This window comes from Topomyia yanbarensis, chromosome 1 (genome assembly GCF_030247195.1).
Source record: "Topomyia yanbarensis strain Yona2022 chromosome 1, ASM3024719v1, whole genome shotgun sequence".
In the NCBI taxonomy this organism is placed as follows: domain Eukaryota; kingdom Metazoa; phylum Arthropoda; class Insecta; order Diptera; family Culicidae; genus Topomyia; species Topomyia yanbarensis.
Window position 1 is genome coordinate 13,285,230 of NC_080670.1, and position 144,179 is coordinate 13,429,408.

Genomic DNA, 144,179 nt, shown 5'->3' on the forward strand with positions numbered 1-144,179 from the left:
AACAATTTGGAAAATTTAAAAAATTTGAAATATCTGAAGAATTTAAAAAAAAATAGTTTTTATTTTTTTCTTAAATCTTAAAAAATTTGAAAATTTGAAAAATTTAAAAATTAAAACTTGAAAATTTTGAAAATTTGGAAAACTTTTGAAAATCAGAAAATTTAAAAAATTTTAAAAAATTGGAAAATTTGAACAATCTGTAAAATTTAAAAAAATTGAAAAATTTGTAAAATTTAAAAAAATAGAAAAATCTGAAGAATTTAAAAACTTTTAGATTTAATTTTTTTTAAATCTTAAAAATTTTGAAAATTTGAAAAATTTTGAAAGAATTTGGAAAGCTTGGAAAATTTGAAAAATTTGGAAAATTTAAAAAAAATTTGAAGAATTTGAAGTTTGAAAAATTTCATTTAGTTGGAAAATTTGAAAAACTTGAAAAATTCGAACAATTTGGGCAACTTAGTAAATTTGAAAAATACAGAATATTATAATATGTGAAGAATTTGAAAATTTAAAAAAATTGGAAAATTTGAAAAATTTAAGTCCCATCACTGTCCTCCATCAGTTTCTCACAAATTTTCCATGTCTTCCAATTTTTTTAAAAATTTTAAATTCGGAAAATTTAAAAAAATTTAATTAAGTTGGAAAATTTGAAAAAAAAAAAAAAAATTTGGAATACTTGGCTTGGCAACTTGGAAAATTTGAAAAATTTAGAAAATTAAAATATGCGAAGAATTTAAAAATTGAAATTTAGAAAATTTGAAATTTAGAAAATGAAAAATTTAGAAAATTTGAAAAATTTAAAGCTTAAAAAAATTGAAAAATTTAAAAGAATCGAAAAATTAAAAAAAATGAAAGATTTGGAAAATTTAGTAAAGTTGGAAAATTTGAAAAATTTAAGAGAGAGGAAAATTTGAAAAAAAGTAAAAAAAATGTAATTGTGACTTAAATTTTTCAAATTCTCATATTTTAGTTTTCAAAATTTTTGAAATATTCCAAATTTTTCATTTTTTTTAAATTTTTTCAAATTTTTCAACCAAATTTAATTTTTCAAATTTCCCAAATTTTCTGAATTTTCCAAATTTTTTAAATTTTTCAAGCTTTCCGAATCTCCAAATTTTCCAAGTCCTGTGACTGCCTGGGCTCTGGGCATGGCACGAAAAATTGCCACGAGAACAGAACCCGGCCCACAGTCTGATGCATTCTAAAGATACTACGGCGTACGATAAAGTCAGAAAGTTGACAAATTTAGAATTTTAATTATTTGTGAACGTTGCGGGTTCAACAAAAAGTTGTTTGATTGTCCCAACAACTTCCGATTGCACAACGCAGATCAACGATTGGATGGGGCAATTTAATAAGCTACGATTCTGGTTCTCATCAACTGCGATGAGGCATGAGGCTAATAAAATTAGCAATATGTATCTTTCTGCGACCATAACGTACTCCTATGCTTGCTTATTGAATTCGAAGTCAGCCAAGAACTAGTATTTCACTCGCTGCTTTGCGTGGAGTGTAGCGTAACTAAAGTTTGGAAAGGGGACGCTCCTGCCCGTTTCGACAAGACAGAAGTGCCAGAAACACACCGAAAAACAGATAGGCGAAATTTATGTAACTTAATAAAGTTCTCATCATTTAACGATTAAACGAGGGCCTTTTGTCGGCTGTCATCTTCGCTACAATATATAGCATGGAGAGAGAGAGAGAGAAAACGCGAACAAATCAAGGGGTGAGGGTGTAATAACTTTTCCGAAGCGTCTGCTTTTGCGTTTCGTATACACAGACACTACATAGGACTCTAGAGGTGTAATATAATGGGTTTGAGATGCAATTTTCCCAGCATGATGCCTTGGGTATAGCCGAACGTTGGCGGTGGGAATAGGCACTTGTTCGGGGGTTTTTTCGGCTATCAATCCGAACCAGAGAATGCAATTTCTCGGTGTCGTTCCTGTGGGATTTTAACTACTTTATTATGAGTTCCCATAGTTTTATTTGAGTGAGTGGTAAATGATGGTTGTATTTGATATGAAACCGTTTGGTAATTTGAATGTACGTAATAATTCATTGTAGAACAGAAAATATTTATTTAGCAACGTTTGTCAATAAGTCAAATTAAGTAGCATACTTTTAACGATTAAGAGATGCGTTTCAAAATTTCGGATAAATTAAGAGTGAAAGATTTTGATATTCCGTTGTACTAATCGGAATTACACAGACCGGAAAACTAGAAGTGGAAGGGTGATTAGAAAAAGGCTTAATATCCTATCAGCTAGTCTTTTGTCTTCTGTTGGTAGGGGGTTGAGCTTAGGTAGCATTACTACGAATCACTCAAGTCTGCCAACATGCCTCATGGTAAACACAGACTTGTCCCTCTTTACCGTGAGAACCGACAAAAGAAAATCCACGTAAGATCACAAATAACAACCTGCCGATGATTAGCATCCATGAAATTGCTGCTGTTTGACTTCGAATGCCGGGGGAATTATTATGGGTCCGCTGAATGTTTGTCAGGCATCATCATTCGTAGGTAGACATTCGAAGACGACGGACCATTTGCTCCGGAATTGTACATCAGAACAGCTATAGTAAGGTTGTAGTAATTAGGAGCTGTGACCTAGTTGGAATATGAATTTATTCCAGATATTTATATTAAATATCGAAAAACTAATTTAGATAAAAAAATCTGCTTCTGAATTAACACCCCAAAGTGAATTCTATTTCACCCCGGTTGTGTCTCTGACATTACCCACCAATCTTTTTTAATCAAAATCATGGATCCAGATGAACTTACCAGTAGGCAATGTTTTCAAAAAAAAAAAAAACAAATAAAAACACTTGCCAACATAGATACCAAAACAACCACCCCTATCCACCGGATAACATTAAGGTGCACGAGAAATTCAGTTCGCATACGTTCACTCTCCTGCAAGTGGTCCATCTCTAGGGGATAATTGCTTTATTGTCAGTCTAAAAGCCCTGGTGCTACGTGACGAGGACGAGAGAGAGGAAAAAAAGAGGAAACAATTTAATCCACCGGGGACAATTTCATGATTCCTACCGTGTACGTATTTTGCAACTTGACTACGGGAGTCAGTCGTTTTTGTGTGACTAACTATGCTGCCCGAAACGATGAATAGTAAGTAATTATTTTTCGTTCGCCACGACACGACAGTCTGTCGTGGGATTCACGAAGGCACGTGGACCGTAAACAGGAATTCCAGTTAATTCAAATGTCTCTGCTGCCGGGTGCCGGTAGTTTCGAGCGAAATGGTTTCAGTTCATTCTGGCCCAATTAATGGCTTTGAATAATTCACGCTTACGTTTCGGCAAAAAAGCGCACACTTTTCCAGCGTTCGAAAGCTATTGAAAGCCACTTATCTCCTTCCACAGCCAAATGAGGAAAAAATCAAAATCACAGCCGTAAATCGTAAATAAAGAAATCAATGCCGTAGCCAGGATAGTGTGGAAAGCGATAAATTTAATAGCATCCACTTTATAAAAAACGCACCCTCGTCACAAAAGCGGGGCAGCAGCAAAATGACCATTTGACCAGACCAGTAAAGTTAGGCTGACCCTTGCCTGGTTTTTATCTTGTCCAAGTTCCTATTTTTATCTTCTACCATAAAACAACCTACTGCATTCGACTAGCCTGAGTTCGATACAAATTGAATTGTAATGTTTTCTTCCCCCTTGCTTTGGCTTTTTTTAAATCCACCGTTTGTTGACGGTGCGAACATTAAAAATGGATGATTATTTTCGTTTCCTGGTTGACCCGTACTTCTACTGCTTAATAACTTAATTTATCGGTATCGCAATGTTGTTTTGATTTGTTCTTGTAACTGCTCTAACCTTCATCAATCACCATTCGCGTTTTAAATTTATGTATAGCATTGCAGTTTCAACTGTAGTTTCTTTCAAATGCCATTGCAATTTCGTTTTGTCCGAAAATTTGGCTGCCAAAACTTACCAAAACAATCCAAAATTTGAAAACATAAACTCTAATCATTGGCTCCTTCAACAGCAGCTCATCGCTATTGCCACCGCGCGTCTAACATCTCTTCTTTCTCCACTGTCCGTAATCCACCTGTAATCCGAGAACAAAATTGAAAGATTATTATCAACTAGTTCCACCCGTGCGAACAACCAGCATGATGTCAACCATCAAGCTATTTTCGCACAGATCAACAACCAGATAAAAACAATTACCCTTGCTGCTTCGTCTACTCCCCTCATCACAATCACCCACCCGGCCGTAGCCCACTCCGCCGTAATCCGATAACCGTGGACACTGCTGCCACCCTCCGTTCACGCGGCGTGCCTTTTGTTCCGTCACCATGAAACCGAACGATTGCCCTTTCTGTTCTGTTCTGCAACCTGTAACTGTAAATATAAAAGGAACAAGCACTTCAGTGAAAATTATCATTCAATGTAATCTCCAGAGAGATTTGCGTTCACCGTACGTACCTACTTCACCCCTCAGCTGTGTGCGAAATTAGCCGAAAAACCAGACACCGACCCGAAGGTTTACAGTGCTGCTTGACAATGCTCGAAAAAAGGGCAACAATCAAAACAAACAAGGGTGTGTGTGTCAGTAGGTACCTACATGTTTTTCTCTGTCTGACTCTGACAGTTTCGCATCTTTCCACTTGTCGCACGGCTTACTGCGACCGTTGTGCGTGCGTTCTTCCGACCGATTCCAGAACATGATTCTTCTCTTTCTCTGCGTCTATGATATTACTTTATAATTAATTTATGTGGATGAGCGATTGCCGTTTTGGTTCCCTCTCGCTGCACCGAGCTCAAGTCCAAATCTTTCCCTGGGGTATTTCTGGCTAATACACTATACCCGAATCCGACGAGCGGGAGTGAGTAGCTGAGTGAGTGGTGAAAAATGACGAGTACAGCTCTCAGCTGTCAGAATGGCCCGGTTCGGTTGGTGATGAAAAAGATCTCGGTCAAGACGGGCTTGCTAATATGAAGGTGAAAAATTGAAACAAATTGAAAAAAAAGTCCGACCCCGAGGGTGATGGCTCAACTTGTCTTTACTACCGGCACCAGGCACAACCAGGTAAGTCGTGAGACGAGCAACAGGAAATCTAATCAAAGCTAAACAACAAACACACAAGCAGAAGTGATTTGAATAAATTTGCAGTGGCGCTACGGAGCTAATGAAGAAACCATGAATATTTATTTCGTGGATGGAGCTACTGTACTGTTGCTCATTCATTTATCTTTGAAGGAACTAATTTACAGAAATTTAATCAGGGAACATGCCAAAGCTACAAGCAGCTCTGATTGAAGAGGATTTTGGCTAACTTTCACACCAAATTTTCATTGAATAATTGATGGCAACTCGGCGGTGAGTGATTCCTATTTATTCTTGTAATTCTCTTAGATTATTTTTCTTCTTTTTAGGATGTTAACAAGCAAAACGAGTCGCACACTGGATCACCAAACGCCTAGAAATTGTTACTCATCCAACTCAATGACACATTCAAATAGTTCCAGATAACAAGACGCCATGCCGCCGGGTATTATCCAAATTGAAAACGATCTCAAAGTCAAGCGATGCAGCATTCCGTGACTTCCTTAAACCAGTTCAAAGGAGGAATCGGACAAACGTCAAACGAGACCAAAAAAGAAACTAAATTACTGTTTGGAATGTATAATTTGTTATATTATCTGAGATGACCGTTTTTTTCTTGTAGATTTCCGGATCAGTTTTTTTCTCATGTGTCTCTGCTCTACGGAGACACTTAATTATTGGCGCGGGTGACACCGCCAGGTAAACATTCGGTGTTTCGTGATGGAAAGAAAAAAGTTTACATCCGGAGGTGGTTCGGAAATTACGATTGAATGGTATGAAACGAAGTCCAGTAGCTGGACAAGCTGCGTCCCATTGAGTTTCCCACTAACCCTAATCGTCGTACCACTGAAAGGAATCGGTTTATGCGGAGGACCTAATCCGGCTTGTCCGACGTTTCTTATCCTTTCATCAATCAAACAATCCTCACGAAAAGCGTTCAGGAAAAGGGTCTCGCTTAACGTAAAGTGAATTTGACGACTTTCTCGTTGGTGTTGTCTGTGGTGGTCACGTGGCAGAATAACAGCAATAGGAGGGTGTACTTGAACATGTACCCAACTGATAATTATAATTAAAATTTCTTTATTGTAGGTTTGTTCGCGGCGCACTCTGAAAAAGGCAGAAGGAAACAAAATATCATCATCCTCTTTCGAAGATGAAAATTAATTTGGTCAACTACATAAATTTGACTAAATCTCTCGTTTGTTCACAAGTTGAACCACTATGAGCCAATCGAATTAGTCAGCAGTAAAACCACTATGAAAAACTTTCGAGGTAAGACGATTGAACCGTCTCAGACAATCCTAACTATGTAACTAACTACTCCACTTGGAAGGTGCTGGGCTCAATGGAGTCGATGTCGCTGAATTTATTGGACTTGACAGATAATTGTGTTACTCAGTAGCATATTACCCAACTGCCCTCTAGCAGGTCTCCCTGTTGTGAGCCCTAGGCTTAGTTGATAAGTGAATTACCGGTCAAAATCTACTTCATTTTCTAAGGTTAAGCTTGCCAACATTCTGAGCTGGGGGTATTGCTTGTCTACTCTTCCGGCTATCACATCATGTAATAGGTATACTTAATATGTATAACTATGAATGAGTTATGACACTCGAATACCTGACAGTCCTCCTTTTCATAGTATTGAGTGCTCGTTAGATGTCATAAAATATTATTTCGGTTTGGATACTATATCGCATAGGGCGATAGAACAGTGGATATAAGGCCAAGTTCCCTCCGGGTAGTGCTGAAGTGTTAAGTCACTACACAAAGTATATTTTTGCTTTGTTCAGTTTAAAAAGCTGGGGACTGATACCTGCAAAATTTCATAGGTAGGGGAAATATGTATTGTTTGGTCTGAGTAGGATGATCGCTGGTGTTTTTTGTTATCAACCAAGATCAAATGGAGCTTGTAAAGAGTTTGGCATGGTCCATTCTCGTTGGTACGGATGTCTTCGTGACATTGTTGATAGATGTTGTAAGTAGCGGTTTATCCACTACTCGGGTTCTTGTTTGCCCGGTGGACCCTTCTTGTCAGGGCGGCCTAGGTGCGTCCATCAGAATTTCGGACTTTCATACAAAAACAAAAAAGGAAAACAAGCAAAATAAATTAACAAATTTACCGACTTTTATTTCCTCTGCTGTACTGTGCACTGCTGGATCTCGCCGATCTGCTGCTGCTGTTTGCGGGAATGCGGGCGGTTTCTTCGGACCGGCCGGGACTACAACGGCCGCGTTCTCCTTTGTAGTGTTTATTCACTGCTCCGGCAGCAGTCCTTGTCGGTTAACTATGGAGGTGAGCTTGGTTCCTTTGTTGAGACCTTCCTAGCGACGTTGGCGAACTATCGTCGGATCCACCCACTTCCCGTGAATGGCCCAGGTAGACACCGCGGTAACCTACCTCAGGAGGAACCTTTGTCCGGTCTGCTTCGTTCTTCTTTATGATTAACTGTGGAGGAAAGCTAGGCTCGTTAGACTGATCCTCCACAGTGAAAACGGTACTAGTGTCAAATTTTGAAATTGTCTGCAATTCTTTGGATCTCTCTTATTCCAACCTGCTAAAAAACTCCACTTGTTAAGCACTGCGTAAACAATAAACACCGCTTTACAGTACATCGAACCAAAATAATAGGGATCTCTAGGGGTGTGCGGGTTAAGGCATTTTCTGATGCAGATTAGTACCGTGAGTTAATATCTCAGTCCTTTTTCAATTTTTTGGCCCGAAACTATTGAAAAAAAAACATTTTTTAGTTTGTTTCCTTTTAGGACAATAACACATTCAAACCCATGAGACTTGCACGACTCCATAGGTTGCCTTATCAGATCTACCATAGTTTGCAGATTACCCAGTTAAGCTCAGCCGGAAATGAACTGGAATTCCGGCTGGTTCCTGTTCGTATTCCGGCTCCAGTGACACAAACGATTCTAGTTAGAATCGGTTGTGTCACTGGAGCCCGTGTACGAACTGGAACCAGCCAGAATTCCAGTTCATTTCCGGCTGAACTTTACTGGGTAAACTTGGGATGGCAGGCTGCTACCCGGTCAAACCATTCGGAATTTGATTCGGAATCCTGAATAGAGTCAGTATGAATTCCAAATCAAATGCAGCAATCGATTCTGAGTCGGAATCGGTTGTTGCATTTGATTTGGAATCCGTAGTGACTCCATTCAGAAATCCGAACCGGTTCCGGAATGAGTTTAACTGGGTAGCGGATTGACAAAGTACCAGATCATGCTGTGTGGGGTGCTGTCCCGGTTAACAATGAGGCGAACGAGATATTAGCAGATACATCATTTAGTAGGACAACTGTCAGTTTGCTGGTTGAATTTAATTTGGTTTTTTTAAATTTAAAAATCATTAAAGAATAATTAAGGTTTAAGAATTATATGAGTGTACTCGTAAGGACACCCGCTACCAATACATATGAAAAACTGGCACAATTTTTTCCAAATTAAAGATCCCTATTGACCATACCTTCTACCCATATATTCTACCTATACTAGAATGCTTTCATATATACAACTCCAGCAACGCAATAAACTCACTCTATTTCCTATCACAATCGATACTGGGGCCCTATTCTTACAGTCACGTCACCTAGTGACTTGAAGGAAATTTTCTTCTAGTCACTAAGTGACGTGACTGTGAGAATAGGGCCCCTGGTCACGTTCAAAGCAGTTGCCTGTCGTATTCGATTTGTGCACGCTGAGTTATACAAAGAAAGTACCGTTAGTTATTTTTACAGTGAGTATTTTGTGGATCGAGGTATCTCAGCCTGAGTAGCAATGAGTTGTGCTTGAGGCGATATTTCAGAGTAGCCATTGACTGCAAAACGTGTACGAATTCGTCCGTCTGTGTAGGAAATGGAACGCTAATTAAAAGGAGAATTGGATATTGCCAGATATGAGGTTAATCTCATCCAGTTTCAACATATACGAAATGTAGCACTGGAGCAGTTCAAAGCACGTATATCTCTAGATCAATTTTTCTGTAACACAATAACTACCAATATCGACTAGTAAGTCGAAGTAGAAATAAAGCGCAATAGGGATCTTTAATTTGGAAAAATTGTGTCAGTTTTTCATATGAATTGATAGCGGGTGTCTATATGAAAACACTCATATCATTTTTAAACCTTCATTATTCTTTTCTGATTTTTAAATTTAATAAAACCAAATTTAATTCAGCCAATAAACTGACAGTTGTCCTACTAAATGACGTATCTGCAAATATCTCGTTCCCCTCATTGTTAACCGGGACAGTATCCCACACAGCATGATCTGGTACTTTTGCAATCCGCTAGCAGCCTGCCATCCCAAATTTCATCTGCAAACTATGGTGGATCTGATGAGGCAACCTATGGAGTTGTGCAAGTCGCATGGGAAGCGATTACAATTCGCAGTTTGCTTAGTACAGATAACGATGACACAAACGCGCTGACAGGAGAATATTTGATAGGCAAAGACAGACTAGAGGAAGCGACACCACCGAGATCCACTAAGCCAAATTAGTAACACTAATCATACTCATTATTTCTTTTGTTTGTTTGCAAGGCAATATTAAGCGATGACTGAAAGGACAAAAAAGCAACTCAAATACTTAATGTACAAATGCACAAGATGAACAAAGCGACGTACAAGGAAACAGCAAACTGAGAAATTGTTTACGTTCTATCTTATTTATTAATTATACACAAAACTACGGCAATAATCACCATATTTAAGCTTTTTCTTGTCTCGTTTCAGCATACGAAAACCTCTACTACCCCTTAGTTTTGCACCTCCGACTATCCTCTGTTTACTATATTTAAAAACTTGTGGAACCGGTTAACAGTCGGCGCCTTCTTGTGCAAGAACCTTAAAAGAAGAAAAAAATAAAAGACTACACTCAGATTTTTTACGCGGTTTTTTTGGCGCGGATTTTCCAATCAACGCGGTCCTTTTGAATGCAAAAGACTAAGACTGTTTTCTGAAAACAAATTCTAAGTCCTTTTAAATGCAAAGAACTTAGAAAAATTTTGGCAGTTTTTATTTTGCGCGGATTTCGCAATTAACACGGTTTCTGCAAAAAATATTCCGTCTTTTGCATTCGAAAGGACTTAGAATATTTTTGCAAAAACCGTGATAATTGCGAAATCCGTGTTAATTGCGAAATCCGTGTTAATTGCAAAATCCTAAAAACCGCGTTAATTGCAAAACGATAAAATATTTTTTGCAAAAACCGTGTTAATTTCGAAATCCGTGCAAAAAAAAACTTCCAAAAATATTCTAAGTCTTTCGCTGAGTTTTTGTTACACGGATTTTCGAATTAACGCGGTTTTTTTTACGCGGAATTTCCAATTAACGCATTTTTTTTACGCGGTACGTATCCCCCATGTAAAAAAAAACTGGGTGTACTGGTTTACGAATTTAGTTTCGATCAGCAATGACCACATAGACTTCGTCAAAACGTTACCTCGGATACCAAGATGCACCACCACTTGTATTATGGTGGCCCACGATTCATTCGCCCCAGTCAAGCTACTGAAGCCAGCGTTCGCCAGTCGTCCCGGATCTGTGCGCGGGAATGGAGGTATCTAACTTCCTACACCGGCAAGTATCTATTTCGAATCATTTCAAGGCGCTGCAATGTTCCCCACTTTCAGTTCACCGTTAATTCCCCGGACTTCGTATCAGTACCAGAGGAAGTACTTTGTTCCCCCGTCACAGTCGAACTCTTCTAGCCAGCGGCGAGCTGCCGTCCCAGTCCTTGCGGTGGACTTGGGACAAAGGTTCTTCCGAAAACTTACAGCAGGTGAGTATGATGCATGTGTGATCGCTTTTCCGTCTCAAAGCTTTTCGATTTCTAGCCTTGGTCAACGACGGGACAAGCTGCTGCTATACTACCAAAATGTTGGAGGTATCAATTCAATCGCCTTGCAGTCTCCGATAAGAGTTTAGATATCATAGTCGTCGTCGGAACATTGTTAAACGATGACACGCTTCCCGATCAGGTGTTCGGTATTGGATGTGAAGTTTGGAACCCGAACCCTAGCAATAGCCGAAAATCTAGAGGTGACGTGTTATTAGCAGTCAGTCGCAGCTTGAAAAAAAGAATAGTCGAGAATATTTCCTGGGATTGTCTTGAGCAGATCTGGGCGATGATCGAGTTTGGTTACTGTAAGTTGTACTTGCGGGTTTTGTATGTACCACCAGAGCGCGCCCGTGTTTCACATGAATTTGAAGAAAAAAATTCCTGGCGCTTCAAAAATTCATTCGAAGCTCAAAACTGACGCTCGATAACCATGAATCGCGCTGGAATTTTACCGGACAATTATCGTCAGAGGTGTTGGAGCTACAGAGAAGTATACCCAAAAGAGTAGCGTCGTGGAGCTGGGCTGGTGCTGGTGCTAACAGCGGCCTAAAACATCAAAAGCGAGCTTGTGAAACGCGAAAAGTCGCCAGCTGATGCTGTTTTATAAGATTTTGACTACCTACAAACCGATGATTGCAGACCAGAACCAGATAAATGTCTAGTTAAAGCACCTTTATGCCTCGTTTCGTTTTATGCTTCGGAGATTCAATCTTCGCCACATATGGATATCCGATCCGCCGGGATCTATCCAGAATGTCACCGAAGCAGGCACTAAACGCACGTTAACCATTTGGCCTATTCCAAGAGCTAGAATCGGTGGTGACTGTTTTGGCGGCCAAAACGGATTCAAAAGACAAAGTTTGGTTTTTTAGTCTTTCGGATTCTCCTCGTCAGTAACTAACACCAACATACTGCTAGTTAGATAAGCCCATGTTAGGTATTGTGTCGTTATGCACAAAAAGATGGTTTTGGTCTCGTCCAAAAAATTTCCTACCTGGATTCACAAAAATATTCTAAATAAATTCTTATTCGCAGACACTTAGCTGCAATTGATATCGAATCACCGACTGCAAATAAAACATAAACACTTGTAAACATTGAACTTCAGGAATGTATTTTAATGTTTTGGTATATCATATATTATTTTGTTAATCTCTGGATCCCACCTATTTTATACATTGTTCGATAACATCCGCCTTAAAACGATTTTGCACAATCATAACTTGATGGTTCACCCTGTTGTTTTTTTGATTCAAGCCATAACTCTGGCTGTCATCATAAGAAAAAGTAAAAAATTAATAGGAAGCCCTCTCAACAGAACCCCAAACTTCCTCTCCAGATGCAACGAGTAGTACTGAACGAAGTTATCCGGCCCGGCAAGCGCAGTGTGTCCCCTCCCGTATCCGACTTCGATATCCATGTACAATTAGAACCGGATCAGTCGACCGGTGTTATCCTGATCGACGGCAATATCACGCTTGAAGCGAAGCTCATCACTGGGACCACTTTCGGAGCCACCATTGCTGCTACTGCTGCTGGGCGAATCGTACAGAATGGCCATCGCGTCCGCATCGTTGCTTAGCTGCTGCATCAGATCTCGGTTGCGGTTTATCAGGGCAGTCGCTAACCGAACATCGCACGGGGCCTTCAGAAAGCGTTGAATCAGCAATCTGTAATGGAAGGCCGAAAGATGGGTGGTTGTTGATCCGCTGTGGCGGTCTTTAACATACTTATCGTTCGGTTTGTCCAGTGCAACGTTGAAACGGGGTATCAACACCTGTCCGGGAGCTGCCCCGGCAGGTTCCGCTGAAGAACGTTTGCCATTAGTCCAGCCGCGCGAATACTGGAAGGTTTGGGCATCGGTGAAAATGATCAACAGCGAAACAATCAGCGACGTTGTGCAGATGTGTTTCATGTTGCTGCAGGCGAAGCTGTCACTTGGTGCAATCCAGTCGCTTTCTAGTGAAAGGAATTCGAATCACAATCTGACGGACGGTGTTCTAGTCTTAGCTATAATATCTTACTCGCTATTGTTATACACTTATTAATCACTCAAATAAACACTCTTCCTGATTTTACTGAACCTTCTTCTGTTGGTTCCAAATCCAACTGAGATCCTTTAGCCACTCGACAGTGGCTTTATATATCAGCACGTATCAATAGCGTGAGGACAACCCTCTCAACCGATGGAGCCAAATTCCTTGAAACTCATCCGCCAAGCATGAAAAGGAAAGGCTTGCATCCAAAAAATCACGTCTTTCAGAGCGGTGACTGAAAACAATAAACATCTTCTCATTTCACGCACCCCCACCCCACACAGCCTGCTAGGATCAAAGTCAATCAATTAAATTGAATCAAAGTTGAAATTATGTAAATCAACAGGCACGTACGTACATACGTGGGTGTGGGCGACAGCCAGGATAGACATGGTATAAACAACAAGATGATCCTATTTTGGCTCACCACGAGATTGCTTTACATATCGTCGGGGAGTGTAGAGTATGCAGCAGGAGAAAGCTTCGATCCCTAGTATTAACCGACGATTTACGCTGCGGGAGGCGGAAGCTGGAGTGGCATGTATGAAGTGTGAAATTTTCTCTTTCCCAGCAAAAAGCAAGAACAAAGGAGGTAAATTACACTGTTTGTGCTCTAACAGATGCACGTACGCACTCGCCGATGTTCAAGAGTGGGAAGGCGAACCAAACGGAAGGATTCGAGTGGGGGTAACTATCAATAGCGTAATTTGCATGCATTTAGGCGTCTTTGAATAAAACCTTGGCATTTATTTTCTGGCTCAGCAGCGGCTACCTGGTCAGATGTGCAACTTTAAAATTTGCTAGAACTACAGCTGCAAAAAAAAACAAACTAAGACAGTTCATAGATAAACGTGGCAAACTTATTCGAAGGGACAGATCTCCCGACAAGAGACGTCAGGTGGTTCCGGAATGATGAAGCAAACATAGCTCAGGTCAAGGTACAGAAAGAAATTAGGCTGCGGAAACATAGCTACTGGGAATCTGTACGAATGGACTCAGTCGGTACGTTCCCCGTGTTATTTGGCTATTCTTTGGGACTCATTTTGCAAGATGCCAACCCTTAACACAAAATAAGGCGTTGAGGCATGGTTTCTTTATTCTCGGAGGAATCATAAACCTTCTGGCAACGACTATAGCTCTTCCACACCTGTTCAGAAACACTAAAACAACCTCAAGTTTCAGTTTACTGTACATAAGATATACCGGCTACTCAATTGGATTATTAAATTTATTCCTTTAAGCTTTCAGACAATAATTGATTGAAGGTCCATGTGTGACACTATGTATTGACCGAAAATTCAGATAATAATCATCCATTTATATACCGACATCTGTTGAAAACATTGCCCAAAATGTGACTCTAACAACCATGATGACAAAATCAGTCCGACCGAAATTCTGACAATATTGCCCACGCAGGTTTGTTTGTTTTGTTGCTAGTGGTTACGTGGAAATGTACTATCGGGGACATCTGTAACCCGGCAGAGTAACAATTTAGCACTGGGTGGAAAAATACCCAAATATTGTTCACAAAAACTTATTTACCAATTTGGTTTCAAATTAGTCTGTTTTTGTTGTTGGTGAATGGAGAAGTGAGTCTAGTTATGCAAACTAGGCTCGATGGAACTATCAAAGCCATTCTTGGATATCACATACATTTGAAGCAACATCAGATGTTCCTTCAAACTGTTTTCAACCCCTATTCGGCAGTTTTCACGCCGCCACCCGCGTTACGGCTTGGTAAGGCCAATCTGGTGTCAAAGGGGGTCAATTAAGGTTGTCTGACGTATTCTTGATGATCACATCATTAGCGTTTCTGCGTTAGAATCGACATACAGCCTTAGCTGATTATAGGATTAGGGAATATTTATATAATGCTTCAGATAGTTGATATTCGAGCTTGTAGAACTTCGCGAGTGTCTCATATACGAGCTCCGACGGAAATTGAGGATTCGATGAAAAAGATCTCTTCTATAAGACGGTCACCAGACGGCGTCGAATCGCCGGAAGAGATAAGCAACGATAAGCTAGTTTTACAAGAGGGAATGAGACACTTGCTGCTATTGAAATTAAATCAGTAAGTAGCACTAACAAACATGTAATTTCAGGAACGAGATGGCGCTAGGCCTATGGCCTAGGCATAATCCATTCTCAATGGTTCGGGCGCCTTTTTGGCTGGTTGGTAGATATGTGCTCCTACTTCCAAGTTGATCAATTCGCTTGGGTGGGGGACATGTGGATCCTGCTAGTTCTCGACTCTTTTGACCTTGGGTATGAGGCTAGTTCAGGGAAGGAGTGCAGGACTGACACCTAAGATATAGTTAATTATTCAGGACTTGTTCTTATGATTATTTAACTCGACCAAGCACACCGGCTCTCAGAAATGATAAGCAGCCCTTTCGGGTCAGTGTGGTCTGTTCGATAGAACCAGGCGGACATTCGGTTCGAGTAAACTTTATGGGGAATGTTCTTTATGGGCAGAGATTCTGTTTTGTGAAACCCTAAAATCTATTTACACGTCTAGTCAGCATAATGATAATAGAAAACATTTGAGGATTCGCCTGGTCCATAATGTAATCAATATGTTTATTGACTAGAACAAGGATAATCGAATTCTGTTATAAGATAGAGATGAAACAGCACAGTTGTAGGAAACAAAAGTATTCGCGAGTAAGGACTAATACCGCTAGCATGTTTACCGTATCAATTAGCAGTCGATTGATCTGCTTCGGACCTAAGAGACAACAAGGAGGTTAGGAAGAGACAAGCGAAATGGGTCGGCGGTGAAGTTAGCATACGCACATTGGTCACAATATGTTTGAGCCTGAAAAAGACAAGCTACAGCATCATCAAAACCGTTTAAAGTGTCAGAGGTCAGGAAGAAGTTGCTTTGAGGTTTCCATGACACTGGTCTCACACAACACACCTGCTGCTAACTTAGGTCGCCGCCATGAAACAACAAACCAGGTTTGGGAAAACACTCCGCCAGAGTAGACTAGATCCACAGCCGGGTACCAGTAGTACACGGCGTAGCACCAGGTTCGAATCGTCGGGGCACCAGCAAACCGGATACCAGGCTACATACACCCTACTAGATAGCTTGTGAGCAGGCCAGATCCATTTTCGAGGACTAGATCGCATCCAATAGTCAGCAGTGCGTCGTTGAAACGCCAGTGATCTGGAAGCTACACTCGACCCAGAATTGCTGGACATACTGGCTGACCCGTTGACTAGGCTGGGTCCACTGGGGATTAAATCGAGTAGATCGAGGTGAAGCGAGCTCACGAAATCAAGCATCGGTATCGGGACAAACCCATCGTCGAGGAATTCACAGTAGAACCTCCGCCGTGGATTATCCGACTATATCGTGCCCACAGAAAACAAACATCGGTAACGAGAGGAATCTAACTGCCAGGAAACTCTTGGTAGAAGTAGAGTAGATTCATGCCAGAACATCTTCATGAAGGTGGGAGCTAAATGACTCAAAGAAGCGGGTAGTTTTCGGGAGAAATTCCTCCGTCGGGAAACTCTTAGTCGGAGAAGGATCAGTTCATCCCAGGGGACTCCGAAGAGATCGTGATAAAACTGGGAGCTAAATGGTCCATGGATTCAGGAACTAACAAGCTCGCTAAGACGCAAGCTAAATAGCGGCGTAATAGATGGAGACGGAAAGCAAGAGAAGTCGAGAGTGAAATGGCGCGAAGGGCGAGCCCTTTTTCATGGATCCTGTGAGGTTCCGAACTAGCTGCGGAAAACTCATAATCAAAGGAGAGATCCGACGGAAGCACGAGACCCTCCACGATGTGGATTCGTGGGTGAATAGAGCAAGGACTGTTTTTAGTGGATAGGCACAAACGTGAGTCCCACACAGTGCCAGTACACTACAGGCCAGGCTTTTGAAGCTTTTCAAACCTTACTGTAAAAAACGCGTCACGCGTAAAAATTAAAGTTGCTACGAAAACGGTTAATAGTGAGCTTACCATTTTTCTTTTTAGACCAATGTGAGATTCATTCGAAAGCACTTCGAGCAAACCTCTCGAACTGCTAAAGGGACTCCTAGAGCACACTACGTGCCAAGGCGTCTGTTAGTCACCCTTATTTTGTTTACGACGAATGAGAGATTCGTTCGAGTGTTTTGTATTCCCGTTTACGACAGCAAAGTCAAATGGATTTACTATTTGTTCGAAACGCTTTCAAACGAATCTCGCGTTCGTCGTTAACAAGAATAAGGGTGAGTGTGTTGAATTTTGAAACTTTGAAGACAAAAATTCTCCAAAGCGTGAAATTGTAGGTGACGTGAATGTAGATATAGGGCCATATTCTCGGTTACGTCGCCGAGTCACTAGAACGAAATTTTGTGCAAATCACTAGGTGACGTGACTGTGAGAATAGCGCCCGTAGTGTATAGATAGTAAAGCAGAAATGACACAAAATTCTCGGATAAATCTTTTAGCTCATTGTAGTATCGTTGCCAACCGATGTGAATGTAATCATACCGCATTTGGTTAATTATTCGTTGTACAGATGAAAAAATACTGCAATTTTACGGAAGCCATGCTTTCTTCCCCTGAATCAAATTCAACGTCGTGTGTGTTTATTTTAAGATTGGAATATAAGGTATAAATAACAAATTAATGGAATTCAATGGCGAGTATGTAAAAACTTAGTAATGCTAATCAATTTAATGGAAGAGACAACTCCTACAACCGCTCCTCCTTGATAGCCGATTTTCCGGTTTGATCGCGCGAAATTCGGTAATACCTGTAAACAAAAACAAAAGCAAAATTTAACCAATAAAAAAAATAACACAAACCCCGACGTACGTGTCGAACTTCTCCAGTTTGGTCACGAACTCCTCGTCGTGAGTAATAATAATCAGCAGAAAATTTCCACTTTCCCGTTCCGTAACGATACTCCGCAAACTTTCGCAAAGCGAAGCAATATTTTCCCGATCCAGATTAGTCGTAGGTTCATCCAAAGCCATCACGCCGCAATTGTTGCTGAACGTTTCGGCCAGTGCCATTCGGATTATCAGCGAAGCCAGCACCTTCTGGCCGGCACTGCACCTTCCTCTCATATCGATTTCCACATCGTTTTTAGCCTGAACCACCCGGTAGTTGTACGCCCGACGCTTCTCTACCGTCTTACTCTCCGGTTTCGATTCGTCCTCCGTTTTGATGCAAATGTAGTCGATATCGTTTCCGCGATAGATATCTCTCCACAGAGAGAAAATTGAGCGGTTTATTTCTTCCATCTTTTCCGCGTGATATTTCATCAAGGCCCACTCTAACGCATTCCGGTACTTTAAAATATCGCTGACGATTTTCTTCAGTACAACCGATTCGCTGTACGTTTTAAGATAGTTGCTGACAGCGTTCTTAAACTCTGGTCGTTCCATCTCTTTACGCAATGCTCGTACCTGGCTTTCCAACTCGTTTATCTGACCGGTAATTTCACTTTTCTTGGCCTGTATAGTGTCCCGTTGCTCTAGCAGTTTATTGCGCTCCTGGGCAATGTTCGGAGCATTGAGATCCCCGATACTACGCATAAGAGCATCCAACTTCTCTTTGAGGACTTCGGTTTCTGCACTTATCTTCTTCAGATCTCGGTTATCCAGAAAGTCGCGCTCAATCATGTCCTGATTGGATATTTCCTTCTTCAAATTATCGATTAGAACGTTTGCTTCCTCGATACCGGCAGTAATCTAGTTGAAAAAAAAACGCATTAATGTATTTGCTAACTAAATCAAGTCAGACTCGTGATCTTACCTTTTTCATTTCATCGTTAGTTTCACTTAGCTTCCGCTTCATTTTCTGAATCTCATCAATCAAATTTAGTTTTGCTAGCGCTTCCAATTCTTTGCCCAGGCGCACTATCTCCCCATCCATTCGCTTAAGCTGTTCCAGTACTTGCTGGGCTTTGCCCATTTTAACTCTTCTTTCTTCCTTACCCTTGACTTTTGCATCCTCCTCTTTGGCTAGATCCTTCCGAATGGGACCAAGCTTCCGCTCCGATTCGTCCATTTCCCGCTGGCAGACAGCTATTTTCTCACCAAGTTCAACCTCTTTGGCCTTTTTCTGATCCAACGACTGTACCGACTCCTGAAGTTGAATCTTTTTCTCCTTCATTTGATTGAACCGCTGGTGAAGGCTATTCAGTCGTTCAGTCTCTTCGTCGATCTTGTTCTGCAGTGCATCGATCAAATTGCGTTCACTTCGCAGTTCGCCACGAAGAGCTTCCCTCTCGAGCTTCAAATCCTCGAGCGAAGAGCTAGTACCTTGTGGTGTCTTTTCAGTCAGTTCTTGCTTCAAATCGGCAACACTCTTTCTGCCCCGTTCCAAATCTTTAGCCGATTCATCCAAGATGCTCATATCTCCCAGAATCGAGTTGATCAGCTGGACACTGGAGTTCGGCTCCAAAATCGACATCTGACATTCTTCCAAATCTGCCGAAGCTTGTGTCAAGCGACTTTCGGTCTCCTGTAGCTGCTGTTTTAGTTTAGGTATCTCCGCCGTTTGTTTCTCCACCCGCTCGGAATAGGGTTGAAGCGCCAGCATGCGATCGTACTTAATTTGATCTGCCTTCAGCTGCCGCTCGAGTGACTCGATCTTCTCCGGAAGCCGTCGGATTTCGTCCGACAGTTCCGAGCTAACATCCTGCGCGTCCGAACCGGCCATCTCTTTGTGACAAACTGGACAGCACCGGTCGTCTTCGATGCGAGAGATGTACTTCCTGTAGAGGACGTCTGCCGAACGTAACTCTCCATGTTCCAAATTGTTCTTGGTTATCTTTTCCTTCAGTTTAGTTAGGACCTCGTCGTACGGGTTGCCCTGGCAGGCTGAGTAAATTTTTTCCTTGTTTTCCGTTAGTTCTTTCTCCATTCGCTCTAGGTCCCGTTTCTGAGATCGTCTGGTCGTCTCCATTTCCGTTACGATCGCCTGCGATTGGCGCATGGATTCGTTCAAATGCTTCATCTGACGCTGGAGACTATCGTACAAGTCCTGGACGTTGCGCTTGTAGTTGTTTTCAATGGTTCTGGAGAAGAAATCATAATTAGGTACAAGCAATACATTATCCTGATCTACCTACTTCGTGGGGAACAGCCGCTTCAAATTGTCCGAATGTTTGTTGCGAATTCTTCTGAACTCGGACTCCTTCCCTGTCAGCTGCTGCTCCTTCAGACTCAATTCGGTCGCCTTGGCTGCAATAGCATCCAAAGACGATATCTGTTCCTCTGCCTTGTCCAGCTTAGTCTGCAACTCTTCCCGTTTCTTCTTTTTCTCCGTCAGCGTCCGTCGCATTCCGTCCACGTTTGAATTCGCCTTCTGATTTTCATAATCCTTCTCCAGCTTTTCGATTTCACTGACCAGCTTCTTCAGCACTTCCGCCGAACGCTCGATCGCTGTAATTTCCGACTGCGTTTTGGCTTTCTCCCGAGCAAAGTCCGTCACCATTTGTCCCTTCAGACGAAAATCGGCCTCTAGCTTCGTTTTCTCTTCTCGCAGTTTATCGATTGCCTTCTGTGCCTGCTGATCGGCTTCATCGTGAGCTTTGACCATAGCCTGAAGGTCACTTTCCTCCGACCGGATGCCATGCTTGATAGCCTTCAAGGCAGCTTCCACCTCCAGACCATCGGATTCATAATCTCCGCTAACAGGAAGCTTCATCCGCTCGCACAATTCAATAATTTTCTTTCCTCGATCGCCATTAAGTTCCTGCTCTTGCTGACGCTTGGTAATCAGTTGGACACGACGAGATTCCAACTCCTGGAGCTTTTTCTGCACAGATCTCTCCTGATTTTTACGAGTACCCAAATCGGATTCGGCATCGCGCAGTTCTGAACGTTTGGAGTTCATCGACTGCTGAAATGTGCGGATTTCCACCTCTAGCTCCGGCAGAGTGCCACTGAACAGTGTACGTATCTTTGAGCGAAGCGAGTTCTGTTGATCCTCCTTAGTATTGATCCTACAAATAAAAATTCGTGTTAAGACAAAGAAAAACGATCTCAAGGCCAACCGATACCCACTTCGATTTGTACTCAATCTCCTGCTGCTTCAGTTTGGAATAATCCCGCTCAATCTTGGTAATCTGTTCCAGTCGTTCAAAGATTGGTTTCAGTGAGCCCTCCAAACTTTCCACCACCGTACGCATTTCCCCCTTCTTCTTATCAGCCTTCTCCAGCTGCACCTGCTTCATCTCAGCCTGACTCTTGATGTTTTCCAGCAACTTCAAATCCCCGGCCTTATCCTTCTGCCGGTCATTGTACTCCTTCGAGATCTTTATCAACTTCTCAATAACCCGATTGTACTCGGTCGTTCCAAAAATAGCATCAAACTTTTTCTTCAGCTCCTTCGGTTCCTCCAGCGGCCAGTTCGAATCCTCCTGATGACAGAAAATGACATCGTTGATGATAGCTTTCGAAACGCCCATTGCATCACACATATCGTTATTTATATCGGCCACCCTCGGACGGGATATGTTGGTTTTCTGTCCGCTGGCAGCATTCTCCATCGTTACCACCGAGTCCAACGTTTCGAACTTCGGTTGCTTCGTGTTGCCCTTCTGCGAAACTTTCATCGAGCGTGTGGCGGTCACTCGGTTGCCGGTGAAATCTTTCACCATCAGCTTGACCTGTCCCATGCTTTCGACCATGTTGAAGATCTTCGGATCGTGCACGAATCCCTTGCCCCGGTCCGTCCCCGGGGGAACTTCGCCGGTTAGCCCGTACTTCAGGCATTCGATGATGGTTGTTTTTCCGCAACCATTCTGGCCGACGATCAGCGTCAGCGGGGATTGAAAATTGATTTTCTGGAATTTTAGGAGACTACGATGTGGGGTAGAAAGAAAAAGTTTTCTGATTCGGTACTGACCTGAACATCCTCGCTTTCAACACCGAAACCTCGGATGCCACGGATTTCAAGCTTGCTAATCGTGGACATTGTATCGAGTTATATGATTGAAATATATTAGTAGCCGTAAAGTTGACGAACTTGGAATACGCTAGTACAATTTAACAGGACGAAACACGAAAAACAGCAGAATTGATTTGCGCGCTGTGATGTTTTCGGCAGTTGTGTTGTGATTTCAACAAAAAAAAATAAGCCGGGAAGCTTTTCTGTGTCAGAATTCCCACTAGGTCAAAACTGTCCAACACAGGTCCAATATTGCACGCCTGTTGAACGGTTTGTTGGACGATTTTGAAATTTCTTTTTACTGGGTTAGAGCTTTCCAGGGCTGCCAGTATTACAATAAAGGTATTGAGTTCTTTGCGACCGGTCTCCCGAACACTAATGAAGCTTCCTGGTTGAAAACAATCCCATTTACTTTTGCCGTCTTTGTTTATTATTTTCCACCAGCTTGTGATGTAGTATTTGTGTCATGTGGCGTGTACGTACATGAGCCGTAGAAAAGTCTATTGGTCTTTATGCCGAAGTTTGTACCGAACACCGGTGCGCGACAACTCCAGCCAAACATTTGAAAGGGCCTATCTGCAAAACGTAAACATTAAGAAAATTGTCAAAGAAGGTTTGTTAAAAAAAAATTGGAAAATTGATACTATTTTGATTCATTTGTTTGCGCATATTGCTTCTACTTGTATACCTCGCACAAAAAATACTGTTCAGGTCTGAAGAATTAAGCGAAAGGCTTAGAGCAGTTGTAGTTTTGATTAATTCATCGAGTAGGTGTTGCGCTGCTGTTATAACCCGAACCGAAAGTAATATCGAAATTGATCGTAGAAACGTTGAATTTACAACAGTTTTATTTGTTAACAATAACTTTTCTTGTAATATCAATGTACTTATGATGCATGGGAAAAGATCAATTTGTTCATTGTTACATCCCTTATCGGGTTTACAATGAAATTGGATGTAGAAACAACACATGTGATTATATTTCCATTGTAAATTTTCCAGAATAACATTGTTTTTCGTTGTAATGTAACAATAAAAAATGCTGTAATACTGTTCTGCATTTCTATTCGGGAAGCCTTTTACAATCAGCTATGATGCAATAATACATTATAATCCTTTTAAAATGAGTGTATTACATTGGCCGTTTTCAATCAATCAGGTCCTTTTGAAATCAGACCCTTTTATAATCAGGTAGGCTCTTTTGTAATCAGTTAGGCCCTTCCATAATCAGTTTGATCATAAAAATCAACTAGGCCCTTTTACAAATTGTTGTAAAATCGTTATCAAAACTGTGTACGTGCACGGGTAGATATTTTTAATGGAAAACATGAAAATTCGATCAGAACTGTAATCTGATAGCATGTTTGTAAGTGTTTGAGTTCTAGATTCATAATTTTGACAGTTCTAAAATTTTGAACTGAAAATTTTAAAACTAGAAATTACTGTCCCGAGCAACAGTTTTAGTGGTTTTTCCGATTAGTTCATAATTCATGTCTTCGCCGTTACTGGACTAAAACTTATTTTTATCGAGCCTTTCGGATCTAAGTGTCTGCTGATTACTATCTATGTATTCAAAACACAGTTCCAAACGTGTTTTAAATTAAGGTTGGACAGAGAATGGGCAAAAATCGAAAACGAAAAAAGCAGTTTGTTTCACACCGTGTGTTAATCTTCATAAAAATCAATCAGCTTATGAAGAATGTTGTTACAGTACTGCTGATTGATTTTTATGAAGATCTAACACACGATGTGGAAAAACTTTTTTCGTTTTCGATTTTTACCCATTCTCTGTTCAACCTTAAGCAACAAATAGAACGGCGGCGTATATAAGTTTTAAATTTTGAAACTTCAAAATCATGAAACAAACCGGGAAAGTGATTGTTTCAATTCCCTTTTTAGAACAGAATTAGAAGACGTCAGAAAATTATTATAGGTCTGCTTGATCGGAAAAAACATATTTGACAGTCTGGCCTGACGGCTGAATGAATACTGGGAAACGGAAAGTGCTGGTTGTTCGCAGTTTGAGTGTTTATTGGAGACTGCCTGTGGAAAAGTAACAGTTGGTACCGGTAAAAGGTGCTTCGCTCGCTAGAGCGATTTCAAAAAATTTTGAGCGACGGTTCAAACCAAATACAAATTAAATACGCCAAGGTTCCATCTTGGCTCACCAATGAGGCGAAATAAACTACCCAATTCCTATTGACAAGCAAAAGTAGTCAAAAAAACGAAACTGGCATCGCCAACTGATCATAGTGTGCTTCTGTTTTTGTTTTTTTGTCGATTTTTTATGTGATTAGTGAAGTATTACTTTGGTTAACAAATTTGGTTCAGATGTGGGTGATGCGAGTTTGTTCATAGCTTAAAAACCAACACCAACCATGTTGCTTCTTTACCACGACCTGCGCGAATATTGGGGAAGCGATCGCGGCATAGTATATGATAAAATTCGAGCACACTAATCATCGGACTCACAAGAACGAGCGGCCGCCTTCGACGGCTATATATTGTCGTATCCAGTAAAAGTCACGCAATTTTTACCGTCGATATGACCCATCGGTCGAAGGGTAAAACGCTCTCTATCAAGTATAGTTCACCGGTTCTGAGCGGTCTAACAAAACTAACTATCGTTTTAGGGAATCAAAATCAATCTAAGTATGCCAGGGTGCCGAAATGTTTTATCGATGCTGAGTTCCTCCGGCGGATCATTGATTATTTATAATATAGATAACAAAACTACTTTCTTGGTTACAGGACTCACAGGGTGAAAACTCGATTATATTTTTCTACTCTGCTTCGGACATGTGCTTGTCAATGGAGAACATTTAACCAAGATTATCCAGGAGTCTGCTGGGACCAGTTTTTTTTCCCAGTGCGGAGAAATTGGCGTTAGATAAGAACTATCGGCACGTTCCACCAACTTGAGACATGGCTTAGAAACAGCTGAAAAAACTGTCTAGCTGCACTCATAAACCTGAATCCTGGCTTGTATCATTTAAAATCAACCGTAAAATTATGTCAGGAATAAACGTAACTTCTGAAATTGCTAAGAGAACCCCTTATTTACTAATAATTATTTTAAATCATACTCATCGATAAAATATTTAAACACATCGAATAAACTTACATTACACTGATTAGGGTAATGATGTCAAAATAAAAATTTTAATGCAAATATTTTTATTCTTCTCTAAAACAAAAATTTTAAACGAAAAATTTTCGTAGCCCTTTTCAGATAATAATATGTTATAATCAGTATTGCTTCTTCAAAACGAACATTTGAAAAAAGAGAATAAGTATTTTCCTTTCCTTTTTATTGGCTTAGACCAGTTCATGCAACAAATAATTAGCGTAGACTAAATTCGTATTCGGTCGTACAGGTAGTTTGCTGCCACTCGGAAAGTAATCATGTTCAACTGGTAGTATAGGCAGTAGAAGGCCAGTAAGTCATATTGGCAGTAGCTAAATCAACGGAAATTGTCATAGCCAACACATAAACATTCAGTTGGGAGCTTTTATGAGAACCCAGAACCTGAAATTTTGGCTTAAAAACCTTCTGACCACCAACTCTTTTTCGAAAACAAAACGGTCATAGTAGCGAAAGTTTATTTCCAATATGATCTATGCAACAAAAATATATACTAAATAAACATTAAATGTTGCTGTTTGTGAGATGTACACGAATGTAAGAAGAAACGTTTTTTTTTAAATTTTAGAATATGCCCTGTTTCTAGATCGACGTTATATTGATATTCGCTGTAGAAATTTTCAACTTGTTTTTGTATTGTAACGGAACAATAAAATTAATTGTAAAGCGGGTCATTAAATTAAGAATAAAACTCTTTTATTGCATAAATCGATGCAGCTCAATTTCCCACATTTTCATTGATTTTCCTCTCAAATGAAAAGGAGTCTTTATTGTCTGATTCAAAATGACCAGATCTTTTTCGGTTCCCTCTGTAATACCGACAACTGGGTCTTTTTGACATAAAATTTAGCTGTCAAGAAAGCTTCTACTTTGTCTGTTTTGGTGTTAGCGCTGCTAACGCTCTCGCCATCATGTCACGCGAGATGCACATCCATGGTTCGGTTCAGTTTTCGCAGTCACCACCATCACAGTCAGTTCAGCAGCCACCATGATTGAGAAGAAATGCGAACCGTGAGATTCCCGTTCGATTGTGCGATTCAGTGTTGTAAAGTTTTTACTCGATCCTTAAAGGAGCAGTAGCTGAAAATCGTGGAGTGCAAACCTCAAAAGCGAGCAAACAATCTATCACGGCCAAAAAGGTGGCTTTCAAAGCAGTGTTCTTTTTGTGGTGAAAATTTTCGCAAATTAATCATATTCCTCGGGCATAGAGGAGGGAAAAAAAGCCAATGGATGCACTCTGCTTATCCGCTTGATTGCCAAATAATCGAGTAATAAGGCGAGAGAGCGTGAATTCAGAGATTGATCGGCCACAGCCGACGGAAAAATCTAGTGCGTGTGTAAGCCCTTATTGGGAAATCTGCTGCCAAGTGTGTTCCGTTTGTTGTGAATCGGGGAAAAAATTGTCATAGGGTAAGAGGGCAAAATAATGTGCATGGTGCTTCCAAAAGTACCTTCGGTAGAGTAACGGAGAGGCGGAAATGATCCTCTATTGATGGTTTGTCCAAGAAGGCAAAATATTGTAGCATACAGTGCTGTGTTTTTGGTTTAGAAAACGAATCGTAGTTCCTGAATCCAGCAAATCGTCGGAGCGCGAAGGTAGCAGGATCGGGGAAACGAGAGGAAAAAGATAGAAGGCGAAGCTGTTCGGATAGCAGCGGAAGGTTCCTTCTAGCCAGGATGGATTCGCTGCGAAAATGGCTGAACAAACCGAAGGTTAGCATTTCGTTATTATAATATAGTGGATTGATTGTCGCATTTATCACAGGTGTGGATTTTCACGGGGAAAATAGTGGTGAATCGGGCAAAAAAAAACTACGGTCCGAAACTACAACCATCGCCCGAATGCTACGTTGGGTATCGATGTGTTGGTGTGGGAAAGATTGCGAAAGTTTACTGCTCGCGACCGTGATACAGAGTTGCCAGTTTGCGGTATTTTTTAAATTTAAATCTTACTAGAACTTTAAAAAAAAACAATTTTAAAAAAAGTTTCTTTTTATTAGTGTTTCATTAATAAATATTTAATATTTATTAATGAAACACTAATAAAAAGAAACTTTAGACGTACTATAACGCATGTGGTAAAAGCAGTCTATATATAGTTTGAATGATAGCCTGAACACGTTGTTTAGCTATTTAACCTTTGAGATATTTATTAGGGAATGCATTGCTGGATCGGTACGAATTTATTTGTAGCATTTTGCATTGGTTGAAAACGTACTTTGCCGAACATTGTCTAGGGGTTAAAGGGGGCTTTGAAATGACAACACGAAAACCACTTATTTGACATAAACATAAAATAAATGTTTTGTATTGCCCGATGTATTTTTGCTGTAGTTCGCTCAAGCAAAGTCGAATTAAAAAATTTCAGGTGAATTTCAAGGTTGTATTTTTGGTTTATTTGCATTATTGTATTTATTTTTTCACAAAAAGGTGTTGATTTTTTGTACCACCATACAAGATGCAAATGTGGCAGCACTGGTAGCGAAGTCAGTGTTGTGTGTTGGTGATATTGTCATCCGTAGCGTATTCATCTTTCGTCATGTTGCACTTAAAAAGACGGCTGACAAGGGCCTGCTATAACTTTGTGATTGAAGTACGATTTACACGATCCACGAGCCTTCCATCAATCGAACGTCAAATTAAGAATTCTTTTACACCATCATCGACAAGAAACGTACTGACGTACGGAACGTATGAATGCGCTCGCGAGAAAAATGCATTCAAGCCTACTCTGACGGAACGGTATCCGGACGTTCCGTTCCGAAGGTGATGTACCGTGTGACCTGTACTTAAATCGCCTTGTCTCATGAGTAATTGTCATTGCCTGGCATTGTGGTGGGAGTATTTTGATTTCTTTCTCTCGTTTTATGGTAGGTATCATATTTCGAAATCGTCGCCTGCTACTTACTACAAGGGGAATGTTTTTATTTTGACCTGCTCGGTTCGGTTGACGTCACCTGGGACTTGCGGCAACGTTTGCGCTCTAAATCTTTATCAGTTTCCGTTAGTGCATAAAATACGAGGTATTTTGTTAGTAAACAGAATAACGAAAAATTTAAAAATGACATTCTATTTCATTGTAATTTCAGTTATCTGCCAAACGGAGATATTTGGAATAACCGTTATCGACCCAAACATTACCTATTCCGCTGAGGTTTGCGCTAGAGAAACTGTACGAGTACCAACCAGACTGAAGTGACTGTGCTGGCCTGAGGTGGATTTGTCCTCTTGTGTTTATTCAGTTTATCATCGCGTGCTAGTTTGCAGTAGATCTTTGCTTTGCTTTTGCACTGATAGTACCGAACAAACTGATAGTGTTCGTCGGATGATCATGCTGCTAGTTAGAGGCAAAGTATGACTAATCCTTACTGTAGTTATTCGTTTTGTCCGAATCGATCGTGACTAATGTGGGGAAATCTCGATTTGTAATGTAATCATTTCGTGAAACTACACACAGTTTCATAAAGGGAGTGTTGTGCTTTCTCAAATTTTTCGTCAGAATATTGTATGGGTTTCTGCAAGAATCAAGTTATCAAATTTCACGTGGAGAAAAAGCCATGTGTTACGATGGCCGGAAAAAATTTAATAGATACTACGAGAAATTCAACCCGGGATAATCGGTTTAAAAATTACTCATAGTCGGCTATCCCAAGTTCAAGTTGCTTATTTCGCAAATCGTATTGATATAAAACATGATAAATACCCCAGGTCTCGGTAGCCGGCTGTCCAGAGCAATCATACATAAAAGCGCTATTGCTATACTTACTAACAAATACCCCCTTCCGGTGCTACGCGAGGAAATGCAGAGGATTCCTCGGTCACTAGCAGCAACATGTATTGGACTAACATTCGTTCCTTCCTCAGAAGATCTTCCGTCGCACGTGGTCGGTGTCGGTATTGATCAGCATGCAGGAATCAATATAGGTTGCACACTGGGGCTGATCGTGTTATTCCCAAGCATGTTGTTTCAATAAATCCATACTAAATTTGCAAAAGGGCGAATAAGATTTGTAAACAAACTTATTTTGATGGTTTCTCTTAATTTACTATAATTTTAAAACAGAAAACAATTGAAATTACTTCTACGAAGGGTAAAAATTTACATCACCGCATATTTTTCATGAAATTCCACTCTGCTGCAGACTAATGAGCGAAAAAAAGTTTGTTTACAAGAAACACTTTCGCCCTTTTGACGAATTAATATTGAAATATCAATTGGTTTCTGGCGATCTCTTATTCTTATGCTATTTATAAGGGTTAGGGACCGAACTGAGGTGAGCTATGCCGCAATACAATCGATTTTCCAGTTACGATCTGTCGGCCCCCATTTTTGATTCATCGAACATTTGCAGATTTGGAGTTTTGTATCTGCTAGAGCCCATCAAACGGATTTTCATATGAGGTTGACAAAATCGGGGACTGATACTATCACTAAATGGCAAACGTGTTGCCAAAAGGTCAACCATTTTTATTATAATTTTGCAACATAGCAGTTTCCCTGACACTAATATTCGAACCAACGTTAACGCTAACACAACAGCCCTCATTGGTAACCTAGCCGCGAGGAATGTGGACTGACGTAATTGGCAGCAACCCTTCTCGTGATTAGACCGGCCTCTTTGTTTCAGCAAAAAAAAAACAGCTTATCACTCGCATCCAACAAACAAGCAAAACAGAAAACTGGTATTTCCGCTTCATCAATTCGCGCGGATTCCGATCCCTGTCTGCTGGCGTCGTACGCCTACACATACTTGTACCTACTTGTTGACGTTGTACCTGTCCCTGTCGTCGTATATTAACCTCAATATCGTCTTGTGTTCCTTGCAAAAATTGTAATTCAAGCAAGTTAATATATTCAGGCACTTAGAAAAGTAGTACCGCTGTCAATTTTATGATGGTTTCGAATTTTCAGTGCAATAATAAACACCACCTTTCGTGTAGCTATTGTCTTGAAATGCAACCCCACCCCCAACCCACAACTTAAACAGCGTTCTATTTACTGCGCTCTGCTAGTTAATATGCGAGGGCTAGCATCTTGATCAAGGTGTCAACATCCCTCCCGTTTGATGACTATGTAAACAAAAACAAAATAAGTGTTTGGCTTTGTTCCAAACCCCGCACGATAACCAACCACCGCTGTCTTCGAGTTTGAATATTTGAGACACACTGTAGATAGATAATGCCAGCGCTTTGTCATCGGAGATAGGCCCCGCGCTGCGATGTACCCGCAAAGCGAGTGGAAAATTTAAGGAACAAACTTTTTTTTCTCGATTCGATAAGTAAACACTTGCACGCTTCGTTTCGGTTTTGCAATGAGGGTTACTTGAAAATGAAATTTAATTGTTCTTTGTCTCAATCCGCATTTGCACAGATCCGATTAAGTGATGATGATTTTGAGTGAAATGTTAGTCTATTCATCTAATTCAGTTCGACTAATTATGAAACTGATTATGAATTGGTTAAGGAAATGGCGTTTTGACTTCGTCTCATCAGAATCTAATGCTAACTTAGTGGCAGGAATGAGCTAGCGCCGGATTGACGCTAGCTCCAAAAACGAAAATACTATTTATGTTTCTGGGCAAACTCCAGTTCTGCTTGATGTCCCGTAAGAAAAGGAGCTCTGAATAAACCGATGAGAATTAGGAGACAATTGTTTTAAACCACAGTACAATTACGAAATTATGTGTTTCTAGTCTATGAAATTCAACACAAAATATCTAGACATTGTTTTTTTGCTGTCTAGTTCGGTTTCGGTGGTGATTCTTTTTCCGTCTACACATCATGCCACTGAGTGAAAGACTTAGCTGTTCGGTCGGTTTTCAGAAAAAGACAAGAGTTGAAGGTTGGGCATTGAGTCTATTTATTCCATATTCACATTTGGTAGTTGATCCTGTGAGTTAGGTGATAAGCACTTTAGCATAAATGACAAGGTGAAATTTGGGTCAGTCGATATAACGTTTCGATACACTCCATCACCATCAGGAGCAATAAAAGAATAGATTTTCTTTTTTGATCCATATATTCTAGAAGATACAATGTTTTAAACAGAAGGGCGAGATTCGAAGTACGCACTCAGAGCGGCGTCAGAACAACTTTTCAATAGAGGCTCGTACTGATCGCATAGCGGGTTTAGCGCATTCTAGGTGCACCTTTTTTCTGAATCACCCAACCGGTTGCTTTCTCCAGTATCTGATCTTTGGAATACCGTCCTTAGCCATTTTCACTACTCTTCGGTTTAGCTCTGGACAAAATTTGATAGTGCCTAATAATACGTAGTATACCATTTTTAAAAAAATTGTTGACGTATGTCCGATCAAACCGTTGATTGAGAAGAAAATCAACTCCGTCTTTTGACCGCAGCGGCAGATTCCTTGCCATATCACCAGCTTACCTCAAAACTAGTCTAAAAGTTCAGAATTATGAGTAAATCAGTTACACAGAAAAGGTCGGTCAGTGAACTAGCAACAGCATCTAAGAAGGAAAAATGACGAACAAACAACACGAACTCGGAGAAAATTGGGATATCATTGTCTAGGGTGACCATACGTCCTGGTTTCCCAGGACATGTCCTGGTTTTTCAATGACTGTCCTGGTGTCCTGGGAAGTCGAGGAAACGCTTGATTTGTCCTGGTTTTTGCCCTGTAAGCCTAAAATATTTTTCTTTATTGAGTCTTCGCTTTATTTCCTCAGGTTCAGATCGCAGTCTTTTTTAATCTCACAACTTTCTTCTCTTACGTGGAAATTGAAAAGGAAAAGATCAAGCCGTTCGTATGTACATAGCATATTAATGACCTGTAGTCCGTTTACAAGGAAACTTGACAGTCGAACAAATCGAAATGATTCCAGTTGTGGATCAAACTGGTCGCTATCAATGGCGATGAAACAGTTTGTCTTCACATCCCGCACAAGTGAAACAGTCAAATCTACCTACAAGCCGATTGGTGCCTATCGCACAATCAGTCCATATCGTATCAGTGCACAAACAATATTGTATTGTTGCGGAGTGAAATGAGTTTGCCAAATGAAACAAAAGTGCCCGTGCTATGGGATAACACGATTTCGATCAACTTTAATAAAACTCGTGTTAGACCCACAGTTCAGGAAGTGGAGCAATTAGTAAAAGTGGAAATGGCGCTTAATCTCGCTGAAGTTACGTACATTCAGCTACATCACGTTTAAAACTGTGTTTCGATCACGTTTAGAAGCTAAGCACAGGCCGAAAACTTAATTGCTAAGAACAACATGCAACACGAGGTCAAATTTAATAACACCAGAATAAAGATCCTCGTGCATATGGAAACCGGCATGGTGGACGTGCGTATCCATCATTTGTTCCCGCGCACTAAGAAAGATGACATCAAACAAATCATGTCGGAATATGGAGAAGTAGAATCTATTACGAATGACACCTGGAGAATTTTTTTCACCGGCATTCCAAACACCGTTCGTATTGTGAGGATGCGAGTGACTAAACCAATACCTTCTTACATGACTATCGAATGCAAATCACTGAGGGACGGCGTAACCTATAAGCAAACAACGCTAATCACATATCCCGGGCAGACCCCAAAATGCCAATTCTATAACTATACAGCCCACTACGGAAAAACATGCGCCGAAGCAACTAGTCAAAACTCATCTACTACAGCCAACTCTAACAAGCAGCCACCGACACCTTCAGATAAACCAAAAACAACGATCCAATTAACCAATAATGCAGGTACAACAACCACTACAACCGCTCCCAAACCAACAACTAACATCGCCAATAAAGAAGAAAATACCGATGAAGACGGATTTACAACAGCGAGCCGCAAGAACAATAAACAAATAAGAACATCTGATCGTGAACAGCAAGAAAGCAGTACCGATGATGACATGGACGGGAACGATAACGCGAGAGAAGGCAGACTGAATGACCCCCAAGCGGCTTCACCGCCAAGGAAAAGGAACTCAACACGCAGCAGCAAACTGCGTCAACAAGATCTGATAGACCGACATTCTTAGCATTTTATTTTTTTATTTTTACTTATTGTAAAAAATTAAAAGACCCGCGGCTGTTAAAACGCACTGGTGAACATGGTTTAAAACTTAAGCGAGGGTGAACAAATCGGTCCCAAGTGCTCTCTCTTTCTAACTGGTGATTGAGGAACCAATTCAGGGTCAATGGAAACAGTACCTAAACCACGATTAACATGGCTTCACGCCTGGACGCTGAACGGCGACTAACCTGCTGAATTTAGCATCGTACATAACAGGGAGTATGGAAGGTCGCGCTCAAACTGGTATTATTTACACCAGCCGATCCGCTGTTTTTTCTTATAATAAATGATAAAATGGAGAAATTTGTAATCAACGGTAGTTTTTGCAGATGTTTCGATCCTTAATTTCAAATCGAGATATAATGATTGTCATTGGAGATTGCCAGGTACTTATTTTTAAATCGGGAATAGCGTAGGGAGTTACTTGGGACCGTTTACGTTTCTACCTTACTTCAATGACGTGTGTTTAGTGCTGATAACTCCTCGCCTGTCATGCACAGATGATTTCGTTTCATCCGCTAAATTCATAATTGCCGATTTCCCCAACAACATCATGTGGCCTTTACTGATGGCTATGAAGCAAAAACTGTGTGTGTACAAATCTGAAGAAAAGAGCTCGGTGATCGAATTCTCATGAGACTTTTTGGCTGAGCTATGCCTGCCCGACCCTAGAAATGTATTACTGCAGTAGCTCTGCCTGCCAGAACCTGGAACTTTTTACCTGTCGAAAATCTAGGGAGCAGGCACAATCGATTAAGAGGTGATGGATGTAGGTAGTTCCTTTTGAACTGTCCTGGTTTTTTACTCGCTTGATATGGTCACCCTATCATTGTCTTGAGAAATTTCTTTGCAGTGGATCTTTGCGCCAGAGTGGCTGAAAACTAAATGGCACACGAAAACGAGCATCGGTATCGGGAGAAATTCCGCCGCTTGGAAACTCTCAGCACCAGGTGGTAGATCATTAGGAATTGAGTATCGCTAAGAAGGATAGGAATCCCTGCGTAGATGGTTGTAAAGAGGTGTAAAGCGTATTGTTCGGCATCTCCGAATCGCTTCATGACACGGCAGCTGACCTGAGCAGGTCAGTTATACCACGAAAATTGCACAACAAGCAAGAAACAGCATCAATAGGAAAAAAACACGAACGATTAACACAAAAAGCCCATTACCTCATGAAGTAAAACCCAGCGATGGCCCCGAAAGGATGAGGATTGGGAGGAATAATTGAGTTTTATTCGGTAGGCTTACTACAAACCACCACAGTAGAATTCGATACTACTAAGAATCAGCCAATGGTGGTGTCTGATCAAGATTCCTTCTCGGTAGCAAACATCGTTCAAATTTGTTGAGCCAAGCCGACTCAAGACTCAAACCCCCGGGACTCGAAAAAAAAACTTCTCCGTTTGATGGTTTCTATACCTTTCTTATATAAGGAACCAAAAAAATGAAAACCCTTTCCTTGAGAGTTGTCTGCGCACGGGCTTGAACACTGTATTAGCCAAAAAGAAGCGAACCGATTCTAAATTGGTAGAGCTTCATAATGTAATAATCTGCTGTAATGTTCAACTCGAACTAAGGTTATTCGGCGTAAGAATCGTGTAGAAAGATCTTCATCAAAAAAAATCGGGATCGGATAAAAAATAAACCCATTTGCGAAATAATCCACATCGACTGCGTCTCATCAGAGTCTGGCACTGACTTGGCACCAGATAGACAATAAATCGAAAACGAACTGATTAAACTTGATGACCCGTAGGAACAAAAGGTGTCACTTTCTGATGAGACCCTCGAAATCAAAACACGGTTGGGCTTACCAAGTCAATTCAATGTGCAATATTGTATTTTTCCTAAAAAAGATACAGGATCAGGCACAAAATCAGTACTAAATAGTGAACACGAAATTATTGCAACACGCTAAATCTAAAAAGTGTTAAAGTGTGTTGAAAACTCCTTTCTTCGAATTTGATTTTTATTCTGCAACAAATTCTAGATAAATTCCAGGAATAAACTTACGAGCCCACCCTCTGTTTGTGGATTTTAAAGCAGCGTACGGTTCAGTGAAATGTAACCAACTATGGCAGATACTGCTGGAATATGGCCCTTTGACAAACCCGATTAAGCTGTTTAGTACGTTGCTGGACGCTGGGTCAAAACCAGGTTTCAAAATATCCGAAGAGACATACGACTCGTTTATGACGTACGATGTGGCGACGCACTTTTCAACTCGCAAAAAGCCAAGCTAAAATTGTGACTTCAAGAAGCGTCGCTTCTAAGACCCAATGAAATAAAAAGCCTATATTTTGTCGTTTTATCAGCGAGAGAATCTAAAGCCCGAAAACGATCGATCATTTATATTTCAAATTTCAAGCTCATTGAAACTAGAGAACTGTAACTAACCGGGTCTCTGAAACTCGTTGCCTTTCTGAGGGTTAATCTATTGTTCAATATAGCACTCGAATGGTATGATACAATGATCTGATGTGCAAAGGAACAGAGCCATTATCACAGGAACTCACATGCTTCTTGGTTCCGCGGACGATACCGGCGATCAGTGGCGTTGGTCGCAGTGCAGTGGAAGAGCCATTTGTGGTTTTTAAAAGACACGATGCGGGAAGCAATTGATTATAAACTCTGAGAAAACATGTTAGCTGGTCGAAAGCAAAGCAGTCCAAACGGTGTCGGTTCCGAGGTGAAAGTCGATGGGATATGGTGCATGGTGTTCGACGAATTCACATATCTTGGCACACTAGTGACATGTGATACGGATGATAGCCGTGAGGTAAAAAAAATATGCTGTGGATATGAATAGAACGTTCTATGGTTTGCCTAATCAGCAGTTCCGTAGCTTTGAAATCTGAGACGTACCCGTGTCAAAGCTATACATGGGTACACAAATCGACGATGTCCTATTCTTAAACGATTTTTTGCAGTAGCCAGCAATGGGTACCGTAGTCACAATGAGTTGCTGTACAAAGGATATGCGAACTGCATACAACAAATCTTACGACGAAATCCGAAAGGCTTCAGAAATTTCGTTAATAAGAAGAGAAAGGAAACGGGTCTTCCGTCTAGGATGGTCTACAACGGCGAAGTAGCTAACGCACCTTTTCAATGTGTCACTTCAGCAACAAAAAATTCCTTATGCTATATTTCACCCTAAGGAGGAAAATTTGGTAAAAACCAAAATTTCTCACTAGGGTGAAAATTTGTTGGTAAAAACCAGTCTTTGTACAGGAGGGCACAAATCCTTATTTCATACTATGTTGCGTTTCGGCTTCGCCTCATCAGAAACCGACACTAACTTATTGTCGGAATAGACCAACAAATTTTCACCCTAGTGAAAAATTTTAGTTTTTATCAAATTTTCCTCCTTAGGGTGAAATATAGCATAATGCTTTCGCATAGGCCTGCTAAGCCAAGACAAGTTTCGGCTTCATCGGCATAAACATGAACTTCTGCTCGAACGGGACATCACGTTTGATCAGTCGTTCGATTGAAACACATAGTGTGTTTTAGTTTTAATGGATTTGCGTCAAGCCGGCGCTAATCTATTCCGACAATAAGTTAGTGTCGGTTTCTGATGAGGCGAAGCCGAAACGCAACATAGTACGAAAAAATTCCTACTGATTGAAAGTGTTCAGCCATGTTTCCGGTAAACATAAAAACGTGACAATTGTGAACTAGCGGGGAATCACTTCACTGAGAGTCGAGTCAAAAAATTTCGAATCGCTTATCAAAGAGGTGCTTTTTTTTAACTAGTCGACATTACATAAGCACTTGTCAACGTGGATTCTTCCCGGGTCGATCGCTTGAGAGGAATCTCGTCTAGTCTAGTTGTTTTGCAGAGAAAAAATATCCAGTAAACTCCGAGTGGATATGGCCTACACAGATCTCCGCTTTCGACCCAATTAACCACGAAATACTGCTAGCAAAGCTTGATAAGCTAGGATGCTAGATTCGGCTAGTGGCTTCGATCCTACCTTGTACACCGCGAGGTCGTTGTTGAACTTTGAGAACGGCGTGTTTGAATCCCTTTCTAATAATCCCAGACTCCAGCAAAGTAGTACACTAGGTACGCTACTAAACAAGGAATAATAAAATCATTTACATATTATTTGGTTCAATTAAACATAAGCAATACTCCCGACTGTCGGGTGTCCGTAGCTTTTTCAAATTAATTCAATAAACTATAAATCTATAATAAATTCTCGGCAGCTGGCTGCCCAGAGCAATAAAGCATGACGTGACCGGCGCCGTTATTGGTATTTCAACGTATAGAACTCTCGAAACGTGCACATCGAGAACGGATAACTACTCTCAGTTCCCATTCGTTGATACTCTGTGCAATTTTGCTTGTTCTGGTCAATCACAGAGTAGCAACTAGGAATTGTACGGTCATCATGATCATGCTTATGAAAGACACGCTTTGCAGACCATTTTTATATCTAAGCTTATGTTGGGTGATTACGATGTACCCGATCTTCTTGGACACACATCTAAAAGCGTAACACGTACGCTGCCAATAGTCTGATTTTAGCCATGATTCGTCGCTTCAACAATTTTGCCAAGCACTTCCATTTCATTATTAGTTCATCACGATTTCGTCGCCGTTTGCTATTACATCAGGTTAATTATTTTTAGTCTAGTTCAGTAAGATTTATGGTAAGATGGACACATTTTTTTTAAATATTAACAGAAAACTCATTTTACACAACTAACGCTGATACTCACAGTTGCTCTGTACAGCCGTAAAGTATCGGCGTTGAAGGAAGCAGACTATCGAGAGCTTGGTGCACATGAGAGAAAAATTCTACTCGGTGGCACAGTACAGATACATCCGATGTAAGAGCTGTGCACGTTGATGATGCTGATGTTGAAGAATTAGTTTTCGACTGTTTTGTAGAACATGGAATAACTAGCTCCGTATAGTTTAAAGTAACTTAGTACCATTACAAACCGTAAAAACAAAATTATTCTATAGATTTTTCCATGAATTCAAAAATTCACTCTGGGTACCCTGTTTTCCGAACACTCTGATTAGGATCTCTGGATGTCTGGGTCTCTTCGTTATAAGATTATTAATATTTTACTTTATTCGTTCCTCAAACATTCAACTGCATGGGTCCGAATTTCTTGAATTCTTCGAATTATTGAGTTTTGCAATCCTAATTACACGTATCTCTTTATCGGTGGATTTACACTTGCGAAATCTTGAATTCCTGTATTTCTAATAAATGTTTGGAGTCACCCGGTGCCAAGAATGTACCGAATCAACAACGACTCTAGATTAAGTTAAGTGTGAAACCACGGTAAACACACTAATTTCAACTCCATTATCTATGCTTGAAAGCAATTTATCGTCTCGCAAATATTTTGCACATAAATTTTGCAAACAATTTATCGCTTGTTTATCGAATGATTCAACCGTCTGTTGCCAAGTGTGAACCACCGACCATTACGCGTTTAAGCTGAAACAACGTATATCATGTCAGGAGGACCTGCAGAACGTCTCCCGAAAATAGATAGAAAATTATTTATTTACATTTCTTTTTCCTGATCTCGCGCAGCTGATATTACTAAAAGATAAATAATTCCCAATTTGCTATAAATAAACCGAAACAATCGGCCAAAATTACAACCGTTCATAAATATTAAACCACAGTCAGCTTAGTTTCGATTGAAGTTCCACTTTTTCCGCAATGCTTTCCTAACCCAGATCGCGCACAGTCGTCGGTTCCTCCGACTTTCCCACCGCGGTGGTGTGCCACCGCCACACTCCATCGGTCAACGCGACGGGGCGCGGTCCGGTGAAAATATTTTCCCTTTTGCTTTTTGGTCTCGGCAACACAATACACTAGGGGGGCCCAAGCAGGTTGCACGCTCGTATGTCAAAGAAAATGCGAAATTGCCGTTTTGTTGCTGGTGATCTAATTCCAACTTTTGAACAAGCGATGACGAAAGAGACGAATTTTTGTTTATTTTACTGTCACTGATAAGCGCGTTCGTTGGTTCGTTCGGCGTCAAGGATGGCTTTAATCCCGGTTGTTCGATGAGATAAGAGTTTTGCGCAGTCGTTAGCCGGTTTTGAAAACGAACCTTAACCTTTTTGGTGATGTCGAGGTAAATAGTTTTTGTTCGGTATTAGATAAGCGTTAAAAATTTCGAACGACATTGGGTGTGTGTGATCAAGAAGAAGCATGGGAGCTGATGAAGAGCAGTCTGGCTGCCACTTCGGACTGAATATGGGATCCTTGTTTTTCTCTTAGGAATGCCATCGGTTCGGTGCAAGTGGGTGTTACCGCCAGAGCGTGCAAGTATATTTTAAACGTGCAGACGGATCGGAGAAGAAACAAAATAATATAATTCTAGTTCATCCCTGCATCCATTCTGGTAGATCTGAATCCATCTCGGAGTCTGCCTAAATACTCAATTACGCAAATAAGATTCTAGTCAATATTTCCTCGGTAGGCTGTTTGAAGTTAGAAAACATAGATTATTCTCGGTATTCGGCTGCCCAGAGATTAAAAAAAAATCAGTGGAATCCTAAAAGAGTACCAAGAAGCAACTCCAGAGCTCGAAATCGGTCAAAATTACTTTTGGTATTTAAAAGGTGCAAAAGGGTAAAATATCTAGCCTAAAGTAACCTTCAAACCCATCAAATTGAACTTTAAAACACACTAAATACCCCGTTGGCTCCATGCTCCCTTACTCGAGACAAGGAATTGAAACATTTATAATATAAATTTGATGCTCGTATTATAATTAAACAAGGCTTGCCAACGGAAGAATAGTTTCGGAATGTGCCGCTAGGTCTTTGTAATTCTGAGATGGGTCATTGGAAAATCGGTAACGCTAACACCTACTACGTCCCGAGCAAAAAATTGTTGATTACCGTAGGTGCCAAAGCCGTTCTCCTACTAAAATGCATGATTTCTTTAGATTTAGGATTGAGCGACTAACTAGTGCTAATTTTGGTGCTAGTTTAGATTTTTTATTTCATTGTGCTAGTTGCTGATGAGGAGAATTCGAAGCTTTGAAAACTAATTTTAGGTTAGGTAAGACTTTTTTTTTGCTACACACAAATACAGCCCTAAACGATTATTGTCACTTTAAGAAGAATTCGCGTACTCCCCTACACAATTTTATACGACTCCAAAAATTTTATAGTTTATATTTTTTTTAAACCAAATTTAGTGCGTCCCCAGAGCTAAAAGTATACCCCAAAACCATGCAAGCAGCTTTAAACAATAGCAGAGCTCTTCTGAACTCAGTTATTACATCCCGGAAGCCATTTCAGTACTATTATAAACCATTCTAGATCGATCTTAAACAGTTTTAATACATGTTTACACTCATAGTAGTTCCGTAGAACTATTCTAGTACACCAAAACCACTCGAGTGCAACTCTAAACTCTTCAAGTGGGAAATAATTCTAGTGTGCCCATAAAAATTTTATTGCCTCGTTCTAGTACATTTCCATGCAATTCTAGTATATGCTTACACCAAATTCAGTGCATTAATAGTCTACTAGTACATTCCAGAACCATTATAGACGTTTAAATATTTAAAGAAATCTTTTTAATCCAATTAGCGCTTTCCTAAAATCATTAAAATACACCCCTAAAACGTTCTAGTACAACCCCAAAACAGCTTAGTCCAAAATCTCATTCATAATATATTAGTATAGGACTATTCTAGTAAACTAAAGTCTGTAGTAGAACTCCAAACTAGTAGTCTAGTGTCATTAGTATAATTTTAGTACACCCCTAAAATCATTAACAATTCTAGTACGCCGCTCACCTGAATTCAGTGCATCCCCAAAACTACCAGGACACCCCAAATCATGCTGGTTACCTAAAACAAGTGCAGAGCTCCCCTGAAATCAATTTAGTACATTCTTAAAACCATTCCAGTGCCCCTTCAAACCATTATAGTACAATAAAAAAAACTACACTACAACGATTCTAGTACGATCCGAATATATTCTTGTCACTTGTCTCTTTAAGCCATTATAGTACTATCCCTAAGCCATTTTAGTACATATCGAGGATTATTCTAGTACAATTATACCAAATTCTATTACACCTCTACATCGAGCATCCTAAACTCTCATTACATTCTTGAAATCATTATTGTGCACCTTAATTTTTTTTGTCAATTTTAATGCTATCCTTTGACCATTTTTAGTACACCCCTTAAATAATTGGGAGCCATTGCATCTTTCTAGTGCACCTGTAAAAACAGTTTTGTGTATATACTTACTCTATAGTACACCCCTAGGACTACTCATCTGCTTTTTCAGAATCAAATCATTTTAGTACATTCCTAATACCAGTACTCTTCTAAATCCATACTAGTACCTCACCAAACCATTTTCTCAAGGCTAATATTCTCAACCAAACATTTCTGATAACATTCCAGTATATACCCGGAACCATTCTAGTACGCTGCCTATTTTGGCAGTAGTTGATCTCAAAGAAATAAAGTTCTTGCGAAAAATTGACCATTTCGAAGATGTCCTTGATTCTACGATATTAGTGTTTAGTACTCCCGCGATCATCCAAGAACACACGCGAATATGCGAAATGCACACGATTATAAAATAGAATTTATGCACGCGAAGTTGCATACACGTTAGCACACGCGACATACAAACGCACACTCGATTGAACACGTTAACGTACAAATGCTCGAGCGCTTCGCAATGGTACACACGACCACGAAGTCCCTACCCCCGCACATATCTGAACCGTGCAATGAATATCACATTCAGAACCACTGCCCGCTTCAGTTGGCCTTAAGTAGTGTTTTAGTGGGCGACGTTGCCTATCTCGTTTGCAATAGTAGTGTGTGTGTCTGTAATTCTGCCGGGGAGCCCTTCCGAGAACCTAGCTCTGCAGCTCCAGTAGGACAACTCTCGAAAAAAAAAATTATGAGGCCATTCTGGTGCGCCCATACATTATTCTTTAACTTCCCCAAAACGCTCATTGTACACTTCTAAAACCAATCTAGTGCATATTTGAAATTATTATAGAACATACCAAAAACAATTTTACTACTGTTCTAAAAGACAACCCCTTATAGTTAATCCCTAAAACCGCTCTAGTACATCTCTAGCAATATACTCTTCTAGTTCTTCACTAAACTATTCTAGTACACTTGTTCACAATCTAGTACTATTCTATTTATTGAAGGGGCCTTAGGGTTTATTTTTCTGGAAGGGAATATTTATTTTTGTGAATATTGAAATATTGGTAGTTTGAGAACATAAATGTATTCAAAACTAGAAATTCGGAAAATTGACAACTCTTTGTACCAAGCTCGGCGTTGCACATATGGCTGAGCGCGCTAGGCTGTTCTAGAAAATCTTTAAACCCCTTCTAGTACATCCTTAAAGACAGTCTAGTACATGTTCAAAATTTTTATGGCTCAGCATAAAACAATTCTAGTTCTTTTCTAAAAGCATTCTATAATGTCACTTTACCGTCCTCGTTAATTCCTTATACAATTCCAGTACAACCCACCTACCTTTAAATTCCAAATGCCGTTCTAGTTCTTCGTTAAATCATTTTAGTATGCTCATAAACCTAGTCTAGTACTTATATATTTAACTAAAATAATTTTTGGTACTCTACCTACAATTTTGAGCATTCCTGAAACAAGTTTGGCACATCCCTGAAACCAATCTAGCACATATTTAAAATTATAATTTGCATCTAAAACTAAACAGTTCTATTTTATTCCTAAAAACAATTCGAGTACATTACTAAAATCCTTGTAGTTCTTCACTGAACCATACTATCAAATTAATCTAGTACAGTATTAAACCAAATCTAAAACATTTCTAAAAAGATTCTAGTAAATATGTTGTTGGAACTTTTCTAGTACACACTTAGAACCACGTTCAAGCTTATTCCCTAACCATTCCAGTTTAAATAAATCATCTAAGAACACCCGTAGGACATCATACAACCCGAAAACTTATTCTTCTGCATCCCTTCGACCATTCTAGTGATCGAAGAATTTAGGTACCGTGGAATTTAGGTAGTTAGCAAACCAGGCCGAGAAATGAACGCAGCGAAGTAGAGAAAACGCAGAAAAACGAACGGCAAATAACACTGTGCGACACAAAAGTCCCATTTTTTCTGATAATATAGGGTAATGAGCTCATTTTCGACTTGTTGCTAACACCCTCCTCATTTGAAGCCGTTACTTAGAGCAGCGTCTGCCATATATATTCAACGTTTTGGCTACCATTTGGGCCATTCAATAATTGGGGCATTGGATTCGAGTTTTCGTTGCGCTCAAACAAATATTTCCCCATTCTCAAAATTTAACAAATTTTTGGATGACATTTGGTCGTAGATAGTAAAGAAGCACATTTCTAAAGTGATTACTGATAACCTTTCCTAAAAATATTTGTAATTGAATTAACGATAGTGTGCACAAGAGCCTTGCAGGTTACTCTCGGTAGCCGGCTACCCAGAGTTTAAAAAAATCTCAAAAACTAAACAGGGTCTTTCCTTTTTTTGCGTGTACTGGAAGACTTACAAAATATTTAAATAACAAACTAAGCTTTACGGGTCGGCGAACCCTAGAACTTGTACCCTTCTAAACCTCCAACTCCGCGACTCCTATGGAAGGTAGGAAGGACTACACCTACGTAACAGCACCTTCCGTCTACCTTATCTTTTTTTCTTCCCGGGAAAGGTTGGAGATGGGTGCAGCCGGAAATGATGACGTCTTACAATTTCCTAAGTAGCTTCTATTAGATAATCAGCGGAGAAATACGTCAGCGTGGAAACCGCCAAAATCATCGTCACGACGGAACGCAACGTAACGCAACCATAGTGTGCACAAGAGGCTTGCAAACACCTGATGCAAATGACACTGTGGCTACACCCTTCCCCCCAATCACTAATAATGAAAGTACGATTCTAACTGTCAATTCTATTTTCAGAGAGACACTTCAACCGCAAGAAATATAGAATCACATTCAAACAGACTAGACGGTAGACATACCTCGAAACGCGATCAGATCTTTGATTACCGAACATTCATCGTACGTCGCTAGAAGAAAAACTGCCGGATATTATGAGCTATCACCACGCAGTCAATGACAATGAAACAGTCTGCTGACAATCGTTGTATTAGTGGATATATCCGCTGCTTTCGGAGGAACCAATCAAGAAATCATCAAAGAGGAAGTAACTCACCGTAATACATCCACGCAAAAAAAATCCAAATGTTAAGGCCATAAAATCACGGTTGCTACGTGACCGGGACACGCACCGTCATTCATTCCGGTTTTTTAACCGCACTCATGTGAAGCGAACGACTGTTCAATTACATACATGAATAGACCTTGGGTATAGCAGCTTTTAAATTGATTAGAGACACATCCTTCCAACCAGTTTTACTCCAGAGCATTCGTCGACCTACCTTGGTTTTTTACCCGTGAGCTTGCCTTGTACATTCGATTACGTTGAGTTGGGGCACACCATTGACGTCATGCAGCAACAGCAGCACCTCTTCGTCATCCGTGTGATTACAATTTGCTGCTTATCAACCGCTCGATATACATACGCATATTCAACGAAAAACCAGTTAAATCTGCGACGTGCATATGTCGCCTCGTTGTTCGCAGATCTAGTTGGTGCGCAGCGTTGAATGGATTGAAACGCCACTTGCAATGCCGTATGGAAACTTTCACGAATACGTTAAAAACCCCCATCATCATCGTCGCCACCTTTGAGGAAGTGGTTTGAGTGGACGCAATGGCGTAGCAAAACACAAAGCGTAACAAGAGCCCCGGCCAGCAGGGCAAAGATAAAAGTCAATGAATTACAACCTCCACACCGCGAGTGGAGTGTTTAGGTTATACATGCATGTAGTTGTGTGTATGTACGGAAAGCATGAAACCGAACGTACATTACAAGCGGGATGTTGCTGAAGGTCGGGTCGGTCTGGTCTGGTTTCTCTCGCTGCTCAACCAACCCCCCTCCCTCGCTAGTCAGTACCAGACTGATGTCTAGCGATGTTTTTTTCGTACGCCTCACGCCAAAGTTTGCGTGTGTTTGATGATTCACGTGTGCGGACTGCAGGGAAAACTCCGAATGCTGCCAGTTTTGAGAAGTCGATTAGCATCACTCGAATGTTCGGTAGAAGAGTGGTTGTTGTGGCATGCAGCATTATGCGAACATGTTTGTATTCAAAACGGAAAACTACTAGACGGTTTGGTCAAATAAAATCTTGGATACCTGCATATAATATAGTCGGTTTTGGACTGGTTACTTATTTTGATACTCGAGCGGGTTCCAGACTGGTTTCCCCTTCACTCGTCTTATGACATGACCTCGGTTGGATACTACATAAAAACGCAGTTAGTGAGAAGGTCAGTTGTTTCATGCTGCTAAAAATGAAGCTTGTGCAATCGATATGCTTCGCTAGGATTGTTTGAAAACCCGCCAAAACTAGTATTGCAATATTATAGTCGACCGCAATGCACACAATGCACTCTGGCAGCTACACTGTGCTGATTCACATATGCATGAGCTCGACGCGGCTGGCTGGTGCACGTTCTTAGCTACTGCATACGATATGTGTATTTGCGTTGTGACGTTTGTGAAACTGAGACACATGTGTCCTTGGTTGTTTTCGGTGGATTTTTTCCCCACTTCTGTGAAGACAATGTGACGAGCAATGCTGGAAATGCCGTGTAGGAGGTTTTGAGAGGAAATCTTTAAGCTGTGGATGCAACTGAGCGTGTGTTGTATCGAATAGAATCGAAGTAACAATAAATCTGCTTCACGAAGGACATCAAACCTTATTTGAAGCTAGCTTAGTGCCTACCGAATCATTGAACCGAGAAACTTTATCTAGCTGTCCAATAATCACCTCCTTTCACAGGTCGCATGGTTCGCAATCAATCAAGTCGCACGACGCTTGGAGGAGGACACTTTATTTTCTGTGGGCCTCCAGTAGCATGTGGCAGTGACATTCAGACTGGAACAATAAAGAACAGATTATGTCCCCAACATGCCTAAACAACCTGGTACAACTTTCAACTGGCACTGCAGTGTGATGAGTGTCCCATATATCAGCGCCGCAGTGTAGGTCCGGACAATTTGAATTTACAATCACACCAGCAAACAGAACGGACACCCTATAATAATTCTTTATATTGCAGTCAGTTGTCAACCAACTCTACATCGACCGACAGGGCACCCTTACGTTGGTGAAGAGTGAAATAACTGGTTGTGCCTTAGCAGCTATAGCGGGCTACTGCACCCTTGCAGTCACCGAACTACCATGACAGAAGGTCGTTAGATATGTGCTGTATTAACCTATATGGGTATATGTGCCAGAAACCAACAGGGTTCACAAACAGAAAAATAGCAAACAAGGTCAGGTCACAGCTAACTGTGGCAACTGTGTGGCACTCTGGTGGTGACCGTGCGTTCGTACCCAGCTGGACGTCCGGAACTCATTTTGTTTTGTATCAGTTCTTGTACAAACACAAGATAATGACAGTGGATTGGGAGAAACGACATCGAGGCCGTTCAACGACTATGTGTCTGTCGTAGATACCATACTGTAGTAACTCGCCACACGGTTATGCGTACGCTGAACAGTGAGAAGACCGTTGTCCGACCACAAAACCAACCTTAAGAAAGGCGAACCTAAACAAGCGCCAAACGGGGAAGTGCTTCAGCGCCAAGCGGATTCTTTGTTTTTGTTTTATTGTTTTTTATTGCTTCGCTTCGCGGATTGGTGTATGTGAACGGCAGCGACCTGGCGGCCTCGCGTCGCGTTGCGGTGTAATTATGGACACGTTTTCGTTTTGCTATACCGAAGGATCGACACTCGAAAACTGACAAATGAATGTGCTGGAGGTGGCTGCTGGTGGGAACTGTCAGAGAGATTATTATCAATCGGGTGTACCCAATTACATTTCAATACGTAAGGAATAAGGGACGTTAAGCATTACTTGTTGCTGAGTTTATACTTCAATGTTCAATATCACCCATGAAAATTGCCCCTTGAGTAAACAGCTGACATTTTCGCGAAAGTGGCAGCTTTTGTTGTTGACTGAAAACATGTTGCGTCCTGTTGCTATGCCTCCTACGAGCGTATCTGAACAAACAAGCTAAACAGGTGCAGCAATTTTGCAAACAAATCAAAGCTTCCCCTGTTTTTCGTTTCTTTAGACAGGCAAAACAAACAGCGATTCGCACGTGTGTTTGTATAAAAAATTATATCACATTTGAAGCGTGTTTTTTTCACTTCCTTCAGGTGGTTATCACCTAAAAAAATTCGGCAGTTTAGTTAAACCGTAACTCGATTCTTCCGAAATGGGTAGGAATCATCTCGTTATAATCGGCGAGAACTGTATCCATTTTGGACGCCTGGGTGAGATTGGAATCGATTAGCACTTTCCAGAGAGGCTCTCCTGAAACTGCGATTGACAAGAACTTTAGTGAAAAAATGATTTTCCATTTACAACTACTATTTTTAGAGACTGTGAAGTCACGATGTGTCAAAACTAGATAGAATATAGCAGTTCTTATACCTATCCTAATAGCAATGACTTATCTGGAACTGGAACGAAGAGGAACTATTTCTGGACAAATCTGTATCTGAGGACTACCAATTTTCAAAACTTCGACGAGTCGAAACGAATGTGACGAGCATGACCCTCTCTGATATAATGAACACTACTGAACAAGGGAACAACAGTTTACTGAGGCCTTTATTCGTCCACCAAGCCATAACAACATCGGCGAAGTCGAATCGCTTGGCTGGCGCTTCTTCGTCGGATGGGGCTCCGTCCAAATCAGGGCACGTGATGTAAGTGTAGCATTAATATAATAAACAATCAGCCTCGGAGCGGTCTGATGTGCATACAGAAATAAAACTTAAGTTACATCATGGTCTGCATAAAAAAATATATACGCATATAATCGCGAAACGAGCACCTTCTCTTACCCCCCTTCTTTTCACACAAAACAAGCAGATTCATTTAGACATAACAGACCGACCGACCGACCGGTGGTGTGGTGGTAGCCGTTTGATTGATTGATGATTGCACGCGAATCTGATACTTGGCCCGGCGGATGATTATTTACCGATTGAAGCTGGTTGTTGTTTAAGTGTGTGGGTTATATCGCCCGTCGACGCTTCCTGCTAGCGGAAATTAAACTGACAGCATATTAATGTCCGGTGGTGAGGGTTGCACTGTTGCGCCTACTCCAGTTTCGCAATCCAGCATGAATCAGGTGCGATTTGTTTATGTGCACCGATGCACGTAATGATATGAAATCTGAGATCGCAGCTTGTTCGGGTTACAGGTTAAAATTTAGTATTTAATTCCAGGTTTATATCAAATGGTGAATACTTTTTTATCATTTTTTTTTGTTAACGACCTATTGAGTCAATTTGTCAACAGTTGTTACGGCATTTAATTAGCAAGGGACTGGAAGGTGAAGTATATTTTTCAATATTAAGAGCCATAGTACTCAAGGGAGAGCAAGGAGTTGAAGGGAAAAAGTTTAGAAAAGCGTGGAAGGATCATATATGCAAGCTTAGAGCTCACCGGCGACTAAACTTTTTGTCTGTTACCGTAGGAGTCAAGATCTTTTGGCATTAGAAATGCGAATCACCTGAGTCTACGGCATGTCCGGACAAGCGTAAAGTAACTTGTTACTTCATGCTGTCGGAACCGACCGGTCGTCGGAGTCGAAGAGACAAGATTTGAGACATTTTTGGTGGTATCCAACGTGGAAAACAGATGGAAATGATGAGTTAAACGAAAGAAATTATGTGAAAAAATTACCCCAGAGGCAGAATTCGAACCTGCAACCCTTGGGACTTCAGTTCAATAAACAAACACTTATGAAATCCCTGAGCTATGATGACGTCCCAGAAGGAACACATGATTATCATATTACCGAGAGCGACCGTACCTGTTTTTTGCGCTTAATTTCTTTTGTTTCTCTCAGCATTTCGGTCGTTTTTCCCCATTGGATTCCACCAAAAAATTTAAATAAGGTAATTGAGAAGATTTAGTTTCACCGATGACTTTGACATTGAGGCAAGTATTTTTTAGACGAGGATAAAGGCAGACGAAGTACTGGAGAGCATGATATTTTAAGGAAGAAACATTACGCCTCCTGAGAATATCGTTTGATGTCTACGACAATGAGTTACTCGATAATTTCTTGTATTTGGGCTCGCTTGTGACGGGCATTCTTCATTAGCATTCCACCGTCCAGTCAGCCTTCAGTTTTGTACACTTCGTACAGTTTGTGTTGAATGCCCCTGCGCCATTCTCTGTATATGTAATATAACCGGTTTTTTCATTTTCAGACTTTGACCCATCTACATAGAAAATGTTTTTCGTCCTTATTAATATCTAAGAGGTGGAAGAACAAGATAGATTGCCTCATAAGCCCTATCGTTAAGAAGAGATCATATACTCGAATGTATTTTCAATATTTATAGAATACTCTCCCATGTTCTGTTTAGCAAATTGAAACCACTGCTGGGGAATACAAAAGCGAGTTTCGAGAAGGATGATAACGATGTGCCAGATAAATCAAGTCTCTTCAGAACCATGGTACTTGACTAAGGCACCTGGCTGACGATAGCCTAAAAGTTGGAAACACTACCTGTGAACAAATCGAACGGCTTCTAACTAACGATGTCCCGTGGCAGACGTTTGATCTGCGACAAATCATAGATAAATCCCGGTAAAACAACATGCGAACATTATCTGTTGGTGGATTTCAAGGCAGTGTTCGATTCTGTGAAACGAAACGTTGGATTGAAGTAGGTCGATGCACTTTCTAGTTTGTTGCTCAGCGAGGCGCCCCTAGATGCGAAACAAAGATCTGATGTGCAAAGGAACGAAACTATCACTGTTGGTGTTGATCGCAGAACAGTGGAAGAGACCGTTGTTGCATTCAAAAGGAAGACAGCGAAAATCGAATCGAGAAACTCTGACTAGGCAAAATAAAAGTAGGAAAATGAGGTTGTAAGGTTGTTGGTTCCCAGGTGGTAATGGAAGCGTTACGGTACCAGATACTCAACGAGTGCATATATCGTGGAATACTAGTGACATGTGGACGTTGGAAGCCAGCCGAAAAGGACTTTCTACGGTTTGCAAATTCAGCTAAATTTCCGTCGCTCACGGGTACCCACAAAACTTGCTCTATTCACATTGCTTATACTTCCTGTTGCTCTAAGCCAGCATGTAGCGTAGTTATTAAAGAAGTCGGATTATCGAGTGCTCGGTGTATTTCAGAGACGAGTTCTGCGCTCAATACTCGCCGGCACCATGGAGAATGATGACGAGCTGTACTAAGTTTACAAACATGCTTACCTCGAAAGGCTGATAAAGCACGGCAACCTACGATGAGCTGGACATGTAGCATGAATGCCGGAATAGAGATCTGACTAATGTTTAGCAGAGATCCTGTAAGAGATCATCGACTTAAGGATAGACTTCACATTCGATGTCTGTGTACAATCGAGGAAGATGTACTGCGGGGGGTGTGCAAGGAGGCTGGCGGCCCAAGATCGAGCTAGATGGAAGTTTTAAACGCATTCGGCCTTGATTCTGATCATTCAGCCACGATGAAGGTAACGACGAAAAGATGTAAGCTTGTCTAATGATGTTTCAAGTGTTGATTAACTCTTAGAAAATCAGACCAAGTCAATTAAATTATTAGTTTGAGGGTCCAACAAAGTTTTTGAGTCCATTGAACTAAAAAAGCTGCCTGCGACAGAAATGACCGATCATTCAGCCCGCATCACGTCAACACTTATAAATAGTTCCTTGGGTTGTTATTGAAGGAGTAAAGAATGAGCTGAATAAAATTGATGATAGTCACTCGAACGGATAAACACATGCAAAATGAATATCCCAAAAAGCATTGTTTATGGATTGTACCGAGTCCCGACTGAATCTTTAAAACTCAAGTGTGGCAGACTACATGAAGCAATCCACTACGTGATCGAAATGTTATGGGTGCAAAGCAATCAACAACAGATTACATGTTCATTAGGCGCTTGCAGAAAGATACAAAAAACTTCTCGCAATGACATGAAGCAAAGCCCTAGCAGAACTAAAAATTCTATTCCGATACGGTACAAGACAACTGCAGCGCTAGTGCTGCAATCCTTCTGCTGACTACGTCGAATAATCTATTTCGTGAGATACGTCTAAACAATGCGGAAATCGGCTGTGCAAAATAAAAGGACCATTATCACGAAACATTTTTCTAGTTGGCTTTGAAAATGTCACTGAAATCTACGCCGACCGCAGAGTAGTGGAAAAGATTGCATTGCGGTTTGCCTTACTAGAGTCAAGTTACAATATTAAAACAGCCATTATTTAGATAGATTTAAATGATCATACTTTGACGTGAACCATAAAAACTAGCAGCAATTGTAGCCTTGGTGGGTAGTTCATCGTAATTTTTTACCTTTCTAATAAATCAGGCTACAAGCGCAAAGAAAACAGCAGCTATCTAATTGCTAATCCCGATGTAAACAAGCTAATAAACGAGCCACAGCACAGTTTATAATTTACATTAAGACACAATGGAGTAAACAACCCACCTTAAAATGAAAGATAACATTCACAATCGATTTACGATGATTGTTCCCGAAAGCCGGCTACTACGATTGGATAATGCTGTCAGGTCACCGTTCGCCTACTATGTTGTGCTGGGCTACATAGAAACACACAGCCACACCCGTGTGTTTTGAAGTATTAAGTTACGCAATTGTGGGTCACGTTTATATTAGCAGCATTTGTATGTAGCTTTGCTGCCCAATAGCAGACACCTAGCTAGTTGCCGGTAGGTCTCCCCCACAGCGCAGGTCCGCTTCAATGTCTGTCGCTGGTTGATTCACGTGGCGTCAAGCGCGTGCCAGAAACCGACAAAAAGCCGACACATTATTTCATTCTCTCCGTTTGCTGTTTCGAGTGGCCGGGGGAGGTGGAAGAAAGGCAGATGAAATAGAAAGTTTGGCCCTCTGATTTGGCCTGTCAGTTGTGTGTTTTCGTACTGCCAGCACTATACACACGCGCTGGATTATTAGCGAAAAACAAATCGGGCAAACCAATTTAAGCGGCACAGGAGCAACAAAACATTACCGTTTGCAGTCCATATCCGAGCAAAGCTCGCTAATTGGCACCGGACCGGTATGAGTAATCTTGTTTCTTTTTGCTCTCCCCCAGCAAGTATGGAATCGAAAGTAAAAACCGCTGCTCTGCGAAAATGGCTCGCCAGGAAATCACTTTCCACCGTAATTATATTTTTTCATCTCTGTACGCCTCCAGCTCCCGATCCCACCTGTGGGCAAATAGATAAAAAGTGAAAAAGCGGCAAAAGGCCGGTCGGCTTTTGAAATACTGTCCGATCGATTGTTGCAGGTGATGCTGTTTTTTTTCAGAAAGAGCCGGTTAGATAATAGATGCAATCGATGGTTGCGTAGTCGTGGAAGTTACCTGATTACAGGGGTTGAAGGATTCCAGCTTTGATGTAAGAACTGACAGCAGCTAGCTGGACGTAAAATGGAAACATAAATCAAATGTACGGAAGAGCACCAGCACTCGATTGTACGGAGACATGGCCAATTATCAGAAAGCACGGTATGCGTACCGCTCAAGTATCCCAAAAAAGTGGCAACGCCATTAATGTTGCAATTACCGCCTATCTGTTTTCTTTTTAATGTTTTTAAGGGGTCTGCGAAAACTACCCCCTATCTGCTGACTCACACTCACTGTCGTGTGTGATGTAAGTTATGCTACACAATGAAGAACAGAAAAAAAACATGCGAATGGAACTGTTGTTTTTTTCGGTACTTTATTGCGTTCGAGTGAGGTGCTTTCGGTAATTATGCGGTTAATTTGCGGTGCACCGTTGTTGACTCCGCACAGCTTTTTGTACTGTTTATTGGAATTTTTACAAGCTATATAAATTGCTCATTACCGAAAATAGGTTGCTGTTAAGCGTGGAGTTGAATCGTGTCAAGCACTCGTGCGTGGAACATGTTTTACATTTAACGTTTCAAAAGACAAAATTTATCCACTTGAGTATTTTTTTTGTACTGACAACATAGTACTCATTTACCAGACAGTATGCAGTCAATAATAAAGCAAGTTTTTACGCTTTTAGAAGTTCGATGGGCTAACTACCACAACAGCTCGATTAATTATCTGGTTGTTGAAACGTACGCATTTGCGAAGTTCGTTCGAGAAGCTTAGAATGAATTCGATAGTTAACCTAACTGAATGCAATGGATACAGACAACACAATCCAGCTCCAGGTGCTATAATGGCGCTGTGACAATTTACTTCTTTGTCTCTGAGAGGTGTGTGGTGTGTTCCCTAGCAATATTACACGACGTAATAACGCTTCCTAGAAGCAAAGAAAAACAATCATTCAATCGACACGGTATTTCCCCGAGACGACCAAATGTCTGTCATGGTTTGTAGAATCGACAATTACTGAGCTGGTGTGGATGTTTTTAATGGGCACTTATTTTTTCTGTTTATGTATTCCACGCGTGTACCCCTCAGTTACTGTCGAGGTCAACTACGATCTATTAGGCGCCGGTACCAGCTGACTATAGAGACGCGCTTATATCAACGATTTAAATCGAACCAATTCTAAATTCTCACATCAACAAAAATGCTGTCAGTGCTGTGAGTTGGTCAAACACCTTTACTATAACCATATAGATTTATTTTCATAGAAGCTCGGGAGTAGCAGCAACACCTTCCTCGCAATTTGTAAATCCACGCCGTGCCGATTATCTTCGACCGTTGGGCCGTCTGTTGCCACGGAGCTAGCTCACTGATATCTCGAAATTCGATTATTTATGGCTTCTTTGTATAGCAGTAGCCAGCAGCAGTGGTGAGCTCGGCGAACGACTTATACCACGCGATCGAACAAAGCAAAATGTGTACTCTTATAAGGAGCTGTGTATGTGGGTGATAAACTCCACAGGGTGTATCGTAATGATTTACGCAGTGGTCGGGTTGTTGGAAATATCGTCATGGCACAATCAGTGGAGTTTCTCAATGTATTTTGGCTTCTTTTTTTAGTTTCTACCTGGAAACGTAGCAAAGTAGTTTGGTAAATTAGGGGCATCTTGTTAATCAAATTCAATAGTAAAAATTGCATATTTTTTTACGCAACAGTTACTGCCTTGGAGATCATTCCGTGAAGGTTTTAGGTACTTTCCTGAAATGTAGAAGTGTTTCAACGTGTAAGATATTATCGTTACGAATTGTTTGTTTATGCTACGAGAAACTCTGGCGAAATATGCGCACGATTACATGCTTTGTATACTTGTAGCATAAATGTGTTTAGCATCGTCCATTTAACTCATAACCTTTATTAAACTACAATGAACAGAATATCCAAAAAGTGCTCGAAGATTGTATAGTGAGGTACATATATACATACGGGAAGCTATCACGACAAGTTTGGTTTGAACATGGCTTGAGGAAATTTTCTCAGCATATTGTTGAATATTCGCAAAGAAATTCCTGATCTGGCGAGAAAATTGCAGCTGCTGACAAGAATCCAGATTTGTTTAGCTATTGTACACGAGATTTTTACCCAAAAAGAATGAAATTGTTCTTGGTTGTTTTAGGACATTCTAACCACTATGCTTGAGTGATTAATCCCTTTTAAAGTAATGTATTTGCCACATTTTTTGAAGCATAGAAAATAAGAAAAAATGGGAATGGATAGGTTCTACCATTTCAATTGCGACTTACAGCCTTAGGTGTATTAGTTTTTTTTCAATTATAACTAGTTAATTGTTAAGCAATATTCGCTTTAGTAATAATATCACAAAAGTAAATAATCATTTTTTCTTTCAATATTTGTATTGTATGTATTCATATTATATTTTATTAATTTCTTTTTCATGTACCGGGAGCAGAACCAGAAATCCGCAGAGTTGGAACGAGCTTTGCATTTCAGTCAATAAACGGGACAGGAGGAAAAAAGGGCAATTATTATTTGAAGTCAATGTTGCTACGCTCGGAAGGAAACAAATGGAATTAAAAAATTGAAATAGAATTTGAAAGAAAAAAAAATCAGTTGAATAATAACTGCCAGAGTTTCGTCGATATAACCGGTGATTGAGGTGATTTTAAATATAATGATTATATTGTACCCTAAAGTGAAAACAAACGATGAAGATGAGGTAACAGTGAGGGGTCAAAAGAAGCAAACAAACACTACTAACACAGTGCCACAATATAAAAAAATGATGTACTTTTAAAGTGGTCTGATAAAATTTGTAGATCACGTCAAATACAACACAAAACCACGTCTTTTCAATTTAATATGGCCTCAGAATCTTGATTTATAGCAAAGAAACAATTTTCGGGACTTTCCGCACGAAAAAATGTTCTACTCAGCCATTTTTCAACAGATTTCAAATTGCCTATGTTTTTTGGCAATGGCCATTCCAACGCACTATGGTCCCAAAGCTGTATTTAGGAAGACAAAACTGTTTGCGTCTAAACCGTTAGTTTTAGATATATAGTATCTTCGGCAAACTTTGTTAGTACTTTCTTGCCGATTTTTTTATATTAGTTGAATTAGGGTGGTCCTTGTGGTTAGGGTGTTCAAAGTATCAACTTCTTCGATATGTAAAATTCAGCTACATAATGTTCTACAAAGTTATAAATCAATCAAATTGAAGCAACTTTCCTTAAGAAACTATGTGGCTATCTCTAATGGTTCATGAGCTATGATTTTTGCAATATTTAAGGTGGGGTGGCTCTTTTTCTATTAATATCTTTTTATGTGTTAATTTCTCGCTAATACCTTGTTCTAGAGGTTTTTAGAACTTTTGTAAATACACATTTTTGCCGAAGCAATGAAGTTTCTATCTCTTTTGTTTGCATAGTTACAGGCGATTTTCAGAACAAAAATGGTTTTTTTCAAAGCTATATATCTTCCAACATTGCAAATGGATTTTCAATCTTTTAATTTCATTTGAAAGATCTGAACTTTTGTAGTTTTTGGTGAAAAAACTGCGGGAGCGTTATTTCTGTAAAATAAATAATTAATTTTTGAAAATGGTGTATTTTTCAACAAAAATCGTTCATAACTTTTCAAATAGACGAGATAATAACTTTGTTACTTCAGCAAAAATCTTCGCCATGCCAAGTTCTAAAAGTGCTGCAAACAAAGTATTTACGATAAATCAATGTATGAAGTGACAAATGAAAAATATTGATTTTAAGAGGTCACGTTTTCATCGCTCAATCTCTTATGGTAAAATCAACTGAGAAATAGTCAATGTGTGTTATAATGAAAATCTATTGAATATGTGACAGTTTGAAAACACAACATTTTACCGTACAACTACTTGTTAGCGTGAATTCAGAATAGTGTTAATAGCGTACTATAGTAAACTCTAAATAAAAGTTATCTATTACGGAGCCAATAAAGCAAGTACCGTCATCATGCATTATATAGATGCTAGGGAAATATGCTTTATAAGTTATTTTACCAGTTCGCGGTTAGCGATTTTCAGACCTCTTTTATTTGTTTTGAAGTAACAAAAAATTGAGAATCTTTCCTTAACTTACCCACAGCCGTCATTATTGTCGATAATTAATTTATACTTTCAAACATTGCATAAATGTTGGAAAAGCATACAATAATTTCCGCTGCTATGAATAACAAACTCGTTTCAAGATTTTATTTTGAGATAACAAGACGTGAACTAAAACATTGTCTTTCTAGCACTCGTTTTGAGTCCAAACCAAAAAGGATTTACTTAAGTGAGCATAGATAACTTTTGTTGGCCGATTTAGAATTAACGATAGTTTGCAGTTAACACTACTGTAAATCCACTGTACTATTTAGATGTACGGTAGATTGTTCTTTCAAAAACGTTTACAAATCCAATAGAATTGCCATGACATTCGGTATTATCACACTCAATGACTATTTCTCGGTTGATTTTACCATAAGAGATTGAACGTTGAAAACGTGACCACTTAAAATCACTATTTTTCATTTGTCACTTCATACATTGATTTTTCGTAAATACTTTGTTTGCAGCACTTTTAGAACTTTGTATGGCGAATATTTTTGCTGAAGTAACAAAGTTATTATCTCGTCTATTTGAAAAGTTATGAACGATTTTTGTTGAAAAAATACACCATTTTCAAAAATTATTTTTTTTACAGAAATAACGCTCCCGCAATTTTTTCACCAAAAACTACAAAAGTTCCGATCTTTCAAATGAAATTAAAAGATTGAAAATCCATTTGCAATGTTGGAAGATATATAGCTTTGAAAAAAAAACCATTTATGTTCTGAAAATCGCCTGTAACTATGCAAACAAAAGAGATAGAAACTTCATTGCTTCGGCAAAAATGTGTATTTACAAAAGTTCTAAAAACCTCTAGAACAAAGTATTAGCGAGAAATTAACACATAAAAAGATATTAATAGAAAACCAATTTTTAAAGAGCCACCCTACCTTAAATATTGAAAAAATCATAGCACATGAACCATTAGAAATAGCCACATAGTTTCTTCAGAAAAGTTGCTTTAATTTGATTGATTTATAACTTTGTAGAACACTATGTAGCTGAATTTTACATATCGAAGAAGTTGATACTTTTAACACCCTAACCACAAGGACCTAATTCAACTAATATAAAAAAATCGGCAAGAAAGTTCTAAGAAAGTTTGCCGAAGATACTATATATCTAAAACTAACGGTTTAGGCGCAAACAGTTTTGTCTTCCTAAATTTAGCTTTGGGACCATAGTGCAACGGTATGCTATGTTATGTACTTTTGTTAAAAGTACTATTTGGTTTTGGGATAACAATATGAATGACCCATTATTTAGCTATTTCTTCATTAAAAATATGAAAATTACTTTACCTTTTTACAAGGAAGCATCTTTGTTAAAATTGAAATTTAGTGAGAACATTTAATTTCGCATACAACGATATAATATATGATCAAAATCGGTAAAAAAATGGCGGAGTTATTATTTTTTTTCCAAATTAGAAACTTGTTCGCATGAACTTTTAAGGGGACAGTCTCATAAAATTTTCGAAAGATAGATTTTTTTTGATCGATTACTTATACATTTAAAAGTATGTGTGTAAACTTTGAGCTTGAAATTGAAAAAAATAACGGAAGATATAATTATAACATCTTATAGTGCGAGGCAGTACCTCACTAACCCCTTAAGAGTTCATGCGAGCAAGTTTCTAATTTGGAAAAAAATAAAAAAAATTGCCATGGATTCGAAATTGAATGCTCTCTCTAAAATTTCATTAAAACAAATACGCTTCTTTAGAGGAATATTGAGTAATTTTCATGAAAAAAGCAAAATTATGGTTGTTTTTATATTGTTGACCCAAACCCGCAAAGTATCTTTGACAAGAGAACATAACATAGCATACCGTTGGAAAGGTAATTTCTTCTTCTTTCCAGAACACAACAAAAATTTAAATCGATTGAAAAACGAACGTGTAAATTTTTTTAATACCGAAAGTCCCGAAAAATAGTTTTTTTGTCATAAATCAAGAGGGTATACAACATTTTTTCAAACACTGTCTTGTGTTGCATTTGGTGAGATCTATAACCTATACTAGGTCACTGGAAAAGTACAAGTTGTCAAAAATGTAGATGATATAATAGCTGTAGTAAAGGGGACGTTTGGAGCAAATAGAAAAGAGACACTAAAATACCTAAGAATTGGTGGAATGGACAGGTAGAAGTCGCTTGGGTAAAGAAAACAGTAGCGGGATAAAAATAAGGAAAACGTAATGAACAACGATCGAGAGGCTGCAGAGGCTTTTCTAGACGAGCACTTAGGTCGACATGATCCACAACAGTGGATAGTGCCAATAACATGGAAGATAGACGATGTAATATATAAGGACAAGTGATCGATAGTCTATTGATGGACAAACATAATGTGTAAAAGAGGATCCTTGAAATTTATACAGATTGTTTCGATTCCGAAATCCGATCGGGTTTAAACAATCGCCTCGTCAGCAAAAGTTGTTCACACAGCAGTTCTAAAGAGACTACAGACATCTATCGACGAAAAGAACATTCTACCAACATCTTTTGGTTTCAGAAAAGGTCTTTTTACTAAAGCGGGTCAGTGCAGTAAAGAGCCTTAAACGGCAAGAAATGAAAGTACCTTTATTTGATTTGAGCAATGCTTTTAACGTAGTCAAATCAAATGAACTGGAGAATACACTCACCGAATTGAACGTCGCTGCGGAACTAACCACTGCATGGAAAGCTTTCTGCAGAATGGACGATTAAGTTTACAAATACGCAAAACGTATCTCTCGAGGACTATCAACAATGGGCCACCCCAAAATGATTTCTTCTCACCGACGCTGTTTACACACACTATGTCTACATAATAGCAACAATTACGATGTTTTTTTGTCCTGTATGTGGACGTTTTAGTATCCTGTTCAGTGGCAGGACATTAGATCGTTTAAACGATATCGCTCTAAACAATATCGACAGATTTGTAGAAGCAGCAAGAGCTTCCAATTTCACGACACACGCAGATAAGACTGAAGGAATACTATTCCACAACAGTGCTAAGAAGTTGACTGTCACAATAAATGGAATTGGATTATAAATTGTGGAATTACATCGTCTTTTTAGAGTATAGCAATTGAAGTTTTGGAGCTAACACCTGAAAGGTAACAAGGAAGGTAAACGGCCGTCTCAACATGCTAAAAATTATCAGTGGAATCCGGACGGAAGCACATCCTCAAACATTTGCAAACATATATAAAGCATTGATAAGAAGTGTACTAGAATACGGATGCGGTGTACAGAATCACGCCAGTACTACAAACAAAAAGAAGCTTGAAGGCGTGAATAATCAGTGTTTGAGGAAAGCAACTGGCTGTGCTAAACATAGCTATCTCAATGCTTTAACAATGCTGGTTGGGTAATATCCGTTGCATCTTAGGCGGGAGCTTGTAAGTATTTCAAGAAATCCAACAAAATCGTTAGACATTTGAAGATCCCGGAAGCTACGGACCTGCAACAGTACAGATTCACCAATTCACAGTTAATGTCCTGGAAGTACTACCGCTAAAAATCCTTTCAAAACAAAGCAAGTACTGCAGAAGAAAGCGCATATTCACAGATGCATCAACGGATGGTGAGAGATCTGGGGTAGTAATATAGCTGGAGGGCTGCAAAAAACGATACTCTTTCAAATTGGAACAGGAAGTGGTCATCACGGCAGCTGAAGTAGCAGCAATTAGAATAGCACTATCCATCGTCGAGCAGAGGGAGCTACAAGAGAGTGTGGTGTGTGGTGACGATCGAAGGAAACGAGGTAGCAGATAAGTTAGCCAAAGTAGGGCTGTCCGATGAAGCACTAACATACGTTAATGGATTATTTGCAAGATACACTTTACTGATTTAAATTAAAAACTTAGCAAAAGGCCAACGGTTGGTGGTACTAACAATATTACATGGATAAGAGCAAGCGATTCCATGAAATTTTCCCAGAATTCTCTGCGGAGCCCTGGTATTACCGTGAGAAGATGGATGGATGGTTTCTAAGACCGGTGTTCCAATTTAAGCATCAGTTACTAAGTCTTGCGGACCTCAAATCAAAAAAACACTGAAGTGTAGCAAATCAATATTTGGCACTGTTTATTTGCAAAATTTTCTGCAATCTGTAAGGAAACCATCTGGAACCAGCACTATTTCTCCTATACTGACAAACATCCAATTACAAGGACCCCTCTTTTCCATCACCGGACATAGGTTTTGGTCTATGCCGCATTTCTACAGAGGTAGCTTTAGTGCGTGATGTGATTCAAACAGAATTAAATCAAAATCAAGCAAACTGTCGCGTTTACGTGGAAATGAAATTTGATTCAACTACTGTGTATCCCAAGAGACTCACACCAACAATCTCGGATCCATCTTGGATTAGGAACTAACGCTCAACACATATTTCGTATCATTTATAGGACCAAAACCACCGTGCGTGGTCGATAAGATTAATGGAAGCATCGAGCCCCCCCCAAAATTACGTAATATCACGTGGTTTTTAGACCGAGTAATTTGTGCATTCGCACTGGAACGATGCACGATAGAAAAAAAGCTGAGGGTATGGTCTCTGTTATGTCTGCGTGCGAAACATAAACAAAGATAATAAACATACCATTCCAGTGCAAGCTACGCAACGCCATTCGCATCGGTACGGTATGCCACGGCTCGAGCAATATGGATCGCTTCAAACAATACCAATTTCCAGCAACGAGAAATGCTCGTTGGTAAAATAAATGCAAACAAATTGGAATTCTTCTGGAACGTCGGCCGTCTACTGCGGTGGGAAAGTTTGTAGCGATAGCTTTCGCAAGGTCTTAAAATCGGCTACAGCTGTTTGAATATATACTGATTGAACATAGACATACACACGAGCGGTAACAATTGAAACAGATTTCATATGTTTTCGCCACAATGGTTATTTATTACCTATAGTTACGCCCTCCTTGAGATTAGCCTGGTTTTTACCGCGTATGACCGACCGACCGACTATTTGACCTGACACGCTTGAATGCCAGTCGTGTTTTACTTGAACAGGTTTCTGTACTGGCCATGGAAGTAAGACAGCTTTAATATTTTTTTGCCGAAAAAATGAGTATCTGTGGATTACATTGGAAATGACCTTTAATTCACAGTACACAATGGAAATGACCAGCTTTGTTTTGAATACATCACGAACATTTCTCGACAAACATATGATTACGGCCTAAAAGCCAACAGTCAAAATCCACTTTGAATGGAAATTCCGGACAAACCGTTACACGCCAATCACAGATGTTGGTAGTAAACGAAAGAGAAAAATTTTCTCTTTCATAAACTGTTGTGAACTGTGTTCAACTAGTAACGGTTTGTCTGGAATTTCCATTCAAAGTGGATTTTGACAGTTGGCTTTTAGGCCGTAATCATATGTTTGTCGAGATTTGTTCCATTCATCAGGCTTATACATAGCGTTTTTGTCTTCACTAAAAAGAGATTAAATTATTACACTCAAGTTTGAATGAGTGCAATACAGACTAGAATGGTGCAGTGCCATGTGAAAAAGAAAAAAAAAACAATTAGTAAGCCGTTTTCTCGACTTGCTGCTTTTTTTCGGAACTTTTATGCCTTAATAGGCAAGTATACGTGGAACCAGATTGATTTGTTAATTTTTATCCGTAAAACCAACAGTTATTAAGTAAATTATTTTGAGTCGTATTGTCCTGTCCCTTTGCAAAAAAAATCCCTTTTGTTTGTTTCCAAGTATTTTTAACAACGAAAATTAATTTTTCAGTCAACAATTGTTTAGCACGCAAACTACAGTTTGCATACTTGTACCCCCAGGCTAACGCATCGCATAGTTAAACACAGCATTAATAGATCATAAACAGGAACCGGTACACTAGCCACTGCGTGCCGTGAACCATCGAACTAGCTCCGCCGAGACAGAAGGAAGCAGCACCACTAGCCCAGCGAAGAGAAAAAAAAGAAACAGTCCACGCCTACTTGAGCAAGCCCTAATTTTTCAAGCTTTCACTGCGAGTCGTCAGTAACTGGTACCTTACCTACCTACCCTCGTTATAGTGTGTGCACGGAAACAGTAGCAGCCACCTGGGACGGCACCGGACCGGTACCTTATCGAGCGTGGAAAATCCATAAATGTCGTCGTTATCTGAACTCACGTTGCCGATTATTGTTGCGCCGCGTCCTCCTCGGTGGTGGTGTGAGTTTCTTATAATCCCCATGTGTCTGTCCCCTGCTCGACGAGGGGTGATCTGATCGAACGAAAGCAAGTGGGAACTCAATCGCACATTAGCGCACGTTACATTGTTGTGCATCTATAAGCTAACCAGAGCATGGAAAACGTTAAAAATAGCACTTTATGGGGAAACTGAATTGTTGTCGAACATTATATTAATCTGTGGGGTGGTGGGGGAAATTGGTGATAATTGATGATTGTTTAGCGAAGGGGAATAGTGGAACACTTTCCACACATGAGATTCGCTGAGATGTGGAGTGTTTATTGTTTTTTGGCTCGTTCCAATCTATCTAGCCGCTATTCGAGGCGTTATCAATCACAGGTCTTTATTGCGATTATCGAGAATCAATCACACGCCAATGCCAGAAGGACCTAGAAAATTGCTGATAAGCACTGTGGCTATTTAGCTGGTGAACTAACTAAACAGTTAATATTGCTACTAAACAGCCATGACTGGAGCACGTTGCATTGGCGCATGTTTTCACGTCATTTCGTCATATCATTTCATTTCGATCTCTCTTACATTTCTATTTGAAATAACTAATTATCTTCTTTTCTTACTCACTTGCAGGCTGACGATAAATCTTTACTAGCAAGATTTTACCATGCGGACAGAGCACTAACGGCGGTAGCCAGTGAACTGGACAGTTTCGATGGTCGAGCAGAGCCGGTACGCTGCACCCGGCTGGTCGGACGGTTGCGACAGGGACAGGTAAACGACTAGGAGGCGGATTCTATTCTAATACCCGTTTCTATTGATTCAGATATTTCTGCACGAACGATGGTGGCCTGACGTCAAGCTAATTACGTCGTTAATAATAAGTGATGTTTCGTCGAACGAAGGTTTCGCTATCAAAGACAAAGGGCAATTGCGGATCGATGAAACAGGAGTATGACCGAAGGAAGTCTACTCGGAAGTCTAACTTTAGAAAGAGCATGCAAGAAACTACGAAGATTTCATATCTACATCTACAATATCAAATGTAACAGAACTCGTATAAGTCGTTGATGAGCTGAAGAAAGTTTATACTGACGTTGAAGTTGAAAAATGAAACACCAACGTTTCTATGCGATTATCATTTATTCACTTCGATGGTATCCAATCTCTACTGACCTATCATCGGCTCACTGAGAGATGTTTGTTTCGTACTTATCTAATGCGACACGGCCAAACTCGTGACCGTTCACAGAGAGCGAAAAATAGATAATTTATAAAAGGAGGTAGTTTCTTACGACCTTACGGCGAGTAACAAGCACTACACCATCATGCGCCGAAAATTCGAGTGAAATCGATCATCATAAAGTTGTGACCTACGCATCGATTGATGATTTATCTTAACACGATGTTTTAGTTCCTGGATCCAAAATCATGGCGGCATAGCAGGGACGTCATATTGTTCTAGACGATCCACTATTTCTGTTAGTATATTAGTATACCCTGGTCTGGCGGATCAGACGTTTTTTTAAACCATAATCATCGAATGATCGAGCCAGCCATATAGAATTCTTAGTGCTCAGTACGATCGCAATAATAGTCGTGCGCGCTTAGAATCGACTGTAAAATCTGTCGAAACAGGAGGTCAAATTCCACAACGGAACCATGCCATTTACGCTAGATGCGGATGTGAACATACACTTCCATGTGGGCGATATCAGGTTTGATTTGTTCTCGGCAAGCGACCGCCAACAGACCCGCGAGGAAACCAAAAACCAAATCATTCGGACGGCCCCCTGTCGACAAGGCAACAATATTCTCTTGAATCGGAGTAGGACAACCGTCGCACCCCAAATTAAGAAATCGTTTTTCACACGAAAACACCCGAATTTCCCAAACCTCCTAAGAGTAGCTAAACGAACTGACCTAACCGGCCGCAAGTCGCACCCACCACTGAGGTGAACAGGTCCTGGAACAAAAAAAAATAGAGATGGATAATATTGGAAAGAATCGATACTTGCCAACGTTAGCGTCAACAAAATAGAGGAGAAATATTATTGGCCATAATATGGCCATATATGGCTTCCTTGCGGGATGTCGGATGTTGGGCCGATATATAGTCCTTAATGTTTATTTGGAGTTGCCTTCCACCGAGATAGGAACGAAACCAACGAAGAAGTTGTCGAAACAGGAGGTCAAGTTCCACAACGGAATGTAGTACCAAGGCTTTGCCTTTACTTTGCCAACATGGCAGTGGATTTAATGATATTTACATATGTTAGTCACCAGTTAGTTTTCAATGGTTTTGATAAACGGCAGATTGTGAATTTGATCTCTGGATGGATACAGTAACAGTGACAGTTGCTATTTGCGGTACTACTGTGAGCTCTGTTTAATATATGCATAGGACGGTAGTGTACATATTGACAAACTATTTTCAAATAAAATCAATGATCTCAAAATTCGCCGAGACAAATTCAAAATTTGTTTTTTTTGAAAAAAATCAAGGATGCGTAAAAAGTTTATCGTTTTACTCGTAAAGCTCAGAGGCTAACCTAATCAAGAATTCGTATATAGTTGAAAATTTGAAATGCATAAAATTCTGACACCCACCTAACTATAAATCGCTTAATGATACATTAAGAGCTTCGGGTATTCAACAATCCAAAAGTTCTAGGGCTTGGTGTATCACGGGAAAGACAAAAATTGGCAAGGTCAGCCCGGCACCGAAGAAGCAACCACCACACATTACTTAACATTATCCAGAGTATCATAACCAGTAAGCTGATTTATGGAGCCGAATAAAATGGTTTCGTCGACGACTTGCCTCTGAGCTCCCTCCCACCTACAACGGTTCAGCTCCTACCTAGCTCACCAATCGAGACAATATGTTTAAAAAAGAGAGGTATTTTACCCTTTTTCTTGGATTGCAGCCATCACGATTTTAAGAGGTGCAGCTAGTTTTATGGAGAAAACCTTCGGAGCTGACGAGTGCGTTCAAAAATCGACTGCCAATAGTATCTTCAGTCGATTTACCGGAGATCACATGGGTCCACAGGTTCAATGACCGCGACTGGAATGACAAGAAAGCTAACTTCGACCTGAACCTGGTGACTCAGTTAATACAACAGAAAAATTGGCCACTGCAAGCTGTATACCGATGGATCCAAACTGGGCGATCGTGTCGGATTTGGTGTTCACGGGCTCGACCCTGACATTTCGTACCGTCTTCCAGCAGGCTGTTCAGTATTCGCCGTCGAAGCAGTCGCAATACTCTTCGCTACTACCAAGAAACCACCCAGTGGTAAGACTATCTGATTCGCTATACGTACTCATTATTGTGGAAAAAGGGAACTCCCGACATCCATTAAATTTCCACTATACCTTATTACCACACTCTGCTGGATTCCCGGCCACACCGTTACAAATGGCAACGACGAAGCTGATCGCTTAACCTGTCTCCGACGAAATGCCTCCATGTACTCTAGAGACGTACCTGGAACTGACATCAACAGAATCGTTAGGCTCAAATCACGTCTTAACTTCGAAGCGCAATAGTTTTCCAGCTCCGGTCACTGCCGCATGATCAAAGAAGACTTCAAGAAATGGACTGAACGAGACTTGTATTCTTAAACTCGTGTTCTTCCACGACTCAGAGTCGGGCACACACGAGTCCAACGAATCTGGTGGTGACACTTAATTTGTGAATGCAAGAGACTTGCAGATCGTCGTCTGCACGGTTCTACGCGGGACACAATCTATATCGACCCGATTCAAGAGGAAACATAGCTTAATTTGCTAAGAGTTGTTGCTGACCTTTTTTAGCTCAATCTAAAGGACGACAAAACGAGGTATCGACAGTAACCCCTGTGAGCCTCACGCCATCCCCTCAACCAACAAAAACAACTCAACGAACTTTCTGTTTCGTGTATACTCCGATTCAAACGTTCCGGAGCTTCCAGCAGCTGTCGACAGGAGTACCTGGGTCTGCTAGACATGTAACACCTAAATACCACTAGTCTTCTGACTCGCTGTATTTCAGAAGCACACAAGAAATCTTTTAACTCATCAAATGGGGCACCTATATCTATTATTCCCCCCAATAGCACACTTCTAATGTTCAGATCGGTTTGGACTGCCGCACCCTATTTTGGAGCCCCCCAAACTATCACCACAACCCATCTGTCGACACAAAAAACTGTATTTTAGAACCATACGGACAAGCCACCGATGCAAAATACCAACTCCCCACTGAACCAAAGAACCTTTGTAAGCTCCTCATATCATCTGGACTGGCTTATTACAAACCGACCGATATCTCAACCACTGGTAGTGCACAGTGAAGCAATATACAGTGTCGATTTCACTTGATTCCACACACGTTTCGTCTGAGGAAAAGGTAATGCTAGAAGACAATGCCAACTGCCCACGTTCCTACGGAACAGGTTATTTAATTCTGCTTACTACACCTTTAAATCTCTACACACCTGGACAACGGAACCATGCCATCGGCGTCCGATGCGGATGTGGACGTACAAGGCTTGGCGCGCGTGTGGGCGACATCTGGTTCAACAGCACAACTGAGCCGCGAAGAAAACAGAAACCAAAACATTGGTCAGGTCCTGTACCGGCAAGACAATAATCTTCCGTTGAACTGGAGGGAAAGAATCGTCACATTCCAACCAAGAAATAGTATTTGGCACAACTCACCTATTAGATAATAATAGAGAAGGAAAATTTTCACAGGGAACGATACTTGTCAACCGCGATTTCACTATTTCCGGAAGCTGTCTCTACCCAAAAAATGCGGATCGGATGCTCGTCAAGCGTTCATATTATATACAACGTTATGGGGACGTGTCCCAACTGATGGCTTCCGGCATTTCACCTGACCGATACTACTCCAACTGGGTTCCACTATGCCATCAGCACCATCCCTGGAACACATGAAAACAAATATAATAAACAGTTGCAGTAGTATTGAATCTTACCGGAAGAAACCTGATAGCTCGTTTCAGTGCTGCTCTAAAGACCCTGCTGAATTCGACCACGGCGCCTAAAATCTACACCAACTACCTCGTGGTCGATGCGGCACTCTTTAAAAGTATTTAGAACCGCAACTGCAAATTATGTTCCAAAAACTTCAACGTGCAAATAGAAGAATAAACCAATAAACACCCGCTTTTGAAGGCACATCGACCAAAACGTGTCTTCAAAATCCCAGACTTCTGCAGGGAAGATAGAAAAAGAAATGTATTACAAAACTAAACGTTAATTATTCTGAACCAGGTGAATGACGCTCTGGGTTAAAGCCAAATAAATAAACGAAGGGATAGAAAAATTTAATAAGCAAAAATCCAAGTTTCAATGAATTTAGAAGCCAATGATTAATAACTATTATAGTCGAGATGGTCTTTCAAGAAATCCGTTGCGTAATACCTAGTCTTAAATAATGATTTCTGCATTCCAATTATGCAGGCAACTAAGTACATTATTCCTCAAATTGGCAGATCGATGAGTTCAATAAATAATAAAACATCTAAAAATCAATGAATACAAGAATCCAGAACTTGAGAAATCATTGTTCATTTGTTGTATCTACAGCAACGTTTGAGGTTAGTTAAAAACTTATTTTATATCGTATTTCTCGTCAAGTGGAAGTCAAATACTGTTGCAACTCTATTGAAAACTCACTGAAGTCCGGTAACCGTAGTTGGTTCTCCTGAAAAGTAGTCGCAGAAGAGAGTTATTACGTAGTGAACGAATGCGGGCTTGAAACACCCAGCGTTTTAGAATTGTAGAGCAATCCACTCTGGCAGACAATAAGACCGAGATAAATAAGGCTCGAGAGCTGAAGTACCGAGGTGTATTAACTGTAAACGGTTTTAGTAGCTCGGCAGCTGTTGCGCCATGGGAGATGTCGAAGAGCGTTGAACAACCACGATTCTATCAACCCAATTGATGTAGTAGGGATTCCAAACAGCAGAACAATATTCTAACATTGAGAGTACGTGCAATAAAGCGATTTAAGACAGCGTACGTCACTGAAGTTTTTGGCTATTCGCAAGATAAACTCTAGCTATCCACAATGTATGAAGTATGTAGTTTGAACGTTAGTGCCAAATTCAAGATGACTACATGAACCTTGACGTGAGAGTGTCTTAAAATCCTCGAGTCGAACAAACGGTAGTTGCACTGGATCGGACGACGTTTCGGCACAAACATGACGATTGAGCATTTGCTTAGGTTTAGTACGATTTTGTTCAGATCGCGTTACGTACTGAAGCTGTCCAGTTTACTTTGAAGAAATTTGGCATCGGTTGAATCCCGCAATCTTCAAGTCGTCTTTTGATATTAACATTATTAGACTAGAGGAGAAATATTACTGGGTCGAGGTGGCTTCCTTGCGGGATGCTGGATGTAGCAAGGAATGGTGTAGTAGGACAGTCCTTAATGCTGATTTGGAGTTACCTTCATTCGAAATAGGGACGAAACCATTGATGAAATTGTCCGTAAAAATCAAATTTATCTAGCTTGGATAGATCCATGCAAATGGCATCGGTTTGCAATTCGTCTACGAATCCACCGAATGCATAGGTTGTTGTGTTTAGAGTGAAAGAAATAGTTTGGAATCGCACGAAATTTGTGTCCCTTTTTGATGAACCAGAAACATGTAGGCCGCATTCCAACAGGTAGGAAATATTCCAATGGTGAGAGCTAGCTTAAAGACTCGTCGAAGTGGTTCAAGAAACCCGCTCATGCATTTTTTGATAGAAAACGAAAGTATACCATCTGAACCCGGGGAACTACACGCTTGGAGTTTACTGTAAGCATAACAGCATAATCAACGCAAATTCGGTTGATGGGTCGTTCTAAAGGAGTAGGATTCGCGACAGCTGCGACTTGTGGGTGTAAGGCGTTCGTTGAAAAAAAGCTTGAAAATTTGTCGGAGAACAGTTGACAGATTTCCTTAGTGTCAGTGCTTAAAACTCAATCTGATGGTATGCAAGATGGTTTAATTAAGGTCTCTAGAAGTTGGTAATTAGCTTATCCTGGAATCAGGATCCTTGGTTCTGAACGCTGCGATCTGGATTGTTGAACCAGGGTCTTGATCCTGGCATTTGGAACCAGCATCCATGATTTCCAGGATCAAAAATCTTTACGATCCTTGATGTTTGAGCTTCAATATCAAGAATCCTTGAGTTCCACGATCAACGGTTCATAAGTTCCAAATTAAAGAATTCTCGAGCTATAGAATAAAGGATCGAGGAATTCTGGGTACAAAGATGTTTAGTTCATCTTGTTTTGGACTCAGAAAAAGAACCGTTTGAGTTCCAGAATCAAGGATCAATGAGGTACAAGAATCAAGTTGCAGAATCGTAGATCCCTGAGGATAGGTCAATTATTATTAGGATTCAGAAACAAGGAGTTCTAGAATGAAGGATCATTGATCCTGGTTTCAGCAGCGTGACTCCAAGAATCCTTATTATTTCGTTCTGAAGTCATGACGAATCTAGAACCAGGATCGTTGATCCTGGAACTAGTGTCCTTGATCTTAGAACTCGAACCAGTATCCTTGATCGAGATCCATAGAATAAAAAAAAACGAGCAGTCTACAAATTTTAAAAAAATGAGATCTTCAAATATTCAAAGTATACAACATTCTAAAACTAATGGTGCATTATGGGAGCGGAACAAGGATGGTTAATGTAGTGCTTGGTAAGCAGCTGCAACCTCAGTATCTGCATGGTGAGGACAAATGGAACATTCTACCTATGCGACAGCAACAGCATGGCGTAAAACGCTTCATTTGATCATGTAAATTTCCAGGTCAGAATAGAATTATTTCACCCACTCATACATACACTGCTCATCATTAAGAAATGCTCACAGAAAAATCTAGCGACTGATTTCGCACAGACCAGACGCTAAAAACACACCGCTCACCTACAAAAATGCAATCGAACAAATTTTATTCGCATTGCTTCATTACTTCTACACGCGAGTAGCAAAAAAAACCTCGTGTGCACGTGTGCAAGATGAGTGAATCAAAAAACAAAGTGAGCCCACTAAGGGAAAATACTGTCTTGATCGACTCGAAGAAGACCTACAGTGTGTGTGGTGGAACAGTTGTTAAAGGTGAAAAGACCATGATCTTACGTTAGTGACACACCTCCAGCTACACCATACAAAAAATGGGGCGCTGATAACGTCCAATATGCTAAGCGATGCAGAACTCTTTACAGCGTTGAAGTACATGCAATACGACGTTGAATACGATAACACGAAAACCAAGAACTCCGTTTATATTGACAGGGAGTTTACTGAAATCAGCCTGCATGATTTAGCACAGCGCACCAGCTCCGAGTTCATTAAAAAACTTGTATCGAAATACGGAGAAGGGGAATCCGTTACGAAGGATACCTGAAGAAATTTTTTCTCCGGTTTTTCAACTGGATTTAGAATGAAGCTGCACCAACCTATTTCATCTTATTTGACTTTCGAATGCAAATCTGCTCAAGGTATAACGTACATTCAAAGAACCCTGTGCACATACTCCGGTCAGACACCCACGTGCTAACTCAGCTCAGCAACCAGGCGGCACACTACGGTAAACCATACGCTTAAATTGCTTCGGAAAATGGATCTACTACAACAAACACAGACAAACAGTCTTCCAGCACTAAACCACAGACAACTGGCCAAAAGATAAACCTCGGCAACCATAAGCAAACATCCAGTACACCGGTCGTGGTAATCACCAAAAAAGAAGACGACATGAAGATCACGCAGAAACACAAGATCCGTAAAAACAACCACCAGTGAACATTTGAAAAAACAGATCGTCATTCGTCATCGTACTGCTTCATCTTCCCATATCGAATACATTTCGCCCCCCCAAAAAATACTAATCTCTTCTTTTCTTTCGTTTCTTCCAGGACCGCGTGCTCTCCATCACCAATCACATCATGGATGAACTGCTGGGAGAGGACCGTGCCCCGCGAGCCTTCCGTGCCAAGTTTCCGGAGGAGGTACTGCAGGAGAGTCTAGCCGGCCAGCTGTGGTTCGGTGCCGAGTGCCTAGCAGCGGGATCCTCTATCATGAATCGGGAAGTGGAAAGTGTAACGATGCGTCCGCTGGCGAAAGCGGTCACGAAAAGTTTGGACAACGTGCGAAATCTGTTGCGGGAGCAGTGCTTTCGGAACAACACACCGAACAGTTTAACGCTCCGGCTGGATGTGAACGATGCCGCCACGGAGCAGTTGTACGAGAGCTTGAAGATATTCGACCGGTTATTTGCAGAGTTCGAACTGTTGTACGTTAGCGCGATGGTACAGGTCAAATCGAAACAGGAGTACGAGATGCAGGAGCTTATTTGTGTGCTCTTTTCGGAGACGCTTCAACGGGCGCTGAAGATCGGTCTGCTAGAGCAGGACCAGGTAGACTCTTACGACCCGGCGCTGATGTTTTCGATTCCGCGGTTGGCCATAGTCGCCGGGTTGGTGATATTCAAGGAAGGGCCACTGAACATGGATCAGCCGGCGGATAACATTTCCGAAATGTTCCGTCCTTTTCGGAAGTTACTGATCAAAATGCGAGATCTGCTGAGGACGCTGACAAAGCACGAGATGTACCAGTTGGAGAAACTGCTTTGCACCAACGAAGAGATCAGCTTGAAGGAACAACTAATCTGTGATGAAAACGGAAATGATAACAGCCGGGCTTCGCCGAAGGAAGACGAAGTCGTTATCGTGACGACTAATGTGAATAATAATAATAATAATAATAGTGATAAGGATAATCAAGACCAGGGTGAGGACAGTAGTTTTTATGCTAACCGTACTGTAGATAGCGATAATCAGCTTCAGGAAGCAGACGAAGACGCAATTTCGGAAAATGGTAATGATGACGAAGAGGACGACGTCCTCAAAGAAGGCCTAGTGACGTCGGATTGCGCTTCGGGCTACCTGATCCCAAACACCAATTTTGGTAATTTGTTGCAGACTAACGAAGCACCACTGACAGATAGTTTTATAGCCACTGACGATGAGTTGAACGCGGGAGTTTCTCCCCATGCTCGGATAGAACAGATACTATCGGAGACCAACCAAAAAATAGTGGACTCCGGTCTTGGAACGGCCAACTCAAGTCTGGACCACTCGCCAGAATTAGACACGGAGCGACCAGTGACCAGTGTTCGAGAGATAAGTGAGTCTTCCGAGGAGGAAGGCGAAGTTGATGAGTATGAACGAAGGGAAGATGACGACGTAGAAGACAGTGAAACTACCTTGTGTAATACCTATCGGGTCGGTCATCAGTTGGTCGATCCCGGTACTAGCGGTGGATCATCAAAATACTCGGACAAACATCACAGACACCGACGGCATCGAACGGGTGGCGGAACAACAACCGGTCGGAAACATTATTCTAAGCATAAGGCGAGTGCCGTTTCCGCTACTACGACTCAAGGTAGTTCGGCATATTCAAGCTGTGATACATCACCGTCGTCGGGTCGTCAAAGTGAATGCGGCAGCAGTAGCAGTAGCGGTGGTAGCAGTGGCGGTGATGCCGCTCAGGAAGTTGCACTAGCCATTCGAGCTGCTGGAAGGATAAAATTTAAGTAAGTGTCGGTTTATTCGGTTGTTGTTGTCGAAACTATAACACTTTCATTTCAGGACAACGGAGAACCTTCTGCACCGTCTATTTGTGTGCATTGCCGGCGTTGCCGACCAGCTGCAGACTAACTTTGCTGCCGATCTGCGGCAGATGTTGAAGAGTGTGTTTATCATCAACTCTTCGCCACCGGAGCCGGAAATGCCTCCGGAACCGGCCATAGAATCTGCCGATAAACCGAAGGAACCGGATCCAACCGATATGTTTGAATTCCGAGCCAGTGAGCAGGACGTTATCACGCCCGGTCAGAATAGTGGCGGCTCAAGTCAGAGCATTTATTCGGCCGAGGAGGTTAACGTGGAAGATTCGCAGGATTCGGTATTTGGTTCGCCAGGATCATCACCGGTTAGAGCTTCTTCTGCTCCGCGAACTATGATGACTTCGACGGAGAATGGAAGTGTGACGGTGAACGTATCCGTTTCCGTGGTCACAGGAGGTAGTTCCGGTTCCAGCCGAAGCTCGCAGGAGAGAAGCGTGAGTCTGAGTGAAGCGTCGATCGTGGTGGAAGGAGGTGGAGGTGGTGGAACTGTTGGATCAAATCTACGAGACAGCCACCGAAGACACAGTGCGATTGGATCCAAAGGGGAATACGGCAGGAGCCGATCCAGTCCCAACAGTCCGCTGAATGGAGTGTCCCCGATGGAAGAACAACGACGTATGCCGGAAGCACCTCCACGGTGGATTCCCGATGGAGATGCACCACGTTGTATGGCCTGTGCTTCGTCGTTTACACCTTTCCGAAGGCGCCATCACTGCAGAAACTGTGGCGGAGTGTTTTGCGGGGTTTGTTCCAGCACGACCGCTCCACTGCCCAAGTATGGACTGACTAAGGCGGTGCGAGTCTGCCGGGAGTGCTTTGTCCGCGAGGTTGGCGTTTGAGAAGTTGTGCATGGTTCGTTTAGTCGTATGTGTTTATGGTTTTTTTTGTGTTTCTGTTTTCGGTATGCGACAATTGTTTTGAACAGAAAGAAATATGTTTTGCTTTAGATTCATTTTAGTTGTACACGCTAAAAGAAATTAGAGTTACTCAAGAAGCTTAGCTCTTTGGTTCAAGGTTTTATAGTTTACTTGTTTTACTTTCTTAGAGAGTTCACGGTAGCCGTGCTTTACTTTCCAATTTAACATTAGTGAGCAAAGCTACTGGCGTAAGGCGAGTGTTTTCAATTTCGTTACTATGCTGAGCAAGTGTTACAACAACATAAGTAAACAATATCATTAGCTAAATATTACACGCGACTTTTTATACAGTTTTGCCGGAAAATGTGACAAAAATATTGTTTCCTTCTACCCGATTAGAACAAGTGTTAACGGTTAACTCCCGCCCAGTTTTCATCCTGTCTTGTGTCTATTCCATTTTATTTCGAAATATGATATAAACATAAAACGTTAATCGACAAACATTCCTCTCATAAACACGTTAAACTATGGATAAAAGACTCGAGTATCGATCGATCGATGTATTAGATGGTTCAAAATTTGTTTGGTCTCTTCACGGTAACTATTCACACGAGAAAGGGTGAAACCGGAATCACGAAAAAACGGGAGGAATCAACTTTAGTAGCTTGAATTATTTTGCGTTTGAGTGTCGAAAAGTAGCGCAAAGTTGTGTTTCGTTTATGCTGTGCAAACTGAAAACTAGCTATTAGTCAATATGTTTATGAAGATAAAATATAGCTAAACCATTTAAGTTCCGTTGCGGCGAACATTTAGTTGTCTATCCAAATGCAAATTGCACTACTCTCTAATTGTGGAGATCGAAAAAAAGAAAATTATTTGAAATCCGAAAAAGCACTGTGTATCACGAGTTAAATGAGCACGTTTCTTAATGTAACAAAAAGCTATGTAATTGAAACACATAATCTCTTATTTTTTCCGAAATAAAATTCTTAAAGCAAAGAAAAAAGCTAACAAAAACATTTAAAAAATAATTGGAGTGATATCTTTTTTACAAAGAAAATTAAACGTATTGAAAATAGAAAGATATACTATACATTTCAAAAAAAAACAAGTAGCATGTAAATTAATACTTTTGTGAATACATTACTGCTAAGAATACGCTAGTGGCTAGTTTCCCAAACGAAAAAAACCGACATCAAAAAGAGAAAAGAAACTAAATACATCAAACAATAATGCTACGAGTAAGTTAATAAGTCACACACACACACAGTTAAAATCACACACTCCCGTGGAAACTGAAAGGAGAAGATACGTACGGAAACCATAAGTCAAGATTTTAAATGTTGTGAATACTGTATAAACAGAAGGTAATCAAAAATTCGCTGAATTTATTATACTTGTGTTAAGTTCTACTGGCTACCGGGTGATGTATTACATTCCATTACACGTTTCATGTGGTTTGATTTCATAACGAATCGTGGTTATTTGAGGGAGTTGTTTGTGTGTCCCTCCGGTCATCGTATCATTATGAAGCCATATTTTAAACGTACATCAATGGTTAGGTTGTCTTCAATTATCACATCACATCGATGATAGAGCAGTGGGTATAGGGTCAAGTTCTTTAGCGACGCTGCAATTATAAAGTTGTGAACAATCTTTCTATCTGAACCGAACGATGGCTGGATGCTTCATGTTTAAAAAATGGATCCGACTTGGCACAAAATATGTCTGTCCGATTCGAAATGGAAAAGGAAAGATGTCGTATCAACTCTAATTTGGGCGAAACCAGTGAATAAATGTTGGTCCTATACGACTACAAGTTACCAACGACGAAATTACCGCCATGGCACGGACGAATCCTGAAATGACGCAGAGGGCTGACTTGATCAAATTGGTTGCCAAAGCAACGAAAATCAGTTAAATGAGCATCGTCTCCTTTAACGTCAGTTTGGACCCTAACTTGAAAATGATCGTATTGGACTCATGAACCCAACCTCAAGCGATTTTGTTTAATCAATTTGAGGAATATCCTCCTGATTTCAAGACATAAACCACGCCAGTCGAGTGCAGCCTGTGCCGAGCTGTAGACAAAAGTCGCTACTATAGTGCAGCATGTAGATGCCCTTTCATGGATGGTGGAAACTTCTGGGTTCCCATTACAGGTGAGTACTATGAAATTTTTCTCATAACACTAAAACTCAATCACTCCGAATTGCAGCATGGTGCCTGTGGTGCTGAAGTACGGTCCTGGTGTGTCGTTGAGTCTGAGCGTAAAGCTTTCGGACTTTTGGAAGAAATGCTCGATAATGTCGTCCGTAACCACACAAAATACTTGTCGCCAAAATTGATCAGTCCGTGATATGCCATGTGACGAATCTAGTCAGTAATCAGCCCGAGGAAAATAAGTACGAGACGGTGAAAGCACGCTTACTGAGTTCGTGCGACCTGGGAAAGATGCGACCAACACACTTGCTTGCAAAAATACAGGAATTAGCAACTAGATTCCACGTAGCCGAGGTTCTACACAAGATGCTTTTCTTCCAACCCATGCCGCAGAATGTAAAAGCCATTTTAACAATCACCGATGGCACAATTGCCAAATTAGCGGAAATGGCTGATAAAATGTTGGAGTAAAAAACTAAGATCATGTCCTTCTGAAACGGCGGAGATGGGCACTAGCCTAAAAAGAAGCCGTGTACAGTTATTCTATCTATTACGAGCAATATCAGGCGCCCTATTGTCAGTCACGTCACCTAGTGACTAGAAGAAAATTTCCTTCGAGTTTCTCGGCCCTATTCTGCGCGGCGTGTGACGTGAGACGACTAATCTCACCTCACTTTATGTGACTTTTCTCACCCAATTCTGAAGAATCACTTCGGGTGACGTGAGACGCCCATTTAACCGCAATGGGAAATCTCACCTCACCCGAGTCGACTCTCAGAATCGGGTGAGAAAAGTCACATGAAGTGAGGTGAGTTTAGTCGTCTCACGTCACACGCCGCGCAGAATAAGGCAGTCTAAGTGACGTGGCTGATTTGAGTTTGCGACGCAGATTCAATTGATGCTTCCTGGTTGCGGACGTCGCTGTTGCCATCATCGGAACAGATCGTAGATGAAACCACCAAATTTTTCTTCGGCATAACAGAATCAGGTGTGTACAGCATAACAGTATTCGCGGCAGATTTCGGGAGCTGCTGGTACAACGATTAAGAAGGGAGTGCCATCACATCCAGACGAGAGGGTCACCCATCACCAAGAAATGTCGTCGACTCGCGCCGGATAATGGACAATCTTGCAGCGCCGCTAAAACACGATCTTGCATTCGTCGTAAACAAGAACAATGGTGATTTTGTATGGATCGACCGTTTTCATTCGGTTCGGTTCCGTTGTGTAGTGTTTAGTGGTGCAGTATGAAGGCCGTTAAACGACTGATATCGGCTTTGGGTTGCAGCACGTGATGTGAAGGAATCGGCTGAGAATTTCACCCAGCAGAAAAGCACGTTCTCTCTAGGGAAAAAGTAAAAGGCCCTTTTGGCGTGAGAAGTTGGCATAGCAATCCGCCTATGGTGGTCCTCTACGGGGTGAAAAACTCGTGATAAGAAAAACCGGTTCCAAAAAAGGAATAAAAAGTGTACCGGAAATTGCATCGGAAGTTCGGGACTCTACTCGCTTTTGTGCGTGATTATTGCCGGAATTGCGTGAACCGGTTCTCGGGTTTTATGGTGCAAATTTGTAGTGATCCTGTCGAGGAAAGGGCGAGGCAAAGGGTAGTGAGAAGTCGATGTGTTTCCGTTCAATTTTGTCGAACCAATTGAATGCACCTCTTGCCAACTTCGGACAACCACACGAGTGTAGCACCGGGACGATAGGGAGGAAAGGGAAACAAAACAACGGCGAGGAGACCCTCAAGCTATTCCCGGGATCGTATGATGACGGTAAATGTCCTTAAGGTGAGTGCACCTCTTTTTACCTCCGTATCCTAATTGATCGAATTACCATATATGATTTGGGGCAATTTCGAGACTAGATTTGGGTAGAGCCAACCTTTATTTTACACACAAATGTCATGTCACGATCAGTTTGTCGAAAAAAATGACACTTCGCGTTTTTTTCCACCATCACTTTCAAAGGTGAAAACCAGTCACGTAGAGTGGAGTAAGTCTAAAGTTTGAATTTTGTAACATTCCATCCCTGTCCTTCCGCGATCTACGTTCTAGCCTGGCCGGCGCAGTTATTAATTAACACTGCGATTACTAGAATTTGCACACTGAAATATGTTTCGCTACTCCCAAGCATAATTATCTGCTGATTCCCTGTGCAACTTCAACTAGTACAGATCGATAACTGGGTAGTCGCACAAGCTCAAGGTCATGCTCTTTGTATTGGTAGATAAACGCGATCATTAACTGTCCTTTTTGTCAACTAACAGATATATCTACGAAATCGACATAATAGTAACAAACAAAACGAAAAGCTGAATTGCAACATTATGCACGAAGCTCGACAAAAAGCGGTTTCTATTGAACAGCAGATACTTCAGATAAGTTGTACATAGAAACGAACGTTTCCCCGATGGCGACTAATTTTGAACATCAGCACCTGTGCGTCTAAAGGAACACCATTGAAACGTGCTAAAATGTAAACTAAACACAATGTTAACACACGAACTCTGTTCATGGCCATGTAGCTATAATCAAATCTGTCACCAATGGTGTATGGTGAACCTTGGCCTTGTCATACGAACTGCTCAACATCAATGCATTAAAATATGAGATCAAGTTCAAAATTTGTTCCGTTGTGAAACATTTGTTTGATAACACCCTAATGTGAATTCGAACTGTAAATATTTTAGGTCCCGTACAATTTTTGAAGTTAAACTTTGTTTCGCGCAATCGATGCGTATCAAATGGGTGCGTCTTTAAGTAGGTGTAATTATCGAGAATTTAGATTCGCAGTAAATAAAAACTAATTGAAACATGTCATTCATATAGTAGATATAAAACATTAAATTAGGATTGTTGCTGATGATATAGTTCGCTTTCGTTCTCGTAGAGAGCTCATTACTTCGACAGTTCAATACCATATAAACGTCAAACTAATGGGAACTTAAGATGAGTGAAAGAAATAGAGCAATCTGCATCATCAGCAACAATCCTAATCTAGTGTTCTGTATCTACGATTTTTATCTAACGACCTCTGCTTAACACTTGAGATCTTCAAAATACCAAACACATTTCCGTACTTTCAAATATTTATTTATCACACCTCACACGCACACACAAGCAGTGTTTATACTAAAGTATTTGAATATCGGCTTCCGTAGATTCACGTGTCCACACCAGAATATTTCGCGATAACCGCAGGAAAACAAAGAAACTTATATAACTAGCTACTACTCACCACCGATCGAATCTACTAGCAGAGGACTTTGAATCCAGATCCTAACATGCGATATCCACCGCTTTGACTGTTTCGCTGATGGATGACAATCACCTTACTCTGGTGAGACTGTGATCGGCCCCCAGGGTTGAAAGCATTACGAACCGAGTCCGCAAGTTTCTGCTTTTCTCGTTTCTGAAATGATGATTCAATTCAAAGTTCTGCAAACGAAAACGTTCAAACTTACCTCATTAACCAGCTCTTTTTTCGTCTCAAGCAGCGACTTCTTCAGTTCTTCCACCATACACTCTTGACTCTTGCTGTCGGTTTCTTTGATTCGAATCTCCGCCGAGAGAGCCTTCAATTTCTTAGTTCTCGCCGTGAGGGCTCTTTGCGTCGCGCACAGTTGCTCCTTCATCTTCTGGTGGGGTAACTTTTCGACCACCTCCTTCAGCTCGCCGTAAACTTTATCAGCTTGCTTGATGGTTTTTTCCTGTTCCGAAACCGTGACCGACTGGTACAGAACTCGTCGCTGAAGTGTCTGCACCTTCACAATCAGATCCATCTTTTCCGGATCCTTTCCGTTTAGCTTGCGCCAGCGATGAATGTTCATCGGTGTTAGCATTTCATCTTCCAAAGCCCTTGCCTTGACGCGTTCCTGATTCAGTACTCTATTCAGTTGAAGTACCTCCTGCCGCATATCCGCCGTATTCGCCAAACCTCGGGCCAGCAAATTCCTCTGGGAACGCAAATTACTGATCTCAATCTTCAACAGCCGTATGTCGTCCAAGCGATCCCTGTACTGAGTCTCCCCCCGATCCAAAGCCATATTCAGCATGTTGAGTTTTTCCGTCAGATTGTTAATCTCGTCCACCCGTTGGGTAAGCTGCATCTTAATCAAATCCTTTTCGTTGATGGTTCCATCGAGCTGCTTCTTCAGTCGCATCATGCTTGCCGCATCCTCCGTCAGCGTTTTGTTCAACCGAGCATTCTCCATCATTTTTTCGTTTAATTCAGATTTTGTATGTTGTAAAGTAGTCGAAATGTTCTGCAACTCTGTCTTCAGCGATTGTTTGTCCTTCTCAATCTTATCGATCGTCTTGTTTGCCTTGAACAGTTCTGCCACCTTGTTGGTGTTTTCATCTTTCAACTGATCCACCGAGTGCACCAACGTCTTCAGCCGATCCTTCAGACCATCATTCTCCTTCATACAAGTTCCCAAGTCACGCTCGAAAATGTTCCTCTCGCTTCTGGTCGACTCCAGCGAGTTCTGACACTGGAACAGCTTCGATTCGGTTTCCTTCAACTTCTCCCGAAGCTCGACGATCTGATTCTGTCGGTACAGTAGATCCTCGTTCATCTGCTCCAGCTTGTCGCTTAGATTCTGCACCTCCTCCGCATTGCGGTCCCGATCTTTCTCGATCTTCATCATCAGCATGCTCTGCTTCTGGGCCGCCGCCTGATGTCCCTTGATCTCATTGTCCAGCGTTTTCTGCTGCTTCTCCAGCAGCATGATCTGATCCATCAGGTCCGCTATGGTTTCTGGAAGCGGGAGGGAATGGGGAAATAGCGGTGAAAAGCTAGATAACTGTAGTTATACGGGTTGAGTTTACTTACTGTTGGTTTTGGTTAGTTCCTTCCGGGTTAGATCGCGCTCCCGGACGACGGCGTCCGTCTGCTTTTTAGCATGGTCGAAGGCCTTCTTGGTGACATCACGTTCCTTCTCGAAGGTGACGATGGTGTTTCTAATGGGGGAAATGTTTTATATTTTTATTCATTCATCATTCGAGACAGTGGTAACACAAATCGACAATTCTAGACCTTTATTCTTATTTTTGACTTATTTCAATAACAATCAAAACATATTGATGTGAAAAATAATTTACATTCCTTCAGTAGGACCAATGATAAAATTACTCATATTCATTAGATAACTCGTTCTATGACAGGGAACTCAAGTGATATGGGAGAACTCACTCTCTTGTAGTATCCGAACCGTACACTGAAAACTAAGTATCAGATTCACGGTGCGCGCACGATCGTCCAAGAACACACGCGAATATGCGAATGGTTATAAAATCGAATTTATATACACGAAGTTACATACACGCACACGCGACAGACAAATGCTCACGCTATTGAACACGTTAACCTACTAATGCTCGAGCCCTTCGCGATGATACACGCGATCGTGAAGTCCCTACGTCTGCACATATTTGAGCCGTACGATGAATATCACATTCCGAATCACGGCCCGCTACATTTGTCCTAAAGCAGTGTTTTAGTGGGCGACATTTCCCGTCTCGTCTATAATTATAGCGAGTGATTTTGACGTAGATCCCTTCCGAGATCATTGTAGGACAACACTCGAAAAAAAAATTGTGTTGACCATTTTTTAGTATATGGAGGATGCTAGTCATACAACATAGTTCTGTTTGGCAACGGTGCTGACGACGAAAGTAGCTAATCATTCCGTTGCGTGTCTCAGACTTTTTTTTTCGCTATAATCAGTCACGCAATTGAAAGCCGATGCGACGCCGAACGCACCGGTTATGAAAGGTAGCTAGGCAAAAAGCAGGGCGTTAAACTTTTGATTTATTCCTTATCTAATCATTCTATTTATTAGCCCCAATACCTTTTGAAATTGCCCACTCCTAATCAATTGTACGTCGTTGACTAAAGGTTCGAAATCAGCATCTAATCAAACGTATTCCAATCGTTTAATCTTTGCCCGACACTGCACCAGCGCGATTAAAATTATTGCATCTGCTGATTCCGGTGAGATATTGCAAGGATTAACCGGCGTAAAATAAGGTAACAATGATTCGTAAATTACGGCAATAATTCAGTCTAAAAATACCGCTAGACTCGGACGATCGCATTAACGGACCATAAACAACTCATTGTTGTACCCCTGACTAACGCTAGTACGATTAAAAGTCGTCCAAAATTACTCACCATCTGCTGGAAAGCCGCGCCATAAATACTCACTTGTGTTTCGCCACCTCCTGATCCAACGCACTCTTCGCCATTTCAACCGCCTGGATTTTCTTCTGCAGCAGCTCCTTACTCTTCGCCAACTTAGCATTCTCCAATCGGTACTTGTTGTTCTCGTCCTCCTTCAACTTTAGTATGTTAACTTTGGTGTTCAGTTCGTTGGTCACCTTCTCCTTCAGCTGGACCATATTCTCGAAATCACCCTGAGCCTTGGCCAGCTTCACCTGCAGCAGATTGTTGCTCGTCGTAAGCCGCTCCAGCGTCGTCCTGATCGCTGCCATCTGCATTCCCTGCTGTACCGTAGTTTTGTGACTTGCCTCAGCCTGTGCCTTAAAGCGACTGGCATCATCGGTTATAACGGCCAGTTCCGCCGTCAGCTCCGTATGTTGAATCTGCAGATTCTCCAACATACGCTTGTCACGGAACGCCTCGTTCGAAGTCTCATCCAACACCTTGTACAGTTCCTTAACCTTCGCCTCCGTATCACTGCATTTAGCTTCCAGCTCCTCGGTGTACACCCGTTGCGTGTGAAGCCGACGGTTCAACTCCTCAACTTCTGCGAAAAGACGGTCACGCTCCCGCAGGATACTCTCCTTGTGTTTACCCATGGCAGCTCCCACCCTGAAAATTGACGATTAATCACTTTCAACAATTTACAATCCAACAAAATTATCAACTCATCATCCTTATCCCCGTGCCGGTCCGATTCGGCAGCCAACTTCTCCAGCTTCTCTCTCATCTGGTTCATCGCTTCCTGAGCGGTCTGCTCTCGCGTATGAGCCGCATCCGCCCGTTTCCAGGCTTCTTGAATCTCCGATCGCAGTACCTGTATCGTATCCTGGTCCCGTTGAGAGATCGATACAGCTAACGCTACCCTCCCAGCTGCGGCCGCTACCTCACCCTGCATATTTGCGATCTTTTCCTGCTCATCTTGCAACTGCTGCCGAAGCTGTTGACTTGTTAGCAGCAATTTTTGAAAGTCCTCGGCCAGTGCATACTGCTGGTTTCCCTGCAGATCTTTCACAGTCTGGAACAGCCAGGAATGTGACAGAAATAAACGTGTGTATCACGTCAATCCACTTACCAGATTCGCTTTGGCACAGATCTCCTCGAAAAACTCGTCGGAGATTTCCTTCGGAATAAGATCATCTTCAAAGGTGGATTCTGGCGCCTGCGAGTCCTCCCCACTTTCCTCCACAATTTGGTCCATTTTAGGTTACGGTTTGTAAAGCACAAGGACACACCCGTCGTAAACTTTCCGAATACGGTTGAAAAGTGAAAATTTTCCGTGGTAAATTATTTTCCCAAACAACCGCTCCCAACTGCCATGGGAACTGCGGTTGGGCGGCAGTTGGCGTTCTGGTTCACGGTATCACAGGAGCTCAAACAGCTGATTCGGGCGCCTTAATAAATTAACACTACGCGCAGACAGGCAAAATAAAATAGCCACAGGTTGCCGTTCGGGGGCTGCTGATTTTTTTTTCGCCAAAAGCAGCTGTCAGTTTGTTGAATATTTCTTTTTAGGTCGCTCGGTGTGAACAGCCTACTGAGATTCGGCTTTGGTTGATGTAACCTTTATGGCATGGTTTAGATGAATGTTATAGACGAGCACGTTCCTGCTAGCCCTGTCGTTCATTTTCCGGTATAACCCGGTCAAACCGTTCGGAATTTGATACGGAATCCAGTCAGTATGACTTCCAGCTCAACTTCAACAAGCGGAATCGGTTGTTGAGTTGGAAACCATACTGACTATGTACACTTCAGAATTCTGAACCGGTTCCGGAATGGGTTTAACTGGGAAACTGAGCACGCATCGACTAATTATTCTATTCATCCAGCGGCGTTAAATTTCTAATCCATCCATGATTGAACAGATGACATCAAATTCTGATTGTCGTTCTGTTTTTGCTCGTATAATCTGCATCACAGAAACGGATTAAGAGTAACACAGAAATGAAATCATCGTATCGTGGTTTATTTCAAGGATTCCAAAGTGGAGCGTTTTGTAATGGCAACTGAAAAGTTCAGAAAACAATCGAAGATTAGCAGAATACTGACAGAAACAATAATAGTTATTTGATCTCCATAGCTACATTGCGTTGTTTAATGATGAGAAGTTTATGGGCAATAAAGGATGAATAATGGAGTTGGGCAGATTTACCATAAATTCACAGTTAGGACCCCCTTGCCCAGGCCAACAAAGAATTATTCGGACTTCATGACGCTTTTAAACCATTTTCATAACGAGAGAGATTTAGCCCGATCGATGAGAGGGAGAGGTGACGATCTGCTTATAGGAGACATTGGGGGTCGATAGGTCAACTGTTGGGAATATGTGATGGCATCATCACAGTTCCTCAATGGCGGAGTGGTTACGGCACCCAACTAGAGACTGGGAGATCGCAGATTCGATTCCTGCTTGAGGACATATCTTTTCTCAGTGTTTCCAATAAAAAGGTGAATTTTCATCGTTTCTTCATTCTCACCGTTCCGGTCATTCTTTCTCTGTCTGTTTTCCAGTGGACACGTTCATAAAAACAATTCGAAATTGACCGGTTTTTTTGTGTCTGGCAAGCAATCTGCAGTTGCAGCAAACGAAGTCAGATTTATGTCACAGCCGGGATTATGATGAGTATATTAATCCAAGAATGCTTGGTAAACAGTAAAAACGGTACTGATAGTTATTTGTGTTTATACTTTAAAATTTCTATAGAACTGTTACTTCTTACTTCCACGCGTTTTTACTGGTCCAAGGGCCCCCACAATCATGAATCCGAACATGACCAGCAGCCAAAATATTTAAAGTCTCTACGTTGCAGTGTGATTCGGTGCGAATTATAGATGAGGCTTTCATAACCACAATTGCAAATCACTTGCCGAACCAAATAATTTTTAGAAACGTCTGCGTTCACTCATAAAAACTCAGCACGAAGTGACTGGGATAAGATTCCTTCCCCAAGCATGTCGCACTAAATTTTGCCTTGTCATAATATCTTGATTACACCACCATTGACACTTGAACCTTGCCGGTTGCAATGACCATTGTTAATGGCATCGGTAATAATAAGTTTACCTGCTGCAGCAGTGCAACGCAATCAAAGTCGGCAAAAAAGAAGCTCCGCCCAGGGGAGGTGAAATGTCATCTTCCATCATCTTTGAGCAGCGCGACACACCCTGGCTGGTTGTTACTTTGCCGCGATATAGATTTTCCTATATATTTATAGCTCGAGGGAATCGCCCAAACGAATGCCGTCGCTTCCCTCTTCGAATCTAGCTTCGTCCATCATGCGCGCGAGATGATAATTAAAGTGCTGTCTTCTACGCTCTGATATAGTGGTCGTGGATTCCATCGGTGATGGTGATGATTTATGATCTGATATCGATCGGTTTTAAGTCGCGACGACGAAACCAGTTCTTTTCCACGATCGAGTCCTTGCCCGACGCAAGGACACGCGACTACCTGGCGAAAGCTGCGTGAACTTCCGTGCAGTGTTCAAGGTCAGCGCCTAGCTTGTCGCTGTTAACAGATTACTAATATGCGTGGGGATTCCTATTCTAGAACGAGATCGAGTTATGAGTCACTTTGATACGGTATATTGTTTATGCTAGTGTGTGTAAATATATTCTATAACAACAAACACGCCAAAGATTGTTTGGCGTTTCAATGAAATTGTTGAATAAAAATGCAATAAAAATCATTGAACTTTACACTGACCGCGCGGACATTGATCCAGTTGCCGTAGGTCATAAAAAAACAACTTCCAACAACGGCCAAGAACATAGTAAGCCTAGCCTTTGTTAGCCGCCTAGCGAGACATACCTGCTTGGGAAAGCGAAAACGACAGAATCAAAAGTCAGCATGAATGAATGCCGACCGGTTGATTCGAGCAGTTGTGGGACCGCGAAACAACTTCCTTTCTCGCCACACCGCAGCAAGCCATGCATTATTCAATTCGATCGGTCACTGGTGTGCGACGTTCGTTTGCGTGTCTGAGTGTATGAGGTGGGTCAGTTCAAATAAGTGTCCCCTTACAGTGTACAGGGACTGACGCACCAACAGGCGCTTTCGATGAGACACCAAGGGTACAAGCAAACAGTAAACAGAATGATTTGCATGTTTTACCTTAGGCAAACACGGGAATGTGTTTGAACAAACACCGGCGAATATTCAATTGGTTAATTTGCTGCGATTCTGATTTCTTATTCGAATCGCTTACCAAAATATGCGCAGAAAGAAGGTATTGTTTAACTTAAATTTGGGTACTTATGAGTTTTGTCTTTTATTCACAATCAAAATCGAAACAAGTTCTTCCGTTCAATCCAGCTTTATACGTACATGCTATAATGGCGGTCAACATTCCCAACAAACAATGACAGCTGAAGAAACTTGATACGAGAGAATTGGCTGAACAAGGTCTGTACAAGCAATTATTCAGCTAAATTGTTGGTTGGGTTGTTTGGTTCGTCAAAGTTTAAAATTTCTCATATTGGCAATAGTTGTTCAGGTCTTCCGCCTAGTAAGAGGAAATTAACCTATATTAGTCCAATGATCCGGAAGTATTACGAACATCACCAGTAGGCCGCCATTATGGCACGTAAAAAGCTGGATAAGCTGTTTTTGATCAGTTTTGGACATACTCAAAATTAAGTAAATTTGACATAAATTTTAGTATTCGTGTATATTTTTCAATTCTAGACAAACATGTCAAACGGTCCTATGTAAGTTTATTTATTTTCTCTTTCGATTATTACGGCGTCATCATACAACACATTTTAACACAAAAAGTTAAGCAGAAAACGTAAAAGCAGCCGACTTATTAACATAAGAAAAAGTAAACAAAGAGATACTCTCATGTGCACTTATGACCATTTCACCATGTTTGTCTAGGATTTCGAACAATTCATGAGAAAGGTAATACCTTACAACTCGGTGAATGAATGTTGCTATTTGTTATACCTTCCGGATTCTTCGATACACACATACTGTCCGAGTATGTGCCAGTCAGTTTAACCAACCACGTTTAGCTCTCCGATCAAACACAAATCGAAGGGTATAAGAACCCAAATCCATCTCAGCTTCTCTATTGAGGTTTACTAGATACCAGCTAGATACCATTAAGAAACGAACAGTGGTTTGTTTGCTTTTCCAATTTCGTGAGTTTGGGTGCAGCGGATGAACTTATCGAATGTAAACAAACCACCGGTTATTGTCAAACGAAGTTCGTACGCTTGTTTGTGAGTTTATTTTGGTTTATAACCTAACTAATCCTAATCATTTTAATCTTCTAATGAATTGAGCAGTTATATTGATAAATCGGGAACGATTGTAACGCGAATAAGCAAAAATGTGGCTCTCTCACTTATAGGACGAACAAGAGATCAGCTACCCTACATTAGCAACGCCGCGATTTCTTTAGTTTGCTTGCTTTTTGCTTACTAAAGCAAACAGGCGAGATTGAGACGATCTGTGGTTGTGGTTGAATCGATTATATAGCTGCGGGTCTATGAATGTGTTGCCTTCTGGTAGCGTGTCGGTAGTGGTACGCTATTACAATCGAGGGGATAGTAGCTGGTAAGTTTAAGGAAGTTAATAAATTAATACTTTCTCTTGGAGTCCAAAGGTAGCTGGTAGAAGAAGAAATAACCAAATATGTCTAAATACCGTTGCAATAAATAGTGATCTGGCGCATTAGCAGATAATATTAGCATCAAATTGCTTTTGTTTAGGAAACATAGGATACTCTCGGTAGCCGGCTACCCAGAGTTTAAAAAGAACCAAAAATTAACAAGATCTTTTCTTTTTCGAGTGATCGTGTGCTCGCTGACTAACTAGACAACTACCTAATAAACTATGCTTTACAGGTCGCATCGCTTGCTTGGAGCGAATCCTAGATCTTATACCAAAAATTTCCAACTACGCAACACCTCTGGAAGAGTCGGATGAATCGTCTTCCTTCCATTAAGTAGGTGGAGCATCAACACTTCCCGTCTACCTTATCCTTTATTCTTCCTCGTGAACTATGGAGATTCGAGCGGCCGGCAATGATGACTGTCGTGCTGTCAAAGTTTTAATATGGGTCGGCTTGGTATGAATTCCATTTCCTAAGCAGCTCTTATTAGATAATCAGCAGTCAAACATGATGAAGTCAGTGTGCAAACCGCCAAAATCATCGTCACGACGCAACGCAACGGGTCCAACTGGAGCTGGTAGTTCGGAAGGACTCCCATTCAGAATCACTCACTACAATTGCAGACAAGACGATATATATCATCCACTAAAACAATACCACGGCTCATCGCCGACACTCACTCGGAGGAATTTAATGATTATTACACATTTCACTGGTGTTTCTTTCCTTCGTGATTTCGGAACTTTCAACCTTGTTTGCAATTTTCTACCTTCTATTCATTTTTTTAAAAAGTTAAAAAACCAACCAACTTTTGCATTTCTTTTGATTCTACGAACACTGCGAACACAGAATTAAAAAAAAATTGTGATAGTAGAACGGTAGAAAGAAGGTGATGATAAGGCAGTGGATATAGGACCAAGTTCTTTCTGGAATTGTCAATCTGATAAGATGTTCTACTGAACACGAATTTAATAATTAAGTATTTTACCAATCGGTTTTTGCTCAATATCTTTTCCTTAAGCATTACGCGGTCTTCGAGATTTTGTTTACTTGTTAAATTTTCCATAAAAACAAGACTAATTTTTAGAAGGAAATCCTGCCCTGTTGGTGTAAAATTATAGTTTCCAGGATCGAGCTTAGGTTTTACACAATAATTCTAGGGCCCAAGTGAAACCCAAAAATTACTCCGAGCTTAAATCTAATTTTTGACCCACTCTAACAGACATAGCCGACGTGCCTTAAAAAGTACGCAATGCTTCTGAGCCGAACAATACCAACTAGCCGAAATGAATAATATATCAACTTTCAGATTATTTTCGTTATTTTTTTTCTTTTGAACATGTTTAATGTTAAATTATGTACATTAACGTAATTTTATATGTAAAATGGCGGCGCTTAAAATTTTATAATATAAGAAAAACGTGCAATGTGTAATTTTTTACGTGCACTATATTTTGCAAACAAGTTTAAAAAGCATACACACAAGTTTATACACAAACTTGCATACAACGTTAGGTACAAATTTACCTATAAGTTTACACATAAACTTAGTCTGCATACTTTTGTGTATGTTAATACGTAAACTGGTATGCCATCAGAGAATTACATGTAACATTACGTCAAGTGTTCGTAAAAATTACTCCACGTATTTAAAAAAAAATAGTGTTACATCACGTGCATCTTTTATTCTCGTTTATGTTCCGTCATCCTCTGCCCGCACTGAGCGCCAATTACCGACGCCAGAAAGGTGACTCCACCCACTGGACCCCAGATATCGGCCCATCAACACATGGACAAAGACTTCACTTGCCTTCCGAACCACAAATTTTTCACCTCAGAAAATCTCAACGACCTCGGCTAGGATTGAATCCAGACCCAGTTGGGGTGAGTGGCGGTTACGCTTACCACTCAACCACCGGCGCCAGCATCATTTACATATAAAATTGCGTGAAATGCAAAATAGAACCCTTGCTTGAACTAAAGTATGAATCGCAAACTTGTATTTATACGCAGATTTTACTGCAAACTTGTATGTAAGTTCACACGGAAACGTGGCAAAAATTTAATTTCTTTGCAAGTTTGTACGCAGATCTAAAATTACGTCACATGTTCGTAGAAAAAAATACGTTAAGTGTACGTAGTATTACGTCAAGCGCACGTTATTTTAAATATAAAATTAGGCCAAGTTTACACACAAACATGCATACAAGTTTTCACCTGAACTTTCACACAAGTTTACAGACAAACTCGTATATAAGTTTGTGTACAATTTGGTGTATAATTTGTACATGTTTGCGTACAGGTTCGCATTTAAATCTGCGTTTGCGTTGCGAGCTGTCGTTCAGCATCTGGTTTTATTTCGCTCAACGTTATTCACAATTTTCACTATATTTTTTTTATTTTTAAAAGCGTGTGGAAACGAGCATCTGTATGCACGCGCTTGAGAAGGGGTTTAGAAATTTGTATGCTCAGTTCAACGAGGTCGTATTAACATTTTCTTTAAAACTGCATATTTTTCCAACGTCTCTTCATTAAAGATTTAATAACAGTAATCAAATTATCTTTCTAAGATTCGCTTACTGTGATAATCTGGTGCATACTGTGCAACCTAGCGGTAAAAATTCTAGAAAATGTAAATTGTCGCAAAATCCCGTGCAAACTTCAAGCACGTTAATCCAATCGACCGAGTTGGCTCAAATTTCAAGTAGAAACTCCTGGTGAGAATAGGAATCTACCTAGAGGTGGGTCGATGGAGCTTTAAAGAAAAAAATTCTGAGCAATTTAGTGGAGATGCTTCAATATGTATGGTTTTAGATGTTTGGAGCTCTTTTCTTCGAACTTGAATGCTGAAAAATTGTCAAAATTGATAAACGTAGCCTACTGAAACTCACCAAGACGAAAATTTGAAGCCCAAAGAGGACAACGAAATGGGGTTACAACAATGGATTGGCCATCAAATTCTCCAGAAGCGAATTCCATCTAAAGCATCATGAATTTGAAGAATAGAAAACTCAGGAGGAAACGTTTGCACAAGCTCAAGTAGCTATTCGATATTCGGTAGAAATGGATTTCTTTTCGGATAACTACGCAGTAAAACTACGTTGAAATATGAAAGATGTACAGCGATTCCCAATAACAATGGGGACTGGACACTGTACTAAATAAGTCCGCCCAACCATATCGACTGTGTATTCATGTACTGCAATGCACTTCTTAATTTTTTACAAAGAAATCAAACACTAACTGAGTTTGAAATTTCGTCCCACTGGTGAAAGTGATCATATAGAGGTAGGCGTACATGACTTGTCACCGCAATACGTGTCGCAATTCAGAGTGGTGGATCTCAGTGCAGCTGATACTTCGAGAAACTTCTTTCCGGGTATTCCCAGCAATATTCACGTGGTGAAGATGCGGGTCGAAAGACCTATTCCCTCCCACTTAACTATACAATTTACATATAACAAAACTAACATTATACAAGCCACACTATGCACGCACGAAGGGCAGATTCCTACGTGCAAGTACTGCAACCAGGCGGCATGAAAAATCTTGCGCGGAAGATTCTGAGAAGAATGCATCACAATCGACTGTCCAAACATTTATGACTAACCAAATCAAAATACAGTCTTCAACACCATCACCGGAACCAAAAACGGTTGTCAACTTTGTTAAGACGGCTTTCTGTTGTAACGGCCTTTAATTAGCAAGGAACTTGAAGGTGAAGTATATTTTTCAATATTAAGACCCGTACTACTCAAGGGAGAGCAAGGAGTTTTAGAAAAGCGTGGACAGGGTCATATGAGCAAGCTTACAATAAAAGCTTAGTGTGGAAGTTTAACTTTTAGCCGGTTCCGACAACATGAAGTACAAAATTACTTTACACTCGTCCGGACATGACGCAGACTCAGGTGATTCGCATTTCTAAAAGATCCTGACTCCTGCGGTAGCAGACTAAGGGTTGAGTCGCCGGGAAACTCTATGCTTGCTCATCTGACCCTTTCCACACTTTTCTAAAATATTCTTCCTTCAACTCCTTGCTCTCCCTTGAGTACTATGGCTCTCAATATTGGAAAATATGATTCACCTTCCAGTCCCTTACTAATTAAATGCCGTTACAACAGTTAACAAATCGGCTCAATAGACCTTTCTCGTCCGACCTAACCCCCTTTTTTCTTATTTTTATTCAAAAGACTACACATTTTTAAGAATATTGCCGTTGAAATGAGACTATTTGGAGCTATCGTGATTTTTTAATGATTTTTTTTAAATTTGAAAAATGCAAGAATGTTGAGTATTTTTTTCACCTTTGCAAGAATGGTGGGACTCAAAATGTGTGTTTGGGCAACACTGTTTTGTATATTTTTGCTTGAGTTCCTAGCAACGCGGCAAATGAAGTGGTGAGTCGCGGTACAAAGTTCATTGATTATGTAAACAAACTAAAGTGAACCTCTCGGTGGAGAACATTGCATGATAATGTTTAACCTCACTTTTTGACAGTTCGGAGAGATTGTTTACATGGTCTTGGAATATTTGTTGATTCGATCATAGTATGAGAAACTTGGTTTGGTTCGCTGCCAAATGTTAACACTTTCCAAACAAGGTCGCTCAGCTGTAATTTTTTATTTGATGTCGACATCATACATTTTTCCGTTAAATTTAACATTTTTACTATTCTTGTACATGATTCATTGAAGAAGTAAGGAATTTCTAGCCAAGCATTTGAAAAAGGCCTACTGCCAAATGCAAACAAATCGAATTTTCATGTTCTCTATTAAAATCCTGAGACAAAACCAGTGGATAGATGTTTTCTTTTTCATTTTTTCTGTTCATTTGATCTCTTGTCTTGTATAGCCACTCTTTCTGCCTCACATATATTAAATGGACTGGACAGTTCCCCCTGGCTGCAATTGACATTAGGTTTTTTCGTATCCACACGTCACGTCCCAGTTAAAAACTATCTATCTGGCCATGTGCATAAACATAACGCAACAGTGGATTATGAAGAATTTTGATAATGATTTTATAACAAATTATAAAAGGGCCCGGCTGATATAAAAGTCCTAACTAGCAATACGCTTATTATAAAATGATTATAAAGGATTATTGTAACTGATTCCAAAAGGAGTATAAAGGCAGTGAAATACGTACACAATGAATTAAGGGGAGTGTCTGATGTAAACAATTTGCGCAATCAAACTAAATAAAACAGTATTCAAATTTTAAGTAGAATTATAATGAATTCGACCAAAACTTCTTTTGCTTTTTTCTCATTTTCAAATGTTTGGGTAGAATTTAGATTATTTTATCGTTGTTGCGATCAATTTCGTTTGGTTTGTAATGTTCCCAATGTTAGTCGCAGAGCATTTTGGTGATCTATGGCAATTGATGGCCTTTACACCCCATACTAGGTCCGCTCCTGTTGCAGCTGTTTCGCCCTGTCCGGCACCGAGTCAACCGATGGTCCAACCTGCGCCGCACTCGTCTGTCGCTATGTCAATGGCAGGGACTTGGATTAAAGGCCAAAATTTCAGCTACGGTTGGTGGTGTTGCTGCAATCGGTTTGCCTTCGGACACGTTGGACATTCGGCTAACGGGAATATTCAGCGATTCCGGAAGCAGCGCCAGTAGCAGACTGCTTCGGTTCAGCAATACGCTCCGGTATCGGACGAATTTTCTTTCGAAAGCTAGCAGCGGTTTCGCGTATCCTGCGCTAAGTAGAGAGCGTTAAGACAGATCTCCGAAACATGTCAAGTGCTATCAGATGAGAAAAAACGTCGCATCTATGACCAGTACGACAAGGACGGTTTGCTGAACAACGGTTCCGTCCGGTACCACCATAACACACGGCACCGGTGACACATATATATTCACAACATACTAATTATTTATCCTTCCGAAAAAGTAAATAAATTGACTATGCAATTTATCATTCGCTGCCTAGTTATTTGCTGCCAATTTGAACAAGACAGCAGTTGCAGAAAGCTTTATTGCGGTGCAAAAATGATGGCAACTCGGGATATAATATAAATTTACATATAATTTCTCCTCCCTGATATTCTTCCAGAATGTATAATGCATTCTTATCACTCCTATCAAATCCTTCTTACTCCTTATCGTCAGTGCCAAGCAGTGTTTTGCATTTGCCAGCTAAATCAACGACAATGCGATAATCGTCAACCGACTAAACTTTTGCTGTAATGGAACATGAACACGAATAATAAATAATTGTTCCATCCGAAAGCGATAACCTTGTTGTCCTCATGTTTGCAGCTATCATACGCTGGTAGGCATTCTGACCAATGGAAACGTTTTTCGGTATGGGCATTGAACGATCATTTCAACAACTTATCATCGACCGAATTCGTTACCTATAAAGTTCAGGTAAACTTCACCACCTAAAAATGAGTACTAAATCGGATCATCTTGTTAGGACTTAACCCACGAGCAAACAAACAAATGTGAACAAATCCTTATCCATCATCCAGAAAGCAACCGTTTTATAGCCCAATGCTTGATCTTACCATTCAGCATATGCCACCGGGTTTTGCATCCAGCGCCGATTGGTCAATGTATGAACCAGGGGTGACATTACGCATCTCGAAACGAAAGGTTTATTGTATTCAAGCTTGTGTGAAAAGGTCGATTCGAATTGGTTGCATAATGTGGCACCAGGTTCCCATTGTTCCAATCCTCATCCCTCTTGAGTTGATAGTCTTTCAAAGAGCATCGAAAGTATTCAAGTAATATAAATTTTAAAAGTCCATGTAAACAAGTCTTAGGTAAACAAGCACACCGAACTGTCAGAAAAGTGAGGTTATACATTTTCATGCAATGCTCTATGTTTTTGACAGGTATATGAATGAATCATTTCAGCATCAGTGATGCCAGGTCTATTTAAACAATAGCCTGCAGTGAAAATATAAAAGTCTGCAGATTGCTACAATAATCTTCAATAAATTTGACATAGAAATGTAGTATGTATATATTTTAAATGATCAAAAATGTTGAAGGCTTGTGTATAAATTGGCTGGCATAGGATTTGTTCTGCTAAATATTTGTAATCTGCAAAACATCTGCAGTGAAAATGCAAAATCTGCAGATTTACTAATATATATGCAGATCTGGCATCCTTTTAGTATTCCCCACAGAAAATTCATCCAAATGGTGTAAAAATACGGGGAAACAAGGCAAGATAGGTATTCAGAATATGGGGTTAAATGAGCAGCTTGCACTATTTTTGATTTTTTCAATAGTTAAAGGTACCAAATCATCGCGGCAATCAGCAGTAACGAATTGGGGATAAAAAAGGAAGCATCCTATCATATAAAATTTTTTGACGAGAAAGGTCTATAGGTCGTTAACAAAAAAAAATGGGGAAAAAGAGGACGGCTTTACCCGTCAAGAACATCGTGAACATCAAGGCGGCAATAACGATGATGACATTGACGAGAGCAAGAAAAAGGAGGATAAAGTAGCCGAGCAGACAAATGTTTCCCAGCCGCAAAAGTAGGTCTCCACGGGCAATAGAAAGTTGCGTGGACGCGATTCGAAGAACACTTATTAATATTTGATTTGATTTATTTTTATTTTTGCCTATTGTAACTATTTTAAAGACCCAACGCTCTGTTAAGTTACTGCAATAAGCAGTGTCAAATAAAAGAATTAGATAAAAAAATAGTGTTTGCATGCCATTTTGGATACAAATTTGCGTACAAAATTGGCTATAAGTTAGCTTGCAAACTAGTATACAAGTCCACAAACAGATTTGCATCCTAGTCTGTGCATACGTTTGCATTCTAATCTGTGTGTAAGTACGTATAGGATGCGTTTTATTTTGCACGCAGTTTGGAAGTACACTTTGTCCTTTTATATGTAAAATTACGCACACCTGACGCAATTTTTTATTAAATCACGTGCGTATACATTTGCAAAGAAGTTTGCGCATCAACTTGCATAAAAAATTGCGTACAAACTTTCAAACTAGTTTGTATATAGGTTCGAGCGCAGGCTAACGTATCAGTACAAACTTTCGTTTGTGTTTCAAACTTTAGTTCAAGTACCGTAAACCGGGGTGACTTTGATCATCGGGGTGACTTTGATCACTCAAAACTTTTTTCGTAGATCGCTTATTAAACCAGAATAGTCGACCGAATCATTTTGATTTAGAATGATTTTTACTCTAATCTTATAAAATACTGATTTGTTATACTTTTTGAGTATATTGTTCGGTTTTTGGGTATAAAAACTACAAAAAATCGAAATTTGACTTTACCTTATTTTTACGAAGCTTCGTAAAGTGTCTATTTTTTTTATAAAACAAATAAATCTCAGATTTGAGCAAAAGTAATTAATTAAATTATTTTCCTTTAGATTGGGATATTCCAAATTTAGTTTTAAGCGTTTGTTTGTTTTAAATACATTTTTTTTTTGTAAAACTAGTTGGCAATTATTTCAAATTATTTTAAGCTGAAATTCAAAACATTTTTTTATTGTTCAATATTCCAACGTGTTAAAATGGATGAAACTCTTTGTACATTGATAAAGCACTGAAATAAAACAATTTTAGCAGCTTTAGAGGTTTTCAGAATCTTTTATTCTAGTTGGACACAAATTATACGAATTTTGGTTACTCGAATTTTAAGTACATTGAAATACTTTGTATATTACCAATTAACATCTATTTAACAATGAGTATCTTTCCAGAATTAGTTCAAGCAAACATTTGAATGAAAAACATTGACATCAATAACTTAATGTGGGTGAACATGCAGGTTATCAAAGTCACCTCGGAACACGAAAACGGACTTCAACTTGAAGTCATTTTTGAAAAAATAGCTGTAAGCGAACAATTTTAGGTAAAACCATCGAATCTTGTTCTCCATACATCAGTATATGGTTTAAAAATATTAAACTTGAAAAAATTGTGTTGCGTCTAAAAATATGTAATGATTACTTCGAAAAGTGATTAACGTCACCCCGGTTTACGGTATGAGTTTCAGCTGGCGTTTTGCTTACAAGTTTGTATACACGTTTCAAGTTTGCACAAAACTTTACCTAATTTTATATTTTATTTTTACTTTTAATTAAACATGTATCCCCAAAATGTTGGATATTCAACTATGTTAGCTCAACTAGTCCTTATCTTCTGAGGAAGATCAATGGTTCTTACGCGCGAATACTTATTTAACAACAAGTGAGCCATATTCCTACCTTTTTTGATTCGTTTTATTTTAAACAGCTCGATGCGATGCGCCATTATCCCACTCAGACCAAACTATGCGTATTTGTCCTGCATATTCGTCTCCTTAGATATCAGTCGCTAGTTGCTCATTTTACCCCGAACAAACAAAGCAAAGCTAGAACTTTGCCCTATTACCACTGCCCTATCGTCGATATGATGTTCGTTACGGAATATTCTTGATTAACTTTTTTGTGCAGACGATCGTATGGAAGAGAATTGCAAAGCGATTAGTGCGCTTTAGGCATTAGGTGATTTGTCGCATTCATAGATATACATACTTTATTATATTATACTATCATTTCATATTTTGATATGAAATAAATTATTCGAATACTGTACAGTGAAAAATACTAGTATTTAATATTCCAAGAAGAGTACGTATGAAGTATCTTTGTAAAAAAGATACCATGAGTATCTTTTTTACAAAGATACTACAAACGTATATACTACGTATAAATACTATCAAATACTTTTATAGAGTAAAAATTGAACTCTACTTGTGTCAGAAAATTATATTAACGTAAATATGTTCATTTTCACAACAGTCCTTCTGCCATACTGCAACCCCTTGAAAATACCGCGACAGTTCGCACCTGATACAATGCAGAAACAGCTTAATCACACAAAGACAACCGAATATCACCGACAACAACAAAAACTCCGAGGCAATCTTACGCTTTTATGCCGTATACTATGCCAAACCACACATGACCAAAGTGCTCGATTTATTCGATATCAGAGAATACAAACACTTTCCATGTACGCTTGCCAGTGCTGCTGCGGTGCGAGCGAAACCAGCTCTAGTCATTCCAGCAGTGTGCATCCAAGCAGTCCGTCTTTCCCTCACAAGGCAACCGGGGCCCGAAACATTTTTGTGTTGTGTGCACAATCGCGTGTTCACTTCCTAACGACGAGAGACTTGTATGCGGGTACTACCAGCACAGGACGGAAACCGTCATCTAGCAGCAGCAGGCACCCTTGCGTAGTAAAAGCATTTGTTTGACGCGTATTCACGCGCGTTCTTCCTTCGGTGCATACGCGCTACAGAGTAAGCAGCGATCGTCTGTGTGATCACACACGCGCACCAGTCTGGCCTAATAACCTGTTCTCTGTGTGGAATCTTATTACGGCACGTCTTGCCTACCCCGTCACAGCCATTCTCGTAAGCCTTCTTCGAACCCGGGCCCGGTTCGGGGTGATCACCGTCAGCGCACAGTGTACACTGGAAGCGGCGGGCAGCCGATGCGATTCCAGTCTCAAACGGTGACCCATCGCGATCGGACAAACGACGGCGGCGACACGAGTGAAAATTGATTGACTGAGTAAGTGTGACTTCCTGCTACTCTTGCTAGCCAGCTAGTCAAACTAGTAGATCCAGTCGAAATTAGATCCAGGTTGTGATGCCGAATATGTGCGAATAGTGCTGCTATTTGGGCTTGTACTTGTTGTCGTTGATAGCTAAAAGTTGGTTTCAGCCTATAATCGGTGTTACGTGTGTGTTGTTTTTGCTTCCTGAAAAGTTTACTTCGCAGTAGTAAGGGAGGGCCCACAACAAAATCAGTGACGTCCAAGTTACAACGCAGTCAGGCGGAAAGTTAGTGCGGTAGCAAAAGTGAATCTACCAAGCGAGAAGGCAAAGAAAACAAAACGCTTTCCCTTTGGTTGCGGTGTAAGTCTCTCTTTCTATGAGCTCCCGTGCCCGTGTTGTCTGAGGTCCATTCGAAAGAGAGTGAAAAATAACAAAATATAGTAGTGGTGAACAAATAGCTTGCTACGGGAATTAATAATGGCTCCTATGGCCGGAGGTACCGGTGACCCCAAGGACGCATCCATAGCGATTATTTCAACAGGTACGGTTGCTATGGTGGGACATCAACAGCAGCAGAGCTCCAACCCGACCGAGATGGACAAACGCCGTATTAGTCGGATGTTTAGCTGGACGGCCGATTCACCGATCGTCACGTAAGTACCCGGAGGATGGGGGGTTAAAAAGTTTTGTGAATTTCCCTGGAGCAATGGATCATCGTCAGCGCCGTAATCGATCATCCCATCCAATTATCTCGCTCTGGTTGGTTCAGCAAATTGATGTTGCACTCGGTGACCTCGCCACCGCCCGGCTATCTATTTGCGTGCGGAATGGGGTGTTTTCTGCTCCGTAATCATGGCATTAGATGGCAACTTTTGTTGTTTTCCTGGTGCCCCTCTACACAACGGTGCGCTATGACTAGTCAATTGGCATGTTCAATCACCATTAGCTACCACTGGCTGGCTACCGACTGATTGGGGTTTTGCGCACGTGTAGATCATCTTGCAATAGCGCAAAAAAAATAACAATCATACGTTTATTGTAGTTTCGGAGAGTTTTTGTTTGGTTCCAGCTGACTGTCATGCGTACCTGTTTTGTTGGTTCTTTTTTCGGCTCATAAATTAATGAAATTTTATAAAATACCTACCGGGTGAGTTGGTAACTCTTTTTCGGTTACTTCCGGTTCGATACAACCAAGCGTTAGTCCACATCGAATCAGTCGGAATGGAATTAAAGGAACTCATGTACTTCACGGTAGTAGATTTTCTTGGAGAACACGATTTCCTTGAGCTTCGTTTGCTGGTTTTCGCACCGAACGAGTTTCAATCGATGAACAACAAAAACTTATTTATGTTTTCCAATGGAATCAATGGCATCTTGGATCTACCATTTTTTGTTCCTGAGCTGTATTTATAGCGTGTCTTTTCGTGCTACACTGCACAGTGGCGTCCGTCCACACAAAATTGTAAAAATTGGTTTATATGATTAAAAATACGGTTTTTAACCAATTTTTGGTCAGTGCTATTAACTTTGAAATACCCTAATTCTCTTTCTCGATTATTTTTATGGTAATCTATAAGTTTGAATGAGAGTTGCACCGGTTTAGCGCAATGTTAAAAACGAAAATCAATCAGACTCACCGTTAAAGTGAATGTGAATTCCTTTTTATACGTTGACGGTGGACGACGTCGTGAAAAGTTGCGCCACGAACAACTATTGCACGTTCAACTGGCAGTTTACAGTCCGTCAGAATGCAATCTGGTATTCCGAGGTGAACGATCACCGTGAACAACGATGACATTTATATTCACCACTCTGCATCGATTCCTTCCATCGTTGCGTTTTCACTTTACGATGTGTAAAAACGGAAAAATATCCTCCGCGAACAGAGTTCGCTCCGAAAAACAGGTTTTTCGGATTTTAAAGGAATCAATCGGAATTCAATACAAAAGAGATTATAACTACTAGAGGGAGCAAAGCGCTACTGTCTCCATGTATTCACGGACTCGCTCTAGCATATTATATCCCATTACTGTGACATGTGTGTACCCTGGGCAATGTGTGTCAAACTAATGGGCCTAGCATATGTAAGAGCGAGATGATAAATTATCAGTGTTAATATGCGACCTCTAAGGGGCGAACACGAAATTATTGCGACACCGAAAATGTCATGCCAATTTTCTTATAATGTTTAAAATCAAACCAAAAGTTTAGGGTAGTTTTATACATATATTTACTTCAAAAATCAAAAGAAAAGTTAATCGATGGAGCCTTGAGTGTAAAATGGAACGCATTTTCGCTTGATGCCCTCCATTAAAGTCTTTACAGTGTCATCCGGTACCAGTTTCTCAGTTTTTTTCCATTTTCTTAACATGTCCTTCTCGTCTTTGACTGTCTTCTTGCTCTTCCGAAGTTCCCGCTTCATCATTGCCCAGTACTGCTCAATTGGGCGCAGCTCCGGACAGTTTGGCGGATTCATGTCCTTTGGAACAAAATGGACAGAATTGGCTTCATACCACTCCAGGACACTTTTAGAATAGTGGCATGATGCCAAATCTGGCCAAAATAGCGGAGCTTCGTCGTGCTGCTGCAAGAACGGCAGAAGGCGCCTCTCGAGGCACTCAGATTTGTAGATCTCGCCATTTACTGTGCCCTTTGTCACGAAAGGCTCACTTCTCAGTCCGCAAGAGCAGATGGTCTGCCAAATGAGATATTTGGAAGCGAACTTCGACATTTTCTTCTTCTTAAATTTGTCGTCCACATAGAACTTGCTCTTGCCGGTGAACAACTCCAACCCCGGAATTTGCTTAAAATCGGCTTTTATATACGTTTCGTCGTCCATCACACGGCAGCCATATTTTGTCAGCATCTTCTCTTAGAGCTTCCGTGCCCGAGTTTTAGCCGTCGATTGTTGCCGCTCATCGCGGTTTGGGAAGTTCTGTACCTTGTATGTATGTAGTCCAGCTCTCTTCTTTGCATTCAAATCACGGCTTGAGACGTTGGGATTTGCTTTAATAATCCACTTCACCTTTCCCTCCGTCTTTTTGTTCTCCGGTCCCGGTTTTCTTCCAGCTCCTTTGCCGTGGTCCAACGTCAACCGCTGCTGGAACCGCTTCAACACTCTGGAGACGGTTGAATGGTGAATGTTCCACATTTTTCCCAACTGCCTGTGCGACAGGTCAGGAAATTCCAGGTGTTTGGAAAGAATTTGTTCTCTCGACTCGCGTTGGTTTACCTCCATTTTCGTTGAATCGAAAAACACGACTTCGAGTTTGACAGCATGTAAACAATACACATCAATGAGAAAGTGTGCAAAATTTGGTTGATTTTTACCTAATGGTAAAAAAGTTATGCCCTGTTGAATGTTTCGCAATAATTTCGTGTTCGCCCTTTAGTAGTAATAAACTCTTTTATCAATACACATTCATTTTGTTTTAGTTTTGTCAGCTTAGATGCGGTGGAGATACGAGTCAAGCGCACGTACACGTTCACTGAGGATCTAAGTAGGCCTTTACTGCGAAGATTCAGGAATCAGTAATCAGAATATATTGGCTTAAATGGCAGGTTCCCCGTATTTAGTCGGGGATTTGTGCCTTGCCGTGTCTTTTATCATTTCCTGAGTGGAAGGAAAGAAGCAGGACGGTGGGAAAAATAACAGCACAAAAACAAAACCAAAGAACAGGTAAGTTAAACTCACAAGTAGTTCAACTCGCCTGCGAGTAAGCCTAAAGCTCTTTACCACATTGGATAAGAAACTGCAGTATGTCTCTGAGTTTCAGTCGTTCAAACATGGTGTCGACTATGTCAGGACAGCCGAAAACTCGAAATCGCAATTGCGCTACTGTTGGGCAGTTACATATCAGATGATATGAGGTTCTGTAGTCGGATTCACAAAGATCACATGAAAAAAAACTCAGCGCGCTGAATAGTTGCCATGTGATAATTGAGTTTGCAGTGGTCGGTTAAAGCTCTGGTCAGCATGCCGCAGTGGGTGCTTCGATAAATGTAGGAAATTTAACTGGGCACGGTTGTTCCAGAAACGCCTTTGTTTGGCGACATGTTTGTAGATTTCTCCAATAATTGCGGTGCTCGAACGTATTTTTTCTCTTATCCAACTTTTCGAAATCGGCAGGACGGGTTCAGGACCAACGAAATCAATCGCTGAACCTACCCTGGCCAATTCGTCAGCTCATTCAATTCCAGTAATATCGGAAATGTTCGGGCACCCAGACAAGGTAGATACTGTTGACAATGCTTAGTTCTTCGATTTGGGTTCGGCACGCGATCACTAGCTTGGACCGTAATTTGTCTGAGCTAAGGGCCTTGATTGCAGCCTGACTATCGGAGCAGAAGTTTAAAACTTTGCCGGACAAGCTCTGTTAAAGGGCCGATTGTACCTCTTACATAATCGCGAAGATTTCTGCTTGGAATACAGCACAATATCTATCTAGAGAGTGAGATTGTTCCAGTCTCATTTCACGACAGTAGACACCAGCTCAACCACGTCCCTCCATCAGAGAGTCGTCAGTGTAACAAACCACTTGCGTTTGTTGTTGTCGTTCCATGTAGCCAGACAACCCCTCCTCTCGAGAGGGAATCTTCACATGGAATGTCCTGTAAGGAAAACTACATGTGACTGTAATATCGCTGAGAGCAAGAATATCTTCACCATTTGTGACCACAATCTTGTATGACTGGTAGCAAGATCAACATGGTTACTGTTCCAAAGCCCAGTAACCTGCAGTCTGTATGCACATGATAGTGCTTCTTGTTTAAGGTGTATGTGTAATGGATTGATATTTAGAAGTGCTTCAAGATGGATTGATATTTAGAAGTGCTTCGGAGTTGTGGTGAAAGCACCAGTCAACGCCATGAGCGCCATTCTTGGTTTAGCTTTGACTGGACTGCCATCAATTCTCCCTTCTGCCACCACACAAGGCATCCATATGACACTATTGGACGTACAATTGTCGTGTAAATCCAATAGATGTATTTTGGTTTGAGACCCCAGGTGTTTCGAAAAGTACGTCTGCACTGCCCGAAGGCCATGCACGCTTTCTCGACTCTGAACTCAATGTTAGCAGACAAATCCAGTTCGGAATTCAATATAACTCCAACGTATTCGACTTGATCTGAACACAGTAGCTAAGAATCAAAGAACTGCAAGGGATGAACCCCGTGAAAAGAACCATTGAAGTCTTGTTTAGGTTAACTGATAATTTAACTTGTCTACACCACTGTTCGATAGTTCTTAATACTTGTTGCATTAGGTCAACGATTGTTCAGATGCAATCCGGAAATCCGCAAATACACAAGTTCCGTATCTCAGCCTGTCGCAGTGACGAGCAAAGAATACGGTTACTAAGCATTGCCTTTATCTAACCCGAAATACATACAGATATCCCATGACCGCGCTTCACTTCCAGAATAGACTGTCAAAAGCACCCTCAGTATCTAGGAATACACCCAAGCTAGATTGCTTGAGAATGCAAACAATCTTTTATTTCGAGAAACCGTGTATAAAAAATCTGAATAAGATTTTTTTATTAACAGGTATTTGGTTTAGTTGGATAAACAGTGTTGGACATTTTCAATGTACAAGGGGTCGCCAATGTGCCAAGTAAAAGTTTTTTCAATGTTTCGAGGAGTTTTTTTTTCATTTAAGTTAGTCAAAAGAAGTTATCGGCAGTTGAAAATCGATAATCAAAAAGGTTGCTGGTCGAGTGGAACAATCAACGTTCTCGTACGTTCATGACCACATCCGTACCAACGAAAATGGATCATACCAAACAAAGGCCACAGGTCTAACACTAACTCTTCCTATCTCAGTAAAAAAAATACATTTTTTTCTCTCCCTAACTCTTTGAAAACCCTATTTAATCAAAAATTACTGATTGGTTGATAACAAGAAACATCAGTCGTTCTCCTACTCAGACCAAACAATACGTATTTTCCCTGCATATTATCCCGCTTAAAGTTCCTAGCTTATCAAACTGAACAAACAAGATCTATATACTTTGTGCAGTAGCTTGTCAGTTTGGCACTACCCGGGGAGAACTTGGCCATATTCCTCTACTGCCGATGCGATGTGACCTCCGAATTGGAATATTATTTGATGATTTCTAAAAAGCACACAATCTTTCGAAAACCAGGACTGTCACGTAATCAAGTGCAACATCTCATTCATAGTCATACGTATGAAGTATATACACAGAGACACACAATATTCCTTTAAATGGTCACAGTGGAAATCAAGGCTCTACAGCTTATATACACAGAGAACAAACATATAAGCTAGAACAAACTTTCCCGAAAAACCTATGTAAACATTTAAATAAAAATACGTTGAAAATCACCATCGCATTCAGGTTCGCATGCGTGAGTCACCATTGTATCCAAGTTCGCACACAAGTCTCGTATAACGATTGCTGGCCGATCGAAGCGCCAGCCAGTGACAAGTTGCTACTTGCTGTTGTTATTTCAAAGCGACAGTTTTATTCCTTACACAAGTTGAAAACTTTACTTGTATGTCAGTTCTCAGTGATATAGTAGATAAGCGACCCACACTTTGACGAACCCTTTGTGCATTGAACATATCGAACATTATTGTTTTACAACTGCGTATAGCTTGAGACCAAATAAAAGAATTCAGGCTGGACACAATTTATTGGAAAAACATTTGTGAATTCTAATTGATAAACGTTGGAATTCACAGTCGCACTCCAACTGCATTGCGCCACCAAGCGCATTTCTGTCTCCTGCGTTATTCGAAATTCCAATTACCGATGTTTAAACACAATTCGAATCGTGCATTTAAAATGTCGAAGAGAATGAGAATTACTATTATTTTAGCACATTGGGGAACACCCTTGTGCATTGAATCGATCGAACATTATTGATTTTCAGCTACCATAAACTTGAATTCCGGTTAAACTCTTTTTTTTATAATAGAAAAATGGCGGACCCCCATGTGCATTGAAAATGTCCAATGCCATTTATTTCAGCTACCGTTACTAAATGTCTACTGAAATAATTTTTTCAAGGTTTCTAAAAAAAACAGGTTTTGTTTTACACGGTTTCTCGAAATAAAACGTATTTTTGGCACGGTTTTTTTCGGGATAAGCGTATCATTGAACTGGTATATCGAAATAGGCATTTTATTCACAAAAATCGTGTTATTTCACATAACCGTGCGAAAAAAGGCGTGCAAAAAACCGTGCAAAAACCGAATCCGGTGTATTTTATAAATAAAAATTAATATATTGTCTTCGAATTAATAAATTTTCGTACAGACTGAAATACTATGCTAACTTAAACCTATTTTCAATTTGAATGGCTATCGTGTCTACATTCCAGCCTACAATGTAGAGATCGACGGCGTGGTGACCGACTAGTTTTAAATGTAATTTAAAAGCTGATTTTGGCGAAATGTGCAGCTACATTACTGTACTGGCATTAAAATTCCTTTTACTACTGTTGTGCACATTCAAAATACTATTTACTAATAAGACGTTTTTTAAATAGACTTTCGAATGCTGATTAAAAACAGTCATGCACACAAAATTTTAACGCATTCTTCTGCGGAAAAATTGAAGGAAGCAACACCATTCTTCACGACAAAATAACAATCTCTCGGTTCAGAAGAGCGCAACTATGACATCCTCTTGTTGTTGCACCTAAAACTATAGGCGGGTGAAATTCCTTGAAAAGGCTAAATTTTTCTCTTTGGGGGTATAACAGCTCGAGGAAGCAGCCTAAGAGAACCGCCTTCGATCTTAGTAATTCTAGATCAAACGAGGAATTTCTAGCACTTCCAGGGACATCAAAAATCTGTGACTCAACATTTCAACCAAAGGCTTAGGGCTTAGGTTGGGCACCGGCCACTTTGTGAAACTTGTCCCAACACCGAGGAGACTTGATTTCTCATGGTATGACACGGAGTTGTCGTCTAGATTTTTTCATTTCGTTCACAGAAGTGTTAGTTTTAGGGTTATTCGCCTCTTTTTTCGGGTTGAAAATATTCTCCGTAGAAAATACTCTAACCCAGCGTGGTTCAGAATTGAACCCAGATGGGCTGTGTATAAGGCAATCGATTTACCAACTATGCTATGCCTGTCTCCTGTCTTTTTGATGATAGTCAATTTAGCTCACTCCACCATCTTCGCTATAGTTGGTCTGCCCATTTCACGTTTCTATAAAATTGAGAAAACAAGCAATAATTTTTGCTATTTTTCCAATTTGAAATCTTTGCATTTGAAATTTTCGTATCGCACAACTCAAACACGTACGTGATTTATTTTTGTATACACTTTAGTTTTGAGAACAATACCATTTATTGTAAATAAATCTGGATAGATGAGAATGTGGAATTCTGGAGCCTTTCGTGAAATTTTGATTTTACACTCCTTTGGTTTTTACATGTGCTTCCGGGGAAAGTTGTTATAAGTTGTTCAACATTTCAGCGCCTCCTATGGTTGACACTGTTGTTGGGGGTCCAACCGCACGCTACGGGCCTGCGGATAGCATTGTGAAGTGTAAATCTTTAACGTTAGGTTCATTGACACCTTTTTCGGGTTAGAAAAACAGAATAGATGGCTTGCCACGCAAGATAGTTTTTGCGAACTTCGACAGCTTAATGTGTTTGACAATCTCTGCCACATTTCCTCTTGCAGTCGACGTATAATAATCCTGTCCAGGAGAGGTCATCCCGTACAACGCAATCAAACTTCGTCAGCATTTTCATGTACAGCTTCCGCGATCGTTCTCTGGCCGACTCGTTTTGCATATCGTCACGATTTAGTCACCACCAGTCTTGTAAGTCTACAGTCCGACTGGTTTTTTAGCTCGATGCACGGTTACATACATAGGGATACACACATACATCTTTGAAATGAGGGGTGAAAAAAATGCGTCAAGTTGAAATTGACCAATTTTTGACCGTAACACCCTTTATCGAGGTTGGGAATCGAACCCAGGTGAACTACGTACAAGCGCATTTCAGTGACAATCTATTTACCAACGAGGTTAGGGCCCAACACCTTCTAAGAATTGCGAAATACGATAATATGATTCATAGTGCATGTTTAGAGTAAGTATATGGTTCATCTTGACGTTGACTGTATTGAAACAAACGGCGACGTAGATTAGTATGATAGCTGCCTCAACCAAAACAAGTGACTTGCATTTTCTGATAGCTGCTGACGAAACTTATCTAGAATTCCCAAAAACCGGAAAAAACTTATGAATCAATTATCAACTATACACGGTGCACATCGGTGGCAAGGCGACGCATCTCAAGGACCTCCGGCCCGCAACAGCGTCAATCGATTTCAGACAAAAGAAAAACCAGTTTAACCGGCCTTCCTCACATGGTTCTTTTTATTTACGTCCGAGCGGGCAGTGACTGACGACATCCGCAAATTGGAAAACCGAACCGCCGTGCCGATAATCATAATATGGATGGATGAAACGAATAGAGATGGAGATGAGCTAGTAACCCGAAACGTTGGTCACCTTCGTTGCCAAGGCGAGTCAAGGCGGCGTCAAGGGTTCCTATACGATCGCTCGGCACGACGCGGTGACTTTAGTTAGAAACTGCCCGCTACAGAAAAGGTGATAATGCGCGAAAAAAATACAACAAAGCTGCCTTTACCTGGCCCGCGGTCTGTTCCCACTGACCGCTGAAGCTTTTGAGAGCTAGCAGGAAATACTGTGCTATTTCGGTGTAAGCTGAATATTTAATACTTTGCATACATAGACTATCGCTTGGTGGTTTCGGATTGGTGGTGCTTTATCTGAAACGCTAAAGTACAGCTACCCATAAGCGAAACCGGTTTCGGCACATCTTGGCAAACTCCGGCGAGTGATGACAAACAAGGATGTCAGAAGTCCGCCGAGGCCGGCGCACACGGACTTGCATATTTAATTTTAAGCGTGTGCGGCTTTGGGTAATATAACCACATGATTTTTCTAAATGGAGAGAGAGCTGGAGTTGAATTTGCCATACAGACTGGTTAGGCTAGCGTTTTGTAAGCAAAATAATCAAACGTAATACTAGAAACGAGTTCTCTAGCTTTACTTCATTCCAACAACTGGGAGGTATGGGAGTACTAGTCGGTAGTAAATTTTCCAAGCTTTTGAATGGAAGGAAAAGAATGTGTGTTACTTCGAAAGAGACCTAATACCATGTATGTCCCTGGTATCACAGTAGCCCGTAATTATTTACGTGTTTATTAACCTATCACTGTGACATTGTTGCCATCATCATTACAATGAAGTATTCAGGCGGGCGTTCGATTGTTTTCAACCAATATGTATCTATGTTGAATATGAATGATCGACTTAGTAGTTAATTTTGTGCTAAGTAGTAGTTAAAATAAACTAATGAATATACCGAATCTCTTCCAAAATCTACATCGTTATTGTTCAGCCCTGCGCCAGCGGGATGTGTGCCGACGCATGCATTTATCCGATTTGTATCAGTACAGGGAGAGCTAAATAACAAGCAGTTTTGACGTTTATATTTATTACGTTCGCGCTTGCGTGTCCCCCATTGCATAACAACCCGGCGAAATGGGAGATTATCTTGGGATTTGAAATAACATTAGAGAAATAGATATCGTTGTTGTTTCACAGCGATTGATTCTTTGTACGCATTATAGCAAGGTCTAAAACTGACCGATTTCAAAAAAGGAAAAACTAGTCTTTTCGCTGTTGCTGATTGATTTTGTTGAAAATTTAGCGAAACCTTGTTGGCCACAGCGTCATCTCGCCAATACGCCCGGTACCGTAGAGCTCCATCTTTGTCGGTCTTGGGCGGCGTCCTTCCAGTTCCCCACACATTCAAGGATCTCAGGTCCTCTTACACTGCGTATAGCCTACATATTCGTGGCCTCCCACGAAGTCAGCGTCCTCTTTCTGGCTCCTTGCTGAATATTGTTTTCTCGATTCTTTCCTCCGACATTCGTACCACATGACCAACCCACTGTAGTCTGCCGTACTTTATCTGTTTAACAATATCTGCAGTTTTGTATACTTGGTACAACTCATGATTCACGTGTCTGCGCCACACTCCATTTTCGTATATCCAAGTATTGTCCGCAGCACTTTACGCTCGAAGACTCGAAACGTTCTCCTATCTACCTCCCTCAACGTCCACGCTTGGTAGCCATTAAGAGCGACAGGGTGGATCAGTGTTTTGTAAAAGGCAAATTTTGTTAACGTTTGCAGGTTGTGGTACCTAAGCTGATTACGTAGACCGTAAAGGCACTGTTGGCCGCTGCAACACGCTTTTTTACCTCACGGGAAACATCGTTGTCGCAAGTCACAAGGGTACCAAGGTAAACGAATTCTTCGACCACTTCAAACACGTCACCATCAAGCACTACCTTGGAACCAACACCACTGGAGCTGTCTCTTTCTTTTTGGCTGCGACCATGTACTTTGTCTTGGCTGAGTGGATGACTAAGCCTATCCTCGCTGTATCCCTCAAGTCACGAAAGCCTCTTCCACTGCTCTACGATTGATTCCAATTACATCAATATAGTCTGCAAAACCAAGGACCATATGAGACCTTGTGATGATGGTTCCGTTATTCTTTGATAGCTTATTCAAGAGAAATATTGAACCGCAAATTAGAAAGTGCATCGCCTTGCTTCAGTCCATCTAAGTTCACAAATGAGGTTGAGATCTCATCTGCAATACGAATACTTGATTTTGAACCAACATCGCACGTATTAGTCTAATCAGCCATGTTCTGACATAATCTGCCACAGCTCATTTCTTTTCATTGAGTCGCACGCCGCCTTAAAATCAATGAACAGATGGTTGGTCAGCAAGTTGTACTCCCGGAATTTGTCTAGTATCATCCGCAGACTGAAAATCTGATCCGTCGTTGATCGGACCTTACGAAAACCAGCCTGGTATTCGCCGACGAAGGACTCCTCAAGCGGTCTCAGTCTGTTAAACAGGATACGCGACAATATTTTGTGCACCGAGTTCAGGATTAGTGTGATTAGTGCACTCCAGTCTAGGCCCTTTTTGTAGATCGAATGAGTCCGTCCAGGCAACTAGCAGGCAATTCGTCGTCCGCCCATATTATTACAATAATGCGTCGGGTTATTTGGTGCAGCTACTCACTACCATGTCTGAGAAGTTCAACAGAGATCTCGTCCTTTCCAGCAGCTTTACCGGTTTTCAGCTCACCTATAGCCTTCTTAACCTCATCTAGTGCTAGTAGATCCACAGCTTGTTCGCCATTTTCAATGCTTATCCTGTTCCTAGATACACTTTCACTTCCGCTATTCAACAAAACCTCAAAATACTCCTTCCACCTGGCAGCCACCATTGTGTTGTCTGTCAACAAATTTCCCTCGCGGTCATTGCACATAACGGGCACTGGCACTGATTTATGCCGCGCACCGCTGACAGTTGCATAAAATCTCCGTATATCATTCCGGTTCATGCATTCTTGCGCTTCAACAATTATACTCGGCACTTCTCGCTTCCTCGCACCGCTCTCTGTAGAGGCCATTATCATTGGTAGCAGGATGAAGGCTCTTCGTACTAAAAATTGGGTGAAAAAACTGCTCCCTCCCAACCTGTGCGTTAGCATCTGCGATGACTATTTTAACATCTTGTCTTGGGCAATCTCCATAGGCTTTATCTAAGCTCTCATATAACGCGTCCTTCATATCATCGAGCTTGTCGTTAGTTCGCGCATAGAGGCTGAACAGGTTGTAGTTGAAGAATTTGTTCTCAACACTTAACACATAAATACGGTCGTTTATCGGTTTCCACCGAATAACACGCTTCATCTGCTTCCCGATTACTATGAAACCGACACCATGTTCTGCTCTTTCACCGCCGCTGTAGTAGAACTGGTACCTGAATGAATCGTTCGCAATGGGGTTCACCGCTCTGAATTCGCGTTCTTCGGTTTTCGGCCATCGTGCTTCCTGTATTGCCGCCATCATCATTATTATGATTATTTATTCGTCTTTCATTTGTCAGTCATGAATCAACTGGAAGTTAACTTTCAGTTTCCATTTTTATTTGTTTGAATGTAGCGACTTCAAATAGTAAATGTCCTTTGTCCATTCAATCCATTTTATTGTTTTCAGGTAAAAGGCTCGTTCAAACTCCGCAAATTTCGTGTTTTGCTCCACTCGTACCTGAAAGAGAAATTTATATGATATAATTCGAATATAATAAATATGTAAACATTGGGCACTCAGTACGGTTCATTGGATTTCAAATGGAAACAGCTTTAGTTATTTTTGTGATATTGTCACTAATGCGAATATTCCGCTACATTTAACTTAAACCAAATTTTACTTAAAATTTTGTGAATCGACGCAGCTAACGATTTATAAAATGTATAAACAAACTAATCTTGATTTAAAATTGTAGCTTCCTTCTCCAAACTTCCGACAGATCCTTGGATATGTGCCACTCTGTTCTGTCACAATCATCCCCTTTAAAAAATGGGAAGCGAGCCCAACGAATCTTTCAACTGGTGTCTGAAACCGGTTGTGAAAATTTGTTGACAATTTTTTGGACTTCTCAACGGAATTGATTGAATCGTTTGCATCCTCATGGTGAGAGCGCATACAGATGAACCATGGGTCTTGTCTTGAATCGATATTCCTTCTTGAAAACTAAACGTAAAATATTTCCAACCATCCAATTGTAAGGAATTTTCTTCAATTTGTGAATTTATGCTCTTACCTTTCTTCCTAGAACGCTGGCTTTGGCTTAGAACTGTGATGTATTGCTATATTCATTTGATCTTTCAGATGATAAGTGACAGTTTGCGGGAAACTCCATTTCCAACAATTTATTTCTTTTAGTTCAACCAGAGAACGATGTTGATAGGAAAACCAAAAACATTCAGCGGCCATAATGAATATGTTCACAAAGGCTTCAAATATCACTGTTTCCAGAAAATTTATCAACTTTCGTAGAAAAAATCTCCATAAAAATAAACTATTTTAATTGTTTGAAAACACACGTGTATGACAGCAAACGATACAGTAATATTTCAATACATATTGTCTGCAACCTAACTATTTTTGTCGGAGTTGCGCACAAAGTTGTGTGCGATATTTATCGAGAGTTGCCGACTCATCGTCAGACGCGTTTTCGGTAAGCTAAATGACAGCAAAGCAAAGCTGACAAAGCTTTCAAGATATCGCGTAGCATACAATGTTTTGTGCAATAAATTAAACCGTTCAGGTAAATATCAATGTGTTGTGTTTGCATGATTTAAAAGTAGGGTGTCGAGTCCATTTTCACCATATTGTTATTGTCATTTGATCTATTCGAATTTTTTATGCCGTTTTTGGTCGACCCCGAAACTGAGGTAGATTCCAACCGCTATTAGGGCATATATCTTGACGTTGATGAGATAATTCTAGATGTTACGTCTTCCAATTTACATTCACAAAGATTCAATAATGTTATGTAGAAAATGTTTCATTACGCAACCATCGGTGAGCAAATCCGATGTTCACTCCGCTTTTCGACAGTTGCTAATTTCTACTCGCCCTATGTGAGTCCGGGATGAATGTTTGCCGCAACTTTTGATGATGCGTTTTCGGTGAGTGTGAGGACCAGTTTGTAAGTTTATTTGCCCTTGTGCGCATGTGAGAAGGAAAGTTGCAGTTGCTGGCGCCGTTCCACCGTGGACCGGGGTGACCGTCGGGCCTAGCGGCGATGTCGGTGCTTGACGTATTGGTACTGCTACGCGTTGCCGTGGGTAGTAGTCGCTTGTAAAAGCAAAACCTTGGTACTGCATTCCATTCTATTTCGCCAGACTGCACAACTTAGTGTACAGGATAATTGCAGGGATAGTGCTACGATCCTACTGAATTCTTGTCGGTTGTATTTTATCCTTTTCCTTTGTTATATTTCTCTTTTATGTTGCATTGGCGAATAGAACCGATTGATATGTCCAGAGACCGAACAGAGAAACGGGCCCCTAAAAACCCAAGTGGTGATAGATAAAAGATTAGAATAGGTTATTAAACCATAAGCTGTTTGGGGTCTTTTCCGATGCAGCTAACGTTGAACCACGTTGACTCCTATCCTTTTACTGGGTTAACTGTCAAAAACGCTCCCTTGTGGCTTAAATCATTATTTGTTTACATTTACCTAGAAAATCAAAATAAAAATATAGTTGAAAATGTATATTGACTCATATAAAAAACTAAGCACTGTCAATGTATGGAATGGAAGAATTTTATTCTTCATTTTCCGACCCAAATAACCTTGTTTTACTAAACAGGAAACCGTGGTGACATGATATCTGATTCCACTTAAAGGCTAACGGCTGCCATCCGCGCAGTTCAAAGATCAATGGAAACGAGCTGTAATTACGCGCATGTTTCTCCATGACGTACTATGATATGAACGAGCTCACTTGTCGCCGTTTAATACGTCAGTTGAAATCCTCCAGCGGGGAATTTGCTTATGGTACTCACCAATGTTTACTCATTTGACTCACCTTCAGCCTACTACTACAGCGGGTGTATAATTTTGCTCAATCACTCCCGGATCACCTTGATTCGTCATCACTGGAAAGTTACGAATCCTTGTAGCCACCAAACATCGAACTGGAAGCGAACTTTGAGCGGATGAAAAGTGTGCGCCTCATAGTTTACAACGTGCGATGATTCACCGTTTCACGCAACGCAACATCGCGACGGAATGTGTGCAATCGAGGGACGTTCATGTGCCTGCATTTGATCAATCATCATCATTTTCATCGTTAATGTCTCCATCTTCATTACCTAGGCGGACAAAAGAAACGAAAATTATGACAAACGACACATTGTGCGACATTGTCAAAATTCAGGCGACAAAAATCAGTGGTGGATCCAGGGAGTAGGTTCTGGGGGACCCCCCCCCCCCCCCCCCGAAAATTTTTAACTTCTCGAGAATTTTTAAAATAGTTTCTACTTTAAATTCGTTCTAAATTCAAAATCATTCCAAACCAGATTCAACCACCGAAACTGATTTTAATTAAATAGGGGTATAACATATTACGTATTGTACAACGAACATTTCAAAATTGAAATTTCGGACCCCCTCCGAAATTTTTTTCTGGATGCGCTCCTGACCAACACCAACCGCGCTTTCTATCTTAAGGCGACCTTCTCCTGGATTCGGCGGAAAATCGAGTAATATTGAAGATTTTTTTGTGGAAAAACGAAAAGACATACGAACTTGGGTTTGATCTTTTATTTTTTATTTATCGTTAATTGGAAGATAATTTTTTTTTTGTCGAAAATTCAAAATGACGACTTCAAAATGGTGGATCTTGTCAGCCTCTACGCCCAAAACGTCATCCTACTTTGTCCAGTACAGGGCCCCTCGTAGTTAACTGCAATAAGAAATGAATATAATTTATTGAAATAAAAAAAAAATCCTATGACATATCTAATTTCAATAAATCTCGACAAAAAAAATTTTTTGGCGTCAAAGAAAAAAGTGAAATTCTTTTTTTAATGTAATCTCTTTTAAAATCATAAATAAATACGCTTCCAAACATTTTTGAATAAAGGAAACCAGATCAATAGAACAAGACATATCCTTGACGTTAGCAAAAAAAACATGGTTTTGAGAAAAACGCCATTTTGAACCCGTCATTTGGAATTTTTGAAAAAAGTTAATCATTTTCTAATTATCGATGACAAACGAATAAAAGATCAAAGGCACAAGTTTTGTGTGTTTTTTTTTTCATTTTTCCACAAAAAATGTCTAATATTGCTTTGATTTTCCGCCGAATCCAGATGAAGGTTCCCTTTGATAGAGTTGATAAATAAAGTGCAACAAAAAAAAACTATGTACACCAAAATGTAGTCAACTTTTCTTTCTCCTAGTAGAACAGTTACTGCCCAAGAGCGTTGCATTGGGCCCAAACATGCTGTTGTCACGTTTCATTCCGCGAAAACTGGTTCGAAGCATTTTCAACCTTGAGCCGGGTGAGTTTCGATATGTGTTCACGTTCACCGGACCCCAACCGGTATCTACCTACCTACCTGCCTTACCTTCTGTTTAGCCTGACGTTTTTTAAGTTGTGAAACGAGCAAGATTGGACCGCTACTTGCAAGCTTCCATCATCACCACGGTCTCATTGTTAGCCGAGCATGGTGTGCTTTGTTGGTTGTTTGGTAACTATACTACATATATCAATAATAGTCAACAATAACATGGCACAAATGTTTACTGAGGAAATATATCTCTTTCGACATAAACAATCGTCAGTCTAGGTGGACCGTAGGTTCCGACGGTCCGATACGAGATCCAGCACCCTAACCGTATGAGCCCACATTTGATCGCTTAGTATAGCTAAAACAGTGGATATTGCGAATCTTTTCTAAAATCCACATCGTGACATTTCAGCCATGCGCCACCAAGCCGTGCGCCGAATTACGCGCATGTTCATGTTTGCATTAGTGCAAGCGAATGAACTGTTTGACGTTTATTTTTGTTTCGATCGCACTCATTTGTGTCACATGTAGCAACAAATCGACGAAACGCTAGTTTATCTCGGGATAGGCAATATGCTAAATCAAAGACAAACCGAATTAGTATGTTGTTACGACGAGCCGGGTTAAACGATTCTTGCCCTCTCGTGTGATTACCTAATATTTATGGTTCAAGACGGTTCGGCGATGAAGATCCGCGTTCGAATTCCAAGAAGTGGCCAGACCAGCGCTCGGGTGTGTGTAGTTGTATGCATGTAGTGACGCCTTAAGATTGGTAATGAACCTGAAGCGGATATAATCAGGTGAGCGATTTCCGCGTGTGGTCTGGACTGGTCATGAGAGAGAGAGAATTATAAGACATGTGAGATACCTGACCATACTCAGGTGTGCTGGCCGTCCAGAATTCGCAAGTCTGACAAGAAATGAACACCTATTATTCTTCCAAGGACTGGTTTTCGAACAGGTGCGCGCTAATATGAGCAACTTTATTTACAGGACCGGTTGATCCAAGATTGACTATAGATATGTTCTGTTAATGATTTTGAAAGTTGCAAATTATTTAACTTTGGAAATAATCTGTTTGTCCTAAAGACAGTAAATGTCGTCTTCGTTATCAAAGATCAAATTTGGTGTAAGTGGAAACGCATCAATTCTTGAGAAAAATATACGTTTGCATAAATTTTATCTGAGGTTTCTATTACTCAAATGTACTAACATTGACATAAGCAAGATACTGTTAAACACAGACGAAACTAATGTCAAGGATTTATTCAATCATGCAGTGTGTTAATTACTGTTTTGTCATAATCATAATAATAAATTTGTTTCGTTCCACAGCATTCGCTAACTAGAGGGCAAATACAAATCAAATTCAAGTTGTCTCTACCTGAGGTGCTACTTAGAAAACGCAACTCATTTGAGAAGAAATTTTACACAGTCATGGCACCTAGTGACTAGTAGTAAATTTCTTTTTAGTCATTAGGTGACGGTAATTGAGAAAATAGGGCCCCGTAAGCAACAATGCTTTTAAATACGCAATTCAAAATAGTATTATAAATTTTTATACTTCTCCGACGTTTCGATGTAGTCAATACTGGCACCATCTTCAGGCGAAATGTTAAATGACAAAACATTTCATTCGTTTTTTTTTCAAAAATAAATAGGTATGTAACCCCTTAAGTGATTTTTGCAGTAGGAAGTATTAAGCGTACTTGTCACGTGAATAAAGGAGCTAAACAAATATTAAAAACTAATAAAGTGAGCTAATCGTTGCATAATTAGACGTCGATGATTGTCATCAGTAATAGGAGTATTAAATTTTGTCTGTGTTGTTGCTAATGATGAATTTCTAGAATCACTTACATGTTGTAATGCTGCATCTTAATTTGTTCTAAAATCTCTGCTACTTTTCCTCTTCCAGTTGACATATAATATTCTTGCTCGAACAAGTGTCGAAAGTCTGCCTTGACGTAGGTGATTGCGTGGTACAGGATGACGATCCTGTACCACGCAATCAAACTTCGTCAGCATCTTCTTCATGTACAGCTGCCGCGTTCGTTTTCTGGTTGACTTATTTTGCTTGTCGTCACGATTTGTAATCGCACCATTCTTGTAAGTCGTCTGTCCCACTAGCTTTTTTATTCGACGCACGGTTGCAGACGACACTCTCAGCTTGCTTGCTAAATTTCGGGCTTTTTTTAATGCAACCTGAAACAACTGCGTCAATTTGAAGTTGACCAATTTTTTATCGTAACACCCTGTACAAGTGTACAGATATAAATATTGAAATGATGAAACGATAGTGAACATTTTCCGATGTAAGTAAGCGTATATTTTGGCAAGTTTAGTTTAGAGTTTTACACTCAGAACATTCTCCGAAACACTCACTCATTTTTACACTCAAAACAACTCAGAACATGTTTGAAGACCCGATTTTGTAAGCCCCCGATTTGATCAGTCTCTGGATTAGATTTTGTCAGCCTCCCGTGCAAAACCGTTCGATGGGTTCAGGCAGATCCTAAGTCAAATACATACGAGTAAATCCTTTCCTGGACATATTTTTCTCATCTTAAAAGTGCAAAATATGCAAAAATAATAAAATCATTTTTTTTAATTTTGCAATGGATGACCCCCTTAAGAAAAAAATAAACGCTAAGTCAGAAAGGGTTATGAGGCTATGTCTAAGGACTGAAGAAGAATGTTTTAACAGCTTTGGTTTATTAAAATGATAGAAAATATGTCACGATTTTGTCAGCCCAAAATACGCCAAAAGGGCTGATGAAAACGGACCGTCACTGTTATGCGTACTTATAAACAAAAAGCTAATTTGTTTCCAGAATTACGTGCCGAGCGAAAATATTCGGCAGCAGCGTTTTTCTCTAATCGAATGTCGCCATTTTGTATTTCAAAATAGCTCCAATCATCTATTTCCGTCACGCGCTTTCCTCGAGTTGCATGAGATGGCAGACCACTGCGTTTATTAAATCACTTAAATAGCACCACTCTCGGAATACCTTTCAATGAGTGATGTGATCAGCATGATAGGAATTCTGGGTGTGACGTGGGTGAGGTGACGAAGAATAGGGCTCTATATTATATTGCGTCACGTAATAAAATTAGGGACCATCCATAAATCACGTAGCATCATATGGGGGAGGGGGGAGTTTTGTATTTTGTGATTATGTGTGACCCCCTGGGGGTAGGGGGTCATGTCATGCTACGTAGCTTTTTTAAAGGGGAATGGACGTTGACCTGATGTCACGACAATCTTACCCGTTTCATCTAACTAACAACGTTCTTTATTTTTTTTTAAATTTACGTTGACAAGGGGGGGGGGGAAGTTACCGTCAAGCTACGTAATTACCAGGGGGTATTTAGATATTTGTGACGAAATGCTACGATGGGGGAAGGGGGTGTTAAAAATCACTCAAAAAATGCAACGTCATTTATGGATGATCCCTTACATGACATTTCAAGGCCTCACTTATAATTTATGGCATTATTTGGCATTACATCACTTAACATTACATGACATGACGTGACGTGACGTGGCGTGACGTGACATGACGTGACATGACATGACGTGACATGACGTGACGTGACGTGATGTGACATGATATATGATGATATGATATGAAATGGGTTCCTATTCTTAAAAAAATTCTTTTTAGTCACTAGGTCACGTAACTGTGAGAATATGATATGATATATGATATACGATAAAATATGGTATAATATGATGTGATATATATGACATGATCTATGATATGATATGATATGATATTATGTGATGTGACACTACATGGTGTGATAAGCCATGACGTGACAAAACGTCACGTAACATAACGTTACGCGACGCAATCCTATCCCAACAGTCACGTCACTTAGTGAATAGAAGGAAATTTCCTTGTAGTCATTAGGTGATATTGAAAGTCATACGATCCGATAAAATATAGAGTTCTATTCTCATAGTCACCCCACTCTCGTCACCGTAGCTATAACCGGGTATCAATAGAAAATGAACACCTATTATTCTTACAAGGACTGGTTTTCGAACAGGTGTGTGCTAATATGAGCAACTTTCTTTACATGACCGGTTGATCCAAGATTGGCTATAGATATGTTTTCTTAATGATTTCATAGGTTGCAAATTAAACTTTTGAATTATTCGGTTTGTCCTAAAGCAAATTTTGTCTTAAAGATCAAATTAGGTGTAAGTTATTTGGAAGATTTTACAGCAACACAAGCGATCTTAATACATGGAATAACAAATCAATTCGAAAATAATATATTTGTATGAAATTTTAACTAAAGTTTCTATCATTCGAATGGACTAACATTGACAAAAGCAAGATCATTTTAAACAGAATCGAAATAAATGTCAAGCATGTGTGTAATCATTCAGTGCGTTTAAATAACTGTCTTGTCCTTTTCGTACTTCAAAATAGTAAAACGAATGTTATTGTTTGTCCGACGTTTCGATGCTGCTTTGTATCATCTTCAGGAGGAATATTTGATGCCAAACAGCTTGAAACATCGGACAAACATTAAAACTCGTTCTGCTATTTTGAAAGACTGAAAACCCCGTTAAAATGAAGAAATCTGTAAGAATAGATATCCGTTTACAAGGCTAATAAACATAACAAATACTTTAAGGGGACATAGAAGTTTTGTACCCTGTTTTCTTACACATTTTTTTTCTTCTCAAAAATGGGAAGGCTGAATGGATTGTGGTTTTTTGCATATTATAAAACACACTTTAGTCTTGAACAACAATTTATAGTTGCATCACAAAACCCCTTCACCACTTCCCTCCGGCTCTTTCAAGTTGCGAATGCAAAAGACACATGAAATACGGCACCATGGATACGCGCTCATACGTTCATCGGAATTGAAAAGTTCGAAAAGGGTCTTAAAGTGTGTCAAATTATCTACTCTTTTCATTTAAATGTTTACACAGGTTTTTGGGAAAGTTTGCTCTAGCTAATATGTCTGTTCTCTGTGCTATAATGTCACTAGTTTAATGTATGTAAAAAGATTTCTTTCTTTAGGAAATGAAAACTCCTATGCCCACGTGGTACAATTGGGTCATTAGATCAAGAATAAAATTCTCCATTTATTTCATAAACCGATAGGGCTCATCTTTTTAAATATAATAATATATTTGTTCAACATTTAAAACTTCAGAATGATTTTTATTTAATTTTCTGCACAAATGTAAACACGTCCTCGTTTGACACTACCGATCTTCCTTGATAGTGCATTTAGCCATATATGGGTTAGCATTTTTGACAGTTATTCCAGTGAAAGGATAGCGATCAAGGTAGTTCAATGGAAGGTGTGGTCGTGTCGCGATAATACAATTTTGTAAAAATTCAATTGTTTTTTTTTAAATTCGTTTATTTGGCACGGCTCAAGGCCTTAGCTTCACGGAGCCGTGGGTCTTTTATATATTTACATCATGTAAGCAATAAAAATAATAAACAATTAATGCTAAGATCGATCCCGTACGCGCGACTTGCCACTGCGCGCGGAGATCCGTTTTCGTGTCGGGGAACTATTTGCATCCACGTCAACTATATCATGGGGGTCATTTGTATTTCTGTCGTCTTCGCACATGTCTTAAATTTAATTGCTGTTTTGCGTTCAAAAAAGTGGAAAAAAAGTTCGATTACGTATCTTTAACGTCAGCCACATTGGAATAAATCGAAAGCAGCATATGGCTTAATGATCCAATTTTTTTTATTTCGATTATAGAGGTTTTAACCTTAAGGTCATTCGCCTCTTCGGGTTAGAAAAATCTCTTATGAAAATTTTCTAACCCTATGTGCGGGGTCGGGACTCGAACCCAGGTGCGCTGCGTACAAGGCAATCGATTTACCAACTACGCTACGCCCAACCCCTAATGATCCAATTCTTCGTAAGCACGTGAAATGGTTGCATTCGAATTAGGTAGTACCTAAAATGTATTCTACTACATTCTCATATTGTCCCTATCCAGCTTTTTCCGATTCGCAACAAAATATACTGTCGGAAGGTACTGTACAGAGATTGAAATACAATTCAACGTATAACAGTTCACGAACATATCGGTTTCAATTATAACCTTTTGCATAATTGATATGGGAAAGTTAGTAGAAACCATACTGCTATCTGCATGCTTCGGGTTTAGTTTTTTTTTGTTTCCTCTGCGTTCCATTACCGCGCCGGGAAAATGTGTGACGTGAGAAAAGCTATCATTCATTTTCATTCATCGATTCTACTGCCAGCGGAGTTTTCTGGCTTACAGTAACAACGATTATCGTACTGAAGCGCGAAAGTTGATGCTTATTGGAACTATATCGATTTTGAGTTTTCTTCTTTATAGCTAGATTTATCTGGAGAGTTAATATATATTTTGCCACTGAAAATTATTGCATAAATGTATTAATTCCGATAAATTGAGATAGTCACTAGAAACTGAATAAAATTTGGAAATGTTTTTTTATGAAAACAATTCCAAATTTAAGACAAGAGGAACGAGAAATTCCAAAAATAAGTTCTCTGTTACAAGAGGGTCGCTTGTCACTGCTAAGGACAGTAACCGATGGGATGGAGTGGTCGAAGCAAACTCGCCCAACTCTAATTCTGGACAAAGAAAAAAACATTCTAGTTGTAAATTAGTTACCAATGCCCATTATATTTCATCTTGTGGCAAGTAACAATCAACGAAATTATTTTTAACTAATAATATTTTTCTGCTCCCTTCTCTATTGTAATACACATAAGAAATAGATTTGTTATAGAATGCACAAATCTATGCTTGGATTCAGCAGCTCTTTAAATTGAATTGTGATGTCGTTTCTTGTTAAACAACTGTATATTTTATACCGAGGAACAAAGCCGTAGCGTAGTCTGTTGGCGTCCATGGCGGAGTCTCAGTTTTGTACCTGTTTGTTGTTTAATTTGGCACCTTTTCAGTTTGACTTTTAATGATAATCTGTATACATGCAAATGTCACACTTAGTCTGACATATTTTGAATTATCCTCAATAACTTATAAAGAAAATCAAAATTTTAGTGCACTTCTCAGCACGACGTCCTTGGGTATTGTCAACCCGGCCAGCGGCATGCTATGGGTCTGTACAGGTGAAATGAAGTTGTGGAAAGTTGCGACACACTCGAATTGTAATATTCTATCAAAATGACATTACTAGTGTTAAATATTTTAGCAAAAGACTACCACATCTACATGCCCGCCCATAAAGTTGAGATCGTCGGCGTGGTCATCGATTCGAGTTCGTCTGGCGTAGATCTACTGAAGCACGGAGTTTACTATTGCAAGGACCCCTTGCTCTGTGAACGAAGATTTTGATGGCGAGTGCGCTACGAATTTTCAGGATGATATAAGTATTAGGAACGCTAAAACAAGAGCCTATTATTGGGAGGATCTCATGTAGAGATAAAGAGAGCGATAAAGTTTGCAATAACTTTCGCCATTTTTCAATTTGAAGTTTTCGTGTCGTGCAACTCAAACACGCTCGATATTAATTTTTTTATCCGATTTATATTTGAAAACAACACCATATATGGTGAATAAATTTGAATGGAACTGACTGGGCTGTAGTGCGGTCAACTTTGAGTCTCAGTTTTGCACTACTTTGGTTTTTACATTTGGCTATTTTTTTCAGTTCGTTACGCTACGCTTTTGCCAAGCAATAAGTGTTGTTTTCTAATGTTTAAAAATCCAGTTTTGACGTAGGACTACGTCCTTACACTCGATAAAGTGAACGAACATGATATGTAACGAAAATTCTGGTCAGATTTTAGACGCTTATATTTTTATAAATAAATCTGAAAAAAAAACTATTGTCATTCCTGCCGGCACATCCATCTGTGTCGGCCAATCCAAATTATCTATCTGCTCTGTTGTGAATTCGACTGAAGGTTCTTCTGGCGACCGAACTAGATTATAATAGTTTAATTTGTACAGGATTCATTGGTTCAATCTTCTGGATCGATGTGTTTTCGACTGTTAAGGTGGTACCACCTTAACAGTATAATTTGAACGACGTTTCAGTCATTTTACATCAAGAACAGTCGTTGATCTCTTTCTCCAACGTTTCAGCCCTTATTGGACCTTTCTCAAGGAATCAAAGAATTTTCGATTCCTTCAAAAAGGTTCAATAAGGACCGAAACGTTGGAGAAAGAAAACGAGTGTTCTCTATTTAAAATGACTGAAACTCGTATCTTTAAATATTAAATAACTAATTTTTCGAGCGCTAGACCAAACACCATTCAACAGATATCCAATGCAGCGTTATTATCGGAAGGTTTTGCAATATTTTGTTGGCCGCGCAGCCAAATTCTTTCACGGACGCTTGACTCCATATAGACATCAAAACGATTCATTTCACTGAAATTAAACGAGTTTTCAAATCTATTATAAGTAACGACCTTCAACGCGAAATGCACAGTCCACCAGCGCGTGATATACAAAGCAAAACAAGTCGAACCTGTAGTTTCTTGACCTGTTCAGGCCGGTGCGCGGATCTGGTTGTTTTGGTTGACTAATGTTCTTTAAAATCGTGGCTTACAGTCCGAACTGGGCGAGGGAGCAAAAAGCAAATTCACCGTGTCCTAGAAACCCCGAAAATAGCACAATTGGCACCTGCAAAATCAGCCTGTCAGGTCTGTCATTTTAGCGGACCCTACAGTGAATTGGAATAAAATCACCACCATACCACGATCACCCGGCAATCGGAGCAATTGAGGGAGACCCACAGGGCAAACCGCACACCCCAGTGCCGATGGACTGATGGAGTAGCCGCAATCATAGCCATCGTCGTCGTCGTCGTTGTCACCACCAGTTCACTTGCACCGGACAGTGTGGAATAAGTACCTACCAACTCGATTTTTACGTAACGAAAAAAAAAAAATAAACGCTGACCAACTGACGAAACCGGCCTACATGATCAAACAGTTGGGGGGGGGGGGGGGCGATGAGTGCGTTTATGGACTTGGCAGACAGAAGTGTGATCGACCGGTGCAAACCCAGAGAGTCCGAGTGATCCTAATAGCGGCTGGGAGCTGTACAGCTACGATGCGATTGCAGTTTGCACCTCTACCACTGGCTAGTGAAAGGGTGGGAAACTTTTGAAGAACCGTCGATCTGAACCCGGCAGTTCAACCGTTGCAGTTAGCGCAGTGGCGAATATAATCGAGGTCGAGCGTTTAAAAGTGTATTAAGATCGGGGGTAGTTTTGGGGGGTATCAAAAATCACGCGATTCGACCATTAAGAAATCGCGAATGTCGCGTGTACGAGTGGTGTTGTGAATAGTACACAATGATGCAAACGTGTCCTAACCTAGCCTCGGGGAAGAGACCCGAGTGACCCTTCAGAGACACCACTGATCGCTGCTGGGAGAAGCTTGATTTTATTTATTCTTATACACGGCTCGCAAAGCGATGGTTGTCATTACATAAGATTGTAGCACGCTTGCGGCGTCACCTTTTCAAAGGAGAGGGAATCTAGTGATCGTTTGCATCGATCAGCTGCCGGGGAGAAGGTTCCTTCGGTTTGCTCGATCATGTAGAAGACCTTGAGAGGTAGTATCAGCAGGCCATGCCTTGTGGGTTGGTTAGAGCAGATATCGTGTGAGACTTCTGTAAATTAACTTCTTTCGAAATTGGGTCATTGACTGAATAAAAATTTTCTTTTGTTACAACTTTCTAAATATTTCCAACTCTCGAAACTTGAGATTGATTTTTAAATTATTTTCGACGAAAATGTCAACCAGTTTTTGTTTGACGATGGTTTCAGTCACAGGGATTGGTAGCTTTGACAGTTAAGTCAGCAAATTGAAAGGGGTCAAGGTGGTAAAATGAAAGGTGTTGTTCAATTTTGTAAAATCTAGACAAACATATCAAAAGGTTCTATGTGCAAATACTCCCAATAATAATTCGGCCGCTTTTACGTTTTTATGTCCAACTAATATGCTAGTCGAAATAAGTCTTTCGATATATACTGAAACAATTTTATGGTGACGTCGCGATAATGGATGATCAAACGTCAAATTCCAAATGACACATACCCATACCCAAATAGTTTATATGCCGAAAAACAAGACCATAAAAGTTTAAATTTAAACTCTGAAAGCGTGTCACAGTTTCACGATCAACTTTAATCATAGACTGAATGAGGACCACCACCCTGTCCCATACTCCAACGGTTCGGACGCCACCTAGCGCTAAATATATCGGAGCGTTGGTGGTTGGCTCAAACCCGATCTCTGTCTGCGCATATAGTGATGGTCATCGCAACATTGAAGCGAGGGTTTGCGAAGTGCCAATTGACTTTCGGGGTGAGGGCAAACCAGACATCGCGTCATCGTAGTATTGTTGTTGCCGATTTGGTCCCGCACGGGTTCACATTGCCGAGACCTGCGAGATGAGAAAGGGCCGACTATAGTGCAAGCGGGATATGCATCATGTGAGTGAAAGAAGGTGCATTGCTGTTTGCGGTTCGTGTTTGCAGTTGGCGTTGAAAGCTTGGCAAATATTGTTGCCAAAGGGTTGTTGTTTTTTCTCGGAACACAAAAAAGGTGACAAGTGTTCGTTGTCAATTGCATTTACAGGACAATAAAATAATTCAGGGAATGACATGAATGGATGATGATTGCGTTGACATCCTGGAAGGTTGAAGGGTTGGGCAATGTACTTGTGGATAGGCTATTTCGATGCAGCCTTTTCCAAAGCAGTGCTGCAGCGTGAATTTGATCGAGCACGAATCCTCAAAATCAACCTGCCGTAACTATACTCAATTTTACAGTCGTAAACTCAATCTAAGCATGCTGGACATAAAAAACATTCCGGCCGTAAACTCCCAAAATCGTGTATTATCTATTAAACTCGTACCCGGGGTATTGAAAGGCGTAAAAATCGCAGTCGTGGTTCTCCACGACTATCGTGCAGCGACAGGAGGACCCCACCGAGCGCGTGTGCAAAATTATGACACCCGACAGTGCACACATTGCAGGCAGTAGAAGAAAAAAAAGTGAACGCTTGAATTGGTTCAATGTCAAACGGCCGGGGTTTCGGAGCGCAACTTTCGATGCGGGGCGCGATTTTGGGCGTCGAATTCAAAACACGTTTCTCGGATCCGCACACTCTGGCATTTCTGTTTCTTTCTATTTCATTTTTAGTTTGGAAGTTTTGGGAGTGGGAGACTCACTGCTGACTGAGCAGAGCAGACTCATGCATAAGTCATCAAACACCAGCGGTTTGACATTGCATTGACGTTCATGGTACCTTAACGTAAGGTAAAAAGTAGCCTACTACTGCAAACCACGCACCTATAAGCTGGTACTGGTGTACTGTTTTTATTTCTGGACTGTGCTTTTCTTCGTATGGTTCTTCAGATAATTTCAATGTCAACTTTCGTAAACATATGTGCAAATATTTGTAATGCAATGGTCGATTGGTATGAATGTCACCGTCTGAAATCAAATCAGTAGCGTCGTCTATCTCATCAGTGGAGACTGTTAAACATTGCACTAATATTTAGGGTGCTTATTGTTTATTGCTTTGAAAGTTGGATTTTTGATGCACTTCGCAATCACACTTTTTTCACGGTTGCCAAATGAAATGATACGAAATCGATAAAAAATTAACTTTTTTGATCAAATATATTACAAAAACCGGGATACTGGCAGTCCTGCTAACCTACCAGCTACGAAAAGTAAGAAGAAGTTTGTTTTTGACACTTTCCAATGTTAATAATCTGTCAGGTCAAAGGAGTTGCACTTTTGATCACACTTTTGATTCATCACACTTTCATACTGTGCAGTTCGATTTGGTGGGAACTGTGCAACACACTTTCATCAAATTTTCTTAGTTAAGAAAAATTCGGACAAACGCTGTCAGGCAAGTTTGACGTTTTGCACTACTCGCCTGTACAAATTGCCTCTTGGAATAAAAACAATTTTCAAATGCGATTAAAGGGCGATTTCAACAAGCGGTCAAATTTTCCTGCGGCTGAAATGGAAAATCCAACCAGCGACAATCATATTTTCTTCTATTCTATGCAAAGTATTCACGTGATAAGTAGTTTGCATTATTCGCACAATGACGCGCTATAACCACGTATATGGCACCTCTATCCCATTTGTACTGAACTTACGTAAGTCAACATCTCAGCGGGCACAGAAATTGTGGGCCCCACTGACAGTTCAAATTGCTCTGCTCGTTTTGCTCGAAGCTCGATCTTCACTAGTCAGACATGGTACGGGATGACTCAACCTTTAGATGTTTGTTAAAAAGCGAAAATATTGGACCGCTAATTGATGAAAAGTGAAACTTTACACCATGATGCACCACAAATTAAACAATCGCGACTATCATAAAGTTGTGTCAAATGGAATCGATTCTGTTCATTGTGAATCGACCTTAACGCGACGTTTTAGATCTTCGTTTTGAAATCATGGCGGCGTAGCAGATACCTGGCAGCATTGCCGAATCGCTCGAACGTGTCTTTGTATTCGCCCAATATTTTTCCAAGATTTCCAGACTAGGGTCAGATCACTCTAAGAATGTATAACAAATTTGTATCAACTTAGCAAAAATGCATTTACTTTCCATTTTTGCATCAACTTTGCACTCCCTCGCAGAAAAGATTACTTAACAATCGTCCTACGCTGATCTACTTTGTTCGATGTTTTGTTAAATGTAGGGCGGTTTTTTGTAGGGTTTTGACGTCTTACACGCAACGCAAAATGCATTCCGAATTTCTATTTTGATGGAAAGAAATGCATTTAATTTCGCTGATTTTTAAAAATGCATCACAAGTGATCTGCCCCTAGTTTCCAGAGGTATATAGTGAGTTTGACAGGAAATTGAAGCACAGACTAACAGACATAACACTATGAATTTCCTAAAAAAAACATCGATCCGACAATTTTCCCAGAACACTAGCTCCACCTTTTATTCACAGTCCCAAACACTCATTTACTGGTGGGTTACCCCTCAGGTTTGGGAACAATTTTTCACTAGTGGTCTATCCCCCATATGCTTGTTCATATGTCAGTGGCGCCATAATTTCAAATGTGGCCACAGTCCCAACTACAAATATATTTAAAATGACCGTTAAAGCAGGCGAAGCTTTGTTTTTGAGTGTTATGTCTGTTAGTCTGTGATTGAAGTACATCGTTTACTCGGTTGTTTCTCTTGTTGAGTTTCGTGTTAATATGTTAAAATATAGTGAGAATAGAGGGATTTTAAATAGTCATTGTATCGTCATATGATAATAAGTATCATGCGCGTGCGTGAATCTAGCCGTCAAAAATTCGCCCTTTACTCCCGCGTAGCGCCATCTGAACATGACTAGTTGATGCAACGATTTCACTGATTGATGGTGCAGTAGAATTCTTGAACCCCAATTTATTCCGAGCAAAACGCTGGCGAGACCTTTTTATGTTATTTTATCGAAGTTTATATATTTCATCAAAAATTCAGTCATTCAATGCAAACAAGCAGAACAAGTATTGCGATTTTATTTAAAAAAATATATTTTGTTATTCACCGTAAGCTTCACTTTTCGTGTTCGTATTAGTATTTCACAAAGTTATTTAGAAAGATATTTATTGTGTTCAATATAACTACTCAAAAAGCATTTTACTTATGCTCTTTTTCATCAACTTTGTGTTTCTGAAGAAATTGGATTTTTTTCTTTCTTTTCTCAATTTCTTGTTGCTCGGTATCAAACATATAACTTCTCGTTTGATTCATATATTGAACCACTTGAAAAAATATTTTGATAAAAACAGATGATCGAATACAGTCGAGCACGTTCGAGCTTGCACATTTTTGGGTGATGCCAGTTTAACATGCTTGTTTTTCTAGTTGCCAGTTTTGCGGTTTTTACATCCGCGAGTCTATTACTATGAGTGTTTATAATCGATACGTAGATGTAATCGCGCTGGGCTTATTGTGTATGAAGACGACCTCAGAATGTACGTACATACAGGCACTCTTGAAATGGATCGTTGGATGCATAGTAGAGCCTTTCATCTCCAGGGCCAAACATACAGACATCTATGGATAATACCAAAATAATATATGGATGGTACACACACACACGCCAGTTGACATATACCCGGACAAGCTGAAGATAATCGTTCAGGGTCTCTTCCCGCTACGACTGCCTGGCAATCGACACCCTACGACGAAGAAAAAGTGGCAATCGCGGACGATCGGCAAGCTAATGACGAGCTTCGAAGGCTACTAAAATCGAAGAAAACACCCGGTCGGGATGGAATACCAAACATGGCGCTTACAGCTGCGATCCTGGTATATACAGATATTCTCATGATAGCGCTACAGAAGGATCTAGATGAAGGCAACTTCCCAGAAATATGGAACGTACAGAAGCTGGTGTTACTACCAAAGGCAGGAAAGCCACCGGGCGATTCGGCCTCGTATAGGCTTCTACATATGTCTACTGGATACACTCGCAAAACTCCGGGAAAGAATCATCCTTAACAGGCGAGCGCGGACAGTCCAAGATACAGTTCGGTTTACATCGATAGGGTAGGCAATTCAGCCTGTGCTCGAGAGCGCTGTCAGGGCATCTAAACAGAAGCAAAGAGGAGATCGATACTGCGCTACAGTCTCTCAATAGATGTGAAGAATGTGTTCAGCAGCGCCAACTGGGAATCCATCGCCGCAGCGCTACACAGAACGAGGCTCCCCGACTATCTATGCCAGACCCCGAAGAGCTACTTCCAAAGCTGAGAGGTGCTATACGAGACGACCGAAGGGCTGAAATCAACGGCAGTCACAGCGGGCGTTACTCAAGGCTGCGTTCTTGGTTCAATTTTTTGGAACGGGATGTACGACAAGGTCTTGACACCGCGACCTCCCTGGAAAGTGAAAATCGTGGGATTCGCGGACGACATGTCACCAACGGCGATGGGTGAGACACTTCAAAATGTGAAGGTGCCAATGGCGGAGACAATAGACGCGATCGAGAGTTGGATGAACGGGGTCAAGTTGCAGATAGCTCACTACAAAACGGAAGTGTTGTTGGGCAGCAACTGCAAAGCGGTTCAGCAGATACAGATCGACGTCGGAGGGTACGTGATCGCATCGAAGCGTGCACTGAAGTAATTGGGAGTCTCAACAACCACGTCGACTATGCCTACGCAAAGTCGGTGAGGGCGACAAACATAATAGCGAGGATCATGCCAAGCGTCGGCGGTCCGAGAAGCAGTGCGAGACGTCTGATAGCTAGTGTTTTGTCATCGATACTGTGATATGGGGTTCCTGACGTGGGTGTGGCGCTGAAAACCAAGCGGAACCGCTAAAAACTGATCAGGACGTTCTGACTAATGGTCGTAAGAATCGTAAGCTCTTACAGAATAATATCGTCGGAGGCAGTATGCGCTATCGCCGGGATCCATCCGGCATGCGACAATACAAAGAAGCAAAGGTGGATCTACCGGCTCATCGAAACCTGTCGACGTGGGTCAATAGAAAGTACGGAGAGGCACGGAACGTCACCGTTGTGTCCGGAGACCCGTATAGAGATGCTCGAAAATGGAGGGTCAGACATCAACCCGGATAATGTCGCCTACAGAATAACAAGCGACGTAAACATGTGGATCGCGGTCAACAGAGTCGTGACGCATATCACCGACCTACAACTAAAGTGGTGTGATGAACAATGAGCAACGGTTTGGGGAGAGCAATTACTGCCGGAGTATACTAGATCCACCGCCGCGGACTAGTCGAGTAGACTGCGACAGAGCAGAGGGTATGGGATGTCGTTGCGCCAGTGATCCGGAATCGCCGGACCAACCACGACGCCTTACCGACTCGCCCAAGAGAAATATGTCGAAATTCTCCATCAGAGTAGACTAAGTCTACCGTCGGGGACTTGACCGAGTATTTCGCGATCAAGTCGGGAACTGAATGCGTCAACGAGGAAGTGATCCTGAATGGCACGAGCAAGCAAACAAAGGGCTCACAGGAGTTGCGGTTCTGAACGGCACTGGACAGGAAGCCAGAGAGCTTATGAAGGTAGCCGAGTCTTATTGCTGAATGACACAAGGGAGCCGATGGGCTCAGTAAATTAGACTATCTGGAAATTGCCGTTCAGATTGTCCTCTTAGGGGAACAGCACTAATTCTCGACTCACCGCTATTTCAAAGTTTGAAATTATTTCGTAAAACTTGTAGATATGTTTAAACCGTTCTTGTGATAATGAAAAAATCTTGCGGTAAAAGAAATTAGCCAACATATTGTCAATCGGCGGCCCACCTCCACAGCATCTCGCTGAGTATTCAACAAATGTCCATCAAGATATTTTTACACAATGTACTGCCACCTTTGTTTTAGTAAAATTCTTTGAAATCGAATCAAAGTTTACGAGACCCAAACAGTTTTACTCACAAGTAGGTATAAGAAGAATTTAGGTGGATTCTACCATTGTACCCACTTGAACTCTTCTTAAACATGCATTCTAGGCTACTCAACACCGCTCGCTTGAAAATTGTGTGAATGCAATAACAATGTGAGGAAAAACCAAATGAATGAAAAAATTGGGGAAAGCTGGTAGATTTTCCCAATTATCTTAATTATTTGACTCAATGTTGTAAAAAAATGCAAAAATCCAGTTTAAACTGTAATGTTGGCATCGCTGGCACAAAAAACAGTTTCGCGTTGTTTACTTTCTTTTCCGTTAATAATTCAGCCGTTTATACGTTCTTAACTATTAGCGTAATCTGCTAGTGGAAATCAGAGTCCATCGATATAAAGTTGTGATTCGCTGATTGGTCACTTTTTAAGAGGACTGCTTTTTTGACAGAGGGTGTTGTCCAACCAGCGAATCACAACTGTATAAATGAAACAATATTGGAACACTTTGTGATGACGCCGTAATAATCGAAAGAGAAAGTAAAGAGAGGCTCTCATTTGCACTTAGGACCATTTGACATGTTTGTCTAGAGTTACTACGTAATGAATGACAGTAGAAACATTGCATGCACGGGGAAAATTGCGAATGCGGCAACAACAATGGTATCCACCTGTACTCATGTGCATTTTTTACACTACAATTGACGTCCACAACTGTCAACCGGAGCAGAACGATATCAGCTCAAACAAAAGAGATTATAACAACTAGAGGTCGCATGTCGCTGCTAACACTGAAAATTTATCATCTCGCTCTCACATATGCTAGGCCCATTAGTTTGACACCTATTGCCCCAGATACCCACATGTCAATGTAATGGGATACAACATGCTAGAGCGAGACCCCATGTTTCAGTCCGTAAATACATGGAGACAGTAGCGCTTTGCTCCCTCTAGTAGTTATAATCCAGGTATCTGCTACGCCGCCATGATTTTCAAGCCAACATCTAAAACGTCGCGTTAGGGTCGATCCACAATAAACACAATCAATTTAATTCGACACAATTTTGTGATAGTCGAGTTCGTTTAATTTGTTGGTGCACCGTAGTGTAAAGTTTTTATTATTCACTAACATGTCCAAAACAACACATTTCTTCAATTAGCTTTCCAATATTTTCGCTTTTTAACATATGTTCAAAAATTGAATCAGGCCGTACGGTGTTTGACTAGTGAAAATCGAGCTTCGAGCAAAACGAGCAGAACAATTTGAACTGTCAGTGGTGCCCATAATTTCTGTGCCCGCTGAGATGTTGACTTACGTCAGTTCAATATAAATGGGATAGGGGTGCCATATACGTGTTATAATCTCTTTTGCTCAAACGCACTGAGCCTACACGATTGCGCAAAAGATCTAAGCAACCATAGAAGTTCGCTCGCGTACACCACTCCATCAAGGCTGCTCTTTACCCAATGGTTGCAGATGCCGTGGCAAGCATGAGCGGCGGGGTGTCAATAACTTTCAATCATCATCTCTGAGTTCGTACTTGCAAGTTTGTAGCTTACAGATTATGGACAAGCCGAACTGCCTCTCAATCTTTCCATCTCAGCCCATCCGGACCGCGGAGAACAGCTCGCGCACATATCAGATTCTCTAATGGTCAAAGTCCGGCATGGCTTTATTGCTACAGTGACCTCCACCCCGGGTGTCGAGCGAGAACCATTTTTACGATATAATTGCGGTCCGCGTGCCGGAACGGAACGGTGCGGCACTGGATAGTCACGGCAGCGGCGTGCTTCAGTCTGCTAGTTTCTTAGGCCAAGCGGGGTAGATTGTTTTTCGGTATTTTTACGAACCGGTTGATCCTCGAGCGCGATGTGTGGAGGTCGTGGTCAGTGCTAGAAGCTGCCATCATAATGGGTAATTTGGTTTATCCTTGTTTTGTATTGTACGCTCGATTGCAGTTAAATGAATAATTTCGGAGCGGTACTCTACACCAGCAGTTATTGAATGACTTTCAAGCTGCAATTAACGGCGGAAGGTTCCTCAGTTGTTTCTTCTATGTTGTCTTGTTAGCAGGTTGATTGTGCATTTTTACGATGTTACTCACCACAAGAATCCAAACGAGCTGTTGCTTTCTTCAATACTATACTATTATTTGTTCTGTCTGGTGCTGTCAAAACTCTGTTGTTTAACTTTTATCCGAGTCAAAGTCCCGGACTTTGTATCCGTGTATTGTATGTGAAATGACGAAAACAACAATCATTTTTCGGTTACCAGATTGCTTCGATCGAAATTTTTCAAAACAAATTCCCAGTTAAATAATTTTCCGCCCACCGGATTTTTGTTATACTCAAATCAAAATTGATTTCGAAACCAATCAACAGCAAGAAATCTTATAACAATGCATTTCTGTTGAACACTAGCGCCACCTTCTGAGAAATAGCTGAAACGCCGCAGAACTAAGGAGACTCCGTTTTCGAATTGTTTGGATTCGAATGTAGCTATCATAAACGAATTAAATTTACTTACTACCTATACAGAAAATTAAAATAACTCAAATAAAAGGTTATTTTAACTTCAACTTAGGTACCCACACTACTTTTACCGTCAACGGCGGGTAGCCTAGAACAATAGCCTACCGTTCGCTTGCATCTAGTTTAACCCACCTAGCCGCCTTTCAGTTTACTGGGTACTGTTGAGTTATTCGTGCTCGTCAAAAACAAATCGAAGGATTGAACCAAATATTTCTGGGGTAAACGTTGCAAAAATGCTGTGAGTTCCAGCAAGACTCCGATAGGCGGTGCTAATGTGCAGCAGGAATTCATTTCGATTTGTCGGAATCTTCCGGTTGATCGCTTTTGAACTCTTTTTTGATCGAAATATCAATGAAAATGATCCGGAAGACCAAAAATTAACTGTTAGCTGGCTTTTTGAACGCTCAGCATGAATCGTGGCCATATAGCATAGTGCATATTGCATTGGCTCTAAGCCAAACCCCGTTTCGGCTTCATTAATTCTCACCAGCTAATCTTAGAAACACAAATAGTATTTTCGTTTTTGGAGCCTAGCTTAGTCCTGTCACTAAGTTAGTGTCAGATTCTGATGAGACGAAGTCGAAACCGAAAAACCAAAACTAATTTAATCAGGGTTTTGAGTTACGTAAGAGCCCAAAAACTGCTCTTCCGGAAGACGGTTCACATTTCCTTTGATCGACATGATAGGGATTATACCCAAACAACCCGAACCAGGAAACAGCGGCTGTATGTCATTTTTTTCTCTTCACTCTGTTCACGCAAATCATGCGACTTTGAACTTCCATCATCATTACACAAAGTTGCCGTGAACTGCGCGACGCTACTCAGCAGCTTATTACGATCTTAATTATTCACATCAGGCCTATATAGCGAACCGTCCGTCGTGTTATAATTGGCCGAGATCAGAATAATGGCCTTTTATCAACGTGCAACCTCAACGTCTACTTCAATCACACTTTGTACCTGCTTGGTACGGAGGAGACCCGACTCGCACGTGCACGCGGGTGGGTAGAGACGGTACGGTGCCATCGTGCCAACCGGGAGCGAATAGCACCACACACCAACACCGGCGGCCACGAGGGTTAAATGCAAATCAGTCCGGCTAGCTGATGGGATTGAATGTTGAGCGGTTTATGCGGAAGAGGCACCGGAATTCTTAAACTCGTAGTTTACGCGCAAATCTCGCTACTTCCGCACACTTCCTGCATTCCTTCGTGAGGTGTCTTGGTGGGAAGGTTTTCGCCGGTGGTTCCGGAACTTTCTACGGATGGAGGTTACTGGTGATTTTTTTCCTGAAGGCTCTTTTTAGATTCTCAGTGAACAGTCAAATCGACTCACACAGTCAGAGTCAAATATATTTCGTTTTACCGAGTAATGGGACAAAACTAGAATAAAAAGAAAGCATATTTATGTACCCATCGATATATTACAAAAAAAAACCAGAAAAAAACCGTTTTTGAAGAAAAATTAATTAATATTCCCCGATGATTTAACCCTTTCACTTTTTCTAGCGCGTATAGGGTTCTAAAACTGTTGTTTTAAAGACTGTTGAGGTCAAGAAACCTTCTCTTTCGATACTCAATACAGTTCTAGAATATTTCCGATACTCCAATTACACAAAAAAATGAATCTGAAAGGATAGGATTTACCAGTTTTCAATAATATTGTAATACAGCAGCTATTTCGTTTTTGTTTTAAACTTCCTTGAAAAATGTAGCATAAACCACCGAAACGTCGGTTCATGCTAGGTGTTTGAAGACGACGGACTGCGCATTTCCCCGTGAGGCTGTACGTGTAGATCGGTTTACTGAAGACGATTTTATTGGAGGATTAACTATTTGTTTCTTCACCCAGCGTTATATTTTTTCCCGATAATTGGAGACTCACAAAACACCAAAAAATTCGGCATACGTTGTAATAGTCGTGTTATCGAAGACTCCGACTTTGCTTTCAAAATCATACATTCTAAATGTTTTAAAAAAAACTGACGCAGAAATATTCAGCCGTAACAGACATCTCGAAAGTCAAGTCTTTCATGGAGGATTACTGTGTCTACATGTCCGCTCATATAGTTGAGATCGACGGTGTGGTTACCGATTGGAGTTGATCATCGGTGGTGTGAAGCGGTTTATAGTTTCAAGAACCTCTTTACCTAGTGAGATTTGAATGGCAAATGGCACAGGACGTAACAAAATTGTATGCCCCTTCAAACTTACATCAGGTAACGTTTCACGGGATAGCCGGGAAGTCGAAGTCTCCTGCGGCAATGCTCGCCTGCCGTCGGCTGTTCGTATCGCGCGTAATGTATCGCACTAAATGCTAACAAATGGACCATTGCAGCAATAAGGGCGGATGCGGCAAATGTGTAGAGAATAATGAAAGTGAAATCCCTTGAAAGACTTTCTAAGTACTCGATTAAAATATTAAAACATAGAATTAATCGCATTTTCATGTCCACTTTCACGGGGAATCTAGATAAAGATTAAAAAGGGGCTGGCGATAAGTATGAATTATTTATGAAAGACTACCGCATCTACGTACTTGCTCATAACGTTGAGATCGATGGTGTGATCACCGACTTCACTTTGTTTTGCTTGAATCTAGTGAAGCACGACGTTGGCTTTTTCAAGGACTCTATTCTCCAGTGAGCGAAGATTTTAAATGTCAATCACACAGAACGGGACAAAATTGTATGCCCCTTCAAACTCGCATCGGCATGCGTCGTAAATTGTACTAAATGCACAGCAAATCAGTCATTGTAGCGATAAGCTTCGGTGTGGCAAGTACGGTGAGAATCATTATGATGGCTCTTGCTATGGGAATATTGAAAAGTACGCCGTTTATTGTGGAGAGAGTTCACATAATCTATTAACATGCCCAGCATACAAACAGCTCCCAGAGTATCTGAAGTGTTCCCTTAAGACGCTCTTGGCACTCTTTTGCAGGAATACTAAAGAGAGCTATGCTATTCACTACGACCAATCATTATACTCTTTTGGCGCAGTAAGAGTGCGACTCTGACGATCCCCAGGTACATGATATCCCTTTAAAAGCTATTTTTTTTCTCGAGGAAGCGATGACACAAAACCGAAGCAAATAGCTCCTTGGCTTAGCAATTTGAGACCCATTGGACTTAGGAGCACGACGCCGTGGACTTATGGTGAATCAGGAATGCATGGATAACGTGACTCTTACCGCCGGCATCGCGTCCAGATAAGCATCGGATAATGGACGTCTGTTCAATGATCGGTTTGTTCCCGTGCAAAGGTGGTCTAACGAAGGAGTTTGAACAATGTTGTACCATCACTTCTTAGAAGGTTGTTGGACAGTTAAGCCAAAGACGACAAACATCGGGAGGCATTACAACCCGGTAGCTTTCTTCTACAAGAGGAGATCGATACACACTCCACTATCGACAAACAGTCCTTGGTTACGTTCGTGGAATAGAGAATTGCAGATGAAGTGAAAGCAGAGTATGACAAACCGTCGTTGAGGCTCTGTTGAACTAGGAGTGGATTCACATTCCAGTTTTCCGAAAGCAATGAATAAGGGAGTAGGATATGCTCTGCAGTTTCCTCTAGCGACCGATATTGTTAAATTTCGGCGTTGATGACTACCTCGATAGGGTTGATAGCGATGACGAGGCGATCAAGGTCGTCAAGGAAGTCGTATTTGTATTCCAATGGGTCGGCCTTACAATACGGAGTTGACTGTCCAGTTCAACGGAAGTCCTGGTAGCTGCGGCAAACGAGTGCTACAAATGTTCTGGCTAGCTAAGGACAATGTAATTGTGTACTCCAGCAACGAAGCTAGGCAACTTCCGGTGTGTGATGAGCATTGCAAGTACGGTGTTCTGGTTTGATGTATCATTTGTTGGGACGACCATATTGAAAGTGATAATTTGAAGTGCCGGACAGTGTTCAGCAAATGTGAATCGGAAATAGAAGGCTTTTGGCTGCACGTGTTCGTGGGAGCCGGCGAGAGCGCATACGCAGGTATTTCGTAGATGCATATGGTGAGATTCCAAAATTATTCTATCCTGAATCACCATTGCTACCGTCAGTTCGTCAGGCTTGCAGAGAAGGTGAAACTCGCTCCATGACAAATCCGCGCTGGATTAAACGAAACTCAACGTAGCGGATTTGCTAATACGAAGTCCTGAAACGCTCCATTACGAAATAACCGCAAATAGAACATTAGAACGATCGAGGAAACTCGGTCGTGTTCATTCCATAGTGTGGACGCACTTCTCTAAATGGAAGCGTCTCCATCAATCGATGCCATACGCGGGCCACTTTGCGGCGAGCTGCCGAAAGTCTCAGTCGAGAGAATTCGATCAACTAACGAACGAAGAGTTCGTAGCTGTTCAATCGACCATCTATCTAGATAAAGTTGCACTACGTGCAATATACCAGGAAATTTTGCTACAGGATAACGTCAAGACAACACTGGACACTCTTTGGTGGTAGACGTTCAGGAAGCATTAATTCCGAATTACTTCCTGCTGCTGAATTCAAAACGACTGGTACAACGGCAGCAAGATCTTGTCAGATATGATAGATACAAGACACATGGTTAGGCAGAGGAATCTTCCTGTGATATCTAAGGGAACACAGAGGTTCGAGAACGCTAGAGTACCAGAACTAGGTGACTTACTGATTGTCATTCACGAGGTACCTCAAAACAGGTTGACTAGCGGACTAATTCTGTCACAAGCAGAGATAGCCATGTTCGCCAAGTCATGGCGAAGAACGCAATAGGTGTACTGCGACGCTTAGCTACAAAGTTTGATGTTCTGGATTAGTATTACAGTTCAAAGTAAGCTATTCAATTCTATGTGACGGTAACAACGGTGGATGCAGGGCGGTGAACAATTGTTTTACGATGTAATGGCTTGCTATCTGGTATTCGGAGGTAAACGTTGACCCTGATAAGTAATGACATTTGTATTTACCACGCCCATGTGATTTTTACCGCTGCGAATATGGCAACACTGCCTGCATGTTTTTGGAACCCTTTCCTACAAACGGATCTCATATTGGAAATCGTTTCGTAACTATCCAAAAACCAAAACCCCCTGCAGGCGAAGCAAGTGTTGGACTGACCTTGAATCGCTACCCGTACAACGCCGCCACTAATACCCTCATAGCGGCCGAAGAAAACCCGCCCAACAAAGAGTACCCAATCGATTCCTATGGCAACCACGTTCAGCAAAAGTGTCGGGGGTCGGTGCGTTCGTTCACTCAGTCAGTAACTATAAGGTCGTTTAAGCTCATTAACTGCTTTTTAGAAGTGCGCTATCTCGTCAACAATTGCTGCTGAACTTCAAAAAAAGTACATTCCATCAGCATATCCCCACTAAACCGCCCACCCGTGCGTGCAGATAGTATGGGTCTGCAGGGCGAATTGTTTACTTAACCCACTAAAGTACCCACAAAGCGAAAAGAAAGGTTCGCTTCGCACATTGGACAGATAAAAAAACAACGAGCTGCCAACCAATAATGTCAACACTGGTGACTATACAACAGACGACAGAAGTGACGCTCGGTACCGATTGACAATCACTGCGCACAGGTGGCAAACATAAATAAACCATGAAAGTTACACTTTCGTTACATAACCTATCAGCACACAAGAAAATCTTACTGATGGTAAGGGAGGTCATCCAAGATCCCTTCACTGTCACAGCTATAGGTGACCAATTCCACCGATATTCGGTAGGACACTGTTTCTGGCTACAATCGTGTCAAACTTCGGCGGATAAATTGCCAATTTGACAGCTATGGTGTGCGATTAGTGCCGCGCTCTTAGCGGCGACGGCGGCTGCAGCACAAACTAAGTAGGCGGCTGTTGTTGTTCTTCACTGTCAGTTGTTGCAATAGCGGCTACACACGTACGGGTATGGCTTACGCGACACGATATGAAACGAAACGAAACGAAAGATAAAACCGGTCTCTCTGCATGTTGCAATATAATGGTAAGACCATTTACGAGGAAAATCGCACCGAATGTGAGCGTGTGTCTATTGGAGTTGTTGTCGTTGGAGTATTGGCGTGAAAATAGTACTTTTTAACTGGCTGTTGAAAATGTAGAAATAGACGGATAGAATGAGGGGGGAAGGTCGATTAGGGTGCTGGTGAGAGTCCATTTTAGCTGTGAAGTCAGCGAAGATATTGTTTGCTGTGTGATTTTTTGTTAAGCAAAACATAATTTAACGCTTGATTTTTTCTTCTCTTTTTAGGTAAGTTGAACGCCATGAAGCAATTTATTGAAGCTATTTAGATTGCGCTTTTGCGGAAATTCTAGGATTCATGGTAAAATTGATGCAATTAATCCACAAAAAGAGCATTACTTATCGCCCTATTCTCCTTTGTGAAAAACAATTTAGGTAAAAATATTTTTTCTCCACCAAGGAGAAAATTCTTTAAAACCATTTTTGCCGGTGAACTAAATTAGTTATGTAATTTGCCACAATCAGACACTAACTTAGTGACAGAACTAAGCTAGCGCCGTCTTGGCATTACCTACAAAAAAGAAACCCTTTCTAAACTCTTGGAACTGCGCCAATTCGGCGCTAGCTTAGTCCCGTTACTAAGTTAGTGTCGGAAGAATAAGAACAAGACCAACTTTCATGGAAAACCTAATACCAGCAAATAAATTTGCCTTAAACTGCAAGTTTGTATATTCAATATTGCAACTTTTATATTTGTTAAAAAGAGCAAAAAACTTGACAAGAAACGACAGAATTTTTCAAAAATGTTCTCAGAAATTAAGAAGTTCTAGGTAATTAAAAATAGATTATCTCCGACGGGAATGGCCCACACTGTGTTGAATCAAGCGCAAAATGAATCGTAAACTAAGTGCCTCCAGGCAATAAAATATTTACTTCAACTGTAATTAAAAACGCTTGTTAGGATATTCAAATTGCACACAGCTTGCGCCGTTCAGAACAGTCATCATGACAAGTTCCACTTTTTTCCCTTTCTAGAATAATCACCTCATAAATCCCCGAGTAGTAAGTGATAATTAGAACGCATTATAATGGCTCATTCAGGGTATGAGAGCTTGTCGCCATAAATGACCACTTTAGTCGCGTCAGGAGTAGATCATTCCCGTGAAATTTATTCTCATTATATTTTTTTATCGAAAACCCACTAAGTGCGAAAAAACATTTCCGCATTGTCAAAAAATATGCTGACTAGGTTTAGTTAGCCGCACGCCTGGAGTTCTAATAGCCTATGACAAGTTGGCGAGTAGGTTGCGAGCTGAAGGCGGCTTGAGTTGCAAGATGTTTACGAAATGATAGTCTGAAACTCTGAATGCTAACAATTAGTTCAAGTTACATCATCGATCTTTATTTTATGTTTTGTGGTTTGTAAACGAGAGTTTAAATATTTTGAAATTGAATTAACCCTTTCATGCCCAACTTTTTGCTAGTGCATGTAGGGTTTCAAAACTCCCTTAAAATCGGCGAGATCAAGAAACACGAAAAGTCTATTTTCATAAAGATAGGTGCTTCCCTTGCAGTGATTGAAGCTGCTCAACTTTTACAATAGTCCAATTACATGGAAAACGTAGCCCAAAGACAGTCTAAATTGATATGTTTTATCAGTTTTCAATAATATTGCACCATTATGAATATATATATATATATATATATATATATATATATATATATATATATATATATATATATATATATATATATATATATATATATATATATATATATATATATATATATATATATATATATATATATATATATATATATATATATATATATATATATATATATGAAAAAATCATTTTTCGATGTCAACGTAAACTGTCCCTGGCAGCACTGCTCCATCGGAATCCAATCAGACTAATTGCAATAACTGCGCTTCTAGAGCTAATCCTTGTAACTATTATTACTCAAATGAAAGGCAATAGTTACACTCATTATCCTTACTTGTTTTTTTTAGCAAATCTTGCCGCTATCAAAAGTTATAGCTGTTCAAAAACATTGTTGTCCACAAACAACATGGGCATGAATGGGTTAACAGAGCAACTCCTTCTTTTTAACCACTTTGACCCTCTATCCTATTGTTGGGTTAACTGTCAAAGACGCTAACTCCTGTGGTAGAAACTTTTGTCAAGTACGACTGTTATTGTGAAACTAGGATAGACATTGGTTAGAAAATCAATAAAAACCCATTCTGAAATTTTAATGGTTGAAAATGTAAACCATTTGTAGAACAGAGCAACGTCTGCAGTGACACGTCAGCTTACAGTCATGCCGATCAGCCGCTGCTACTTACAAACTAGTTTTTTCTGTACAGTAACTACTCTACTAGAATGTTCTGCCCTTAATTGTATGGTCCGATGCACGAGACATTGTTAGATGAAAAAAGTGTACACCAATAAAAGCCTCCTTAATGGACGCAGTATACGTGAAATTTACAGTTACAAGTCATGGTGGTCAATTATAACGTCAAGTGTACTTCTTGCCTTCAACCACCATCCTTATACGGTCGGATGATTCAGTAGATAATGAATCACCTTTTTTCGGAGCTTCATTGTTCAGCGAGATGGTCGCTGATGAATAGAACCATCGAGTTTTTTGCGAACCAACCAAGTTTGTCCTATTCCAGTATATAACCCCATATCTATAAATATGATTGATTTGGGAAAAGCTGTAGCTATTCAGAATCGTTGAGAATCAAACCCAACCATAGAGTCTTTAAATTAGTAATGGAATTTGCGTTTCGATTTCGTCTCATCAGTATTCGACACTAACTTAGTGAAAGAACTAAGCTAGCGACGGATTTGGTCCGAAACACAAAAAGTGTTTACGTTTTTGGATCTACGGTCAATCCGGCGCTATCTTAGTCCTGTCACTAAGTTAGTGCCGGGTTCTGATGAGACGAAGTCAAAACTCAAATTCCATAAATTTAACTATAGGTTTTGTATCCGTTACACCACAGTTCACACAATTTTCTCCTTAGTGGAGAAAAGTTTTTACCTAAATTTGCACCGACCGACCGCATTGATCACAGAATATTAACAAAAATGTCGCAGTCACGGAATTTCATTAAAAGGCTGGGTGCTTACTGGACTGACAGAGTGCTACGCGTGCAGCTAGGCTCTTATGTTACCATTCAATTTACGAACAAATCTGGAGTCCTCTAGGGTTGCCACCTCTGATGAGACTTTGAACCGTAGATTTTTACTGGCATAGCGTAGTTGGTGAATCGATTGCCTTGTACGCAGCTCACCTTGGTTTAAACCTC

The 144,179-nt window shown here is 40.6% G+C and overlaps 5 protein-coding genes and 1 long non-coding RNA gene across 6 annotated transcripts in view; 3 read left to right on the forward strand and 3 right to left on the reverse strand.

Annotated features, from left to right (window-relative positions):
- Positions 1 to 12,022: 12,022 nt before the first annotated feature.
- Positions 12,023 to 13,062, reverse strand: LOC131676923 (pro-corazonin-like). Its single transcript, XM_058956327.1, has 3 exons — positions 12,959 to 13,062; positions 12,665 to 12,893; positions 12,023 to 12,604 (listed from the first exon to the last, which is right to left on the reverse strand). Exons 2-3 carry the CDS (start codon positions 12,847 to 12,849, stop codon positions 12,361 to 12,363), a joined length of 429 nt encoding a protein of 142 aa, XP_058812310.1. The 5' UTR covers positions 12,850 to 12,893; positions 12,959 to 13,062; the 3' UTR covers positions 12,023 to 12,360.
- Positions 13,063 to 17,541: 4,479 nt separating this feature from the next.
- Positions 17,542 to 22,211, reverse strand: LOC131676925 (DNA repair protein RAD50). Its single transcript, XM_058956328.1, has 6 exons — positions 21,841 to 22,211; positions 20,997 to 21,778; positions 20,060 to 20,935; positions 18,739 to 20,005; positions 17,794 to 18,674; positions 17,542 to 17,731 (listed from the first exon to the last, which is right to left on the reverse strand). Exons 1-6 carry the CDS (start codon positions 21,907 to 21,909, stop codon positions 17,671 to 17,673), a joined length of 3,936 nt encoding a protein of 1,311 aa, XP_058812311.1. The 5' UTR covers positions 21,910 to 22,211; the 3' UTR covers positions 17,542 to 17,670.
- A 3,740-nt stretch (positions 22,212 to 25,951) lies between these two features.
- On the forward strand, positions 25,952 to 75,830 carry LOC131676926 (lateral signaling target protein 2 homolog). Its single transcript, XM_058956329.1, has 4 exons — positions 25,952 to 26,740; positions 63,500 to 63,640; positions 71,803 to 73,484; positions 73,540 to 75,830. Exons 1-4 carry the CDS (start codon positions 26,705 to 26,707, stop codon positions 74,414 to 74,416), a joined length of 2,736 nt encoding a protein of 911 aa, XP_058812312.1. The 5' UTR covers positions 25,952 to 26,704; the 3' UTR covers positions 74,417 to 75,830.
- Positions 27,570 to 28,434, forward strand: LOC131676927 (uncharacterized). The gene is made up of 3 exons (XR_009303260.1): positions 27,570 to 27,837; positions 27,902 to 28,050; positions 28,117 to 28,434. It is a non-coding gene; the product is annotated as an uncharacterized LOC131676927 (long non-coding RNA).
- Positions 75,831 to 79,673: 3,843 nt separating the features above from the next.
- Positions 79,674 to 86,015, reverse strand: LOC131676928 (cilia- and flagella-associated protein 58-like). The gene is made up of 7 exons (XM_058956331.1): positions 85,884 to 86,015; positions 83,895 to 84,825; positions 83,488 to 83,837; positions 82,805 to 83,431; positions 81,431 to 81,558; positions 80,061 to 81,355; positions 79,674 to 80,008 (listed from the first exon to the last, which is right to left on the reverse strand). The coding sequence occupies exons 2-7, from the start codon at positions 84,018 to 84,020 to the stop codon at positions 79,850 to 79,852; spliced, it is 2,685 nt and encodes an 894-aa protein (XP_058812314.1). The 5' UTR covers positions 84,021 to 84,825; positions 85,884 to 86,015; the 3' UTR covers positions 79,674 to 79,849.
- A 12,495-nt stretch (positions 86,016 to 98,510) lies between these two features.
- The window catches only part of LOC131676929 (ABC transporter G family member 23), a 123,690-nt gene continuing 78,021 nt past the window's right edge, over positions 98,511 to 144,179 (forward strand). The window contains exon 1 of the mRNA XM_058956332.1: positions 98,511 to 99,643. Coding sequence (XP_058812315.1) covers positions 99,468 to 99,643 — 176 coding nt within the window. The 5' untranslated portion in view covers positions 98,511 to 99,467. The remainder of the gene's footprint in view (positions 99,644 to 144,179) is intronic.

What these genes read in the sequence shown, in the direction of transcription:
- LOC131676926 (XM_058956329.1), top strand. Translation starts at nt 26,705, where the DNA reads ATGGATTCGCTGCGAAAATGGCTGAACAAACCGAAG. An exon ending in AATGGCTGAACAAACCGAAG is followed by an intron (nt 26,741 to 63,499) that starts GTTAGCATTTCG and finishes ACTCACTTGCAG; the next exon opens with GCTGACGATAAATCTTTACT. An exon ending in GACGGTTGCGACAGGGACAG is followed by an intron (nt 63,641 to 71,802) that starts GTAAACGACTAG and finishes CGTTTCTTCCAG; the next exon opens with GACCGCGTGCTCTCCATCAC.
- LOC131676923 (XM_058956327.1), bottom strand. Translation starts at nt 12,849, where the DNA reads ATGAAACACATCTGCACAACGTCGCTGATTGTTTCGCTGTTGATCATT. An exon ending in CTGGACAAACCGAACGATAA is followed by an intron (nt 12,605 to 12,664) that starts GTATGTTAAAGA and finishes CTTCCATTACAG; the next exon opens with ATTGCTGATTCAACGCTTTC.
- LOC131676928 (XM_058956331.1), bottom strand. Translation starts at nt 84,020, where the DNA reads ATGGACCAAATTGTGGAGGAAAGTGGGGAGGACTCGCAGGCGCCAGAA. An exon ending in TCTGTGCCAAAGCGAATCTG is followed by an intron (nt 83,838 to 83,894) that starts GTAAGTGGATTG and finishes TGGCTGTTCCAG; the next exon opens with ACTGTGAAAGATCTGCAGGG. An exon ending in GGAACTAACCAAAACCAACA is followed by an intron (nt 81,356 to 81,430) that starts GTAAGTAAACTC and finishes TCCCGCTTCCAG; the next exon opens with AAACCATAGCGGACCTGATG.
- LOC131676925 (XM_058956328.1), bottom strand. Translation starts at nt 21,909, where the DNA reads ATGTCCACGATTAGCAAGCTTGAAATCCGTGGCATCCGAGGTTTCGGT. An exon ending in TTGAAAGCGAGGATGTTCAG is followed by an intron (nt 21,779 to 21,840) that starts GTCAGTACCGAA and finishes CTAAAATTCCAG; the next exon opens with AAAATCAATTTTCAATCCCC. An exon ending in AAACTGGAGAAGTTCGACAC is followed by an intron (nt 17,732 to 17,793) that starts GTACGTCGGGGT and finishes TTTTGTTTACAG; the next exon opens with GTATTACCGAATTTCGCGCG.